This window comes from Bactrocera tryoni, chromosome 1 (assembly GCF_016617805.1).
Source record: "Bactrocera tryoni isolate S06 chromosome 1, CSIRO_BtryS06_freeze2, whole genome shotgun sequence".
NCBI classification, from domain to species: Eukaryota; Metazoa; Arthropoda; class Insecta; order Diptera; family Tephritidae; genus Bactrocera; species Bactrocera tryoni.
This window is the reverse complement of record NC_052499.1, coordinates 21,268,637-21,390,532: the sequence shown is the minus strand read 5'-3', so window position 1 is coordinate 21,390,532 and position 121,896 is coordinate 21,268,637. Positions and strand designations below refer to the sequence as shown.

Sequence of the window (121,896 nt, the reverse complement as noted above, 5' to 3'; positions counted from 1 at the left end):
TTGCCATATATCATAATACAATTTGAAACGTGTGAAACGCAAACGACTACTCAGTCTGCAGCAATGCTAAGCTAAGATTTTATTGGGGCAGAACTTAAGTATGGACTGTGAAATCGGGCATTAGCGTTCGTAATATGGGAACATCAATAAGATAATTCTAATTGTTCATTAAACCTACAATTCGTTATTGCGATAGTTCGTTATACTGAACGGCCCCTCAAGATATTAATTTTATCGTATTTCCTTCCTTTATATCTTTACTTAGTTAGCGAATTGAGTAGGTAGTTAACATGAAATTTTTATTTATAACATAAAAATTTGTATAACAGCAACTTAATAAACAATGATTGGTGTATATAAAATCAAAATATTTAAAAAATAAATATTATTGCAAATAAGTAGTAAAAGTTGTAGCGCAGCACTGCAGCTCCGTAGATTCCACTAAACACGTTTGTTTTTAATTTAGCTCACTTTAATTATGTGCGCAAATATTACACCTAATTATTTATTTTATTCTTTGCTGAATCCTGCTCTCTTGCACTTCCCGAATCCAGACCCCAAACGCAACCCCAAGTGCACCAACACACCTGTTTACCGTATGACATTCAAGGGGATTGTGGAATGTTTGCTCGACAGTATGCGCCCCAATTTCTCCTCGAGCGGACGACTCAACTCATGCCACGTACATTTGCCAATAAGCGCCACTTCCTCTAGAGGCGGTCGAAATACTACCAACACATTCAGGCAAATACCATCGCTCGTGTATGGCATTGGCGAGGGACAATGTTCGACACTGAGTATGCCGTGTGGCCGATGTTGTGGCAACTCCGCGCCGAATAGCTCGATCATAAATTTGCGTAGCGTCGAGTGAAGACTGCGCTGTGGATGCACCTCGACCGTGGGGAAATGGTGCACATTCTTTTCACTAACAAGCACATTCAACGAATTGGTGGCACGTTTGCGTATCACCGCGACGACACGCAAATAATTTTTGTGATGTGAGTACTTTGTTGGCAAAACATCTGGGTGATAGGGTGGCGCTTGCGGTGACGAGTTGCGTTCGTTGTACGAGCGGCCAATGTCGATTAAATTTATAATGTCATTAGCGCGTAACGGCAACTCTGATAGTCGGCCGATCCATTTCGCCTGCAATGACTCGTTATCCGCCTGAGCGGGTGTCTTCAACTGACCGCCTGTGACGCGACCGGTGAGCACAAAACGGAACCATGAGCCGCCCGCCACTTCGATGGCCAGTAGAGTTGTGATATCCACATTTAGACCAGTTTCCTCATAAACCTCACGCACAGCAGCCTCGCAAATGGTCTCGCCCTTTTCCATCCGCCCAGCTGGTAGATACCATTTGCCTGGAATAAGATGAATACAATACTATCACGGGAATATATGCATTAAATATTTACTTACCGGCGCATGATTGCTTAGCTTCTTGCATCATAAGCACCTCATCCCTCTCGTTGAACAATACGCTAGCGACTATGTATGTCACCGATTTTCCTAGCACAGGTATGTAATCTGCGGAGGCGCTTGGTTGTATGCCCTGCGCCTCGGCTGTGGCATTCTGTTCTTCGAGTGAGAAATCGCATAGCTCCTGCGTTATATCGCCCAGATCTTGAGCAGCGAGAATTCCGAGCAACTTTTGCTCAATGCTCTCGGCGGCATTGTGGGAGTTGGTTTGGGGCATTTTGAAGCGCAGGCTAGAAAATAAATTATTTTATTTCAAATATTAAATTTGTAAAACCAAATTAAATTTATCAAAATATTCCATTCCAATTTTAATTTACATACTACTATGAGCAAAAAATAGTAAGACTTTCTGCATAATTTTTATATTCTTAATTTTTTCTATAAAATCTTTATCGCCCCTCTCAAAGTAATCTCCCTTTGCCCAATACACTTGTTTTTTCAATCCTCAAAATAGATCGTCAAGTCAATTTCCTTAATAGCCCTCAATGCGCATTTGAGGCCTTCAATTAACTCAAAACAGTTTCCCATAAGCGGTCGTTCGATTTTTATGAATAGCCAGAAGTCACACGCAGCTAAATCTAGTGGTCGCAACACGATATTCGTTGGAAATTTGGCGAAAAACTCAGGAAGAATCAATGTAGTATGCGATGGTGCATTATCGCGGTGCAAAACTCAAGAATTGTCGGCGCATAATTCCGTTTTTTTTACGAATAGATTTACCCAAACGACGCATACACAGAGCTTGGGCTACTGTCGTAGTCAGCAGTTGGCGGATAGTTGATACGGGTGTAGCTTAAAAGGTTATATATACCTGACGAAGTTTCAGTGATGAGGCGAACCGACACCGTCCATAACTAAGTCTTAAACCAAAAAAAGTCGTGGGTGAACTAACCAACAATAAAATGGAAATTGCAAAATTCTTCCAAAAGGGATACCCGATTCCCAGCCCAGTAAGACACTGGTGAAAACCTACTGGAAACGGTTCTCGGAATTTATACATTGGAGCTGACAGGTACATTCGGCAACTTTAATAAGCGGAGTTAAATCTTCCTGAGATGGCTTTGCCGGTTAAAGTTATGCCCCTCGCTCCAACTAAAACCCCGGCAAGTTACGTTCGATGTTTTCCGCCATTGAGTTGGCGCTGCAATTTCCGGTTGAGTCTTGCTCCCGATTAACGCTGACCTGGTACTGTACGGAGGCAAGATAACCATGGTCCCGAGGGGGGACTCAATTACTTATATGAATACCACACTTAATAACCAAATCGAAGTTGAAAGTGAAAATGAGCACATGGCCTTTAGGCGAATCTGGTAACTATGTTTGAGGGTGGAATGAGACGATCTATTCATCAAGTCATGGGGGCGGATAATCACACTGTATGAGCTAGCATGGAAGCTCAACTGGTAGTAGTTTCGGCTACGAGGTCTGACCGGAGACTTAATTCTGGTACCACGGGGAGCAGGAGCCCTTGGAGGTAACTCCAATCTGCTCATGCATCGTGGTGGTTGTGGTTTGTACCCAAATGCGGGTAGAACTGACTTTTTGTTGGTTCGATGTGGAATTGTATTGCAACCGGGTGCCGGACCCAAAGCACGGCAGAGGTTTTAGATGGGCCTCGAACCCCACCAAGGTGGTTAGTGTGCCCATTCCACACTGCCAATTGGTACTGAAAATGCCTGGCATTTTCAGGGCGCTGATCAACACTTTGATTTGATCCGTGTACTTTTGAGTACCGTGGAGTAAGGCTGTCGTCAGCAGGTGCCCACGTTAAACATTCCGGTTGGTTGTATGAGCTAGCTGCCTCTGAGCGAGCTATTAAATCAAACCCCTGTGAAAAGAGGCAAAACACCTCCAAAATGAAAGCTGAACCGCACAGAAGCTCTGGAGATTTCAAAGACTAGCGACATGCCTTACGCAGATACGTTTGATATTAGAGACATAGACGAGGCAACGACAGCCGAGGAAGTATAAATATCCATAAATGATAAATTTCCTGAAGAATACACGTACTTGTATGGAAAACTTTTTCATTTGACGAGACATATTCAAGACATTTGTCGTGACCTATTGTCTAAGGCAAATGTGCAATTTTCGAAGAAGTTGTCGGTTTGTCGATCTCTGGTCCGAGAGATTTTATAAGCTTACATATATCGGGTCCAATATTTTCTCAATAGACATACATATGTCGGTTTGTATAAGTGCGGTCGGGTTAAGCTATTAGACGTTAGAACGATTTCGTTCTGAAAAAACTTCTCAGGCAGTTTTGTAATTGTTTGGCCTAGTACAGTTTGAGCACTCGTCAAAGATGGACACCAGCAAGGTGATCCACGATAAAGATGTAAACACAAGATCGGCGGCTGAAAAGTAGTGTTTACGATTCTGTTGCGTTATTTTTGATGTCAAAATTGTATTAAGCGTTAGCGAAAAAATAGTAATTAACGACATCGAAAGACATGTACTACCTCAAAGCCATATACTAAGTTTTTCAGTATTATTTGGCCTTCAGAGGCATTTTTATAGCTTTAAGCAGTTAGAGGTACGCACCAAACCATCGCAGGACCTAGGTTTGATACCAGCACTGACTAATATTGAAAAATTTCCAATATCGATTGCAAATCGGCAGACAATAGCCAATCTCAGTGTGATGTACCTTTATCTTTCGTGAAAATGTTGCTCTACAAAAACTAATCGGCTCTTTCTAGGTGGCTTAAAACTGGTAGGTCACTCTCTTTTCGGTTAACTACAAAGCGCCTGCAACTAATAGAAGCTTCATAAAGCGTCTATTAGAGATTTAATATAAATATATTCGGCTAAGTTATAAGTACACTGCTTGTAAGAAGGCACTTTGATCAATTTTGTTGAATCCACACGCTTTGTTTTGAGTGAAATACAAGTTTCTAAAGCAATCGACTCGTCCGTCGTGTTAAGCGAACATTAACTGACTTAAAACTAGTCTCAAACTAATTAACATACAAATTTATAAATATATTTACATAATATAAATATAATGATGAGTAATTTTTTCTGTTTGGTTTTGCTATTCGTGCTGGAGATGACATTAACACACTAAAGAAAGAGGCTCTAATTAAAAAAAAACGGAAACAAAAACAAAACGCAGAGCAGATGACACACTTCGCCTTATTTTCAGTGCCTCCACGCGTCAATAACACACCTAACTATGCGAAAATTTGAGAAAATGACAAAATACAATATAAAGAACGTATGGGTGGATAAGATAGTGGGTAAATAGTAGGTAGAATAAGCGGTAATTATGGCGGCAATGTTTACAAGAAGTGTCGAAGTTAAGGCCCTATAGAAATAAGTATGTATTTTACTAAATGGTTATAGACAAGTGTTGAGTGCACATACTAATTAGTTGAGAAGAAAGATAAAAGTGATGAGCACAGCAAAGCGATGGAGATCAACAACAGTTACGCGAAGAAAACTGCCATTTATAACGAAGTGACAGCACACTGACACTGACATACGAAGCTTGAGAAATTACAAATACGCGCAGAGGAGGGGCACAAAGGAGAGTTGTGAGGCAAAACAAAATATGTGACAGTTGGCAGTGGCTCGCTGCTACAGGAGTTGTAACTGCAAGCTGCGTGTGCGCTATAAAGAAATAGGAGGCAGCGCGTTTAGCGTGTTTATTTGTGGCTTTAATGATAATTACGATTTCAGCGATTTAGCTGAGACTGTTGCAAGCGGATGCAGTTGCAATGTGAATGGTCTCGAAGCGGTAAATAAAGCACTCAACAGACTGAATGACAGAGCTTTTGTAAATACAGTTTTGTAACGACAGCACGTTGCGTTGTGAGTCAAGCAAAAAAATGCAAAAAAATTGCAAAAATGCAAAAGCAATGCAAGTAGAAAAAAAAAACAACAAAAAAATCGTTAGAAAATAGAGAAACAACATGTTATAGAATATCGCGTCTCGCGTACGTGCGCCTGCGCAGTGAAAGAAGAAAGTCATTAGACGGACTGCAAAGTCTGTCGCTCAGCATTAGGATGTGATTGTCACAATTTTCACTAAGTTTGTATGTACGTAGATATGTGAAAGTGCGCACAACACCAGCGGCCAGTGATCTCTCCAAAGCAGTTTCACGCAAAGCGAAGTGTTTAAATGAAAATTTATTTCAAACAATTACAACCAGCAGAAATATCAAAATTTGCTTGCCAAAAAATTCCAAAATTATGACAGCTCGTACACATACATATATGTACATCTACAGTTAAGCGCGCAGGTATGCAGGTAAGCTTAGACGCAGGAATGTTGTTCCCACACAATTTGTTGTAGAATGTTTGGTATTTCTTATGCAAATTTCAAATAACATCGCACCCAAACAATCAATCGAACTCGTTGGCATGCGCGTTCGCGTTCGTAGCTAACGTCTTTTTGCTAACAATGCACACATAACACTTACATGCAGAACCACCGCTTTTGCTGTTGTTCTTGTTGTTTGTAGCACAATTTCTTTTTTATTTTTTTGTTTCTATAAATTCTTTCGTTTTTTTTATTATTTTTTCTGGGTGACTTTAATAATTCCTGCTAACTTTTTGTTTTCGAAGTTTTGCCGTTTGTTGCGCGTATTGGTTCACTGCGGTGCGCGCTCTGCGCGAGACACGGTACAATGTTGAATCGTGACTGTTTCCCCAATTGTTTATGCGGTTTGTTTGCTTCTTCACCAAGCGCTGCTGCTGGCATAGGGTAACAGTGTAAAATACCGGTTGTAATTTGCCATGGAAATGTCTTATGCGCACATTTGAAGAAGCTTTATAAGCTGCTCTTCGCATCTTCGCTTCTTCACATGTTCGAATGCTTTCTTATTATTGCGAATCGTTTAATTTCTCAAAGAGAATGCTACTAACGTGACGTCATATTTCATGGCACTCAACATTTTTCATTCAATTTGTTCTGCTTCATATCATTTCGGAGCTCTCACAAATACTATTTGGTCTCCTAATATACATAGTAGACAGTAAAAAAATTGAGTTTTTGTACTGCGACCTACGGTGTATTGTGCCCTCCCCTATAACACATATGGTCACCAAGGTCCGGCATCCTGAACAATTCCAGGAGCCTGCTGAGCGCGAGTGAGGTGATGTGATCTCTGTCCATGTAGATGGCCTGCTTCTGCAAATTGCTGGGCAATCCAGAACCAGGTGTTCTGAGGTTTCCTGTTCCATATCACAGAACCGGCAGCTTGCGAAAGACACTATGCCTATGTTGGACAAGTGCTTCCTGAGTTTGCAGTGCCCTGTATAGAGCGCGACAAGAAGGCGAAATTTGTCTCGGGGCTGCCAGCGGCCAATGCTGTACTTTGGTCACCTAAACTTCAGGAGAATATCGCCAGGGTTTCGTAAAATATGCGACGTCTTTCCCGACGATATTTAATGTTAATTGTGTAGACATTCTCTTTGAAATGAAACTACCCATCGATGTGATGATACTAAGCTTACCATAAGTATAGCTCTAAATTACAACTCGAAGCTCAGCTTTATGCGAGAATATATGGAAAAGGCACTTTTATCGCTTTCGAGGTTTATAATTTGATTTGATATACTAGAAGGTAGCTTAAAAGTGTAACCCTTTTAAGTATTTCATTCTTCTAGAGAAGTTTCATTCAATTGAATTTCAATTTTGACAATTGAATGATTTACTATTACATAAAAGCTTTTCATAGCTATTTGGTGTAGATCTATATTCTCTTAGGATCCCTAATTTATAGAGAAAATATCTCAACTTTTTATGCGGTTTTCTAGGTTAAATTTATTTGGCTTTTTGGAATTTTTGTGTGAATTCAGGCTAACAAGCTTTTGAACTTTTAAAGAAGCAAACGTAATTAAAAAGTATATTTCCACCTACTCTCTAAGCAGTACAAAGAAAATAATTGTTTTTGTTATTAATTGTGATAATTGGGCGATTTTATGCCATGGAAACCCCCTCACAAAAAAAAGACTCATCATAAATATAGAATAAAATCTTTAATTTATAAAGCAATGTTTCAACAGATCAGGGCATAAGCTAGTTTAAATATATCAACTTGATAGAATTTAAGGGGGCCATAGTATTTGTGAATTCGCGATTTGGAAAGCTTTTAATCCTAGGTTAGGCTTTGTTAGGCAATTTCAACTAATCCCTCATCGAGGGCTCGAAAGCGGAATAGTTGAAAAATGAAGTTCGGAAACAATTACATCTCATTATGCTGAAGACAACATCGATAGTAGAGAATTTTGAAATGATGTATGTATATGCAACCTAAAGTCAAATATATGTATGTAGAAGAAATTTTGTACTAGGAATCATTCGGAATGAAAGTTTTGATTCGAAATCTTATTTTTTTGTTATTTTAACTATTGAGAAAATTTTCGATTATATGTACTTTACATATTTTGTAGTACCATTTTAACATTTAAAGTGTGTCTTATACTAGAAGACAGTAATTTTTTGCAAAATTCGTATAGAGTAGAGGTCATACGAGAGACACGCGATGACGAAACAAGATCTCATCGCTAAGACAACTTATTCACAACCCGATATTTTCTAGTTAAGTCCTTGTATTCCTTACAAATCAATAGAGGTCGTAAAAGAGTCACTGTTGGAACTAAAGTCTACCCGGTCGTGGTCTAGGTATAAAAAATGTGTAAATTCGGAGGATACTAATGAAAATATTTAAATCGTTAGAAATAAAAGTTTCCACCGGTCCCATCAAATGCGGAATACCGAATAATACTAAATTTATATAAAAAGTGGTAAATCTCAGCTGAACCAACTTATCAGAAGCCACCGTATACACACATGACTTACTTATGCTCGTTGCAGCTCCACAAATGCGATCGGCAAGCCGTCATTAGTTGTAAGCGAATAAACTATATTACAAGGGAGTCTAAAGTATCACAAGCTAGCAGGTTATTTGGTTGGTTAGTGGAGTATCTAGTTGTTGTGAACAACAAATGAATGTACATATGTAAATACCTGTTGTGCTTTGGTAACAAGTTTACAGTTTGTTTTGATCTGCGCATATATGTATGTATGTCATGGGTGTTGGTTTGTGTTTTACTCGAAATATTAACAAATGAATGACTGAGAAGCGAGCTGAGTATGCGAATGACAGTTTGGAATGTCTCTAAACGCGAAGTCAGAAATTAAATAGAAGGTATTTGTTACCTTTTTGTTTGAATTCTTTTGTACCATTATGTTTTTTGTAATTTTTCAGATGACACCTGTGAATTTGATTTCTTTTCTCTAATGAAAAGTTAGCGAGTTAGCTACAAACGTGTGCAAAATGTTTTATATTTTGGAATTTAAAGAAAATTTATATCTCTTACCACGTATATATTGTCTGAATGAACTGTTCTATAAGTTCTCCGAAAGATGTACATATGTATATTATGTAAAAGAGTTAAAGAACTAACAAATATTTGTGGGGTATATCCAGCGAACCTGAGGGAATAATTGAGGCGCAAAGGAGCATACTCTTGTAGAACCCCCAGAGGTAATCTAGTGATTGATGCCCAGAGCATACTTAAGTAATGGAGGGAGCACTTCTCCAGCCTGCTGAATGGCAGTGAAAGCATAACATCAGGGGATGGTGAACCCCATTCCCAATCGATGACGATGGAGCACAAGTTCCATTGCCCGACCATCAAGAAGTTCGTATAGCAATTACTCGTCTGAAGAACAACAAATCGGCGGCGAAGAACTGATAAGTAGCACGCGTCAACTTCTTTGTAGAATATGGTGGGACGAAAGCGTGCCCGACGATTGGAATTTAAGTGTGCTCTACTCAATCCACAAAATGGTCTCTGAGCGCGAACTACCGCGGGATAAGCCTCCTCAACATCGTATATTCTTCGTCGATTTTAAAGCTGCTTTTGACAGCACAAGAAGAAGTTGCTTTTTGCCGCTATGTCGAGATTTGGTATCCTCGCAAAACTAATGCGGCTGTGTAAACTGAAGTTGAGCAATTCAAAAGCTCCATCACGAGCGGAAAGGACCTCTCCGAACCGTTCGATACTAAACGAGGTTTCAGACAAGACGACTCCCTACAGTATGATTTTTCAATCTACTGCTGGAAAAAATAATTTGAGCTGCAGAGCTGAATCAAGAAGGCACAACTTTTCCTAAGAGTGGACAACTGCTGGAGTACGCCGATGATATTGATATCATTGGCTTCAACATTCGCGCTGTTAGTTCTGCTTTCTCCAGATTAGATAAGGGAGCGAAGCAAATCGGATTGGTAGTGAACGAGGGCAAGACGAAATATCTCCTGTCATCAAACAAACAGTCGTTTCACTCGCGGCTTGTCTCCCAAAAAACTGTTGATAGTCATAACTACGAAGTCGTAGATAATTCGTCTGTCTTGGAGCCGACATTAACACCAACAACAACGTCAGCCTCGAAATCCAACACAGAATAACTTTTGCAAAAAAGTAGCAAAAGTTTGGAAGTAGGACTAAGTAGGCAGAAGTATAGTAATCTTTCGACGAACAAAGATTAAATTCTATAAATCACTCAGTGACTATAGTGACTAAGTGAGCAATTGAGAAGTAAAGTAATCTTTCGACGAACAAAGATTATATTATACAAGTCACTTATCATCCACGTCCTGCTCTATGGTGCAGGGGCATGGACGATGATGCAGTCGATGGAATGATGAGCTGTAAGAGATATAGGACGACATTGACATAGTTCAGCGAATTAAGAGACAGTGGCTACGCTGTCTAGGTCATGTCTTTCGAATGGATGTAAACTCCATCTTTGAGAGTTTTCGACGCAAGTGAACCTTGAGGAGCCTGGGTGACTCAAATTTTCAAGACATCTCAAGACAATCAAATTTTCAAGACATCGCCAGATATTGTGAAGCCACTTTGTCTCGATTTTGCACTAATCATATTTTTTGTACAACACTGTAGTTTAATTGAAATCATTATTCTCTGCAGAGTTAGATTACTGGTTTGACAGTCAGCACTTAGACACGGTGATTGAGCGCTGTTACCACTTTAATGATTGCTATGTGTAAGTCTTGCGGTACGGCCAGAGTTCTGAACTAATAAACTAAGACATTTATTGGCGACTGTGAGATACAGCGGCATGCGACAAAATATGCTTCTATTCCTACATTAACACAAACGTACCTACAACTGTGAAATATGCTTTCAAGAGAGGTTTGCAAATCTTAATATATTATTTCCATTTTCTATGACAATATGAAGGGTAGAAAGGAAATGTTAGAAATTCGAAATTTTTATACGAAAAAATTCATTTCGATTCGCTGATAAAAAGAAAGTTCAGTTAAAAGCACAATTATATACATCTATACATATGTACATAAGTATGTACATATGTACATAAGTATGTACATGAATAAATAAACGCTAAATAGTGAATTGAAGCGTATAAACACTAGTTATGCTTAGTTGAGTCGTAGACTTGATGATTCTATTTTCTATGCGCTTTATGAGTACCTACAACGGACTCGAAAAGCTATAAATTGTAACAATTATTTTCTAAGGTATGCACAACCCGTATACATAAATATGTACATATATAAGCACAATTAAGGTAGAGGTAAAACTAAAAGTAAGGAGGTCAGGTGTTTTTGACGGACCGACTGTATGGCAGCTGCATGCTGTGGTGGTTCGATCTTAACGATTTCTTCACTTATTGATAATTTGCTTTAGATAATAGCCTATACTAAATTTCTTGAAGATAATCGTCAAATGAAAAAGTTTTCTATGCATGCACTTTATTTCGAACGGTCAGATTGTATGGCAGCTATGTATAGTATATGCCTTAGGCGGTTCCGACAAATGAGCAGCTTCTTGGAGAGAAAAGAACGTGTGCTAAGCTTTAGATCGATATCTCAAAAAGTGAAGGACTAGTTCGTGTATATACAGGCGGTCAGAAGAGCATGTCTAAATCGATTATGCTCGTCATGCTGATCATTTTTATATATGTATGTATGTATATTTTATAGAGTTTTGGACGTTTTCTTCTAGGTGTAACAAACTTCGACTTCGTGCCAAGTTTAATATACTCTGTTGAGGGTATAAAAAATGGAAAAACAAGTATAAGGAAAAAGTATGGTATTGTATGGGAACTAGGGATGATGATTGCCTGATTTTAGAGATTTTCACATAGTAACATACGATTATTAGGATTATATTATGCACCGAATTTAGTTAATATTAGACGAGGAGTTCCTGAGATATTACATTTTTTACATAAACGTGGAGGGTTTCACGGCTACTGTTCAATGCTTGCAATGAGTCTAATGTAGTCCTTCCGTACCATCTCGAATGTGAAATTTAATGTATTTGACGTATTTATTTATTAAGGGGTTAGTAGGGTAATCTTTTTTAAAATTTTTTTCATTTTTCATTTCATTTTCTGTTCCCTTATACCCTTAGAATTAAGGGAAGGTTTCGAAAAAGGCTCAAAAATATTAATACCGCTCGACGTTCGGAGTGCTCGGAGTGCACAACTCAAACTTTAAACGCGTTTATCTCAAAACACACTTTTTTAAACTGGCGGACATGATTCCGGTGGTACTACTTAACCGATTTGGTTAATTTCTTTTTTAAGTGTTCACAAAACGCCTGGCTTTCGTCCATATTAGATTAATAATTTTTTATAATTTATTGACAATGTTATGACAAAATTTATGTAAAAAAAATTGAGAAAAACTAAAAAAAAACGTTAATTATTTTTTTATTTATCAACATTTCTTCATGATTCTAATAGGGACGATAAATTGGGCTTTTGTGTTTCAGATGATCCAAACATGAGAAAGCGCGTCCGCCAGTGAAAAAACGCATCTCATTCACCCAGCCATTTCTCTGACAGATGTCATCAAAATTCGCAAAAAAAATTTGTTTATACACTTCACGATATACCTCATGATATATGGAAAAAGTTCTATTGTAGAAAAAAAATTTCTTTGAAAAAAATTTCAAAAAACAGGCCGGATTACCCTACTGACTCCTTAAGTTAACGCACTTTTAGGAGTTTTCAATATAACCGTTATATGAGTTAGATCTTTCACACGGCAGTCGGGTCTACGTAACCGGAACGGACCCGGATTTTTTTGCGGCCAAGGACTGTCAACTCGGTATAATTCTGCCGCTACAACAACAACGGATCATTCCGTGGACAATCCCCAAAGTTGTTTTGGGAATGGTTTTTGCCGGTACAACAACAACGGAACGATAGTCAATTGGAATTTAACTCGTCCCCTGTATTATTCATTTATTTATACATATGTATGTATGTAACTCTAAAGTACTTCGACTAGCTATAGGTGCTACAAACAATCGTTAAGTGAACAAAACTAAAATACTCTGAAGCAACATGTTGCAAGAGTATAGAAACATTTATGCACGTTCCCCGTTAGAGTTCAAACTGATTGGCACTCTAGAAATTATGAACGTGAATTGGGTAAAGTTATAAATAAATGCATAAAATCAAGAACAGTAAAATAATATTTTCATTTTTATAACTAAATACCGCACACAACTGTTAAGAATAATAAACAAAATTTAGTGGAGTATTTAGCAAGTTAACAATCACATTAATTGGCAGTGAATGCGCTGAATTTCTCACTTTCACCGCAATCACACACAACTGCACATGGAAATGTAGTTTTCACTTGTATTGCGCGTGCCAAAAGTTTGTGGCTTACTTATACTTTCATGAAAAAGAAGCATATATTTTGTCGTGCACAAATCTCGGTTGGCGGTCAAGGTCAGCTAGCTCGTCGCGTATCGAAGAAGACCGCCGAACTCATTTGCATTGCATTTCAGTATCATGTTGATGACAACATCTTTTTGTAATTCTTTTTGTACTGTGCGAGTTTCGCATTGTTTTTAACTCGTTCATGCGCTTTAAATAGTTATTCGTGAAGATGTTGTTAGTTGATTGAAATTTAAATTTGTTTCTTCGCCACAAACGCAGCAATGATGTGAACAATTTATAAACCAGTGGGTGTTTGTATGATTTTGAGTTTTTTTTTATTGATTCAATGTTTACAAAATATTTTTGTAGCGATTATCTAATTCCCGCTTAGGTGGTAGGATTCAAGTTGGTTGTCGTCGATGCCATCTAACGGTAGAATCATGAAACGAACTATTTTTACGGAATCCGATAAATGGGTGGGGTTCAATGAGCATCCAAAAAGGAAGTTGGAGTCATTCGGGGACTCATTGCAGGACACATATTTGGTGCACTAGATTCTCCGGGCAACTCAAGTTCTTCGTCTGCTATGAGTAGTGGTTTAACTTCAAGTACCCTATTCACAGGAAAGGAGTCGGTAAAGATGTTAATGACTCCAACTAACTGTAGAGGATGGTCAGTGCGTGTCTGAAGTTAGTTGCGTCCGTAGTCTGTTCAATATCGTCAACATATTTAAGGAATGACCTCTTGGTGCTCATAGCAGGCAGCTCCGGTGTAAGCAGATTTTTACGAAAACATCGTAGAAACTGCTTGGAATGCAGTGAATTGTGTTCCTTAACATAACTCATTATGTTAGTGTTCGACGAGAGATATCAAGGAGCACTCTTTTATCGTACGGACTACAGTGTCCTGACACGTCTAAAGCTTCTTAGTTTGCAATCATTTCGGCGCTACGTAGTTGATGACGGGCGGAATATTACCGTGAAGGTTGCCATCAAAGTTTCTTTGACGTTACAGTTACTGCCGGCTGCAACTTGTGAAGTGTAACGTTTAAAATTTTAGTGTTGCTGAAAGTCGGAATTTTAATTCTATCGACTGTGATATCAAAGTCGAGTCTGTACTCCTTCGCCCTGTGGATTTAGTGGGGAAGAGTGTTAGGCGGCAAATATCGGTGAAATAGAGGTTTAATTTTGAACTTTTGCTATTACGTATAATTCCATTGCCTGACGACAATATCGTACAATCATTTGAGGACAATTCAATGAAAATTCCCTATGGTGGTTCCGGGAGTTACGAGGTTTTCCTTCCCATTAATCAAAAGGCACGAATTCTTACGCCTGATATCACCAATCCGGATATAATGATTTGTCAACACGGCAGCAGCTCTCAAAATTATTTTAAGAATTACTACTCTGCAGATACAACAACAACATAGCTGCATCTATTTAGCTGTACAAATTTAGACTTGCGTTGCTATCTTAACTGAAGTAGTCTTTTACACTTGGTTGCTATTCTTTTTCGTAATAATTGGTGCATTGTTGCGCGTTTTACGCTCCACTTCACTGCAGTTTTCAATTTGATGAAATTCGATAGTTGCTTTTTGATGAGATAACTCATCACTGCCATCAAATCGGATGCAAATTTCATCAAGACTAACTCCTTTTATGTCAGTATTTGCAAAGATGTTAGCATCGTTGGATTGCGCATCATTTTCACAGTCTAAGCTGATGATTTCTTTCCATTCTTATTTGGTGGCCCCGTAGACTTTTCGAACTAAAGTTTCTCAAAATTAGATCCACTGATTTGCTGTGTGGACTTTATCAGTATTTCTGTTTCTTCGTTTAATCTGCTTTCGCCAAGTTTCAAATGTTCTTTTATATCATCAATAGTCATATCATCCTTCTGTTGTTGTTGTTTTAGCGAGTACCTAGTCCTCGTTAGGATGGTAAGGATTAGCTAAGTTGTCGTCGAAGGAAGGAAGGCCCAAGAAACGTGCTGTTTTGACGGGGTCGGACCAAAGAGAGAGAGGTGTCAGATGAGTTGGGTTGGTGGGGCATGCAAAGAAGTGGCCAGTGTCATGCGGAGGCTCATTGCACCCACATATATTGGATTTGTCGGGGTCTATTCTGTATAAGTAAGAGTTTGACCTACTACAGTATCCAGAACGAAGCTGCGCAAGGGTCACTTTCATTTCTCGCGGCCACTCGAGCTCTTCGTCTGCAATGGGTGGTGGTTTGACTCTGAGTATGCCATTCACTGGAAGGAAGTCGGTGAAGGTGTTGATGGCTGCACTGTGAATGGCGGCCAGTGCTTGTCGGAAGCTTGTTGGGCCCGGGGTCTGGTCCACATATTGTCTTAGTTTAGGACCTCTTGATGTTCCAAGGAGGCGGTTCTGCTCCAAGCAGGTGGCTGCAAAGATGATTTCTGTGCAAGCATCCCAGCAGGAACTGCCTGGAGCGGAGTTCATTATGCTCCTTAACTGGGAACATATGGGCCCCATTATGCAGGTGCTCGATAGGAGACATCAAGAGGAATCCTGTCGTAGTCCGGAGTGCAGTATTCTAACAGGTTTGCGTTTCAATATGTGTTATTTCATCGGTTATTTATGAATTGTGGCTTGGCTCTTTTCCAATCTGAAAAAAAAACATAATACTTTTCATTTCTTATTCTAATATCAGCAAACATCACATTGAACTTACCTTCGGACAAAAATACCATCCACTGCTCCAGCATTCAGCACTGATGTCTTTCAACGTCTCATGTATGATATGTTTTCAATAGCATCGATGATGGAGCATTTTTGCCTTGTTTTGTACAAATCCGCTAGAGTCTTTTGTTCGAGACATTGCGCCAAATGTTCGAAAAATCCGTGCAAGTATTTGCAATGATTTGTTTTGTCAGGAAAAATTCCACGCGTAAAAAGAACTCATCGTATGTTGGTTGCACGATTTGTCACATGTCACTACTTAATAAAAGTAAACAGCGTTTTGGCATTTCCAAAATTTGTCATGGAAATGTGACGGCGTCACATCTATTGTAAAACATCGTCGTCGCCGCTTACTGTTTGCAGCACTGACGTCCAGTAAACCTTTTGTACGTTTATGGGGCGGCATGCGATAAGTCTAAAAATTATATTAAGTTTTCAAAACTGTATATAAAGGATACTGAAACGCTTACCACTTCACTTTTGCAGTACTTTTAGTTTTAGCAAGTTTTTTTTAATAAAATCACACAATTTCACATACTCTTTCTTTTTTTAATGTTTTTTTTCATGTTACAAAATCTTAAGTGTAAATTTATAAAAAGTAGAATTTATTAGACAAATTATATACTTACAATTTGATTGTTTATTTATCCTATATGGTTTTTACATACCGTGCAAATGCAGGGGATTGTTTATTTTTGTGAAATGTCAATAAAACTCACAGCTGATGATAGGTATGTGGGTAAAACTATCCGCATATATCGATTTATTATCGAGTGAGCTTCTTTCAAGAATATGTGGTAATCATTACAAAAAGAAATCCGAAATTAAATATGTATCTCCATGTATTTTAATGAAATAATAATAATTTTAAATAATTTGTATGTACATACGTTAGTAATTTAGAATTATAAATTTCAAATCTATACTTGTATATAAAATTTATAGAATTGTGCCGAGAGTTCGATAAATTAAGTTTCGATATATTTGTTTATTCAGTGACACAGGCACTATTGATATCGTCTTTGTCAAACGTCAGCTGGTGTTTTACTCCAGTAAAATTTATAATAATTCTGAAATCATTTCCCTGTATAATGAGTATTAAAGAAAATGATGTTCATATCTTATTCACGGGTTATTCCAGACCGGATAGCAATGATTCCAACGCCATGCGGGCCAATTGCACCTGTACTCTAATACGTACACGCAATGGACGCAACATTATCGTTGATACCCTCACCGCCTGGGATGGAGAACGACTAACCGAAGCCCTTCAAAACTTACATGGGCTCAAGCCACAGGATATACATGTTGTTGTTTGTACACATGGTCACTCCGATCATACCGGCTGTAACTATCTCTTTCGTTCAGCGCAATGGCACTTTATGGGCGCTTGTGTCTCCAATCGTGACAAGTATTTAGAATGTCCATTAACCCGTGGTGATTCGGAACCTTTTCAATTGTGTGGAGACGATGTGGTCGTAGTACGCACACCAGGCCACACACTCAATTGTGTGTCGGTATTGGTGCGAGGCACTAATCTGGGGGAAGTTGTAGGAGTTTGTGGTGATTTATTCGAACGTGTCGAGGACATTATGGATCCAACCATTTGGCTGGAGGCAGGTAGTGAAAATGAGGAATCTCAGCGAATACAACGCTTGCGTATGATCGAGATGTGCAACTATATAATACCAGGTCATGGTCAGGGTTTTGCCGTAACAGAAAATATGAGGGAACTACTGCGACAACAAGTGAATTCGAGCGATACAAATAAGCAGTATGAACGCTAACATTGCGATGTATATTTAAAGATTTTATTAAAACAAATGCATGATAGCTTTAGAAAATTTAGTTCGATTTTTTTAGTTATATCTACAATATCCTGGTTGTCATACAGTTTCGACGAGTACTACTGGAGTCAGTGAACTTTATCAAATATCAGATATTTTGTTTTATAATATGTGAATATCATACATGCGTACACATATGGATTATATCGCTTCATTCCTTTAAAGTTCCGCAAAAGCTAAAATTTTCTTGAAAGATTTATGAAATACATACATATGTACTTATGTCCCAATTGATTTAATCAAATCGTTGTTTAAGGGAGCATGATATTTTTTAGCGAACCAATTTGTTGTGTTTATCATTTCAGTTCACTTGATCGAACCAATTGATTAATTGTCAAAGCCCATGATTCTCACCATCTCTTTTAATGCTACATATGGCATAATAGACCTTGGATCCCAATGCAAACCTCAAATAATTTTTAAGATCCAAGATTTCCTCCAAATATCCTTCAGATATTAATTACTAAAACAACTTATAAGCTAATTACGTGTATTCATCCCCTGAAAAGCGAAAACCATTTAAATGAAAGTCAAATGGTTAAATTTTAAAAACAAATCTTTCATATATTTGCAATGCTTTTGCTTGTTTTGTCACCACATTTTTTATACTTTCTTTTTATAAAATATTATAGTTATAATTTCTTAATATTTGTTCCATTTATAAATAAAAATACTAATACTTATGCCTAAAATATGATATACTTTAATAATATTTATCATTAGTCTATAGAAATAATAATAATTGCCTTCATTATCATGAAGATCTGCATATTCCTTAATTCGCACTTGTAGTGACATTGTAAATGCCAAAACATAACCTTTTATGTATTGTACAAGGATTTGTCTTTAAATATACATAGATACATATACACAAGAACTCTTTACAACTATATACATATAAGTCTCACATATGATTTTTTAAAATACATATGAGTAGTAAATATATTCTAGTTGATTTCATACTCGTTTCTTGATCGTAAGCTTGAGTTTTGAATTTTTACTTTAAGATATTCTACATTTTATTTTGTTTGCATAAACGCAGTTACATATTAAGAATTATGCCAAATCTTATTTTATACAGTGCAACGTATGTTTTTGCATCGTTATAAAATTTATTTACGACATACGTATATAACTTATGTACTTTATTATGTACATTTTAGAATTCAGCTAGTTTTCCTATAGTGCCTTACGAGTATGTAGTACAGTTTTGAGTGAAAAAACGTTAAAGAATGTTTGTATATAAACAAAATACATAAGTAAAATTTTAGAATAATGCAAAACTTTGAAGTCCAAAGTTATAACGTTGTATGTGTCTTTGTACTGCCTAGATACATACAACAAAATAACTTTATAAACCAAAAAGTTTAAAAGTTTTTAACGCAATTGAGTTGCGGAAGTGTCAAAAAAGATAATTAAAAAATTTTGTTTTCAAAGATTATTGAGTTTTGAATGCAACCGCTTTTTAAAGCTTAAAGTTGCACAAAAAAGTCAATAAGCATATGTTTTTTCTTGAAAAAAAAAAAATAAATATATATTTCTCCTCAATTTATTCTAACAAGATTTCAAGAGCTGCATTTGTTCGGCGCATAATTCGAAAGAAATTTTTGTACCCACGTAACTTGTAATTGGAAATAATTTAAAATATCTTTTAAAGAAAATGAATTAATTCAAGTATAAAATAAAAATATGCGCGAATTATTTCACAAATAAAATCAACAAAAATCAATAATCGATATATTTCACACATTTGCAATGTTTGCAAAATAAATCTTGCCTTTAAAATATTGCTAATTGTATAAATATATCTTTTAGTTATTATGTGTTTTAAAGTATAGTAAGTTAAGTACTTTTTAGCGGTAGCTTAAGTATTTTTAATTCACAAATAAGTACATTTTAATGGCAAAAGCGACAATTTCTTTTCAAACTATGCGCCTTAGCTGCTGCTTTATGCTCCCTACTTGCTGCACATACAGTTTTTTCACAATTTTTAAACAAAAAGGTCACAACCTGAGCATTTCATACTTAAGCGAACTAATTTAGCTTGCAGTAAAATCGCTAATACAAAGAAGCATATATGGTTTTACATTTCTAATAAATATATGTACATATGTATATGCTAGTAAAACAGCGCCGAAGCGCTGCGCTCACTCCCACATTGCTCTCATGTATGTATGTACATACACTCGTACAATGTGTTTTCACATATTTTCGGCTGTTATGTGTTCCCGCTGCTTGTTGCTCAGTGGCTTAGCGCGCCTGCTACTCGCCACAATGAATGCCATGTTCTCCATGGGCACCATGCGTCCAGCGCCCCAATTAGCGGTCATAAACACCAGCAAGGCCACCTGTTGGCGTTGCAGTACGTACCGCCGTCACAGTAGTATAAAGCTCGGCACCACGTCTCCTGCATTGTTTCGCTGCTTTACAATTGATACTAACTGCCGACCATAATGTGTGCCGGTTGTTCCAGCTCATTGTCATGTACGGAGGAATAACGTGATGCGGCCACCACTGGTGTTAGGCTGCTCTTGAAGAGCTCATCTGAATTCAGTTTACAACTGGGCACAAGTTCGGTGAATTCTGAGCCCAAACCGAATTCCATATCGAGAAAACCGTACTCCCATGTGGAGGATGCCGACGCGGCCGCTGCATTGGCGCTCATGCTACTCACATACGATGAGGTGAGCGAATGCGTCGCCGAGGAGATGGTCGAAAGCGTGGTGAATGTTGCCGTCGACGAAGAGGTACATGTGTTGTATGCTGCACTACTGCTGCTACTGCTGGTAGTTGATGCGTTGGCACTACTGCTAGAGACCGAGGTGGATTGCACGGTGGTGAAGGTGCCGCTAATGGCAACAGCCGACGCTTGCGTTGTGCTATCCGACGCGCTGGTGTTCGTTGTTAAAGCGGCCGTTACGGGCACTGGTGTCGCGGTGGCTGGGCTGGTTATCGATAACGCAGGCGGTAGTATGGCGAAGAGGTCGTTGTTGTTGAGTGGGTCCAGCGCGGATTGTGACGACAAGCTGAGCACCGAACTCCAGTTGATGGAGCGTGTTGAATCATCGTCCGCATAACCAGAATCGCTGTTATCGGTGGTGGCAATGGACGTCGTGGCGGTAGTTACTTGTGACGTTGTACTAATGCTACTTGACGCGCTTGTCAACGCCGCCGTTGAGCTAGCGTTTTGCATGGGCGCTGCTGTTGTTGCATTGGACGCACTGAGTGTCGTTGCAACAGTATGCAGCTGGGTTTGCGTCGTCGCCGGGGTTGGTGTTGTTGAAGGCGGCGCCGACGACATTACCGGTTGGCAGGGAAATGGAGTTGCGCGTCCAGATTGCGATTCCCGGAAGGGATAGTGGTCGTAAGGGTGTATTGCCGCTGCGCCATTTGTAGAATCACAGTTATTTACATTAATACTACTAATGCTATTGTTGAGTGTAAAACCGCCGCTTGTGGGTTTCTGTAGGTGCTGTGTGGGTGCGCTCAGGTATGGCGGCGGCGTGTCGAGCCGTTCGGGTTGCTGATTCTGATAATGTGGCAGATGCTGTGCGAAGTGCTGCGGAGGCTGTTGTTGCAGCAGTGTTGGCGGCTGATGTTGCACCTGATAGTCCAGGTTGGTGAGACGCGCACAGTTCATCACTGGCGGCGCATAGTCCTGGTGCTGCTGATGTAGCATTGTATGTGGCTGCTGTGGCACCAACAACTGTTGCGGTGGCTGTTGCGGATTCAAGTGATGCTGCAAATGATGCGGCGGATGCAGATGCTGATGGTATTGATGTTGTGCGGCAGCTGCCTGCGCCGCTGCTTGATGCATCTCCTTAGCTTCTGTTTCGATTTCGCGATCGATGCGTTTCAGTGTATTGCATATTAGCACCGAGCGATAGAGTGACTGTTCGGATACTTGTCGGAAGCGCGACAACTTAAACATGGATAGGTTGCGTATCTTCAGACGCAGATCCTTGTAGCAATTCTTATTTGTATTGCACCATGTGCCACGCCCATCACAGCAACGTTTTAAAGGATGACGCGCGTCGAGATTCGCGGCGGTCACATGCAGATTGCCGAAGGGCGGTGGTGGCACAACAGGCGAACTATTCACATGTGGCGGCGGACTGCTACAGCCCAACTCTAAATACGATTTACCATTCTCTGCACAACGTATTGTCTGCTGCTGTTGTGGCGGTTGTGGTGTCTGTTGCTGTGGCGGCGGGTATGCCGCTTCGGGTGGCACATAAAATTGCTGACCGCCACCGGAGGGACCGTTTGTGCTCTGCCATTGTGTGAAACCATTGCTGCCAGCCATACGCATATGTTGCGGACTGCCGGTACGTGAACAATTCTGTTGTGGATATGGCTCCGAGTAGTAGTTGGGACGCGAGCCATAACCATGCGGCGCGGGCGCATAACTGCCAAGTCGCTGTTGTTGATGCGTTGTCGTGTTCGCTGCTGGTGGCGGTGGAAAAGTATGATAACGCAGTGGACAATATGTCGGTATTATGCTCTCCTCCTCTTCATAGTCATCCTCGAAATCATCATCGTCATCATCTAACTCATCGGCGCTGAGAAGTGTTGTCGCCAAAGTGGAACGTGTCGCAATGCTACCCCATGGATCACTCGGCACTGCAACAGCCTGCAATTTGGAAATGCAATCGACCGGTTCTGTCGCCGCATTAGTCCAGGGCTCACAACAGGGCACGGCCGCGACCTCCTCCAACTTGGCAATACTGTCTTCTGGTACGGGTGTGGTGGAGGTTGGTGGCAATGGCGTGGTGGCAGCCATTTCACTGGACATAGGCAGCAGCGTGGCGACCATGGAGGGCAATGTTGCTATTGTGGTGGCTGCAGTTGGACCGCTCGTGTGCTCAGCGATTTTAGTAACTTCTTTACCATTGCTAATACTATTGTGGAGGCCGTTAGTGCTGCTATTAATACTATTATTATTGCTATTCACTGTTGTTGTTGTTGTGCTTTTCGTGCTCTCTGCTGCACTATTCGTTAGTGTGCGTAAACTGGCGTTTGTATCTTTTATATTGCTGCCATTCAGTTGCTGCTCCTCAATGGCTTCGATGTAGTTGTTATTATTAATTGACCATTTGCCTGTCTTCAGTGGTGGCGGACTGTTAGTATATGTATTAGCATCCTTGGCATCGAATGTAATCTCATGTTTCCGCTTGGTAGCGGCTGTAGCTTGTAGACCCATTGCTGAATTAACCTGTAAGCAAAAGAAGAGAGTTTAATATTAGTTTTGATTGAGGAATGTAGTACTAAATTTAAAATTTGAAAATTTTAAAAATTACTTGCTGATCACAACCGTAAAACTATTTTAAGGACTTTTGAATTCAAACTCATTTGAAATATTGAAAAGTCCAGTTCAAACACCAAACAACGCATAAATTATTTCAAAGTGTCACTTCTCAACGTAGGCGACCACTCACCTCACCATTGTGATGTCTCCGTAAGACCCAACTCACAAATTTTGCCAACAACGGCAACATTTTCAAAATCGTGCTCACTCTAACGGTATTAAAAGATGTAAGATACAAATGCATTACACAAACTATTATAACTCTATCTACAACGCTCTAGCCCACTCTGCCGGTTTGTGCCACATCCTGACGCGCTAAAGCGAAAATTATCTGCAACTCCTGCCGTTTGCTTTAAAATGAAAAAAACCGAGACAAAGACAATCAGGACAGAAAAGTATACACTTATATTAGATTCTCGCACTGTGCGAACTTCCGAGGTCTTCGGAGCAAATGTCCAAGTTGAGGTGAAGAGTTTATACTACGTTAAATGTGAGTAGATATGATCGTAAGTAGCGGGAGGGACAAAAAGCGCATAGAGAAGCATGAAATTACTGTATAAAAAAATCGATTGTTTGATCGGAACACTGATTTAAAGCGTTTATGCGACTTTTTACAGGTAAGGGAAGCTCTGAGAGACCCTCGCTTACTAGTTCATCGAAAGAATTAAATCTGCTTATGCAAAATGTTCGATCCTTCGCTACAAGTGCTAGAAATCTAAAGGGTATCCAAAAATAATCACCAAGCTCAGCTTTCCATGAAGTACCGGCCTTGCACGTTGCTGCTGGGGCTGTGGTTATTCCACATTTGAGTTGTTAACCCGCCTACTAGCGCTATTCTCAAAGCTTGCTTCCGCCACACACACCCCCAAGCAAGGTGTCAAGTGAGACACAGGAAACAGCAGCCAACTGTCAACTGGTCGCTTGCAGACACTTAGCCAGACATTTGTCGTCGTCGTCGTTGATGCTGTCCTATCCGCCGTACGCGCACACAAGCAGATACTCCAAACCGGACCCATATATTTTCACGCATGTATAGCGACGCAACAAATACAACATAAGGGTGCATCCCGGTTCCTGCTTTTATGCTTCGCTTTTCTATTTTTTTTTTTGTTGCGCTGTTAAAAACTCTGACTCAGTGCTTGCTTCAGCGCACATCTGTAAATACAAATACACCCGGGTTGCACGTGCATTTCGCCTGTGAAAGTGACGTTGACGGTGGTGCTAACGAAGGGAATTGAGCTGCCTAGCGATATTCAGAGGACGACAATCGGTGTTAATGTGGTGGTGGAAGTTGCTGCCATTTCATCCCTTCGATGCAGCGCATATGAAACGTGCGCTATTTTGCCGGTGCTTGCTAAAATGTCATATGCGCTGTGCCCTCCGCTCGACTCGACACGACTCTACGCAAGCCGCTGCATAACAAAACAATAACAACAACAAATAAGAAAAACAACTGCCGTTGCAATGTACGTCGTCTGCTGTCGTGTATTCTGCTTTTCAGCGTACGCTCCCTACCTTATTCTGTCTGCTGCTGGCCGCTTGCTTGCCTGCTTGCCTGTTGGCTGGCATGCATACACTTCGTGTATTTTTAGAAAATTATTTTAACGTCGCCGTGCCTCACAATCAACGTTCCTTGTCGTTGTCGTCGTTGCCGCTGCTCCCACCGTCCGCACGTTCGTCCGTCCTTTCGCCGTAGAAATGAATGCGCGCGTCTGGTTGCATTTATACGAAATGCGACGCACTGGCGGCTGGCATCTGATATTTATAAATGTGTTTTTCGTTCGGTGCGCTCGGTCTGTACGTTCCCTTTTTGGTAATAGTGGTGGTGGTGGTGGTGATAGTGGCGGCATTGATGTTGCACGTTGGACGGTTGGTCGGTTGTTTGTGCGCTTCCATGAAACCCGAAATGAAATGAATGAAACCCAAAATAAGGAAGACTGACAGACGCAAACAAATGTGTACCGATGTATGTATGTATGTATGTATATGTGTGTGTTTATGCAGCGAACGACCGTCCGTTTAGTGCTGCGGTACGTCGTCGTACTTAAGCATGCATTCTGGAAATGTTGAAGAGGGTACACGCCGGCATGTATGACGTTCTTGCCGCCCTCATCGTTGCCGCTGCTATGGATTACAGAGGAAAGCATTTGCCTTGTCATTGCTTAAGTCTGTTTGTGTGCATGTTTGCCAGTTTGGAATTGTGCAGCTGAAGTGCTTGTGCGTCTACTCCATATGTCGTTATTACTTATAAGAATATACAGTATGTTTGTATGTACAATACGCATACATATGTATGCATGTCGCTGAGTTTGTAGGCCTGCTTGTGCTTGACAATATGTTGCGAACAGCTGGAGTGTGTTCTTCAACGCTCAGCTGTAATTTTTATGCAGAAGAGGAAGTAAATGCTGCATTTTCAGCTTACTTTAAATTCAAAATATTCCAAATGGTTTGATGTGTTCTTATAGCGGCGCCATGAAGAAAAGCTTTTTGGAGCTTTTTTGCAGCTTTTGTGTCTTTTGTAGATAAGAGTTTGTACTGGCATAACAAAATCGACAAAGCTTTTAGGTTTATTAAGTTTATTTTATAAATTAATTTCAAAAACTGTAATTTTAAAATATATTTTTTGAATTATAAAACTGCTTTGTAGCTTTACTGAAGTTACAACCATGTGTTCTAAAGCTAAGCTTTTTATATAGTGTTATATATGTATGTATGTATGTGTGTATCTCATAAATTCTACATACATATGTACATACGAAAATATGTCTTCGATATTCTAAAAGCCGCAATTTCGACAGTGTTGATCAGATAATTTTTCCTCGACGTACCAATGCTTTCTCAGCAAAATCAAGCGCACATACATACATATATATATGTATATGTAGGCTATATTATTGCCGGTCGCACAACAGCGCGCCATAAGTGGCATGATCGCACAGCAACAGTATGCATATTCATATGAACGCATGTATACATGTACATATGTAGGTATGTTTGTATGTGCATATGACTCAAGCATGTAGTCATTGCTGCTGACATAGAAAAATTTCTCTCGCCAACAGTCGTTTCTTGGTTTATTTTCAGGTTCAATTTGCAGCGCCAACGCCAACTACATATAGCCGCTGCTGGTGTGGTGCCCACGCTCCATTTTCGTTTGCTTTGCTTTGCATTGCCTTGTTGCCTTGTTGCTATTGTTGATAGCTGCCGCTGCTATTCGAAATTTACTCGAATTTATTTTCATTTTTTCTTTTCCTGCTTTTTAGAATGCTACATTTCTTGCTTATACATATGTATGTGTGTGTGTGTGTGCGTATGTGTTCATATGTGCGTGCTTGAATTTTTTCGAAGCATTTCTTGTTTACTTGGTGTATTCTCGATGGCGAAGACGATAGCACTGACGGCGTTGAAGTTAAAAGTGTGTAGCTAAAATATTGAGACTTTTTCTTGTTTTTTTTTACATATGTACATACATACATATGTATATTTTGTGTTTACTGTGGTGCGTCGTTCCCCAAAATATGTACATATATACAAAATGAGAACTGAAGCCAAGTGTTGCTGAGGTGTGGTTGCATCTGAATTAAAGTTTGTATATTTATGCTCGCTGGTGGGTGGGTGCGGCTAAGCGTTCTTTAGCGTTTGAACTCATTGTTGTTGCCTGCACTTAGTTTGTTGGCTAACTAACGAACACGCGTACATACATACATACATACTCTGCTAGTCGTCATTTGTTGACTTTTTCTTTGGTGCCTTTGCGACTTTTGGGTCGAGGTTTGTTTCGATGTCACTGCGGAGTGCATTAACACAATTGCTGTATTTAGTTTTAGTGTTGTTGCCAGTGGGAAGTGATTAGTGTGGATTTATACAAGTATTTGGCGCTGATTTAGGCTGTTGGTAGAAAATGCTAGAGCTAACAGCTTTTATATTATGCAAAGTATATTGAATTTTTAAATTTATATTTATATTATTTTTTATGACACATTTTTGATTAGTTTTATGAATTTATTTATTTTTTTTTGTAATATTATTTTTTATGTGTTTAAAAATATTATTTAAATTGTTTTTTCTTTTTTATATCTTTATATCATTGTGGTATCATTTACATATTTTTTAAAATACGTTTTATTGGTTTTTTTATTTGTATAGTTTTCTGCGTTACTTATATTTATTTTTTTATTATAATACTTTTTTATTTTTTATAAAACTTTATTTTGTCTTCATTTTTATTAATTAATTGAATTTAGTTTTTTATTTCTTAATCATTCATACACACATACATATGTACATACATAAAAATATTGTAAAAGCATTATATAATTATTATTTAGTTTTATAAATTAAAAAAAAATGTTTTTTATTGCTTATTTTTTTTGTTTTATTTTATGCTTACATTATCTTTTCTTTATTTTTTTAATTTTATTTTTATTTTCGATTTTAATAATATTATTTTATTTATAACTCATTTATAATATAAAGTTTCATTATTTTTTATAAAGATACATACATACATACATATTTATAATTTATGCATATGAAGAAAACCAATTTTCAATGAGAATATATGAACATTTGCTTTATATTTTACTATTTTATTTTTGTTTTATTTTTTGAATGGTTTACTTTATTTTTGAATACTTTTAGTTCTATACTTTTATTTTTTATTTATTTTCAATTATTTTATTTTTGTATTTTTTATTTTGCATATTTTTTTATGTATTTTATTTTTATTTTTGTTTTTATATTTCGTATTTTTATAATTTTCCATTTTTTTATATTTTTCATTTTCATAAATTTTTGTTACTTTTATTCTCATTTGTATGCTTTTATCGTATTTATTCCCTTCACACCCGATTATTTCTCCACACAATTCCTCATCCGTTTCGCAATTCTTGTGCACACCTTCGCATGTACACATATGTACATACATACATATGTATGTATATGCACATACTCCTATAAATATGTGTAAATATCGTTTATTTGCTTCACTTGAAGTTCTTTCTCATATTATTTCTCAATATTTGTGCTTTTTGTTTCGCGGTTTTTATTTGTATTTATTTCCTCGCTACCGCCTGATATGCGTCATTGCTGAGTCACAGCGTTTATTGCGAATCGCTGGCGATTTTTTGCTTGCCATGACAAGACTATAGAGTTCTAAGTGATTTTGTAATAAGGGTTTACCCACAGCTCGTGGCGGTTCCACATTCTCCAGAGCAACTGTGGTCGAGTCAGCTCAATGAAATTCTTAATTTTTGCTATAAGTTTGTAAACATTTATGGACATACATACTACGTATGTATGTAGCATGAATAAGTCTTGCAAAAATAAAAAAAGCATGAAATAAGCGCAGTTGAAGACGCTGATGACATTGCGGAATTCTCTTTAATACAAACAAACACACACACCCATAAATTCATACATATATGCATGCAACAAATGTGACTACGCACCAGTATGCATGTGCATACATACATAAGTATGCCCATCTTTATGTGTCTGCCCTCCTGATTCACGCTGATTTATTGCTGCACGACCAGACATCATCGGCGCGCATATTCACGCGACTGCAGCTCAAAAATAAAAAATAATAAGAATAGCTTACATATACCATATGTATGTATGTCTGTATGTATGGAGGCGCAAGTAGCTATCAAAAGCGTAGGCCACAATCGTAGCACCAAGCACAGGAGAGCACAATAAAAAGCAATTTTTGGCGCACGTGTTCTGCACTTACTACGACGTCACACACACTCCCAACAAGCTTTCGTACGAGCAGCATCCCACCCTCAGCTATTATCTTTGCAGGCATCTCGGCATGCATCCCGTTTCAGTAAGTGCAATAACAAAACGAAAATTGTACAATTTTTCAAGGGTAGCATTACGCGCTGCCATACACACACAAACATACGTACATGAACAATAGTAAAAAGCACAACAGTAAAAGAAATATATGTATGTATGTATGTACATACAGATGTATATTTTTGTTTCTAAAACTGCAATTGCTTTTGTTGTATTGAAAACAAGTATTGTCGGGGGTGAATGAATTTACTTCAACAACTGTCAAGTTCTGCGCCGCTTTGGCAAAGCTGCACAAAAGTAAACAATGCAAATTCAACCAAAAATTTTAGTAGATAATAATAAACATAAAAAAGCCTAAAAAGCAAAAAATATGTACATACATATGTATATATGTATGTATGTATGTATGTATATACATATGTATGCAAGAAAACTTCGTGTTGCTTGAAGAGTGCGAGCGCAAAGTTCGCAAAGAAACAAAAAAGAATTTAAGCCGCAAATTTTATGAATGGTTTATAAGCAAGGAAAAAGCTGCCTAATCGGCGTTTAATGTCAGACATACAAACAAACAAGCAGCTTCATTAATAACTGTTACTGAAGTGCTCAGACCAATGTTTACTACTTCCGCGCGTTTCGCCACAGAGTGAGTTGACCGAAAAAAGTTAAAAACTGGCGCGTCACAATATAAATTAATATTTTAATGACTCTTTGGCACAAGCTATACCTACATACATACAGTGTACATACATATGTACATACATACATATATAAAAATGTATGTGTATACTCAAGCATGTATCTTAAACTCTCGCTGCCAACAAATCGTCGTACTTTGGACAATTATATTATTTTTACAACTGTTTTTTGTTTACCAAATAACGCTCAAAAATATAGTTGTTACATATTGTTGTAGTAATTGTTGTTATTCTCAACATTGTTTGCAATACTTTCATTTTTGTCAATGAATGTTGTGTGGGCGCTAGTTGTGAGCGCAGCGACCAAGTCAATAACCCGGAAAGAAAAATGTAATTAAAGGAAGTGAAATCTCGCTCTTCACTTACACATGCACACACATACATTCAGGCACCTACACACCAATTGCATGCTCTCCCACTCTCAAATGAAGCTCTTAAGCACGTTCACTACACTTTATATAAGTATGTACGGCCACAAGTGTTTTTTCTTTTCTTGTTTTTGTTAAAAAAAAAAGCAACGACGACAAAGACATTGCAAAACTCAACAACATGACTAGTTGGGAAACTATGCGAAAAAAGGAAGTGCACACACTATAAACTGCACCAGTGATGATGGCGCAAGCAAGACAAAAGCGTTGACGGAGAGCCATAGTATTTAAAATAAAAGAAAGATAAATAATTCTCACACCAATTATAATGACTACCTTGCGCCTTCAAGTTAACGTCGGCGAGAGAGACACACCGGCGTAGACGTCAAATCTTTTGAAGGTCGTTGCATAAATTTGTCATATCGCAGCGGCGATAAAAGAGGATTGAACCGAGCACAAACAAGAAATGATGTATTGAAAGGGTTTGGGTTGTTTCTGCGCCGTCGCAAGTAAGCGCGATGGCAACGCTTGTCGTTGTAAATTCAAGCGAAATAAAATAAAAGTAAATAAAAATACAAAAGCGTTGAAAAGTAAAGGGCCGGAATCGTGTAAAGATATATGTATGTATGTATATATGTAAGTAATATTTGGCACGTCATTACATTGTATGTAAAATGCTCCATAAGCTGTCATTGAGTCATGAAAAGTTTGCGGCCAGAAAAATGTGAATAGTACATTTAAGTAGTTGCGAGCTACACGTGGCAGGTGATATATGTACATACTTACATATCTGTGTAAGGTGCATTTTGACCCGCAACATGTTGCTAGCTATTGCAGTTGTCATTAATTGCTCTTAGCAAGCTAATGTCTGTGCGCTTAAAGTTGATTATGTGTGCCTAATGAATTTATCAAATAGTGGTTATAATTTTACACTTCAATAAAAGCATAAATTTTTCTTTAGTAAAGTATAATTTTATTCGAATCAAGTAAATTGTAATAATTTTTAACAAATTACGCACTTACTCGACATTAAATAAATGACAAAAAGCGACAAATGCACACCTCTAGCAAATAAAATTTTGACAGCTCAAAATGGAAGAAGCAAAACAGTAACAGTTTGTAAAATAACTCCTACCAAACTTATATAAACCGCAAAACGCTGCATGAAGTCATGCAATTGAAGAGAAGTAAACAAACGAACAGAACTCGAACAATTCTCGCCGCGTAAATAAAATTTAAAAAAATCCGGCGGTTGCTCGGCTGCAACAAGACAACACCTGAGAAGCACGTGCTTACGCGACGCCAACTGCAGGCATTGCTGCTTTGCGAATATTAAAATTTAATAATAATTCAAATCGCGACAGAGTGTTTGCCTACAATCTCTTAATTAATCGCACATTAATTATATGGTAATAAAATTTTATATATTTTCAACGAATTTGTGACACAGGCATAAACAAGAGAACAGCTGTTAATGTTGGACGTTTAAGAAAAGTCAAACGTCATAGTTTGTTTACATTGTTATATACATATGTACAAATGTATATGATTCGTAGCTGTTATTGTTAATGACATTGCTAATGTTACGCATCACATTGTGAATTCAATAACGGCATTAATATATGTACGAGTATGTATTTTAAGTATACAAATGTCTGTATGTTTAACAGGAAAGCCAACTACGACAAGGCACCACAACTTTGACAGCTGATTAAATTTATGAGCACATTGTTGAAAACGAAACTGAGAGAGAGCATAGACAAATGGCACGATGACGAAACAGGTGGTGGCAATTAAGGAAATCCCATCAGCGCGTATAAGTGTTTGCTGCAAGACAGACATTTCTACATACAGACGCATGAGTAGTGCTGTTGAATGTGAGATGTTGCGGTGCGGCCGCCGGTAACATATGTATGTATGTATATGTGTGCATGCCTTCGAAATGACAATGTTAATGAATTCAGTAGTGGAATGTAAATACATGCGTTTAAGTGTGTGTGTGTGTAAAAATTATTATCGGCAATCACTGGCACATAATTAAACGATTTGGTCTGATTGTTAATTGTTAAGAGCAGCGTTTGTTTACGTTTGAAGTAAATAGCGGAATGAAGCAAAATGGTAAACAGTTCATATTATAAAAATCAATATCGGTAAACATTAGGCAGCAGTAAAAGTGAATTATAATATATACAAAAGCTGCAGTATAATTAATTCGAAAAACGGTAGAGTTGAATCATGCAAATATTTGGACATTTTTGCAAATTTATAACTAAGAGACTGCAATGTGTTAGCAGCAAATTTTTCGGCAACTTACATATGTATATTATATATTATGTATGTACATATATACATTAACTCCACATGAAGTGGAGCAAGCGCGTGGAGCGCTTAAAAATCGCGGATAAAACTAAAACTTCTTAAAGCGTTCGGTCAACGCGGCTGCCATTGACTAACTATGTACATGCTTAGTAAATTATGTACATACATATTTCTCCTGCTGGCAAAGTGCCTGCTGTCGGCGGTGGCTTTGGCATAATTGAGGGCGAGACGTTGTTGTTTGCTGCCAACAGCATTAATGCCGACAATAAAAAATCAAGCAACAATAGCATATACTTATGCTTTGTGTTGGTGGCACCATAGTGCCGCTAAGAATTGTCTGCCTGCAGCTGGTGTATCCAAAGAAAAACCCTAAACAAAACAGCAATAAAAACTGGCCGTAAAAGCTCAAAGACGCAGCCAAGCACAACGACGCCACGAACGGTCCAGAAAGCCTTAAGTGCCCTGATACCACCGCGTACATACATACATACATAACTGCATAGTGTTGAATCAGCGTTCGCTTTGTAGCGCAACGATCAGTTGATCAGTTCGTTCCGAGCGCTAGTTAACATCTCGAAACCAGTGTGCGACCAACACGCTATGTGTACGCGCTTAAGCTGTACGCAATAAAATGCTATTTCTACATAAGTATGTGCTGCGTTAGTGTCTACTGTCGCTGTTGACTTTACCTTCAAATTCCGATGTGCGCTCCAAAAAGAAACAAACTGAAGCAATATTACAAAAAAAGGAAAACCTTATAAAATCAACAACAGCAATATACTGCTTTTAAAGCTAAGTTTTGTAGCAGCAAACAACCAAGCCCGTGCTACAAACTGGCATAGACACGGCTCAACTCTACAGTTATAACACGAAACACTTGAAAGCCACGCAGCAGCAAGTTGTTGCTCGAGTCAGCGCTTCCAGTGCCGTCGTCACTTGTATAATTTTTTATTTTATTTCGCTGTTGTTATTATTATTGCTTTATGCTTTTACAGCCTCTACGTCTTTGTGCCAACGGCTGGCTAGCGCGATATGTTGTTGGCTTACGTATGTACCATCAACTAAGCGCTTAAGCAAAACAACATTATTTCGTATAGCGCGAGCTTGCTCGTATTCAAGAAAGTTAACCAAAAGGTAACAACGGCAACATAGTCAACATATCGGCGCAAACCTGCTTAGCCAGTCAAGTTTTCGTCTTTGCTTTCGTGCGCTTCGAAAACGCATTCGAAGGCGATGCCATGCCAAGCGAAAAGCGAAGTCAAGCCAACTCAAGTCTTGGTTTTTGTCGTTGCTGTCAACCAACTTTACTGTTGACTGATGGACTGACTGACTGGCTATGAAAAGTACTCGCTTGGTTGGCTGGCTATTTCACTGTCTCATAGCTTGGCTTGCTTGCGCGCTGCTCTACGCTTTTGATTGGATCTTTTCAAATGCCGTTCCAACACGCGCTTCACTTCATTTGTGTCGACCGTAAATACACGCATACATACATAGGCACATGTGTCTGTGCGACGGCCATGAAGTCCCACTTCACTCGACACAATCGAAAAGCAAACAAAAAATTAAAGAAAATACAGCTGAAAACAATGTGAAGAATTAGGCGGCGAAAGCTACCATCATAATAATAGTTATATATGCAACACGCGCAACATAAAATGTTTTCAGTTTGTACGCTTTTTTTTGCACCGTTAGCTGCAGCAGCTGTAATTGTCAAAGTGGTAACAGCGTTGAAATTACACAGCAGTAAAAGCCCAGCTGTAAGCGCGACTTTTGCGGTTGATATTGTAGACTCTGAGCGCTGTAATGTTGTTGGCGCGAAATTCAAACTGAGATTCTGATATTAGAAAGTTGGTTTCGGTGTGGAAGACCCTTGGTTAATGTAGCATGCTTACTATACTCGCTTTTTTTGAAGCTAAGGTGTAAGTTCTGTGCGATTTTTTTAGGAGTAGGAACTAACCACGAAAATGTTGCTTATCAATTTGGAAGCTTTAGAAAGATTAATGTGTGTGTGCGCAAGCTATATTGAAGAGCGTGTTGCTTCTATATATGTATGTACATATCTACTTATATACATACATATGTATGTGCATGCATACATTATATAATTAATACATAAGCTAAAATAGCTAAAACAACAAATCATGCAACAAAACCTCACAAAGCGTCAACAGCTGCAACAACGACTAAGCTAAGTAGCTTTCCAACAACAACAGAATGCAACAATTTGGTCGCATTAAAAATGGAAAGTATAAAATAAATGTTTTCTATGAGCTTTTGTTGTTACAGCTGCGTTAAGCAATCGACAAGATACGAAAGTAAACAAAAATAAATGCAACATTTTAAATTCTTGCTGTTCTGCTCCACTAGGCACGCATATGCAACGCGGCGCGATTTACAAACATATGCATGTATTTTGTTTGTACTGGGCATCATTTGTGCAAGTTTGGTGTGAAATGTTGTTGCAGGCAAGTCATCGACGAAAAAGCTATGCGTCTTGCTCGACAATTTCGTTGCACAAATTTACACAACAAAGTGGTGCCTAGGGTGCCACAGTTCGCGACGATGCTGCAACTAGCCGTAGAAAAAAGTTGTTGCAACAAAAGTGTACATGCAACAGCGTGTAGCATGGGAGTACTATGCGCGAATTGTCGCCAAAACAGCTGATTTTTTGTCATTAATTGGGTTACCAAAGTTGTTGTTGTTGACGCTTTACATACATACATACAGACGTATGTACGTGCCAATGCTATAAACTTGTTGACTAAGTGTGTGGCATTCTTTGCCGAGCAAAAGCCATTAAAGAAGCGCATCAACGATGATGATGCACTTAATGAGCTGCGAAAGGCGAGCGACAGACAACACAATAACGGACTAGAGTCCATATCGCGCTGCACAGCTGGTTGACATTGAAATTCCGACAAATGTACATACATACATACATATGTACGTGTGCTTGCTGTTGTTCTTGTTAATCGTGCTATTGATTGGCGAATCTCAGACTTTTGTTTGTTTAATTGTTAGCTGTTGGTTAGTTACGTATGTATATGCAATATAGGTACTATACCAACATACATACATACATATGTATGTTCTTAAATGCATATATGAATGTGCCTGTGTGTGTGCTGTGATGCTTTGCGGCGAGGTGCCTTTATGCTTTTTGACAGCACCCCTTGCACGCTGCCAACATATAATTAATGTCTGTAGGTACATACATACTTATGTCTGCCTGCTTGTATGCACATATCTTATGATGATTTTTGTTTTTGTTGTAGTTTTTGTTGCGCTTGCATTATTGTGGTCACTGAACTGGCAACCGCAAAGTGTGTGCAACACAGCTTAGCAGCATTAAAACGCTTGAGTTAAGAATGGGTTCGTGGCATGCACATACATACATCTATACATACATATGTGTGTATGTATGAACATGTTTGTTTATATACGCAAAAGTGTATTGCACTCACGCCCATAATTGCCATGTACCTTAAACGCTTTGGCCGCAATGCATTGTTGACAGCAAGTGCGTCTATGGGTCAGAGACAAATAGTTGGGAATTCCCTGGCAACCTTTGCTGCTATTAAATTAATGCTTTTAAAGCAATAAAAGGCAGCGAAATTTGTAAGGTATTGTTGTGTGTGTGCGTGCACGATAGAGGTATGACGTCACTTTGCTCTTATAAAATGTGTGCTTGCTGACCTAATTTTTAAAGGCAAATTGGACGTGATTACATAGATATGTGTATATAATAACTGTAGATATTAGTTTTAGCAGCAATTAGTAGTATTAATTTTGTTATTAAAACTGCTAAATTCTTTTATACGTTTCAGCACTGCTCTTTTGTCGAACATTTGACGTGCGAAAGCAACAACAGAGTTAGCAAAGTGAAATTTAACATTTTGCAGCATATGTACTCTGTTTATGCTAACAATTCGATTATACCAGCTTATGCGAGTTATACCAGTTGCTTGTTCGATTCGCTTTACTTCAAATACAAGCGAAAGTTATACTTTAAATTATACGTTTATGCTAACTATTTCATTATACCAGTTTAAGCGAGTTATACCAGTTATCTGTTCGATTCGCCACACTTCAAATTTAGTCGATTTAAGCGCTACTAATGTAAATAGTTTTAATTTTATCAGAGTAAGAGAGTTATACCAGTGGTTTTTTCGTGGAACGACACTTCACATTTGGTTGAATCCAGCGCAATCGAAGTAAATTTAAATTTTATAATTAGTTTATCTCTTAATAAAATCACAGCTTAAAAAAAATTACTTTTTGTACTCACAAATACCGTTAGAAGCATTTAACCTTTATCAGAAAAATATTTAAAAATAGTATTTTCACAGTTTTTGTCCATAAAATACAATAAAACTAACTTCTTACTAACCAGCAATGCCTAATGTCTGCATGCATAAATAAAATATTTTCTAAAAATTTCGTAGTCCCCAGCATATTGTAAGGTTGATATTTTTGGACAACTTCATTGCAAACGTCTGAAAATAGCGCCTACATAGCAAAGCATGGGCAAAGGAAGCGCACCAAAATAGCACAAACAGCAAATTTACAGTACCCAATACAAGCATATAGCCTTTAACAAAAGCACACACTCATATATGTACATACATACTTAAATTTGTATTTGTGTTGAAAATCAGCCAAAGCGTATATCATACATTTTGCATTTCGGGAATTTTTGCTTGAAAATTCGTCGAACAATTTTCCTCGTTCATAGTACTCATTAACGCATTGTCGCATGCAAACATCCTAATTACAGCCGAAGATTGAGAAATAACCGTTAAAACACATTTACGAAATGGCTGTAAATGCACAGCGACGCATGAAGGACACGTAGATCCTATTGCTCTAACTATCGGCGATCTAACCAGGTACCTGTACCAAATACATAGAATGCTGTGTGACCAACAGAGGTAGAGGCGCATAAAGGCCATTTGACCAAGTGACTGAGATACACACATGCATACATACATAAGTACATATGTATGCTGCAAGTCATAGGAAAAGCAGCCGTGTATATCTGTAGGCAGGGTTGCTGTGTGTTCCGTTTGGCGGAAAAAGTTATTGTAATTGAATTTCTGTTAAAGGACATGTACATTAATGTAAATGCTCTTTTTTGTTCGCAGTAAAGTAATATCCATGGTTGTGAGAAGCAGAAAAGTGGCAAGGCAATAACGCTTTTGTGCGTACAAGACGTGCATTTTCTATGTTTTTGCTGTTGCTTTTGTACTTTTCGCCAACAAAGGTGCGGATTATTGGGTGCGTGTGTATTTCCATAATAAAAAAAAACCGTTAGGATTCTGTTTTCTTCTAAGGCGTCTCAGGTAAAAATAATTATGAGTAGTTCTGCATGGAAACATTTTTTTGGATGTTCATTTCAAAGTTAATGTGGTTTTTATTTTTTTTATATTGTTTTTGAGTTTATAGATTTCATATTTTTTAAATTTTTATTTTTAATTTAATTTTTTGGTTTTCATTTAAAAGTAAATTTTGTTTGTCTTCTTTTGAGTTTAGAGTTTGTATTTTATTGTTTACATACATACAAATGTACATTTTATATTTTTGAAAATTTTTAGATTTATTTTTTTTATTTTTCTATTTTTATTTTTCTATTTTTATTTTTTTTATTTTTCTATTCATACATACATACATATGTATGTACTTATAAATTTGTTTTTAATTTTATTGTTTTTATTTTATTGTTTAAGTTTTAAATTTTTTATTAATATTTTTGTATTTCTTCTAATTTTTTTTATTTTTATATATTCCTATGTACATACGTGCATATGCACATACATATACATACATATATAGAAATAAATTTGTGTTTAATTTTCGTTGTCTTCTTTTAAGTTTAGAGTTTGTATTTAATTGTGTTTTTCAATTTTTTTTATATTGTTTATTTTTGCCTTTTGAATTTTTATGCATACATATACATACATACATATGCACATTTTGCTTTTAATTTTTTTTTAGTTTTTAGTTTTTATCTTATTGCATAAGTTTTATATATATTTTTATAACATTTTTATATTTTTTAATTTTTTTAAATTTTAAATTTGTTTTTTAATTTTTTATACGCACATACATATGTACATATGTTTGTACATATGCATGTATAATTTTTCGTTTTTATTTTATTATACAAATTTTATAATTTTAAAAATATTTTTTTATACAAGTATGTATGTATGTACATATGTACATATATATTTTTTACAAGGTTATATATTCATATATTGTTTTCTATTTATTTCTGACAATTTTTTCTTTAAATTTTTTTCGCATAAACACAGAAAAAAATTATTCATTTTGTTGCTGAGCGTAGATACAAAGGCTTAGTGCAATTTTTAGTGATAAGATATCAAGATATCAGCAACTAGCAATTTTAGGCGATCGCCAATGATTAGCTGCTTACTAGAGACATGAGTTATTTACTAACTACAACATACATATGTATGTACGTATGTATACTCACATCCTCATACAATTGTCTATGAGTCTGCTTCGGTAAATATGTGTTTGTACCGCCCGCTGGTACTTTCTTTTGTAATGCTGTATTATTATTTGCCATCGTCATTGCGGCATTATACTGTATTATTTTAGTACTCTGCTCCAACGCCTACGCAGCCGAGCAGAAGCGCTTATCAATCGTTTGCCGTACGCGCTACAGTCAGTTGTGATAAGCGGCTAAAAGGCAGTCCTACGTACACAACGTACACATACACACACACACACACATACATATATATTATTTTTTGTATTTTTATATTCGTTGTAGACATATTTTTGTACCCACATACGCTTACTTAGAGGCGAAACAAGTGTTTGCATAGCGTTCGATGACGTCAATCGCTGCTTTTCATTCGCCACACTACAGCGTTTACGTTCTTCATACACATACATATGTATATACGTATAGATGTACATACATACATATGTATGCATATACTAAGTAGACTGATTCGTTGTGCGCAAAAAGCAGCGATTTAAACATTTTAAACGTTAAATTTAAAAAGCAAAAATAAACAAAAGTAGCGCGAATTCGCCGTTATATTTGATGTGGAAGAATTATTTTAAAATTTTTGCAAGCATACAATAGCATATACACATGTACATATGTATGTATGTAAATAGTATATACAAATCTATATACATATGTACATATGTTAATATATTGGAAATGTGAACTTTTCAAGCGAAATTAGCCGTTATTTTGGCGCTTTCTTTGGACATTTAAGACTAGCTATTGACTTTTTTTTTATTATTTGTGCTTAATTTAGAAAAAAATATTAGAACTCGTGTAAAAATATGCGGTCTTGAGAATTTTAGCGTAAAAGCTGTAAATGTGCGCATAATTTTTGATGATGATTTAGATGACTAATTTTTTTTTGATAAAATTATGAAATTTTGAGGTTAGAAAATTCAAAAAAATGTATTTTCAGAAGTCCAAATACACATTTTCTACTTCTGTCATTAAAAAATCGCATTTAATTTATAATTACTCGAAAAATTAAGCATTTTTTAGATTAGAAAATTTAGAAAAGGAGTATTCAAAAACTCCAAACACACATTTTTTACTTCTATAAATAAATTCCATTAAATTCAAAAATATGTATATTCCAGCGCGTATTCACAAAGCATTGCTTGCTTATCTCTCGCTTATGACTTCCTAGATCAAAAGCATAACAGCTAGCGCACAAAGTCTAATTTGAGCAAGCCTAGAACGCTGCTAATTAACAGCATGAACGCAAAAGTGGCGATCGCTCGCTTACTCGCGCTGCTAATCATTTGAAAGAAGCGCTGGCTTGATCATACAAACTTTCTATATTTTCTTTTTCGACATTGCATTTAGAAATCTTTTCGCCCAAACAGCGTTCGCCAAGTGTAATGTAGCGCCATTAGCCGCACAGCTGTGTTGTTGGGCTGGCCGCTGGCACATCATTAAAGCTGCAACAGCGCAGCACCGACTTTTCTCACAGCCAAATGCGACAATGCCAGTGTACACTGCGAGAAAACGCTAATTTTTGTTACTGTGGCATGCAACAGCAATTGGTGTACAACAGGCAAAATTCAAGACCCAAAAAAATGTTCAATGAAAATGCCGTCAGTCACATGCCTTGCCAACCGACTGGTGCGTGCAACTATCGGTGATTTCGCTTGCAATTTCCCAACACTGCTGCAGCAACGGCAACTAAACGTTTGCCTCCACCACAAGTTTTGGTGCCATCAGTGCTGATGTTCGATCGCACCAGCACCAGCACAGCACAGCACAGAAATTGCAAGTACGACGTACTGCTTAGCAGTTGCTGTGGCCGCTTGGCGCGTTTGATGGCCGTTGGAGCGGTTGTCCAATCGTTCAAAACGACCGATTTAATGTGCATATTCGGGCAAACTTTCAGCCAGACACACACACATGCATATATAGTATACGGTTGTGTGAATTCATTACGTTCGTTGCTCGCATCGCAGCGCTGTTGTTGTTACTGTTGCTGCCATGATTTTTTGTTATTTCGTGTTTTTGTTGTTTTTGTTGCCGCCGTCATGTCAGCTTTATCAAGGCATTCACTTCTCACAAGCACACAAACACACCTATATATGCACGTACATAACTACACACACATATGTACATACATAAACAAATGCACACGCTCGTATTCACATTCCCATTTCGCCTTGCTTTTGCGCTCCATCTATCATTGCATTCCCTGCTGGCCGCCATCGCCTCAGCATACCATCACCTACATTTATTATAGCGCACAACGACACACACACACACACATGCATGCATGCAAACACACATTTTATATTTGCCCTCGTCGTTCGCTTCGCTACATTCATCGTTCGTTCGTACGTTCGTTTGTTCGATCTCTCCGTAGCGCGCTGGCGTGTTTTTGAACCCTCCTCACTCAGTTCCCTGCATACTCAAATTTTCACATACACACACTCACACATGCATGTGTTTGCTATATTGTTCATACAATATAGATTCCGCCATTCCCTCGCTTCGCTGTCGTTCGGTCGATTCAACATTACTGCCGCCACCACCATTAGCAGCGTTCGAAATACCAAAATGTACATATGTAAGTGCAAGTGTGTGTGTGAGTGTATTTATATGTCATATGTATGTATGTAAATGTGTGTTTTTGTTGGCTGCGATTCATGTTGCCTGACGACTCGGTCTGTGTGCCTGGCCGTTTGCAAGTCGGTCGCTCGGATCGACGGCCGTTTCTGCTTTGTCTCATGGCAAACACAAAATACTCACATACAAAAATAACAATAAAAGTATAAATTATACAGGGTGTAAGCAGTTGAAAATCGCACTGAAGTAATATTCGGTGTAGAGGAAATTGTGCGATAGTCTTGCTATCAGTGGAGTTTCGAAACAGAAAATTGTCATGGCTTGAAAGCCTACGTTTCTAGATCAATGTTATTGAACCCTTTTTGTAGTTGTGGGCAAATTTTGGCGCATTCAAAGTGACCGCTAGTGGTGTCAGTTCGACTTTGTTACCGTTTATTGTGCCACATTTAATAAATATTTTTTTTTTTTAAGTTCGAAAAAATATTTTTAAAAATGTTGCATCTCGGGTAAGTGTAATATGAGACACTTATTTGTATCTCTTTTAATATTAATGTTATTATTTTAACAACTAACCTCAAATTTCAGTTTTCAAAGTGGCAAATTTTGCATTTTTGTTTCAAAATACGTACCTGCAAAAAAAGAAACAATTAATTATTTAGTTTAAATTATAAAAAATGAAGTTAAGTAACAGGTAAATAATTTTTTTTTTTTAATTTTATAAGCATTTGAAGTCCAAAAATGGTAATATTGAAAAATTTTAAAGTTTTTCGAAAATAAATAAAGTTTTAAAAATTGTTCCGAAATAGTAAGTCATTGAACTAATTTATAGCATTATTTTACATGACTCAAATTTTTAAATATAAATCTTTTAAAACTTATTTTCGAAAATATGTATTTCAGAAAACTTTTATATATTAAATATATTATTCATTCTTTAACTATATTTATTATGTATAAAAATTATATTTTATTATTTATTTAAATTTTTATTTTTTTTCGAAAACATTTTTTAAGTCAAAATTCTCAAAAATTTATAAAAGTAATAATTTTTAAATTATTTTTATATTTATATTTAAAATTTAATTTTGAAAAAAAAATTATTTTCTAAACTCTAAAAATAAAATAATATTTCTAAAAGATCCCCGAAAAACAGGCTGTATGCCAGCAAAATTATTACACTATGGAATACAGCTTAAATTTACGGAGTATTTCCACATCCAATGTTGCTGACTGGCATTAAAACCGAATGGAAACAGGCAACAACAGCAGAAACAACTTATGCAGTCAGCAGTATGTATGCATGTGTTGGTGCTGTTGTTGCGCTGTATACCGTCGACGGCAGCAGCAACCAAATGGAATGCCATCAAAAGCGGCAACAACAATAAAAACAACAACTACATAAACAACGATATCACCGACATCATGATCAACAACACACACACACACACACATTCATGCTTATATAAGTGTGTATGTGCATACGTCCCAGCAAGTCAGCCAGGCAGTCCAATAAGTTGGCGAACGAGTCGAGCTGCGGCGGCAATCAGGCAGCCAGCAAGCGAGCAAATTAACAAAAAGAAAACGAGCACAATGTACCGAGCGCAAACTACGGCACCGCACCAACAGCCAGTCAACCAAACCAAGCCAGGCAGGCAACCAACCGACCGACCAACCAGCCAACAACAACCACTATATGTAGCAATAACAATGAGCGGAGCAGAGAGCTGTAGCTGCTACGTATATACATATACATATGTACGTGTAACACAAAGAACACCAGTGTGCCGAATACATACGAAGTACAGTCGTCGCAGTGGAGATAAAAATAAAGTGCCAAGCAAGCAAGAGTATTAGCAGTGCAGGGTTGTAATGGTGATGTGAAGTGTTCAGCCACAATACCGGTGAATTGAAATGATGAGGAAAGAGTGACTGCTTTTAGGTTGTGTAGCGGTGCGGTCGGGTGTGCTATATACACATGCTGGTGTATTTTATATGGCAAGGCAAATGCGACGAGGGTTTAGAGTACACTCAGCTTGATTGTATGGAATATCTATCTGTACAACGAAGCTATATTTTGTTTGCTAGCTGGCTGACTGGCTACGTAGTTGCCATCGAAAGAAAGAAAGATTTTTATGTGTGTTGGGGGAAAAATGTGCCAGGCGATGGCAAAATGACAGTGCGTTGTAGCTGAATAAAATTTTCCGTTGTTGTTGGCGTGTGATGAGTGAAGGGAAATGAAAAAATTAAACTCAGGCGGTGCCTGTGTTGTGCTGCAGTGCGCTACACCAGCGACAGGGTGTTATGAATGCATGAAAAGCGCTATGGAAACATTAAAAATTAATAAATATAGAATTCTAATTTTTTAATGTAAATTTTGAAACGAAATTCATAAAATAAAAATTATTATTATTTATTATTTTTAGCTTCTATTATAAGTTTAAAGTGCTTTCTGCGCTCGCTAACACCCTACATTTTTAGTAGCACACATTAAATATTGTAAAATACAGCCCGTCACCGCACTGGCTAAATGCAAGATCTTCAACCTGGCTTAAACGAAGTTTTTTCTCTCAAGCCTTTTGTGTTTGCGTTTTTAAACGCTGAAAACCATGAAAATTTAAAAGTTGTGAAAATCGGGTATATGAAATGAAAACCAAAAATGCAACATACAAACTATTTATCAACATATTGCAACGTGGTGTTGGTTATCCACAGCGCGTCTGGATCAGTGTTATTGCACTAACCAAACCAATCGTACTTCGCGCGCACAATTTTATATGTTCCAATGACATTGTGGTAGAAAATATAATGGCAACACCATTTTTATGCTGGTTTCACATTTGTTATTCATCGCTATGACCGTAACTGTTGTTGTTATTGCATGTCGCTGTCACAATCTGAGTGTGTTAAAAATTAAATTAAAATTAAATTTCACCTAACGTTGTTGAAAGCTGTCAGAGTATAACTCTTTATGTTATGCTAGCTCATTTCGTCTGAGAACTTAAAAGTAATTTGTGTAACAACCTTTTAAGTACAAATTTGAACAATTTTACTGTGCGCTCTTTATTTGAATTTAATTAATTTCGAAACTTTTAACACAAAAAAAAAACATTCGAATTTTTGAGCCAGAGATAGTATCAAACTACAAGCCAAGCCGTAGTTGGTGGTCGAACAGTTTTATTTTGGACCCTCATCGGAATAACGGCGGTTCGAAAACTTTTAGAACTATTTTTTAGTACTATTTTTAGTACATACAAGTGTGTACTAAACACTTTTTTGGTTAAAAATTTTTTAGAACTATTTTTTAGTACTATTTTTAGTACATAAAAGGATGTACTAAAAACTTTTTGCAAACATTTTAACAATAAACAATTCCTAAACAAAAGATTTGTACTAAAATTTTTTTCCAGATGGAAATATAGTTTTAGTACTATGTACTGCAAGCGCTCAGAAATGTTGAAAAATATCTATATAAAAGCACTGAAAGTACTGAAATATGTACATATATAAAAAAAGAATAAAAGTACTGCAAGTACTAAAAAAAGTTTGAAAAAATTATAAATATGTATTATATATTTATTGTGGGCAATTTTTGATAGACATACGAATACATGTACTAAAATCTACTTTCTGCTTATTTTTAACAACAAATATTTTAAATACAAAAAATTTGTACTAAAATTATTTTTAAATGAACTTTTTTTTAGTACCATGTACAGCAAGTACTAAAAAATAAAATAAAAAAATTACTGCAAGTACTAAAACATGTTGCACATTTTTTAAATGTACAATTTCTTGTGAACAAAGGAACCAAATTTTTGATAGTAACAAAAAATTCTGGAACATTAAATGCTATTTTTGAACCACTCATTTAAGTCCCCTAAAAATTTCAGATATTCAAGCTGCTTAGAACTCGTGCGGCACTATGCCTCCGCATCAACATTTGTCTAACTCTATTAATTCCATGTACCTAACGCTTTCCATTCGCCACCAAACACAGTCTAACCAACATTCAATCAAGCGTGGCTCGCAGCCGTGGTTACTGCACTACACAACAGCGCCACAATGACTAAAGTTCGATTTAGTGTGCGATTTTCAAATATTGCCCACGCACACAGAAAAGCAGTTGCACGAGGAAAAAAGCGAGTTTTATTAAAGCGCAAGAAAAATCTCATTTCAAAATCCGCCCACTGGCGTTTGTTGCGCCTCGCAGCGTCGTGACATTTTCACCTCACCACACAGTTCACCTCAGCGCGTGTTTTTGCCTTTTAAGCTGCTTGCGACGGCATACCAATACATGCAGCAATGTATAAAAAATGTTTATTTCTATATGCATGTGTATGTGTATGTAAAATATGGGTATGTGTGAGTGTGTGTGCAATTTTATGCTGTTGGCAATTCCGTGCACGTCGTTGCTGTTTAACCGTTATCCAAACGCCAGCGCAAGTGGCAGACACAACTAGGCACACCAACAAACAAACACTTATCTACATATATGTATATGTATGTATGTACATGCCTGTGTTTGCATACATGTATACATGTGTGTGTGAGTATGTGATTCTGCGTTGCCATGGTGAAAAGTTGTATTTTCGTGCCACATTCGCCCACTATTCAACTGCGCCAACAACAATCAGCCGCGCCACTAACTAATTCACCACCCAACAACAACCCCACCGCTACGCCATACCGTCACGCAATGGCCAACGCCTGCTACAGTCCAAACACTCTTGCCACTTTTATAAATTTTATGAAGCTGGCATTATTATAATATTATAACTTTATGCAAATGCACACAACTACATGCACACACATGCAAGTATATGTGCGTGTATTTGCTTGTATGTGCCAGCGTGCCTGTGTGCTGGTGTATCCTGCGCTGGAAAGTATGCCAGCTTTTGTGCTTGTGTGTGCGCGTGTGTTTGTAATTTATAATAATGGGTTGCCATATCGTCGCTTTTTGTTTGTAGTTGTGTAATTTGTTATAAAAAGCGCTCAACTTCCCTTACCACCACACACACCACAACGCCCGCTACCCTTGCCACCGGCGCCACATAGTGTATATGTATAAACTTTGCTGTTGTTATTGCTGTTGCTGCCTTATTTCATTATATTCTACGCTTTCTCCCTTTGCGTTTCATGCTTTGTGACGCTTTTGTTACACTCATTCAGCACGTTGTAGTTGTTGTTGTTATAAAATAGAACCACATTGTGGCGGTGTGGCATGGCTTGAGGGGGGACGTGCATTATAAAAAGGGTATGGCGTTGCAAGTGGGCTGCCATCATTGTGAGTATTCATATCATTGTATGTGTGTGTGTGTGTTATTGTGTAGGCCACGACGGCGTTGGTAGAAAGCCAACGAAGGTTGCTGCCCTCGCCATGTTCGCAATCAATTGTTTGTTGTATGTACATGTACATATATATGTTTGTGTTGGCCATACTTGCATATATAACTGTATATATGCACATACGTATTTATAGCAGCGCAAGGATATCTGAATTTGAGCACAAACCCACTTGCCGCTCAAACGAGCACGCCTCGTTGCGAGTTCGTTGCATACGAACACTACTCACTGCTAGTCGTCGTCAGTTTGTCGGTTGTCGGCATGTTTACTCTCTCTCTACAAGCCTTGCTCGTTCTTTCAACGTTATATAAGTATATATGTATGTATGTATCTAATGCGTTCGCTGGTATGTTTTTGGATACCATATGGGGGCTTGTGAGACTTTTAAGACACATTTCGTGGGTTTATTTCATAAATTATGGGAAAAAAGATACACTTTTTAGAATTAAATCCAGTTTTAGATATTTAGTACTTGAATTAATATTTTTTTTAATTTTTAAAAATATGAAATAACAGATTGCGTAACATATTTCACCAATTAGTACTAAATTAGTGCTAGAAACCAAAAATGTTGTACTAAAACTAATAATATGGTACTAAAGTTGTGCTAAAATCCAAATATTTGGTACTAAAACTAAAAATTTGTTACGAAATATAAAAACTATTAATAGAAATCTCATCGTTTATTAATTTGCGTTAAACTTTAATTAAACTAAGCCGTACTAATTAAGTACTAAAAATATAGTACTAAAAATCTAACTAAGTACTAAAAAAATCCAGCAATTATTGAGCATATAAACTAATTCCATTGTACCAAATAATTTTTTAACAAAAGCTATGAAAATTTTGTACTAAAATTTCTTGGCCAATACTAGAAAGTACTAAAATTAGTTAGTTACAAACACCGAAAGAAATGCAGTATTTAAAAATATGAATAGCCTTCAAAATTTCTTACAAGCCCCCACTAAATATCAAACGTGAAGTCAGTACGTCTAAATGACCGTCAAGCCGAACCGAACGCCCTACAGGCAGCCGAAAGGCTCAAAATCAACAACAGTTGCATGAGCACTTTGCCGATGTGGACGTTGGTGATGGCGATGCCAGCACAGTTCAGGGATATTGTTAATGGTTACATGCATGCACACATACTTGCATATAAATACATTTACATATATATTTATTTATAATAAGGCGACGGCGTGGTAGGTGACGAAGCAGTGAGCTGTATAACAGAGTATTATATGTATATATGTAGATAGTGGGTGGCAATAAGGTTGACAACTGTATGCTCAAAATCCATATATATTACATAGCATACAGTATATAAAGTGATATAGATGTACATAATACACATACATATACATACAAACCATGTACATGCATAAAGTATATAAAGTGTATTTGTTTTGGTTGTGCGTAATGAAAATGGCAAGCACATACAAGCAAGTAGCGATACCAGCAGCAACAACAACAACAACAAGAACGATGAACGTAAAACCGACAATAAAGTAGAGTATAAAATAAAGAAGGCGCATTTGTGTGTGCGCGTGTGCGTACGTATAATGAAATTGGGTGAAATATGTGGCAACAAAACGAAACAAAAGCAAAATAAAATATAAAAAGGGAAAAAACGTCAAAAAAAGTAGAGCTGCAACGACAACAGCAATGAATGCTGACATAATAAAAACTCACCAAAGGCGCCCACAGTTCGCCACACACAACAGCAGCGTTAGACAGCGTAGTCACGCCGGCAAGCGTTAGCAATGAGAGGCGGCAGCAAGAAAATTTCGAACTCAACTCAATGCGAAGCTGCCACTTAACAGTAAAGTTATTATGGTTATATTTTCGGTTGATAGCGAAAAACTGAAATAATAACAACTACAACAACATATACATATGTGGTGGCTTCATTTTATAGACAAATGTGGGTGGCATATTTTAGTTGTTGTCATAGTCATCATAATCAGCAGCAGCAACTGTAAAATAAGCCGAAAAAGCAAAGGAATTGCCATAGCGTGTAGGGTGTACAGTGCGTATGATGAATTTAATTTACTTTAATGCAACGAAATGTATGTTACTCATACGCAGCGGTGGCCGCTGGTCGTGCGGGCGAATTGCTGTTGTCGCTGTTGTTGCTGGGCGCCAGTAAATGATGGTCAATATGTACATATGTATATACATGTGTAGGCAGCTGTCGGTTAGCCCGAGTCCAGCCGCACCTTGCTCTGTGTGTGTATGACAGTGTGCGTTGCGCGGTTTGTTTGTGGGTGGCTGCCAGCTTTATCAGCTGTATGCTGTTAAAGCGTCAATTTTTTTCGGTGCATGTCATTATTTTAATTGCACGCTTTTTACGCCGGTTTTTGTTCTATATATTCGCGTTTAAATGTTCTGCTACGCACATAAGTATATACTATGTATACAATATATTGAAGCAAACGTGCTTTAATTTTTTTAAGTAATTATTTTTGCATTTTTTGCAACGCTTTACTTTACCTAGCTTGTATAATCTTCAATTTGTTTTATATCTGATTTTCCTTACCGTTTTGCGTTTGTATTATATTCAATACATTTTCAATTTTATAATGCTGTCATCGGTTTTCCAATACATACTCTCCTTATTTTCCGTCACTAAATGTCAGTAATGAGTCAATTTTATAAAAAAATTGGCGTTCTATTTTAAATCTGTGACCACTTCCGCGTATGAAATATATTTAAAATTTGTTTTTATAAAAATCGTTTGCTAGTGGTAGTACAACAAAATCTTATAAATGCCTGACTGTATGGAAATTCGTCATAATTTACGTAGCGTGTTTGTATTTTGCTCTGAGCAAATTAATATTAAGTTGTGTAGTCAAATAGTTTGCATATGTGTTTGTGTATTTGTTTAGATGACTTTCAAAACTGCTCATTACCCATGAAAGCTGGTGCTGTATTTGTGTAAATAGTGCGAACAATTGTGCTTTAGTCGCATTTAATTATAGAAATGTTTATATTTAATATATAAAATATATTCGTGATTTTTATATTTCATAAATTTGGTTTTTTAATAAAAATATTTAATACGCGCTTAAATAAAATTATATCTTTTTAGTTTTAATTTTTTTATTTTACTATTTCATTTCATTTTGATTTTTTACAAATTTATTTTTAACTTATTTTTAACTATTTTTTTAAATTGTTTTTTTTAATTATTTTTAAATTAATTTTATTTTTATTGTTATTTTTATATATTATAAATCTTATATTTTTATTCAGTTGTAATCTTTTTAAATCAAATTTTATTGTTTTTTTAATGTAAATTTTTTTAAAGTTTTTATTTATTTCTTTTTTGGTTTTGCCATTTAATTTAATTTTTCTTGTCAAATTTATTTTTAATTTTTTAATTTAATTTTAATTGTAATTTTTAATTAATGTTAAACTTTTTTTATTTTTCTAAATGTATTTTATTTTTATATTTAATAAATTTTATATTTTTAATCATATATTACGTGACTACATAAAATTAATTTTGTTTGTTTTGCAATTTAATTTAAAATTATTTTTTCAAAATTATTCCTATTTTGTATTAAGTTTTTGTTTTTTTTTGTTTTAATTTTGAACATGTAACTATTTTATTTTTATTTTTACTTTTATATTTTATAAATTCTATATTTTTATTCAATATAAATATTTAATATACGATTATATAAAATTTATTTTTTTATTTAACTATTTAATTTCAATATTTTTCTCAAAACTATTTTTTTTATATTTTTAGTTTTTAACATGTATTTTATTTATATTTTTTGATTTTATAAATTTTATGTATTTACTCAGAATAAATATTGAATATACGCTTATTCAAATGTTATATTGTTTTACTTTTTAGATACAAATATTTGTTTAATTTTGATATTATTTCGTTTTGTATGAGTTTTTTAATGCATTTTATATGTTTCTTTAATTTTTAATTTTTTTTATAACTTTCAATTTTTTTTTTTAATTTAAATTTTTTGTTGAATTTGTTTTATTTTATCTTTATTATATTTTTTTGATTATTATTTTTAATTTTTATGTTTTGCTTGCACATCTGTCACATATAAAAAATATATTTATTTTTACTTTCAGCTCACTTTAATCATTCAAAAAAATCCTGATTAAGTGGCAATCGTGATTAGAACTCCCCAAATGCGACATGTGACTTTCCCACTTCACCAGCAAATATAATATATGGGTCAAAAATGCAAGCTTTATAATATATACATACATACTTACAAACATAACTCACATGGTAGCTCATAAAGCTCCCAAAAACCCCCAGCACGTATTCATTAAAGCAACAAGTTATAAATTTTAACCGCATTTATAGCGGAAATCGCCACCACCAACCGCATAATCGACAAGCGCGTAAGCACTGAGAGTCGACAAGAGCAAAGCCCTTGCTCCATAGAAGCGGCAAATTGGCAGAAGAGGCGCGCACCGCCCGCAACGTATCAATGAAGCAGACGAAAACCATTAATAAGAGGCAAGCAATGTGCACACGATTACTTTTTTGACAAGTGAAATGGGCAGCAGCAAGAAAAGCTTGAAAAAGGATGAAAGGCAAATGTGCAAATAACTGTCTGCACACACACGTATGTATATACATTTATACTATGTAAAGGGGTGTAAGTAGCGTCGCTGTTTACAAGGAAAACGTGAAAAAGTGGCAAAGTGGCGAAATGGCGAAATTTAAAATCAGCTGTTTACGTGAGGCAGCAACGACGGGCGTCGAAAATGAGTGCAGCTCACGCGACGCACCATTGAGCAAAGAAGAAAGTGTGTAAGAGTTTTCAAGAGTAAGTACGCAAGCTGTGTGGCATGTAGTAGTAATTAAATTGTAATATAACGGTAAATATTGCAGAGCAGACATGCTGAGATGATGAAGCGCGTTGCAGCACAGGACATTTTATGAGAGTTGGTGGACATTTAAGCAAGTTTTCGGATTTGTTGCAAGCACATTATATGTTGCAAGATATTTTTGAAAAGAAAAATGACCATTCCCATTATACAGACTATGTAGAAGAGCTAATATAAGACAAATAAGTGCTGTAATACTCATTATGTGCATTTACAAGTGCTTATGTGGCACGTAAAATAACAGTTATCATGCTACAAAGTGTGGAAAGGCAAGCCGATAGGGGTTTGTTAAACACCATGCACACAATTCGCATATGAGCAACATAAATTGATATAATAGCAACAGAAAAACAACAACAAATGTTCTCCACAACTTAGCAAACAACAGGTTAGAGCCCAGCTAGTTGTTAAACACGCCGCGAACGATTTTAGTTGAGTGGCAGCGCTGCTTTAACTTGCTACCGTTACATTTTTTGTGTGCATATGTGTAAGCAACCTGGACTTCTGCCGTTACTCGCGTCGTGGCGCGCCAAATTTCGGACGACGATACGCGCAAACTTTCAACTCTTTTGTCGTTAAACGACGACGAAATGCCGACGCATGCAGCACATATGCTTATGTATGTAGTTACAACTGACATTGTTGTTAAAATCGAAGCAGCAACGAACGAACCCAACGTGTGCGCCAACCAACCACCCACCCACTTCATGTTGCACGTACTTATGCTGGGGCACCTCGCTCGAGAGCTCGTGGTCTCGTCGCCGCTGAAATATATGCGAAACACAAGCAACAAAAACAACAGCTACTTGCAACAGCGCTGTTGTAGTGCGTGCAACATGCTTGTTGAATACGTTCTGCACACACATACTCAGAAAATCGAAATTTACAACTCGCCGCTTGGTCGCATGTCCATACATAGAAAATTTGCTATAATTGATGTCGTAGCGTTTGTTGCGCTTCGAGTTTAACCCACATCATAGAGTACATGAAACTCAGGCATGCATTTGTTCGCTCGTTAGCCGTTTGGTCTTGAGTTGGCCGTCTTGTTTGGTCGTTGGTTGGCTAACAACTGAACCGGCGCGCCAACATTTAACGCTATTTATGAATAAATATCACACAGCATCCCATACACCACCAGTGGCACAGTGGCAGCAGCAGCCGCCGCCGTCGTCGTCGTTATCATCGTCGCCTCTCACAAGATGTTGCAAAAGTGCGCGCACTCAGCAGAGTAATTGCTATAACAGCGGCAATAGCTGGTTAATGGGTTGTTGTTGTTGTTGGTGGTGGTGGTGGTGGTGATGGTGTATTGGTGGTAGGCAATGCAGCGGCAACATTAAAAGGCGCTAGTTGACTGCTGGCTGCGGGTTTTGGGATTTATGCCATTATTGGCAGCATGCAAAACAGCAGCGACGGTGGCTGCCTTTAGGCACTGTGCGCCACTTGTCCGTATGTACATATGTATGTATCTTGTTGTTGCCGCAAATGAAAATGAGCACGATTTTTGTGGCATGTTAAGTAGGGGTAAGGATAACAGCAGTCGCAGCATGCCGCTAACTGTGCGCTTTTGTTGCTGTTGTGTCTCCTTTCATTTTTTTCCACATTATGGGAATGCCCGTCTGCGCTTTAGTTTGCATTTTCCGGTTACTTTTGCCATTTATGTTTATTTGTTTATTGCCGCTTGACCACCTGATTGCTAGCGCTGCGCTTTGAGGCGTGTTTTTTATTTTATTTGTTGTCTTATCACTGCGCGCCGCGCATTAAAGGTTGCAATTTAACAGCACGCTGCGTTGACCTATTGCTGCTGGTCTATATTCTCAGCATGATTATTGTTTTTGTGGTGGTTTGTTGCATAAATTGGTTGGCCGAGCTTTAGCTGAGTTGTCGCAGTGTTGCTTTAAGCGCGCATTCCATGTGTGGCTAGCGCTCACAGTTAATCTTTAGGTTGTTGCCGCTGGCGCGCTGATAAGGCAGGTGCAAGCGCTGTGGATGGCGCGCTATTGTTGTGTGTGTGGCGCGCTATTGTTGTTGTGGCAGGAAAACTACGCGCAAGTATAAGAAATCATATTATGAGATTTCAGCGCACATCATTTTTACTCTTTCATATTTCAGTATGACTTATCCACTATTGGCGCGCAATGAAAGCGAAAGCCAAAGCCAAACAATTAACAATAGGAATGATGACAAACCAAAATGTGTGTCTGCATGTCTCACATATATATGTATATATACATATATCTTAATGTTCCGCAAGTCACAATATGATTTTGTAATTATTATGACGCTGAGTAAACAGCGCGGCGGCACAAACAACAACTAACACTAAACCGCCGCGGTCAAAGCAATGAATGAACGGAAGCAGTTTTAATGCGTGACGCGACGGCAGCAAGAGATGTTTGCGTTTGTTATTGGACAAAAGAGAAAAAATATGGCCGAGTTTTAAGTTGTCGGATGTTAAGCGCGCCGCAATCTGGCTGATGTGCGGATGATGTCGACGTTGCTGCGCGGCGCGTCGCTGCGCTAGCGTTTGAGGCGACTGCGCGCACTGTTAACGATTAGTGGCTTTAAAGGTAAATGATTAAAAAGCGCACATACACATGCATGCGTACGTGCATAAAAAGCGCTAAGCACTCACTCACAATAGAAGCGTGCGCGTGTGCTTTTGAGCAGAAGTAATTAATGTCGTTGGAAATGTTCGGTATTTGTTTATTGCTTGAATGGTGGAGGAAATTATTGGCTGGCTAGCTGTTTATGCTTGTTTGCTTTGTTGTTGTAACATTTTTGTGTTTTTTTTTCGTGCGCGTGAAAGAACTGCAAAAAGATAAACAAGTGGCGTGTGTTGAAAATTTGCCGAGCAAAACAAAGAATGTGAAGAAATTCAAAACAGCCGACGTTTGGAGCAACAACAACAACAACAGGCAAATAATAACGACAACAAAGGTCATGCCGTAATTACCAAAATAAGTGCGCGGCTTTATATAAATGTTATGAAAAAAGTTGGCGCTGCCGGCGTGCAACGTTGCTTGCCACATAAAGGCAGCAGCAAAGCATGAGCAGCAGTTATGTCTGTGTGTATGTAAAATATAGCTAAGAAAGCACAAACTGCAAACGTAAAATTGACAGCACGGACACAGACGCGCGTTCTTGCAACGTTGAATGAGTGCGGCAGCATTACCGCTTGCATGAATCAGCGCTAAAGGGCAGTGAGGCAGAAAAAAACCTAAGAACAGCACGTGCAGCATAACTATCTGAGTGTTTGGAATTGACTTGTTACACCGTTACTTTGGTGTGGTAAAAGCGGTTCATGCAACACCTGTGTTTTTGCTGTTTTAGCGCACTTGTTGCACGCAGGCAAATGCTTATATGCTTGCACATACATATGTATGTTTCAATAATACCATAACAATGTTGCTTGATTTTTTAGATATTTTTGCGTAAAGGATGTTTTGGTATTAAAAAATAATGAAAATAAAATAAATTTATTAAAAAAAATATATAAAATATAGAAATAAACAGCGGAAAACGCGCTTAACGGAAATAAAAAGTTCACGCCAACTTTTCTAAGATTGTATGTGCGGAGCAGCGTAATGTTGCACGCACGTCAGCCGGCTTGTATGCTTTGTTTGTTGCTCGCAGCAGCAGCCAAGAAAGGAAGGAAGTTTGCCACACAACAATGCAAGTTTTGCCAACTTTTCCGCATTGCAAGCCACATACATACACAGCTACACTTGCAACTTGGCGTTGTTTATGTTTCTTCAACGTTCGCGTTTATACTTTCCACTCTTCTAAGTAACTTGTCATGGACTCGCTGCTGACGTACGCTTATTTGCTACGCAGAAAACCCACAATAACAACAAATAATGTGTTTAGGTGATTTATTTGTGCATAAAGAATGCAGCATGCAACCTTGCAACACGTGCTGTGACGTTAAAGCAAAACCAACAAACGCTGTTGCGCCTCGAATGCGCACAGATGTCTGTCTGCTGGCCCGTAGGCAGCCGCCGACAAGTGCGATGCACAATAATATATTACTATCTATATGATAACTATATACATATACAAGTATATATACGTATGTTGGCGCAAACGATTGTCACACAGCTATTTTATTCGCAAGCGTCAATAAGGACTTGCTCGCTGAAACATTTGCTTGCCACACGTGCCCCTCTGTTTTGTTCTAAGCATGCGCCAACAGCTACTCAAACAAACATAGGTGTGCATATGTGTGCTGTATGCATGCATTTGCATCCTAACGGCACACATTCACTCATCAGCTGCGGGGAGGCACAGCGTCGACCTCGTTGCCTGCATGTTGCAACGACTTACGGCATACTTGTGGCTGCGTAAAGCGCCACTTTACACGTTAAGCGACTCACCGCCAGGATGCTGTTGCGCTAACAACAAAAACAATAACAATAACAACATGTCACAAATGCCAATCGCAGCCAGACATATGTTTGTTGTTGTGTTGCTTTGGTGATAGGGCTCGGAAATTGGCGTAACCACATGTTGGATTTGCAGTTGGTCGGTTGCACGTAGGTTTAACTTGTAGTTTGGCGCTATCAGCTCAGGTCAGTGATACCGTTATGCTTCAAAATGCGTTTAGTTATGCATGTGTTGTTGTTATTGCAGCATAAATTTGCAACACTTGCTTTGGTACTGGTCTTGTGTCTGCACTTATGTGAGCGAAGGACATGCAAGGATATTGAATGTGTGCAAATTAATAACTTATAATTGCCGGATAGGCATGGGTTAATAACACTTGGTGCTGCACTAGCTGGAGAGTAAAACGATATACATAAATTGCGCGCAGTATAGTTGAATTACACACGAAGAATGTGGTTAGTTGCTCAAAGTCATATTTTTTGACTTAAGCAGTTTAGATTTTTAAAGCTTTACACAGTTATCAAAATAAAGATAACTAGCGGTCGTTTTCTTAATATCTGCTTAGCAGCTATCTAACCGTTAAATTGTGGTTAAAGCAGGTGCCTTAACGAAAGAAGTAGTTTTGGTTATCTGTCAGTTTGATGGCGGTTAAATAAAAGGTGATTTACCGAAACAAGCTGTTTTGGTTATATATCGGTTAGGTTGTGTTTAAAAAAGTAGTAACCAAAACAAGTAAACCAGACAAACTGACAAATGATTGCTCACCAGACATTCAGAAAACGGCTCTAAATTGTTAAAGAATACATAACTGCTGCACTTGGCTTTGAAATAGTGTGCTCTAAATAGCTAAAAACTTGTAAGAAGTTTGAGATACTAGTTAAGTCCTCCTTTTATAATTTTAAGATACTTATTGATGGTTTTTGAAAAACGATATTTTTTTAAACTCTTCTACACACTACTACTATCACTAATATTTTATTTGCCCAACTTATTATCTTCCCATTAAATTATATTTTATTAAATAATTTTCCATTTGCGAGTTTTTCATTCATGATTACTTTTCTTTTCTCTGAATTTTCCTTATTGAAACAGTAGTCTTTATTAAGAATCCGCAAAACCACAAATTACTCACTTATTCAATCCGCAGCCAGATTCACATTCATCGACTTTCGATATTCTTTGTTCCGGCGTGTGTCATGACTGTGACTTTCTAGATTTATTCGTGTTATTTTTACTTATGAATAACGCATAGTCGTTGAATACAGGGTGTAGCTGTCAATTTTAAAAAATATCTAAAGAATTTGCAGCATCATGAGACGTGAAAAAATACTCACGAGTTTGAGTAAAGAAATTTATTTCAGAAAAACTGTTGACGTGAAAAAAATACTCACGAATTTGGGGTAGAGAAATTTTTCCAAAAAACTTGAAGTATGCAGAAGTGCTGACTTTGCTAAACATTTATAGTGCTGCTCAAATTTTACAGACTTTTTGTTAAGCAAATAAGCCTGTAACTTAGACCTTATGAGTATATTTGTAAAATTACAAAGAATTAAAATGGGACGAATGCTAGTAAAGGTGAATAATATTACAAGGAACAGTTTATAATATTTATTGAATCGTTAAAATTGCCTTTGCAATCGAAAATTCGCATCTCCTTGTTTTTCAAATATAAAAGTTGTTCTTAAGTTTTGAAAATCCATACATTCCATAACAAAAGCATTAAGAAAAATACTCCTTTCATTTTTAGACCAAAATAGCTTAGACGAAACAGGTGAAAATGAATACAAACAGTTTTCGGAAAATATGATTGAATCGTATGCTATATTTGAAAATAACTAAAGAACGGTTACGCGTTGGCTTCCGATTCATTTTTGAAAATAGTATAGATCAATTTTGAGTGATTATCGAATTATTTTCGAAATTCCTCCTTTCATTTTTATACCAAAGTAGCTTAGACAAGATCTTCATTTTCGAACATAGTATAGATCATATGATTTTCGTATTGCATAGAGTATCAAGCAGGCTTGAATTGAAAACTAATGCGTTCAGTTTCCGAAAAACATGATCGCGTTCAATACTAAACTGGCTTGTTGCTTTCGGATGTATATAGAAAAGTGATAAATCTTAATTTCGAATTATTTTTGAATTCATGCACTCTTCAAATGAAGTAGGCTGAGCAATATTATTTAAAATTTTACATATTTTAGTTTATTTTATGCAAATAAATTTTAAATATTTTTCAAAAAATTCAAAATTTTGAAATGATATAAAATTTTCTTATCGAAAATGAGTACTGCTTAATTTCGAATTCGCTGAATATGTATAGAGTATGTAAATTGCAGCAATTTTGCCACAATATAACTCTCAAATAATTTTATATAGAACTTTACATTGCTTATTACAATTATTTTATAAAATGATATATGCAATTTTTAATTAACATTTTTGATAAAAACTCAACATTTCTAAAAGTTGCTAATAATTTTTAAACATTTAACGATAATTAAAAATATTTTTTTTTGGGGGGTTACAGGTTTAATTTCGCTGGGAAATATATTATTTACAAAACTATAATTTTCAAAAATACTTTTCCAAAACTCAAAATATATTAAAAAAGACAAATAAAAAAAATTTTACTTGAAAATATATTATTTAGAAGACTCTAACTTTCAAAAATACTTTCTCAAACTCGAAAGATATTAAAAAAAAATTATATAAAAAAAATATTTTTACTTAAAAATATATTATTTACAAGATATAACTTTCAAAAATTCGTTTTTAAAACCCGAAAAAGGCAAATATAAATAAATTTTACTTGGAAATATAATATTAACAAGACTGTAACTTTCAAAACCACTTTTTCAATGCGAGCCTTTTACAAGTTTTATAATTTTAATTTTTTAATACTCAATATTACTTCTCCTCGTACTAACTAAACGCTAAAATAAATCATAATCCTCCCCAGCGCTCACTGACTTGCTGCGCCCAAACAGCAAGCGCTATTCCCCTGCACTAATCACAAGCCAATTTGCTGTCAATACAATTATAATGTTAGTTTTGAAATTTGAGCGAAATGAAATTTTTCAAAAACTCACCTCAGTGCACATTATTGTTTGAAGATAATAAAATATACAGTTGCCACTGTTTCCTCTTAGAGTATACTCCAATTGGTTGCTGCTGTCCTTTAGCTACGTGTGCGCTTGTTGCTTTTATTGGGCACAAATCATAAACCGACAATTTGAAGTTATGATTTTTTTGCAGCTTCTTCCAAAATAATTGTGCGCTTCTTTAGCTTTAGGCGTTTTGCTCTAATACTTTTTGTTGCTGTGCTGTAAATATTGTGTGTTGAGTGCTCACAAAATGTTTTTGCAAAACAGTTTTGTTGCTGCTACTAGTTCTAATAGTTGTGTTTACTAGGGTGCGTATGCCTACTTTTGGTACGCACGCTGCTATAACACTTGCTTATTGGCGCTGTGCTAACTTGTCACTTGTTAGTGCTGCCAGTTGTTGTTGTTGCTGCACTTGTGCGTGGTTTTGCGCGCTTATTGTATTTGCCACAAGAGGTGCTGGCTTGCTGCTGCCGCTCTGTTTACACCACTCAATGCGGAAATCTGCTGATTGTTGTGCATATGTCACACACACATACACACATACATGCATACACAGAGACGTTAAGATGCTGCAACAACTTTGGAATTTGCACTGTTTCTCTACTAGTTGCTGCTGTTGTTGTTGTAGCTACTGCTGCTTTTTCGGCAAATGTCAATGTGTTGTTGGTAGTGTTTTATTGCTTTTATTGCTAGTTGGTTACACTTGACTTTGGTTTACTGGCTCAAGCGGTGTTGTTTGTTGCAGAGCGCGCGTTTTTCGCGGCAATTGTTGTTGTCTGTCGAATTTAATTTTTGTACAAAATGCACTAGTTTCTTATAGTAATACTTTTGTGGTATTTACTTTTAATTTTTACAAATGTTATATTTGCACAGTACGTTGTTGTCACTGGTTTGCTGTGTTTTATTTTGTGCGGCAAACTTTAAATATTTTTTTTTGATTTATTTCTGCTTGAGTATTCACTTGTCTTCCTCAAAATGCCACAACTCGCAGTCACATTTCATACAAATTTCCAAAAATGTCACTTTTCAACTGTTACTCTTTGTTGTAGTTTTGTTTTCGAAAATATTTTCTATTTCAATTTTTGTTGCATACAACATTTCTTTTTCATATTCGTTCACATTTGCTATACACTTTGTTATGTTTTGCTTACTTGCTTGAAACAAATGATTTTTCGGCAAAATATTTTTTATACGTTTATTTGTTGTATAGCTGCTTATTAGTAATATTTATATTTATATTTGTTTAGTGGAAACAATCACGTACGCGCGTTTTTTTGGAATGAAAAATATACGCGCGTTGTCATTACCCTATTGACAGCTACTAGCTAGGCTAATGTGTCGGCGGCGCTACTATAGTGTTTAGCTTTACACAAAAATATGATTTCTTCTTTTCGACGAGACTACGACGAAACGAGCTAGCTAGCGAACGAACGTACGTGCGTGCGAGCGACGTTGTACCTTAGTCTACCATGCTAAAATCACAAATAATCTGGCAAACCGAAAGATACGTTCACCAGAGGCACACAGTAGAAACGTTCGAAAATGTGTTGGCTGCGTCGACTGCGCTGCCGACAGTCATCGTACATATAACGTTGCTTCGTCGGCGCTGTCGTCGTCGTCATCAACAAAGTCTAGTTGCTTGTGTGTGTGCTATGTGTTGTTGCTTAAGCCACATAGCGCACTCGACAATGGTACACTTACACACACATACACCAGCAAGCATTCAGATATGCACGCACACACCCATCCATACCAATAGCGCGTTTGTGTCGCTGCAGCGGTGACTCGTTTCCTCACTGCGCTTCGTTTTGCCCAACTTCGTTGTGGTAATCTTCATCGTGTGTAGCGCTCGCTTGCTATCTACCTCGTCTCATACATATTGTATGTGTGCAAATAGGTATATGCAAGTGTATATAGCTCAATGTATTCCCAATAATCAAGCAGGCAGGCAAGCGTTGCGCCAACGTTTCGTTCAACAGTCTGTTTGTCGGGCTGGCAGCGAGTCGAATGCTCTGTGTACGTACCTACCCAGTTGTCGGCATAGTCGTAAATGTCGGCACGGCACAGTGGGCTTTTCTTTTTTGGATACGTTAAAATTGTAGGAAATTATTTTTTTAATAAAGTTGTGAAATGTTTTCAATGAAAAGAATTAATTAAAATTTTGCTGATTAAAATTATTCATATATACATATTTAGTTGTCTTCTTTTAAAAAAAAATTAATCTATTGTATTTTTATGGGATATGGACGCGCATTATTGAATTGTCTGCGATTCATTTTGGAAACGAGTATAGATTAATTTCGAATAATTCAGAAATTCCCACTTTCATTTTTAGACCAAAGTGGCTGAGACTTAACACAACCTGTGTTATTAAAGTTTTGTAATATCCGTGAAAAGTCTTTTTAAGCGATATCGACGCACATTTTCCTCTATAACTAACTCCACTTGCTTATTCTGGTGTTTCTTGTTTTCGAATTAAATGTCAAAATCCAAAATTTTTAATAGTTTTATAGCCAAATTTTTTCATTTGAGTGGTCAAAGTGTTTTTTAAACACATCGGCTTTAAATATAAATGTAGTTTTCTTATTATTTTGTTTTCTTTGGATTACTTATTAGAACATATAAATGAATATGAAATAATATAAAATAAAATGATAGTTTTTTAATTTTTTGGATTACTTATTGGAACAGAAGAAGTGATATGAAACAAAAATATCTTTAAAATTATTGTGGAACATTTGATGTGTCTCTGAACTTTCTTAATCAGCTAGTACTAAGTTGTATGAATAAGTGATGTTATGCCCAAATTATGGCAAGCTTGCTTATCCATCATAAAATCAAAAATATGAAACTGTAATTTGACTTTCGAAGCAAAGCGCCTTTGTACTGAATCTAATAAGTTTCCTCTGAAGGTTTAAGCCTTAAATATTTCTCTATTTGTTCGATATGTTAAATACTTTCCACAAACAGTTTTCAGCTGATTTTTAAGAAGGCCGGACAATAATTTGGATATAAAAAATATTGTAATCCAAAGTTTACTACAAAATGCTGAGTGCTAGAATTTTTGTATGAGGTTCTCACAAAAAAGGATCTGTAATTTTTCGGGAAATATCAGCGTATTTTTTAAGAAGACCAACAATAAGTTGGGTCTGTGTAGCCAAAGCACTTCAATAGAAGTGATACTATAGTAGGTATAGTATAGTATAGCAGGAGTTATATTAGAACAAACTAGAGAATGCAAAAAGGTTCTTGGAAAGCGAATCATAATATAATTTTTCAGATAATGTTTCGCAAATCGAAAGAATGGGTCACTGTGTCTCGTCGCTGTCGGTCGCAACTTGTCTGCATTATATATTAGGCGTTGTTGGTGTTGTTGCTGTTATGGTTGCTTGTTACGAGTTCGTTCGCCAGCACAAATAGCATAGCAGAGTCAGCAACAACGGCTATGTGGAGAGTGTAGTGGCAAAATAAGTCAGGTGCGTACAGAGTTGAGGGCTCGGAAATATCACAAAACAAATCTAAAATATTGCAAACTTATGAAGGTAATATAAAATTTAAAATTTTGCTAACTGTCGTAACGCAATTTGCCAATATTTGAGTATTACAAGCTATAAACCGATCAAAAACGCTCGTAAAAGTAGACAATAGGAAGGGAGTTGATAAAGAGTGTACTATAAGTTTTATAGCACTGAGTACTTTATTGATCTTGAGTGTAAAGAAGTGTTTAAGTCTTGAGAGATGAAGAAAGAATGATGAATTTCACTGTCAATAGAGCAAGCTACGAAAACTCAGGAGAAATATCCACAGTTGTATACATACATACATATGTATATAAAGTGGATGTGTCAAAAAAAGACACTCTCTTCCATTTTACAAATTTTTCTCTACATTACAGTTATTGGTAGGATAGTGAAGAGCACACTGGGCGTCCCACCTCAGAACGATCGAACAATAGTCGGAAATTTCGAAAATAATCGTTTCACTTTGTACCATTGAGATACCTCGAAATGATGACCCTCTCAAACATTGCACTACCTATACACCACTGTCGACGGTTACAAGCCCGACTAAAGGTACGGCGCGGCTACAGCAGAGGAAAATTGAGCACACGAAGCGAAGCAGGCAAGCAATTGAACGAGCGAACGAACGAACGAAAATTGACAGCAATGGCAGCGGCGAAAGCAACAAAAACAGCAACAAACAGAGGGACTGACTGCCAAAGTGTATTGTGTGTACATAAGTGTGTAGCGATGTGCGCTGACTCTATATGTATGCATTAAATGTGGCCTGCATGTATGTGTATGTGCGCGTGTGCGCTGGTGTGTCGGGCATGGAATCGACCGTCATACGGCTGTTGTTGCTTTTGTTATGTTTTGCTGTCATTCTCTATCGCTTCGTGTATGCATGTGTGCGTGTGGCTGTGTGTGAATGTGAATGTACACTTTTTCATTCCTCCATTCACCTCGTTCGTGCCCGTACTTCGAGCATGCTTCAAAGTATGTGTGTGTGTGTGTACACATTTAACAATACCGAGGAAGTATGTATGTATATACATACAATAATACGAATTCGAGTTCATACATACAGCAACAACAATACACATACTTACATATCGACTGAAATATGTGCGCACAAGCGTCGATGGTATTTAGGTACGTAGGCACGTATATACACAAGCACATACATATATATTTAATACATACATACATATGCACATTTGTATCTACAAAATACCCATCCAACTCAACGCGACTCAGCTCGCATATCACCGCTCCGCGCCGCGCCGCAGCACCCTAAAAACTGAACTGCTGGTTGTGCTGCTGCTGTGGCGAGCGAGAGCAAGATAGCGCTAAATAAAATAATAATAATATTGCCAGTTGGGTTTTTATACCAGAAACAAAAACAAAAAAAAATACATTTTATGCTATGTGGATGTTTTTCCCTCAACACCAGCGACTTGAAACGAACTTTGTGCATGCTGAATTTTTAGCTGGTGCTGGTGCTGGTGCTGGAGCTGGTTGTACGTTTGCTAAATGCTAGCGTTGTTGAAGTAAAAAATAAAAGCAAAAATAATAACCGCTAACAGCAAATCAGCCAGCCATCTAGTAGCGCTCGCTAGCAAGCAAGTAAGCTGGCAATAGCATGAGCCAAGCGCTGGTAGACCTCATTTACGCACACATGCATAAATATCAATAATCAATGTGCTTATGGCGTGCTGGTGGAGCCCAAGGTGCACATACGCACACACATACAGGTATTTCAGCAGGCTCTGCGAAACGGATATGGCACACATACAAGCACAGTTTGACACATGCATGTGTGGGCATACTCGTAAAGCTTCTGCACGGATATGCGTCAAAAAGCCGCGCAACCGATCGATAGGTTGTTAGCGAACGACAGGATCTGCTGGCAGATGAGTTTCGTGCGCCGTTATGACAGGTTGGGCGTTTAGGAATTTAGTAAATAATAAAATGTTCACAGTTGATTTTAACAATTTCAACTTGATTGTCAAATATGCCAGCATACAATAGTATTGTAACCCACCCGATCGACATTTTTATTAGAATATTCGGCAGATATTAATCTTTGTTTCGAGGAAATAATATTTGTTTTTTTATCTTTAATATAATTTACTAAATTTGTTACATATTTTATACTCCAAAATTAATGATAGAAGATTACTTTCCTCTTCATTGAAGAACCGAAAAAATGAAAGAGTTCCAATTTTCTTTTATTATAACGTTTAACAGGATAGGCATCCAGCCAGTCACGGTCCAAATTAAGATATTTTTTATATTCGTTTTTATTTATTTATTCCCTCGTAAAAAATGAGTCTGCGCGTTGACAGCAGCACTTCTTACAGACTCATCTGAAGTAAGAAGAATACATTTTACCGCTTACGAGGTTATAGCCGAGTTTACAACAGCGCACATGTCGTTTTTGCATTTCACTGTTTGCTCCAATTGGAGATTCCAAGTGTATCTAGGTCCCTCTCCACCCGATTTTTCCGACGGAGTGGAGGTCTTCCTCTGTTTCCCCCGATGAATACTCTCAGAGCTGGAGTGTTGTCATCCATTCGGACGACATGACTCAGTCAGCGTAGCCGCTATCTCTTAATTCGCTGAACTATGTCAATGTAATGTACTTATATACGAAGAGTTTATTTCGTATAGCTCATCGTTCCATCCGCTGCAACACTCGCCGTTGCCAATGCGCAAAGGATCATTAATCTTCCGCAGAACCTTGCTCTCGAAAACTCGAAACGCCGACTCATCAGATGTTGTCATCGTCCATGTCTCTGCACCATATAGCAGGACGGGAATAATGAGTGACTTATAGACTTTGGTCTTTGTTCGTCGGGAGGGAACATTACATCTCAATTGCCTAATCAGTTCGAAGTAGCACCTGTTGGCAAGAGCCGACATTGTTGTTGGTGTTAATGCTAGTTTCCAGGACTAATGGACTGTTAACAGTGACGTGGGAGCCAAGTCGCAAATGCGAGGACTGGTTGTTTGACGACAGAAAATATTTCGTCTTGCCCTCGTTCATTACCACACCCATTTGCTTTGCTTTTTTGTTCAACCGGGAGAAAACATAACTGACAGCGCGGTTGTTATGGCCAATGATATCGATGTCATTGGCGCGAGCAGTTGTACACTCTTGTAGAAGATAGTACCATCTCTATTTAGTTCTGTAGTTCGAATTTTTTTCTCCAGCAGTAGATTAAAGAAGTCACATCGAAAGGGAGTCGCCTTGTCTGAAACCTCGTTTGGTATCGAACGGCTCGGAGGGGTCCTTTCCGATCTTGACGGAGCTTTCGGTATTGCTCAACCTCAGTTTACACAGCCGTATTAGTTTTGCGGGGATACCAAATTTAGATATCGCGGCATAAAGGCAGTTCCTTTTTGTGCTGCTGAAAGCAGCTTTGAAATCGACGAAGAGGTGGTGTGCGTCGATTTTCTTTTCACGGGTCTTTTCCAAGATTTGGCGCATAATGAATATCTGGTCAGTTGTTGATTTTAAAGGTTTAAAAGGTTAAAGTTTCTTGACGGTGGGCTTCAATCTTTCACACAGTACGGTCGTGGCTTATCCCACGATAGTTGGCGCAGATTGTGGGGTCTCCCTGTTTGTGGATTGGGCAGAGCACATTTAAATTCCAATCGTCGGGCATGCTTTCTCCGACCATATTCGACAAAGAAACTGATGCATGTTCCTTAGCAGTTCTTCGCCGCCATATTTGAATGGCTTGTCGGCTATCCATCTGCCTTGCCGATTTATTGTTCTTCAGACGGGTAATTTGTCAGATTAAAAAGATTTCCAAACAAGTACTTGCGTTTGATCGGTCAGTTTGTATGACAGGTATATATTATAGTGGTCCGTTATCGACAGCTCCGCCAAGTGATCAGATTTTTGGGGTGAAAAGCACATGTGAAAAATGTTTAAATCGATATTTCAAAAGCTGAAGGAATAGTTCGCATATATACGGCGAACAGACATACGAACACATGGCCAAATCGAATCAGCTCGTCACGCTGATTTGTACGGTCTTCGACATTTCCTTCTGTGTGTTGCAAACATCGTGGAAACTGGTCCCCGCTCAACGTAGAACAACAAGCCTTCTCCAAGTTACTTCTTAATGTTTGGTTTAAATTTTTGTCATTTCGCAACAATTCTGAGGAATTTAACAGAAGACTATCATGAGCATGTCATGATTTCTCGAAGCCACTACAAGTACAAGCCTCCTAATTCAGATCCCTCCGGATTCAAATAAATCAGATATATTTCATTGCTTGTTAATCTTACGGATTGATCTGTCTAAATTGTTAATAATTTCAAAATCACAACAATTAATAATAGAGAATTTACATCCGGTGAATTCCTCTTACCTCAGCAAGATTTTCCCAAACTGTATTTGAGGTCCATCGAACTGGAAACCAAAATTTTGTTAAAGTTTAAGGATTTAATTGGAAGTTGGTAGATTTCTCGTCTCTCGTCGCGTATAAAAAAATACAGAGGTCTAATACTTGGTAGTTTCATCTTTTGAAAAAGAGACTCAAACATTTTTTGTGTTTGAACTGAAAATTCTCAGGCCGATTTTTAAGAGCCTCGAAAATTGACGAAATAATACTCAGATTCTCCAACATACTTATTTAGGCTTTGCTTCAAATCCATTCTATGTTAGTTGTAACCCATTTAGTTATATCAACCATAGAGTATAAATAATATTAAATCGATGGTATTTGGAACAAAGTATTTACGAACATATAAAAGGTTTGAGTTGCTGGATACAGTTTGCCTCTTCTATGCTTCTGGGAGTGTACACAGAAGAGAGAGACCAATATTGGTACTCTGGAGAGAAGGATGGTTGGTCGCAAACTTTTTACATCAAGCGGTCGATCGGTTGCGATGTATTTAAGCAGCTATTTTTTCCAATACTTTGCGCTCGTTTCATTGTACATATCCTGACGCCCTTTGGAACGAAGCTTTCATCGTCTGTCCGAAGCCGTCGAATGGCAGTCGACAAGTGGTAAGGCTGAGCGAAGCCTTTTTTGTCAATTTCTGCCACTGTCAATTCCGTCGACTGAGCAAATGTGGCAAGAAAGTATGAATACGCGAGGCATACATATATTAACGAAGTACAACAAAAACTACGGTCGCGAAACATTAAATTATGAGCGCGCAGGGTTGCCGGATGAGTGCATACTGCCTTTACCGTTATAGCAGGCAAACACGATTTGAAGCAACCAGTGTTGCCAGATTGTACGCGCCCATATACTAAGTATTTTGTGAACTTTTAGCGGTGGTTCTGAAGCTATGACAAGGTTGGTAGCAAAAATAATGGCAAAAACGAGGAAAGCATATTTCGTGCGCGCACAGCAACGACGTAAATAACTGAATTATATGCACAAGTGTGCGTGCAAGTGCTTACACATACAACCCGTATATCGCTGTCTGCATTCGTGTGTGGGTGACGAGGGTCGGCGGTGGTGAGTGCAGTGCTGGGTCCGGTTTAAATGTGCTTGTGTTTTTGTTGCGCTTCGGCACGAACAGCATTCGTTGGCGGTTCGTTTGTGAAATCGGTTTTGTTGGTGGTTGTTTCACTGCTGTAGCGAACGACGAAATTTGCTCGTATAAGCGAAAAGGAAAATTCAAAACCCAAGGCAGCACTACTAGCAGCACACACACATACACATAACTCGATATTTTGTTCACACACACACGTAGTCGCACTAACACAATGCAACGCATACTTGCAGATGTATCTCTTTATGCATCGATATGTATTCGTTGGGGTTGTTTACCGTTGCCGTCGTTTCTACACAACGTAAATTTGCCTGCGCCGCTTCAGCGTATTTGTTCAATTTTACAGCGCACTTTGGTAATAGAGTACGTATGTACTCGTAAATTCATGCATTTTTAAAAAAGAAATTTCTACTTTTCAGTTTTACTTTATGTGGCAGCACTGATCCCGCATTGACAGTTCAATGCAATTGTCAAAAAATTCTGTGTCCTTCAAGCCGATTACCTGTGGGTGTGTGGCCATTATGTTGCTTATGTGCGTTTGTATAGGTGTGTTGTATGTGGATGTGCCTGTAGTGGTGTGGTGGTGTGAGGAAATGTAGAAATAGTTCGTTACTGCTCTGGCGATTCAAAGTTTGCGTTAATTTCAACTGAAAATTAAATATTTTGGAGCGTAATTTCAAAATTATTTGAACTCATGTACATTGAATTTAGCTCGAAGTAGCTATAGTGAAAGTTTCTTATTAAAAAAGTAGAATTATTTATTAGACCAAAGTAAATATCTTTTCAAAATAATAAAATAAAAAATAAATTCATAGTGGTATGAAACCCATCGAAAATGAAAGATAAAATAGCATGCCTTAATGCAAAGATAATATAATATATTTTTTTTACCATAAGAGAGTATGGACTTAATTAACTTCCAGGAACATAAAACTTACTGACATAAAAAAAGTTAATATTTTGACTTGAGCTTTTTTGATTTTTGCGATATTTGTAAGGAGAAATAATAAATATTTCAAGTAAGAAATATGTATAGTATGTTATCATATGAATATATAATAAGTTTCCACCAAATTTCGTGAAGGAATTTTTTTTTGTTCAAGATAAAAATAAAAAATCCAAAAATTTGGTTAAATGAATTTTTCTCATAAATTTTTAGGTTATTTGAAACAAGGTCTGTGTACATAAGTTATACATATATCTTTTCATTACGAACAACATTGCCACATAACTTTTTTTTATAAAACTCATAGTTTCACCGGCTATCGAGATAAACCATTCCAAACCCATGAGAAATCTGCCACGCCCCACATTCTGCGGCATTTATTTATTGAAGATTATCTCTTTCAAATGTTGATCGCGGTTAAGTCTCAGATGGTCCATCCGTTGAGTGCAATTTTCGATGACTCGTTCAACCATTTCGATTGGTAACTGGCAAATAACATGCTTAATGTCTCGCTCCAAGACCTGAACCAAAGCGGAATTGTTCGTATAGATTTTAGACTTCACACATTCGCACAGGAAAAGTCTAACGGTGTGATATCATACGATCTTGGTGGACACTCGACCGGCCCAAAAATTATCTGTACACCGAAGTGTTCTCTCAATAAATCCATTTATTGATGCGATCTGTGGGAAATAGCGCCGTCCTGTTGAAACGGCCGATGATACCACCGGCCCACAAACACCAAACCATGGTTTTTTCTGGATAAAATGGCAGCTTTTGAATATTTTCAGGTTGCTGCTCGTCCCAAATGTGTCAATTTTACTTGTTCACATACCCACTGAGCCAGAAATGGGCGTTGTCTATTCGGTCGAATATTATCTAATAATGGATGCTGGATCTCAAGATGGATGTTAGCGTAATTCGTTCTATGATGAAATGGCAAACAATACCGAACAAAAATAGCATGACAGCTTGACACGACCCATGAGCGATCTATGAAAAAACGGCTATTGGAAAAATACAACTCTACTTGGATCCCCCCTTATGTAGATGTTGGAAGTTAGAAGCATGCCAGTTTAACCATTTTGAAATTTATTGTTATTTTTTCGTTTGGTACTTTGAAAAGTAGGTTTTTAGACCCCTCTAAGCAAATCCCTCCCAATATGAGCTCTTAATTGAAACGGGAAGGTTCTCCGAGGTACAGTTTTCTATTTTGTCATTATTATCAGATAGAAAAATTCAAATCTCGATTCCAACTACATACTTGAAAAAAATCTCATGGATTTTTTAGGAAATTGAGTGCTCAAGAGTTATTTATGGTTTAAGTTTGATTATTTGAATCACATTTTGAATCCGAAAACTATAGTTTTGTAAGAAATTTACTTCATAAAATAGTTTTGGCCTCAGAAATCAAGAGAATTCTTTCTGCAAAAGTAGTTAACGACATGAGTCGTTGTAATTGTATAGTATTGAAAAGTAGGAAGATCGCGTGTAATCGGAGCTCATCCTACAAAGGAAGCTGTATTGAAAAAAATCGATATTGACCTCAAAAATTATTTATTTGTACGTGCAAGATGATCGCACATATTTTCATTTTTGGACACATGGCAACCCGATTTAAATAATAAAAAATATTATAATTTAGAAATTTGAAAAATTTTAACAGGTTGCAACCCTATTTCAAAAATATTTGCAATTGTAAGCCTCAATGTTCTTCTTGGGATTGATGTCATGTTATTGTTTAATATTTATTTATCGCACATATTTATAATGTTTTGGGCATATGGCAACCCTCTTTAAAAAATAAAAAATAATAAATAAATATAATGGTTTGAACCTTACACCACTACTTTGGTATGGTGCACACACTTATTTTTATTGAATAAATTTAAAAGTTTCTAAAACGTGAACAAAAATATTTTAAATTGTAAGCCTCCCCGTTCTTCTTTGGATTGATGCCATGCTATTATTTTATATTTATTTAATACATATTTTTTAGTTTATATTCTAACAGATCAGAATCCCCTCACGTAATTTTTCAAGAGTAAGCTTTCACAAATCTTTTATTCTGGTTTCTTTTACCTTATAATTTTTAAATATTATGTGGTAATGCTTTAAAAAAACATAACAACATCCAACCTAACAACGGTCAATATAAAAAAGATTTAATTTGGCTCTGTTTTCGCGAAGGTGGACACTCGGTATTCTGAAGGTCTAACAGACTTAGTTTTTCAGACTGAAATACGAAATTCGATAGATTTTAGCATCATTTATTCAAGTTTTGATTGAGACAACAATGGAAAAAAACAAGCAAAAAGCGTTAGATTCCATTGTATCGAGCTTACAAGGTGTGTTTCAAAGTAAACAGGACTTTTAAACAAACTTTAAAGCAGAACAAATAGTTTTTTCGGCAAATCTATTAATCTATTGAAAAGTTTCGGTAAAAGTTTTACCAATTTTAAAACAAAATTTATTGTTGGCTCTTTGTTCGAAGCTCATTTTCAATCCATGAAATGTCACGAAATTCTCACTGGGCAATCGATAAATATAGCAGATTCTAACGCACCAGTCGACATATAGATAGCGCCACCAGGGGGCGCTAGATTCAAAAAGTCCTGTTTACTTTGGAACGCACCTTGTATAATGCCTTTCACATATACAAAATATTCCTTACAAGAACTTTGTTTGGCAAATTTCGCGAATATATGTAAGTTTTCAAATGAAAAGGCTTTCCATAAAAGCACTTGATACCGATCGTTCAGTTTGTATGGTATATCGTTATATCTCAAAAACTGAGGGACTAGTTCGTATACTTTCAGATAGATGGATTGACGGACCGACCTACCGATGGACCTGGCTAAATCGACCCATATCGTCATGAAGATATTATATACATATATGTATATACATATATTTATATATATAATATTTTTAATAGAGTTTCCGACGTTTCTTTACCCTCATATTCGAGTTTGCAGCGAGGGCGGCATCCGCCAATCTTTTGCATCGTCCTAGGCAATGTCATACTAATGCAAGAGTGGTGTCTGAGGAGTAGCGACATCTCTAGACAAAAGGCTAGCAGCTGCGCGGCCAACAGTACAGGTAGAATCTGAGCTTGTTTGCTGGTCCGAATTAAACTTCGTATAGAGGTAAAAACCATATTAAGACTAATACCAATAATTTAATCTTGTCATTAAGTAGGTGTCGTGTCAAGGTTAAGCCTCATATTTACCAAGTATTGAGTCTTGAATTTCGTCATGAAGATCATATATGTATTTTTCTATAGAGTCTCTGACGTTTCCTTCTGGGTATTACAAACTTCGTGACAAGCTTAATAAACCCTCAGTGTTCGAGTAATCGAAGTTATGATATGTATGGATCTTCGTCCCACAAGCCACCAGCTCTCCTCGCTTTAAATGTTAATATTTTAAATTCAACTGCCATTAATCGATTGCGTAGTCAATTGGATTTGAACTTCTCATACACCTGTACGCTGTAACGTTGCCAGATTGCATGGAAATCACCACAAATATGTAACCTAAGACGACGGCTGGCGAACAACCCACCATAGGATCGACTCGTACTCGTACGCAGTGAGTCGAATTCTTTATAGCGCCGTTGCTGCTTTGCAATCCGCACACCGAACAGCAATGTCCTTGATGGATTTTTACTGCCACTTTGCTAGTAATGTGTAACCACCCGACCAAGCTGCATTGCTGTTGGTGCATTCGCTATTTGCCGCTATTGTTTGCTGTCATTGTGCATAGAAAAAACTTCGCGTACGAGTACATGGCGGCACGGTTGCATGGTTGATGAGAGAAATGCCAAATGCGAAATGCCAACAACAAGTTGCATTCATATGCACGCGGCCAAAAGTTTACAATTGCATAGTCGTTGCAATCGTGAGATTAAGCTGTGGCCGCCACTCGAACGATAAGCGAATAACGCCGCATCGGTGCAAAACGCAAACAACCGACAACGACGATGAACGAGCCCATTCGGTTGGGTTATTTGGCGCTGCCTGCCCCGGCTGGCTGGCTGCCTGACTGGCTGCTTCGCAATGCAGTAAAGCCATAGCCGCCGTTGCCGTTGCCATTACAGTCGCTCGAATTGCGAGCGACCGAACTGCAGTGTCGCAACAACGAACCAAGCAAATAATGAAAAAAAAGAAAAACGAAAAATTGGTCGAACATCAAGTCAGCTAGTGCGCCCATTCGTCTGTCCGTCAGTTTGCTTGGTAGTGGGACAGTTCGGTCGCAAGCATTGCTTCGCGCATAGTCTGGCCACTGCGTTGGACTGGGGCGCGAATAGCCAGTCAGTCAGTCGGTGCGAGCATTAAAGGGCACAACGACGAAGCGAGGCCACGCGAGGCATTCACTTACTCGCCGTAGACCTGAAAAGCTTTTGTTGTGTTGCCGTTTCGCCAGCCTGCCAGTTGTGAATTTTTTCTTCGCTCGCTCCATTGTTGGCTTTCAGTGTGGACATATTCGCACATATACATATGTATATACTAATGTGTTAGTATTTATTTAGTTACATACATACATATGTACAAAAAATCGACAGTTCGTCGGGTGTGCAATCTGGCAGCACCAGCGGTTGAGTACGTGTGTATGGCGGGTATAGTGGTTTCTCTTTGCTGTAATACTTACATGTAAACGGTGAAAGTTACCAGATAGTTTTTAATTATTTAAATTGTCTGATTGGTTAAGTAGCAACATTTTGCTAAACTAACGGTTGTTGGTAGAGACTTGAAGAATATATGAATGTGGATAATTGATTTAAGGAAATTACTTTGAGGGAGGATTTACAATAGAGTTTTAGCTAGAGAAAGAGAGAATTAAGTAATATAGTAGGGGTCATCTTGGATTACTTAGTATTCCTGCGCTCTCACCTAACTTACTAAAGCGGAATCGGCAGAACGGCAGAAAGTCTAGCTTTTAGTTTTTTGAGGTGGGATAACTTTAGGTGCTGTTCGTTGGATACATTCTCCAAAGCTACATAGATAGCTTTACTAAACGAAAATTAAAAAAAAAAGAAGTGAATAAATACGATAATTGAGGTAGTGAGTTTCGTTTTTTTTTTGTTTGGTATAAAGAATGGTTCTTAAGATCGTTCTAAGGCGGATGTCCCACAGCTACCAAGAGTAATAGAAGATAAGAACTGAGGCCCAAAGGAGCATGGAAGTGTACTCGTCCCTTTCGGACGCAGCGAGCTTTGAGTGCATACCGTTGACTGACGATTCGCAATTTTGGAGAAAAGTCTGGAAGGTGAAGGTTCTACAGATTAATTTCCAGCACTTGAAGGCTGCATCCACCAATCGTTTGCTTCGTCTCGAAGGGACCGAGGTAATGTCGTACTAATCCAAGAGCCGTGGCTGAGTAGTAGCGGCATCTCTGGAGTAAGGGCGAGGAGCCGGCGACCAACAGTACTGGTAGCATCAGAGCTTGTTTGTTGGTCCGAAATGAACTAAATACTTTCCTTTTACCTAATTTCTGCAAGGAGGATATTGTGACTACTAGCCTCAAAGGCGAAGCCAGAGAACGCTGGCATGTCTCGGCCTATAAGCCGAACTATGGCGAGGTAGAACCACCTTCAGTTCAATCGTGTCATTAAGTAGAGTCTCAAGGTTAAGCTTCGTATTTACCAAGAGTGTTGAATTTTCGCTTTAAGACTCACTTTCAGATCGCGGTATGCCTACCAAGTAACTCGGGTTTATGTCATATTTATTCTTGATGGCTCATATAATGAGAATGCCGATAGAGCTGCGATGAGTGGCTCGCAATATGCCGATTACGAGTGTTTTCCGTGAAACTGAATATTTACTTACCCGGAATAGGTGATACACCCATACATACAGACATTTCGTTCATACTATATGTATGTGAGTCGACACATCATACACCGAGCAATCTTCATTCCCCACTCAATTGTGTGTTGGATCACATGAGCGCCACAAAATATTTCTGTGGTTGCTGTTGTATTTTGTTGCCTCCTCACGCGGGTGCCCTGCTCTCGCCCACCACCTAAATATGTTCAATAACAGTGAACGAACCGAACCAGCCAACGAACGAACCATCGACGAAACCGCGCTGTCGTTCCAATTGTGCGACGCGCTCGTGTTGCTCATTTTTTTTCGTATTTTCATTTACTTGAGTATAAAAGTTTTATAAGCAGCATTTGAACAACGAATACGATAATAATAAAAACAACAACAGCAACTATACTTACGTACGTACCGTATAGACAAGTTTTGATATTACGTAGTTCGTTCGCACAGTTCGCATCAGCATATATCGTTCGATATTTTTCGCTGTTCGTCGTTGTCGTTTCAAGCGCTTTGGCATTCGCCGTCACAATCGGTGCCGAGACGTTTCCATTGCTGCTGTTGTTTTCGAATTTTGTTGTCTCTGCGCGTTTGCAGTGTGACGTTTGTTGCTGTTGTTGTTCTACTGTTATTGTACTCACATATGACTATAACAATTGTTGTTGTTGTTGTACGATATGTTGTATATCTACATATATTTGTGGCTGGGTCCGTATGTCGGCGTGTTTGGCTAAAATAAAATTATTGCCAACTGCTGGTGCCTTTGGCTACGGCTGACGCTGCTGTTTGTTGTGTTGGATCGTTGGCTCGTTTGGCTCACTGGTTGGTTGTTGCCATTTGTTGTTCGTTCGTTGTGCGGTCGTACTACCGCCGACTGCCGCACTAGAGCCGCTGGTTGTTGCTATGAAATTGTAGCGTTTTTAGCTGGCTAAGTTGTACCTGGCGACTTTTAGCAGTCGCGCCAGTCGGACAGCCAGTCACTCAGCCCAACATTGCTCGTTTGGCATTTGGCGGCGTTTGCGTTTTCCGTTTCCCAAGCGCACAAGTGAGCTCTTCTGCGGCCGCTTTGCTGTGCAGTGCTTTCGTTTGCCATTCGCTGCTATTATTATTGTTGTTGTTATGCCTGTTATTTTTTTGCTTTATTGCTATTGTTTTTGTTGTTTTCCATTTTCTCATTGTTGACTGTGGTTTTGTTGTTATTGTTGTTGATGATGATGACACAGCGCCGCACAGCGCTCATTTCGCCTTGAAACATTTTTTCTCGGCGCTGTGGCTCGCACACAGCGAAACAAAAAATAAAATGAATGTGCGAAGTGAGGGCAAAACAAAGAAAAAACTACGAAAAAATAGTAAAACGCTACACACAATATTTCTTTTATTTTCGTTTTACAAAATGCGCCCATTCCAATCAACAACACAGGGTTGCTGCGGCAATGACAATTAACGTTACTGTTGCTGTGTTTATTTACAGTTTGAAAATATTGAATCTGCTATGCCATCCCTGTATTAACGGTATATTAAAGCGGATCAACAGTGTTTGGATAATAAATTATTAAAAGGAAGGAAGGAAAAATCGTTGATGGACATTGAGTTGCGTTGGACGGTAACAATGGAGAACTTATAGCAACTGTTGGTAAGCTGTTAAAGGGTTGCCACCATACTTCCGGGAAATAATGCTACACTGAAGCTATTTGAGCAGGTTTAACCAATGTTTCAGTTTATTTGAAATATTACTTAGGTTATAATCGACGAAGGCAAGCACCCATGAGAAACTAGAAACACTGCTGACGTTATGCCTCTTCGTATTGTCCTCGTTCACTACCAGATCTATTTCCTTCGCCTCCTTATCCAGTCTGGAGAAAGCAGAACTAATGGCGCTGATGTTGGCCAATGACATCAATAACATCGGTGTACGCCAGCAGCTAGACACTCTTACAGAAGATTATACCTGCTCGGTTAAGCTCTCTAGCTCGAATTATCTTATCCAACAGTAGATTGAAGAAGTTGCACAATAGGGAGTCGCCTTGTATGAAACCTCGTTTGGTATCGAACGGCCAGGAAAGGCCCTTCCCGATCTTGACGGATCTTTCTGTATTGCTCAACTTCAGTTTACACAACCGTATTAGCTTTGAAGGGATTCAGACATAGCGGCATAAAGGCAGTTTCTTTTCGTGCTGTCAAAAGCAGCTTTAAAATCGCAGAAGAGGGTCGATTCTCTTTTCACGGGTCTTTTCCACGATTTGGCGCATGGTGAATATCTGGTCAGTTGTAGTTGTTGAAGGTGTGCTTTAATCTTTTAAACAATACGCTCGATAATACCTTATATGCGATGTTGAGGAGGCTTATGCCATGGTAGATGGCGCAGATTGCGGGGTCTCCCTTTTTGTGGACTGTGAAAAGCATACTTAAATTCGAACCGTTGGGCATACTTTCGTCCAACCATATAACAAATAAGCTGATGCAAGCTTCTTATCAGTTCTTCGCCACCGTGTTTGAATAGCTCGGCCAGGAATTCATCGCCCCCCGCTGCTTTGTTGTTCTTCAGGCTGGTAATAGCTATTTGAACTTTTTCCTAATTGGGCAATGGAACGTCTGGTCCATCGTCATCTTTTGGGGAATCATAGGCTTTTGTTTCCTTTTCATTGGTAGGGTGTTTTACGTGGCGGGTCTTAAATCCAGCGTCTACTCTGGGAGAGGATGTTTCGCCATCTCACAGTAGCTCGCCTTTAAACAGATGTTTTTCTGCGTACTCTTGAACAAATAAATGTAATAGTTTAAAAAAATCAACCGTTAGTCCAAGTTAAATATGTACGTTCTACGAGGATTGTACAAAAAGTGTAGCGAATTTTGAATTTTCACAAAATACTTTTATACTCATGTCTCTTACTTATGCTGACAACGTCGCGTTGACATTACTCAAGAGATTATGACTCAGTCCGCGACGACCAAGATCTGCTCCAGAGGATCATAATTGGTGACGAATTATGGGTTTATGGTTATGACGTGGAAACCAAAGCTCAATCATCACAACGGAAACTGCGATTGAGCGGAAAAAAACTGCATCGAAAAGGTAATAAACAAGCTCACGAAAACTGACAATATATCGGGGGCGGGTAATTACTTTGAAGGGAAAAAAATATATATTTTGAATAAATAAGCACTTTTTTAGGAAATACAAAATTTATCAGACCTTTTGGACAAACCTCGTATGAGGAATTATGCGAAATTATAAATGAAACCCGGGGCTGCTGTGAAGCAATCACTTTGATTCATTTAATCTATTGTTGGAGTAAACAGTTCGGTATTGAAATTACTTATCCTCGAAGCAAAATCGCGCTCTTTTGTTGGATAATAATGAAAGGGAATGCATCGCATTATAAACGATTATAAGGAGAAATTAAGGGGAAAATTCATTTATTATTTAAGCCGTAAACTCCAATCTTTACTCATCATGTCAAAGTCAAAGTCAAAGCATCTCCATTGTGAACAGTTTCGTTTATCTTGAAGCCATCATTAACGCTGAAAACAAATTTAAGCTAAAATTCAATATGAAAAACTTTTATTTGACGAATTGTGCTGTCTGAATACATACTTATGTATATATTACAAAGTTTCCTTTCTACACGACTTATAAGTCTCTCTTCTCACTTTCGATAGCTTCTAAGGTATTCGAAATATATTTTAGGAATTTTTAAGGGTGTTCTTGTTTAATTTTGTGAAACTGTGAGCAGGCCGCTCGCTATGGGTCGCTGAATAACACGAGAAAAGAAAGATTTGAAAGAACAAGTGCACAATTGCTCCACAATTTGGATATCAAGACAAAAATTACTTATATACATTGGTCAAAGTTGCTAATGTTGTGGATGATTACAACCGCAAAAGTTTCAAAGGTATTATAGACCATTTATGAAACAAATTTTAGTTACTGATGGCATTTTAAATTGGACATTGCTGGCTCAAAAAGCACTAGTTGAATATTTAACTGCTGATTTTGCGAGATGGAGCCGGAAACTCCGGAGCTCCAATCTGTAGGGGCAGGATTAAGGCACATCTATATATCAAAATAGCTAAGACATTGTCTCAATAGTACTCAGCAGCATTCTGTGATTTATCTGAATCCTTTGGGCCTATGATTCCGTGTGAAAGAGGTAGAGCACAATAGATCTTAGGCATAGTTAGCAGTCAATTTATTTACACATTTAATGGTTTATTAGAGTGACCTTTGCTGGTCATTAAGTCTGACAGCCACTAAGGCCTAGCCATGAACTCTTCAAAAATATTTCTTGGCACAGTTGAGTTAGAAGCATCTCAACATTTCCTCCTTGAACGTCTCGATTTAGCCAGATCAAGTCAAAAACCCATTGGATATCATAATTTCATACAGCCAGATGAGATAGCGGCGACATTGCCATAGTTCAGCAAATCAAGAGACAGCGGCTACGCTGGCTAGGTCATGTTGTCCGAATGGATGAAAACACTCCACCTCAGAGAGTATTCGACTCAGTTGCCGACGGTTGAAGTGGAGGAAGAGGAAGACTTCCACTCCGTTGGAGAGATCAGGTGGAAAAGGACCTGGCGGTACTTGGTATCTCGAATTAGCTCCAAATAGCGAAAATAAGAATTGGGGCGAAGAACAAGAAGATAATATTCAACTTCATGAGTTTTTGATTGGCTTCACAGAGGACTCTACATAATAGTCTAAATTTGATCCCTCTGAAACGCTGAGGGATCAGCCATCCAACCTAACCTAACAGATTGAGTTAGCTCTGGAATATGGAAACCACAGAAGTCAAGGGGTCTAGTACAAAAACCTGGCCAGAAGGTCCACCCAACACCTGTCGACATTAAATCACCATTTTGCCGTCTACATAGTTGGGTCTAAATAGTTCAATGTCTTGACAGGTTTTTTGTGTTTATACTCTCGCAACAAAGTTGCTAAGGAGAGTATTATAGTTTTGTTCACATAACGGTTGTTTGTAAGTCCTAAAACTAAAAGAGTCAGATATAGGGTTATATATACCAAAGTGATCAGGGTGACGAGTAGAGTCGAAATCCGGATGTCCGTCCGTCCGTCCGTGCAAGCTGTAACTTGAGTAAAAATTGAGATATCATGATGAAACTTGGTGCACGAAGCTTGGCTCCATAAGAAGGTTAAGTTCGAAGATGGGCAAAATCGGCCTACTGCCACGCCCACAAAATGGCGAAAACCGAAAAGCTATAAAGCGTCATAATTAAGCCATAAATAAAGATATTAAAGTGAAATTTGGCACAAAGGATCGCATTAGGGAGGGGCATATTTGGACGTAATGTTTTTGGAAAAGTGGGCGTGGGGCGTGCAGTTGCAACGCAGAATTTCACCTGCCTAACTGCATGCTTACCGTTACCAGTCCGCCGGAAAGTTGCCGAGTCGTTGTTAACCGTTAGTTAGCAAAATAGTTAAAGCTAAAGTATTCGTTGACGTAATTGTGTTGCAGCAACTGGTAAAATTGCTGACGTACATACACACACACATACATACATTTGGGTGTCGGGAGAGCTAGTGTAGAATTGTTTGGTAACTTTGATGCAAACTGATTGTTTGTCATAAAATAAAACCCAAACAACATTTTTGTTGTAAGGAAAATTGATGTTGAGGTTATGAGGACGTTATTGCCGATTATTGTGTATAACAAGTACTATACAATTGTTGCTAATGATGCTGTTAAATGCAATCTGTTTTTTGTTTCTTGTTGTTGTTAATGTTTTTGTTATTACTGCGAGTACGTAAGTAACTTGCATTACGTTTCACTACCAACGACTAACCAACAGTAGCGACTAACAGCTTTATAATATTTCGTAAGGCATCGGCTGCCTTCTATACGTACATATATATACATGCACATCTATACATATGTATGTATACACAATCATATACATATGTATATGTACATATATAGTTATATGCACATTGTCTTCAACGACTTTCGTTATTGACGTCGCCGTCGCCGACTCAGCATCACCACAGCTGAGCTGTCCGAGCTTATTTGTTGTTGCTGCACAATACTGATTACCGTTGCCGCAAACGTACTCATGATGTCATTACTTAAAAGGTTCTTTTCCTCGTACGCGTGCTGATTCGCTTTCGTTTGTTCGCTTCTCCACCCACTTACTGCCGACTACGCGCGCATTTCAAATTGTCGAAATTAAATTATTTCAAGTGGCTCTTATTGAGTGTCTACAATATTTGTATTTAAGGAATTGTTATTACATAATTCGGCCGTGAAAACGCTTTTAAAACTATTCATCTGCATCATATAGAACGGATATCTGTTAAAATTCACATCCGAGTGTATTTTTGTTAGTTGAAATTTACTCGAAAGTATAACTTTTGGAAAATAATGATATTTTGGACACAAATATGCTTCTCAAATCTGTCAGTCCTTCAAGACCGATATAAAGGTGGTAAGACTTCAACCAAACGTTTAATTTAATATCTCTAGCTATGTATATGCTACCCCGAATGACTGATAGATTAAGTATGAAAAGCTTCTGCTTTCCAAAAAAGGTTCAAGCTAACTGACCTTGTTAGAAAATAAAAGCTTAGATAAGCTTGTAAGGTTTTCACAAAGACAGTGCAAAATTTCAAAATTCATCTGTCCGATAATATATCTAGTCAGGCTATTGTTACATCTGTATTTCTAAATATGTACGTGTCTACATTCTTTAATACTAATCCTAGCCGGTCTCAAGCCCGTGTTTTGAAGGAAGGAAGGTTGGATGAGACACCTTCTAGTAAGCGTTTACGGCCTTACGTGGTCTATATTGTCCACTCAAGTGTCATTCGCCCCAAACTAACGTATGATGCGGTGGTATTATCGAATAAGTGCCGTATTAAAGCCATGGAAGAGGTACAATGGGCCTGCGGTCTGGGTATTACGAGCGCAACGAAAACTAAGTACGTCAACACAAGCTCTGGAAGTTAGCCTCGATATTCTGCCAATACACATACATGTAAATTATGAGGCAAGGCTTACTTTCAGTTGGCTCATGATCGTAGTCCATTGGAGCCAGACTCAGCGTGACTACGAATATGGCAGCATACTCGATCTTGTTATTGAACTTGGACTAAATTGATAATGCGCCCGAAAAAAGCAGACCTACGGGAAACTAAAGACATCGTTCTCATTTCGCAGTGGACCAATGATTGTGTGAGCGACGGATCAAAGAAATAGGAACAGGAGCGAGCTTCTTCTGTTGTAATCAATACAAAGAAAGTAGCTAAAACTAAATGACTAAACAATTCAGTCTTTCAGGCCGAAATTGTGGGCATAACATTGTGTACGAAGTGAGCTTCTCTCTAACCAGCAAATCCATAAACATTCTAATGCATAGCCAAGTCGCAATTAAGGCTATCCGTAAAGACAATACTAACTCTCATTACATTAAGCTCTCAGCAGGTAACTTGGTTAATATCATCTAGGTACTCAGCCAAAGAGGAATAGAAAATTAAAAGGCAGATGAGCTGGCCCGAAGTTAGGTTAGGCTGGGTTTATCTGGTAGGCCAATAAGGCACTCATGGAACTGTTTGGTCCTTTGCGATACCAGATGGAGTTCACTTGCCAAGTCCAAGAGAACTAGTTATCGTTTACGATGTCTGCGCTCGACGCGAATTTTAACAGACTCTGCGGCCCTTCTGTTGATACCTCCTCCAGTGTATTATACTGTGGGGACCCCAGATGCTTATAGCGTAGTTTCTGTCAGTCCCATCTTGCCGGCGTGTGTCGCCACCAGACAGTGACCAGTTAGTATTCCGATAATGCTCCTACAATCTCTTCAATCGACACGCCAAGGGTAGTTGGATACACAATTCTGTTGAGCTGTTCCAGATTATTCAAATCCTTCAAAAGTTGTTCCAAGCAATGGACTTTAAGGGCACAATAGACCTAAGGTCGCGGTGGATTCCTCATTTATTAACCTAATGGACCCTAGAGAATCACGTCAGGTCTTGAGACACAAGCAGCACAGGGCACACACGATGTTACTATGGGATAGTGTTGGTAGTGCACAGACCAAGAAGGTACTACTTGTAACCTTGCCGTGAGTTCATACAATGTGTTTAAACGCAATTGAGTTGGTATTTGGCTTACCTTCCCAACCTAATAGAGATAAGCAGGAATGCAGGCATTTTCTACTCGATGAACTTTAAGATATCTCAAAGGTTAATGAACCGTTATGACCACAGCATTGTATTTTGGATAGCGCTGAGTCGAAAAGTGCGAAAAAATGAGATCACACAGGGTATTAATGGAAATTTGCGCGTTTGAGTGGCGCTTCGACTTAACTCTTGATAATACTTCATTTTCAAATCGAACGACTTGTTGATTGGTTAACTTGTTGAAAAGAAAAACAACAAATTGCATAGACGAAATACAAGAGAGTGTCATTAGAAGCTTATTAATAACGGGTTAATAGAGAAACCCGCTGCAGACTGTGTTTTGTGTTTATATACTTGTATTTTCGGTTGGCGCTACTGAGTAACGAAGGAGAGAGCGATTCGCAGCGCAAACAGCTTATGAGCGACCTAATCGTTTACGGTCGCCAAATTACAAACATTGTTGTTACGAAGGTACATAACGGCAGCGGTAATAGATGAAAGTTGTTGTTAAATTGCGGGCTGAATCGCAAGTTGCTCGGATACGTTAAGTTGCTGCTGATGCGGTCGCTGTTTGGAAATGCCGTCGCTCGTGTGCTGATAAGGGTGATTCCCCGATTTTCGGCTGTTGGCATGGCGGCGCAGCCAGCCATTCGTCGTAGAGACAGTGCAACTTATCAATGTTACTGTTTTCAAGTTAAGCGGTTGTTGCTGTTGTTGGTTGTTGTTGCATTGCCAACGGCTGTTTGCATTTGCACGAATTCCGAACGATTTTCTATTTATTTATGCGTTGCGTCACTTCCACAAGTTGCTTATCGTGCGTCTGGGAGGTTTTCGTTGCTGCTATTATTATTGTTGTTGTTGTCTTTGTTTGCACTGTTGTTCACTTGGTGTCTCATGCACTTTGTGCCGGCATCTCATGAATGAAATTCCATTGTCTCTGAAAACAAAAAATCAGATTAGTGAGTATGTATGCATGTATATATATGTGTGTGTGTGTATGTATGTATGTATGTGCTGTTAGGTGCAGGCCCTTGTTTGGTGGCAACAAATCGTACTTGAATGCTTAGTGTGAGACAAAAATTTTAAGTGTCCACTCCAATCTATGAATGAAATTGACCAGCCATGCAAGAGTAGGCCATCGAACTCGTCCTGCCGCACGTAACTGTTATAATAACATAATTGGTCACGTCGTTGCATACCTACATAAATATAAGTTTATGTATGTATGTATATGTGTTGTACAATGTATTTATTGTGAATGTTTGCTTTCTCAGTGGTGAGAGGCGTGTATTATTCCCCCGTGGTAGACACTTTTATGCTCTTGGAATATGTTCAAGGGTTTATAAAATGTTTTATTAACATAACGATGGTTTGATAATTCATAAAATAATCGAGTTAGATAGAGGAATGCGCGCCCTCAATGTACATATGTATGTCTGTTCTTGAGTGCATACCATACTTCTTCCCGAGTAACGGATAAGTATACCTACTCACTTCTACAATTTCTAGATGAAACAAGATACACATATGTAGATACATAGTTAGATAGTGAAGATTGAGGTTTTGCACTATATCTCTTATGGTTACCGAGGTCCAACTTACTGAAGAAATCCAGGAGCCTGCTGGGCGCGACTGAAGTGCTGTGATTCTTGCAATCGTAGATGGAACCTAGGGCCTTTAGCCTGCTTCTGTAAATTGCTGGGCAATTAAGAATCAGGTGTTCTGAGATTACCTGTTCCATGTCGCAGAACCGGTATTTTGCGCAAGAGTATATGCCCATGTTGGACAAGTGCTTCCTGAGCCCTGTATGCAGAGACAAGGAGGCTTTGTTTGTTTTGGGAGAGGCTGATTATTTCATTAAACCTTGAACAAGATATACTTGATATGTTCGCTGGCGGTCTAGGTGAGTTGGTTTCTAGATATAAGTAGATTTGGATCGTTGGAAAGCCCACAAAACGGTTTCTAACAAATTATGTAAAAAAACTGGAATTTAATGGAGGCGGGAGTTGTTGTTCAGAAAGTCAATATGATACAAATCGTCTGATATTAACATGGCTAACAGTGGTCTAATAAGTAGAATAACCTGGCGGCCTATGCTAACTCTGGCATCAGATCACCTGCTCATAATTATCTCAAATGAAAAACCTACAGACTTTATTTCTTTGAATGATCGCACGTTAGTTAACTTCAACAAAACTGACTGAGTCGGCTTTATAGAATCGCCGGTAAATGTCAATTCGGCAAGGTGGTCGCAGCTACCACCGCTCGGTTCAACCCGACTGGTATCGATTTGGTAAATCCTCATAAGCGTACGAAAGGTGTTGAGTACTTGAAGTCCTCTAACCTCTTCACAGACTAAGCTTTGAATTACTGCAAAGGTCTTGTTCAACCCGATGAGACATGAGGAAAGGGTTGACATTTAATTCGGTGGCCATCACTTTTCTGACCCGAAGAAGTGCGTGACCTATTTTAGCCGACAATTTTCATTGCAGACTTCAACCGACAAAGCTAAAAGACATGTTACCCAGCGGCTGTGCTAAGTGCCAAAAGACTGTGCGTCACCAACTTTTACCGATGAAGAGCTTCAGAGTGTCATCATTAAGGCGAAATTGTCGAAATCCTTTGGTTCAGACAGAACTAAATTGTTAATGCTAAAACACCTAACCAATATCCTCAACCTTTCGCTAACCATTTTTCATATACCCGGTGTGTGGAAGGTTTGAAAGAGTGACACCTCTACTGAAACTTGCAAAACCCACCAACTTAGGAATTCTTATCGTTTGATAACAAGTAGTGAAGATACCTGAGGCCTTGTTATTCCTGATCTTCACTCATTCTGAGTCTAACAGACCATGATCATGGCTTCAGTAAAGTGCAAAAGCTTTTTCGCCCGAAAATTAAATTAAAAAGTCTTACTATTTTTTGCCACAGTACACATATATGTACATATGTACATACATATGTATATATACATTGTATATGTATATATAAACTCTGTATATACAGTAATTAGCTAACCAAATGTTGCAATCAGCTGATTCAGTCTCAATAAATCCCATGACACAAAGAAATGGCGATTATTCATAAATTCGTGCATATACACATACATATGTACATACATACAGACGAAACATTTTTGTAGTAACTCTCGATTACCGACTCATTCGTAACACGTAAGTGAGCGGCTTGTCAGCAGATAGTCTGGAAAATATCAACTCAAACAATTTACACATATACATACATACATACACTCATATCTATGTAGGTATGCGCGCTGTGGCGCTTACTTGTCCATTGACAGCCCTTGAAAGAAATCAATGACTCGGCTACTTATCACTGATAAGTGCACTAACGCGAACATGTGTTGTTGTTGTTGTTGCTGCTATTGGTCTTATCAGTGCTTCGTGTGCAAACGAATAGACATATGTACATATAAATATTTGTGTGTGTGTACAAGTGAGTACATGCCTCTATTTAAATCACACCTTCAAGGCAAAGCTGGCTGCAAATAGATCGGTGATTTTCTATATTCAATAGATATGGACACACTTGCTTGCGTAATTAGACTTGGTAAGAATTTCGGTTATGCTTTCAAGGTTCACAAAAATTGCAAAAGTTCTGTAGTTCTGTGTAGTGTATATGAAATACGAACGGAGTGAGTGACCTCTTGGCGCAATGTGAATTTTCTGATGTAGTAGTAGGAGCAGATCAGAATTCAAAGAGCATTTTACGAACTTTCGATTTCAACTAAGTCTTGTTTTGGCTGCCAATCTCGTTTTTTTGTTTTCAAAGTTGATAACCACTGTCAGTTTCTCAGAATTTATAAAGTTTTCGCAGAATAATGCCATAAGGCGTTGCCTTTTATTCAGTTATCAACTCATTTCAATTTAAGTCAAAATAAATTGAAAAAACATAGATTTTAAATAAAAACAAGAAAAAAAGTTAACTTCGCTTGATTCGACTTACTTATAATAACTTGATTCCAATCGTTTAGTTTGTACTTGTATGACAGCTACATGCTATAGTTAACCGATCTGAACAATTTCTTCGGAGATTGCACCAATGGCTTTAAAAATTATCCATTCCAAATCTTTTGAAAATATCTCTTCAAATGAAAAAGTTGTCCATACAAGCACTTGAATCTGCTCGTATTGTTTGTATGACAGCTATATGTTATAGTGGTCCGATATCGGCGGTTCCGACAAATGAGTAGCTTCCTGTGAAGAAAATGTCATGTGCAAAATTTCAGTTCGATGTCTGAAAAACTGTGGGATTAATTCGGAAATAAAGATAAACCGTTTTTACCGTAAAAACTCGATCTTTTTCACTTTCGGAACTCAGACATTTTCTTATATTAAACAAGCAGATCACTCCGTTTGCCAAGTTACTTGGGGAAAGAGCATGAACTTCTAATATTAATTATATTAAATTCCCAACGCGATCAGTTCGGAGGATGTCACTTGAGCCAGTGAGGGGCGCTGCACTTTATTTTATGACATTGACTCCTCTCCCGTGGCCCCATGAGCAACATCGCAGATTACCTTGCAACCTAGCTGAGCGGCTCGCAATTGGCCACACCACTTTTTTCTAATACTTATTGTTTTAAATTCGTGATATCTTTCGATTGGAATGTTCGTATCGAATAATTCAAAAAGTTACATAATGGTATTGAATAAGTTTTGAATATAAAGTAATTAATTTTGACAAGGACCTACATATATTGAGGTACAAATAAATAGTTTTTATAAAGGCGATATTTTAATTATTTTTGTTTGGATGAATGAACATTTATTGGCTTTAAAAATCGCTGGCTCGAAGTAGGTTTTGCACGTATAGTCTCATACCTGGGTTGTAGGGCGGCTGCGGAAGCGTTGGGATGCTTTAGGTAACTATTCATGAGAAAGGTGGTGTGAGCCGGGGTGTTGTCGTGGTGCAACTTCCAATCGGCTACGATGTCTTGTCGGACCCCATTGACCCTTCGTTTGAGTCTCTTGAGGACTTCCACGTAAAACTTGGCGTTGACGGTTTGTCCACGAGGAACAAACTCGTGGTGGACGATGTCAAGGAAATTGTCTTCTTCGCATCGTTTTCACTTTGGATTTGCTCACTCCTCCGGTTTTCAAGAGCGACCTCTACCCAGCCCTCCAAAAAGGTCTGGTTCCACCGAAACACACCACTTCTTACTAAAGTAACATCTGAGTAAGTCTGCTTGATAATATAAAACGTCTCTGTCGCAGATTTACCAAGTTTTACGTTGAATTTAATCGCGTACCTCTGCTCTAACGAACGTTGCATTTTTGTCTTGCATCACTCACAGAAACACGTCGCGCGAAAATGTTTGTTCTGACTCTCCCGGTGCTCGAAGACAACTGACCAGACGCTCGTTCGTTAGCTAGGAATGCTCTCTACCGAATCCAGTCGGTGCGGACACGCTTCAAAGAACAGTTGCGGCGGGAATCAGTCATATTACTTTGCGGACAAACCCTCTAAATTCCCTTTTCGGTCGATATGACAGTCATTGTCTTCTTCGGAGTCGGTTTGACAGAGAGGTCCACTGGTTGGACCCTTCTTTGTTCCATGGTGTGTGTCAGTGGATTCATATTTCGTCGACGGTTATGAAAAAACAAAGAAATTACGAATTGCTTTTAAATATCTTCAAATACTGCTGAGAAGTACTCTTACGGTCGCGCTTGTTGTCCGAAATTAGGAAACGCACCATTTATCTCACCGATATTTCTTATGCCTAAAACTTCATTACTGAGATGCCTATCGTCCTAGCTATCTCCCGCGCCTACAAATGGCAGTCTGTTAATACGAAGTCGTGGACTTTTGTTTTGGGGATAATGTAATTTTGTTTGGAGCTTGAGACTTGTTAATCCCATTTTTAATGTTCGCCATCGTAGGAATCTGCGTTTTGATTTCTCGGAGCGGGTTCTCTTACAAAAATAAATATCGAATCACTGAGCGTTATTGCTACTTTCACATTTTCCTCAAATCCGCGGACGCTTCCGCTTTTATACGCAGTCAAAACAAATCCAAAATGAAATATCGGTATAAAGTTCTTGAAAGCTTTTTCATTTACCGAAATATCTTCACCAAACTCGGGATGGATTATTGTCCAAGACAACGGTGCAATCTTCGAAAGATTTATTTGGATCGAATCACTAGACCATATGGTTGCAATACAAACTGGACCTATCAAAATTAAGTCCTTGTAAGGAATATTTTGCATTTGTGAAGTGTACTATAGCATCGTTGCAAACTTTAGAGCTAAGCAGGTGATTTTTTAATGTGGTATATGAGAAGGTCTAAACGTGACAGACTATTTCTAACATTACCAACCATCCATACCATTAGCACCCAGAAATTCTAATTGTACTCCCCGGGTAAATGATATTTCAAAATGATGTATTTTTCTATGTTGGTAGGACTGTTCTTAATTACTATGCCAAATATGAGCGCGATCAGCCAAGTAGTTTGTACACCTCAGTAGTGCGTTGCGATTTTTTCAATTCATAAAATATCGAACAAATTTGACATCTACCCAAATTTCTTGTGCGAAAGTTAGAAAAGTCTTAGGGTTCAAAAGCACAATCCTACGAGTGGTACAAAGCCTTCAAAGGCGGTCGGGAGATCGTTATGCTTCGTTCTGGACGACCTTCAACCCCTTCAACTGATGAAAATATTAAAAAGTGATGGAAGTATGATGCTCGAAATCGTCAAGTATGTGTTAGAGAGATGGTAAGAGAGCTCGTCATCTCTAGCGAGTCAGTTGGAATGATTTTGTTGGATGTTTTGGCTATGAAACGCTTTCTTGTTCCGATGAAGGTGATTTTTTTTTTCAAAAAGAGTACAGTTACAGGTCTCTTTGGGCATGCTTGATCATGTGATTTCCGATCCCACATTCAAGGAGAGCATTATAACTACCGATGCGACATGGGTTTAAGAATTTGACATGCAAACAAGTCAAAAATCATCGGAATGGAGGGAAAAGAACAAGCCGAAACCACGGCAAAGCCACTCCAAAAATCAAGGTGATGTTTATAGTTTTTTCGATATTCGTGGTTTGGTGCATCATGAATTAGTTCCGGAGGGACAGACGGTTCTATTTGGCCATATTGAGACGTTGGCGTGGGAGTATCCGTCGAAAACGGCCGCGATTGTAGAAAAATAATTGATGTATTTTATACGATGATAAAGCACCATCGCAAGAACCGTATTCATCAGTTTTGGCTCCGTGTGATTTTCTCTTGTTCCCCATACTCCTTGTAATCCGTTTTCAGTCGATCGAAGAGGTAAAACAAAATTCGTTGAAGGAGCTGAAGGTCTTCTCAAAAAGTGCTTATGAAAAGTCTTTCGAGGACTGAAAGAATCGTTGGCATTAGTGTATTACTTCTGGTGGGGATTACTTTGAAGGCGACAACATAAATATCGGTAATAATTAAATATTTTGAGTTTTATTTACAATATCCGGGTACTCTTTTGCCACAATGTATTTCTCAAATACATATCATATACAATTTTATTGATATGCATTTTTTATAACCGTATTTTTCCTATTAGAATCGCTTGGCTTTAACGATTCGAGATACCGACGCAAAGCGTCAAACGGCAAATACGCCGCAACAAACGAACGCGCTCAAGGTAAACGCAAAAGTAAACAAATTCAAAAGTGTGTTGTTTTTCCCCATTCGGTATTTTTATTCGTTTTTTTTTGTTTTTAATTTTTGCTTACGTGCCGCTGGCATGCATTAAGTATACGTTGAGTTATTTTTGTTCGATCTCGAGTAGTGTTGCGCTCACGTAAGATCAACACGCCGCAAAGCGATCGGCGTTAACAATGCGAAACGTCAAAACATCAACAAAGCCAAAGTCAAAGGGAAAAGGCAGAGAAATAAACTTATAGCTGTATGGGTATGTGTGTGTATGTGTGTATGTGTTGAGCCACAGCGGCGTTAGAAGTGCAAAATGCGAAGCAGAAAATTGTTGAGCAAAACAAAGTAATACGAAAATGAAATGAAATCGAATAAATGGCAGAGCAACAATAGAAAGAACAAGTGCGTCGGTGGGACAGCGTTGAAAGCAACAACAAAATAAATAACAAAAGCAAAAAACAACGATAACAAACGGACGGTGATCGAACGATTGAGCAGGTAGCCAGCAAAATTGTATGAAATTTGAAATGAACAATCGCTTTCGTTGTTGTTTTAGCACACATGATGAGCGCATGATTCACAGCGCGGCGGTGATCAGCAAACAACAACAACAACGTTGCACTGCACTGCATAATTTTACCTGTCATTCAGCAGTCGAGTCATACAAACTCTTTATTACTGTTGTTGTTGTTTGAATGCTTAAAAAATTGCACTGCGCTGACGCAGCATCATTTCACACACACACACACACACTCCCAAACGCGTTTGTTTGTAGATGTGTGTAATTTGAGCAGCGAGTTAAACACTTCCTTGTTTTGCAGAATTCCTGACATACCAGCGCAAATAGAACATTACTCATTTCGCTAGTGCTCAGACCGAAAATCTGTGAGAGCCAGCGGCGTTACCAAAATTTACTAAAATTTACAGCTATAACAAACGCGCTGAGTAGCATAAGCAATTGGCACGAAACAAAAGAAACGCTGCTTAGTGGCAATTGTGTCTCTTTTTACAGCACTACTTTAACGAAGAGACCTGCTCAGTTGCTGCTTGTATGTATGTATGTATGTATGTATGTACACCAAAGGCTTAATATCAGCCCAATGATCTGCAATAAGAAATATGAAGACTCTTTCCTTATCTTCTCACACTCGTCGTACACTGTTAAGAAAACTGTACTTAGCACACATAGTTGCTCATTTGTTTCTGCTTTCTTCGCAATTTTTAGCTCGCCAGCTGTTAAGTTCGGAGAGAGCGCAGGAGTGTAATGCTAAAACAAATGCAGGATGCTTGAATTTAGCGTACATAGAAAATGCGATTGTTTGGAAATCTAACCAACTCGTGAGAAAGAGTTCGAATTTCGATTGCCTTGGTTGAGGGATAATGATTCGATAGATTACAGAGAGCGCTGTGAGTATTGGCATTTTTGAGTGTAACGTTAATATAAAAAATAAATACGCGGTTATAGCCGAGTTTACAACAGCTCGCCAGTCGTTTCTTCTTTTCGCTACGTGGCGCCAATTGGATATTCCAAGTGTAGCCAGGTCCTTCTCCACCTGGTCCATTTCCAATGGAGTGGAGGTCTTCCTCTTCCTCTGGTTTCGGCGGGTACTGCGTCGAATACTCTCACAGCTGGAGTGTTTTTATCCATTCGGACGACACGACCCAGCCACTGTAATTCGCTAAACAATGTCAATGTCGTCGTATACCTCGTACAGCTCATCGTTCCATCGACTGCCGTTCGCCGTTGCCAATGTGTAAAGGGCTATAAATCTTCAGCAGAACGGACTTCAAAGTTATGACTGTCAACAGTGACGTAGAGATATTACGTCTTGCGCTCATTCACTACCAGACCCATTTGCTATGCTTTCTAATTTAGTCTGGAGAAAGCAGATCTAACGGCGCGGGAGGATAGCAAGTGGCCTTGTCTGAAACCTCGATTGGTATCGAATGGCTCGGAAAGGCCTTTTCTGATCATGATGGAACTTTTGGTATTGTTCAAGGTTAGCTTACACAGCTGTATTAGTTTTGCGGGATACCAAATTCAGACATAGCGGCATAAAAGTAGCTCCATTCCCTGCTGTCAAAAGCACCTTTGAAATCGACAAAGTGGTGGTGAGTATCTGGTCAGTTGTTGATTTTCCAGGTCTAAAGCCACACTGATAAGGTCTAATTAGCTAATCAGTTTGTTGACGGTGGGCTTTAATGTTTCACACAATACGCTCGATAGAACCCTATAAGCGATGATGAGGAGGTTTATCCTAGGGTAACTGGCGCAGATTGTGGAGTCTCCCTTTTTGTGGATTGGGCAGATCACACTTAAATTCCAATCGTCGGACATACTTTCGACCGAAAATTTTCTACAAAGAAGCTGACGCATGCACGTTATCAGTTTTTCGCGGCCGTATCTCAATAGCTCGGTCGACAAACCATCGGCCCCAACCACTTGTTGTTCTTCAGGCGGGTAAAGCTGTTCGAATTTATTCATAGTCAGCAATGGAACATCTGCTCTATCGTCATCCATTAGAGAATCGGGTTCACCATATCCTGTTGTTCCTTCGAGTTACTAAAACACGTCAGGGGGTTCTACAAGAGTATGCTTCGGTCTTCAAACCTTCTGTGGACGGGTTTTTCGTAGAATTGTCGGCTAGCATGTCAATTTCGTCGTACTCACAAACCACTAATCACAACTGATCAGAAACAATGATAATGTTACGAATATTTAAGCCCTTTTTGACTATATCCGAAGTTATAGATGATAGAGATGGGTTAATGCTTATCTTCTCAACGATTATGAGGAACTCTAACTTAAATTGAGGCATTTATATCATACTACTACGTAAATATTTGCCAGTCAGAACACCTACAAAAGCTACGAGAATGCTTTTGTTAAGTGCAAGCAAATCGGAGTACCTGCGACGGTTCCCACTGGGATCTCCACAGTCTCGCAGTTGCACAAGTTTTGGTTTTTGACTAGCTTTTGCGGAGCTCAGTGCGTTAGAACGTAAGAGGACATCACGACTCGCTTTCAACCGGATGAATTTAGAGTAAGAGTGTTCTCCCTAACAAACTCGTCTGGTGTGCCGTTTCTAGACGGACACTTATACAAGTCTAATATGGAAAAAGCTTAAAGAAATTGCAAATGAGTTAAGGCACTCTATAACTAGACTTGCTTCATAAATGGCTTGGTACATGTTTTTTCTATTTTCCATTCTCTTTCTTCATATTATATTTTGGTAAGAATTTCGAACTCCACTAGCCGACTTCTTGAAATAAGTTTGGAGGCTTTAATTCTACTTCTTTCTTTAGAATATTTTTATCTAACAAGAAATGCTATTTTTCCATAATAACTTAAGTAATGCTGAACATATACGAGTATAAGAAAAAAATGTGGTTATGTCTATAAAACAAGTTTAGCAATTTATAATACTAGCACCAGATCTAGAAGACTGTAGAAGATGTCTAGAGCCGGGCACCAGCGAAACAATGGAGCATCTCTTGTGCACTTGTCTCGCATTGGCGACACTACGTCTGGGGTCCCCACAGTATGAGACATTGGAGGAGGCATCGCTGGTGAGACCGCAGAGTCCGTTCAAATTCGTGTCAAGCGCGAATGCTCCTCTTGGACCTAGCAACTGAACTCCATCTGGTATCGCAAAGGTCCAAAACTGGTCAATGCGTGCCTTCTTGGCCTACCAGATACACCTAACCTAACCTAATATCAACACTTACATTCATATATCGAAATATAATATATTTTTATAATATCAAAAAATATTCACCACTTCCTTAATGTTTATCTTTCTCGAAACTTTCATGTTCTATATAAAAGTAAGCAAACTGACGAATGTGTTTCCTATCCTGTCGGCAAGCTGAAAAACAACACTAGTAAGTACTTCGCAAAAATAATAATTAGAAACTCGCATAACAGTATCTACTTCACGGCGCACGATCATCGCTTTATGATCTTGCGCTGGTATTAGTGCGCTAATGCGTGTGCTACTTCCGCTTTCGTCTTAATAGAACAAACATACGAACGCACACACTTAAAGGCACAGAAGTAGAAAGCAAACAAAAAACATTACTGAAGACAACGATTTAAAAAGAATCGAGCAGTTGTCGAACATTCGAACAGTCGAACAGCCGGTCGTTCGTACATCGTTTCCAATACGAAAATATCGTGCGATTACGATGCTGACTTCGAACACACGCACACACACACACGAACGAACACACGCCGCTGATCGCGCAATAACGATGTTGATCGCCTTGAACGGTACAAAAATAATAACAACAACAGAAATTAAATAAAATAACGAATATGTGCTTAGTTTGCTTATTCTTGCCGAGTAATGTTATTGGTTTTGTTAGCGCTGTCGGCATTGTTGACAACATAGCGCTGGTATTTGATTTCGGCGCTGTTAATTTCTTCGACTCCACTGTTTCTATGCATAACTCGATTAGTTTTGAATTGCGAAAACAGAAATGCTGAAAATGCTGTTGCTCTCAGCTCGGCGCTACAGATTGGACAAGCCGGAAAATCGACTGTGGCGCACACATTCAAACATATTTTTACAGTTTTATAACAACAACGCTTTATCGAAATGTGTGTATGTGTGTGTGTGGCTAACAGCTGAATGAGTGCAACGTTTTTATGAGTTCGTGTTGGCAACAAACATGAGTAAATTGGTAGATAACACAACAATAACAACAATAACAGCAACAAAAACAATTACAACAAAAATAGCATTCGGAAAAAACCCTCAATCATCTGTCCTCAGTGCCAGAACTAAAATGAAATTCCTTTGACTTAATTAGGTTCCTGCTTGGTCTGAAATACTCATGCATATGTACGTATGTATGTGTGTATATATGTGTACATACATATGTATATTATGTTTATGCATATGCATGCAAGAGATTTGTAGATATGTATACATATGTATCTATAACTCGCATGCCTGTGAATAGACGAGAAAATGTGTATATGTATGTATATTTACATGCAAATATCTATGTTTGTATGTCTATGTATAGCTATATTTATAGGCATATAGTAGATATATGTATTTGTCGAAAAATGCCCTACAACATGTACAACATACATACATATATGTATGTATGTATGTACATACATACCTAAAAATATGTATGCATATACACACATATACAATACACATTCATATATTTTTATATACACACAAATTACTAAATACATAGCCAATACTCTGGGCAAACTCCCATACATGCAAACCTACATGCACACACGAACACATACATAGGCAGCATGTAAACCACCAACAACGACTGCACTAACAAAACCCATTAACCAACAACAACAACAAACGTTTTATTTCATATTGTCGAAATGTTGATATACATACATATACCATACATACATACATATATACATATGCAAGTTTGTATGCATGCATGTGTGTGTGGGGAAAATATTTTCGAGTTGTGGCTTAATGGATAGCAACGAACAACAAAACTACACTCTACGCTGGCAAAAAGTTAGTTGCCAGCAGCTACGAACAAATGAACGACACAGTATAGTTGGCAAAATAACAAAAACTATTTATATGCTTGTATGTGCATAAGTGTGTATAAACGTATGTATGTATATTGAAGCAATAATAGAGGTTGTTGCTGTTGTTTGGTGAAAACCAGTTTTACTGTGCAGTGTGTTGCTGGTGCGCTTCGTTGCTCAAGCAACGAGCTCGGTTCAGATGAGCTCAACTGGATTCGAAGTCGATTTGGTTTGCACAGTGGTATATTACTGGCCCTTAACTGCATAAAGTTATACATTTTTGGGTGATTAAAGCGCTCTACTTATAATTATTAAAGACGGTAGATAGGGTTCGGGGAATGTATTTTTCTACCCGAAAAATATTGAAACAAACAAACGACGGGGTATCAACTCGCCTTACATTTTGCTTAAGTTCGGTTGGGTTAATCTGGTAGGCCAATAAGCGACGAATAGCGCAGTTGTGGTCTTTTGCGATACCAGATGGAGTTCAGTTGCTAGGTCCAAGAGAAGTGGTCGCCCTTTAGGACGTTTTACAGGATGGAAGGCGATTTTGGTATCTGGTTTTGCAGAAAAGACACCATCCCCCAGTCGATTTTCTAGTTTGGACCCGTCCGTATAGATGCTTAACTGTGCTTCCTTGTCCACCTCACCCTTCACACAATCTTGTTTAGACGGGAGGGCAATATTGGAGACTGAATTTAAGTTCAGTTATGTAAGATTTCGAAAATCCGTGGTTATGGTTAGACGGACATCAATTAAAAGTGTTGGGTGCAGATGAACATCAGGTTGTTCAGCAGATGAATTAAATACCGGACATTTTTGTTCTTCTTTACTGGCGTAGATCGATCGACGGCATTACTTCAAACTTTTTAGATATTGAGTTTTCTTATGAAAAAGTCTTTACCATGACTAAAGTACTCTTATGAACAATGTAACAAATTTTTCCTAACAATTTTGCTTTTTACCGAGTCCTTGAAATTTATTGATTATTTCTAGAGTACATTCATCTTTACATAATTGAAATTCGCTTACTCTCACTCTCAATGTTTAAATGTGGATATGTGAAGAGTCGCCTAAAGAGAAGAGACTAAAATACTTCGGAACCTGGAAGAACCCTTGGCTCTGGCTCGAAAGTGTCTTTTATCAAAAATTGCGAAGGTTGATAAAAAGGCTGAAAACTGGAAAATCCCACGGTCCGCTGCCTTGATGTCGATAAGACCAGTAGTAACCTAAACTATGTTAAAAAAAAAACTTTTTTCCTGGTCCAGATTTCCTGAATCAGATAGGAAAATTCACTATAAAGCTATAGATTCAAGATACTTTATTGTAGGCAAGTCTGAAAACTGGAAAAATCCGAGGTACTCTGCCTTGAAGACGATGAGACCAGTACTCATCACACCCATCTTCAAAACACTTTTTTTCCAGACCGTAGAGAACGTTTTTCTAAAAAGTGGCAGATCCGAAACTCTTCAGTCTCATAGTCGTTAAACCAACGTTTTTGGAAAGTCTTTGCAGTACACATCTAATAAGCGCGAGGCCTTTCACCGATTATTAATTTCTAGTACCGTATTCAGTTACGTATATGAAATTCAAGCGGTTGTTGTTAAAATATAATCTCTACACAATCTCTTCCTTCTAAGACCGTACCAAATTCATCTATATTGGTTCAAGTAAAAATTCATTTGCGTGTATTTTCAGGTTTCAATGGTGATATCCACCGAAACGACCCACCATGCACCGCACCAAACTGCCATAGTTGGAATCAAGTTGTGAGCTGCCTCAGCGCTGACGACGACGACTCGTTGAGTCGAGTTTTGCCTGGCTTGGTTACTTTTGTTACTGGCTCACCACATCGAACGTGCAGCTGTACGTATGCGTTGCTATGTTATATGTAGGTATTTCGATGTTGTTTGCTGCTGCTGCTGCTCGACGTTTTCTCGTTCATTAATACGAAATTTTCATTTGAAACTTTTACATGCCAGTAAGCTAGCTAAACCGCTCGAGCCACACGTATTGCGCTATGACTGACGGCGAAATACAACAAACTGTAGTCAGTTATACAACAACAACAACATCTAAAGAAGAAGCAGAAAAACAACTGCAAAGCTAGCAAACGACCGTCTTGACGTTAGATGATGACTTTGAATGTGGGTACAAACGAGTACGTAAAGTCTACGAGTGTACAAATATTTTTTCTCATTACCCGGTATCATCATAAAAAATTGCAGTACATTGCAGCGCATAGCATTGTTGGCGTGGCGTGGTAGTTGTTGTAAATATTTGCTGCTTCTAATGTCTCTGCTGGTGCTGTTTCTTTTTCTTCTAATACGGTTTATAATTTCCATGTTTATCTGTAAGTTTTCGTTAAGGCATGCTTTTCATTAGTTGATACGAGTATTTACATACTTTGGTCATGTGAATTTTCGTTTGTTACGACCAAACTTCGTTGACTGCTACCGAGTTTTACACTTTACTCGCAGCGCAATTTCACTATAACGTGTAAATTCTAACAGTGTTGCACTTCGAGTTGTCAGCGTATGGTCGGTGGGAGACGTTTGCACGAACCGAACTCACTTCAGACGACAACTTGAACTCTGCACTGAGTGATCAGCTGATTAAAAAGACATTAGTACTCACCGCGTGAGTGCATTTTGATGTGTGTGATCTCAAGAAGTTTGATTTGTTGAAATCTTCAACTAGTTTCTCTTCAGGCTATGTTCTGTAGGGTGTTTTAGTATGGAGCTAACATAGTTCGGGTCTCTTATACAGCACTATAAAACAAGTTATAGTCGCTTCTTTAAAATATAGCCTTTGAAGGTCAAAAAATGTGGTTCTAAGTATTTGTGTTAGTATTCTGAGGTCCCAAAAGTATACCATTTAGAAGGGAAACAATACATGGACAAATTTTAAAAGAACTGTTAAGATCCTAACTTGGTTACGATGAGATATTATCATATTAAGACTGCGCTAATAAATTCTTAAATTTCTAGGAAGTTCCTAAAAAAGTTGTATCGCAAACTCTCCCCTGTTTAAAAATATATATATGCCCCTAAATACTTATACTAGCGTGCTATGAAGGTCCAAAAATACCGAACCTAATCCAGAAACCGAAGGAAGTAATAAAAATATTTCAATATAAAGAGGTTCGAGACTTCATCATTATGGCTTGGAAAACTATAACTACTCTAATAAATTTCTAAATTTCTAGGAAATTTCTAAAATATATATTTGCGGTAGATAAAGCTCAGCTAATTAAAAATATATGTCTCTAAATACTTATACTAGAGTCTTATGAGGTCCCGAAAATACCGAACCTAATGCAGTAACCGTTAGAAGTATTAAAAATATTTTGAAAGCTCTACCTTGATCTTGATCTACTTATATTTCAAAAATTTGCGAATTGAATTCTGCTCTTTACGCATGGCAACTCTGCTGTCAAATCTGGTGATCGCTGCTCCACGAGCTTCACAAAGCTTACGGAAAAGCTAATCAACCCCACTATTTTTTTTCTAGAAACCAGAATCCAAGAAACCATTAGAAGTATTAAAAATATTAAAACTCTGCCTTGATTTTGTTGTAGAGAAATGGACGAAAATATATTTTTGCCGTAAAATCTTTTATATAGGAATCTACATGTATTTCAAAATTTTCCGAATTGGATTCTGATATTTACGCTTGAAAACTCTGTTGTCAAATCTGGCGATCGACGATCGACGAGCTTTACAAAACTTACGAAAAAGCTCCTCAACTTCACCATTTTTTTAAGTATTCATACCCCCACAACAGGATCCGTCATTTGTGGTGCAGCAAAAACTTTAATTGCTTATCCAACTCGTTCCAACCTTGCAAAGTTTAGCGATCGCTCTTTCTTCATAAGCTTTATTCAGTGTATGAAAAATTATTCTAAAACGAATCAGTCTTTCAGGATACCCCATAAGCTGCCACAAGGTGTTTTACAACTTATAAGATCCACTAAAAGTTGATCCACAGCAAGAAGTCCAGCACTGATTGTATGCGAAACCTGGCTAAACCGCTTGACCTGCGTTAAATTGAAACCGAATTTGTGGAACACATTTCATGCGCAAGTTTGTCAATATTGATGTGCATAAAATCGCTCCCCAAAAAGCATTATCAACATCCTGTTTGCATATAATTTACAATCCATCCTTTTGCATCCATATTTGCCGTCTGATAGTAGGTCGATTCTTGGAATTGATGTTGGAAATCAAATGTGCTTTTATGATGCATACCTATGTATATGCCTTTCTGCATCAGCAATCATATTGCTATTATGAAAGTTCAGCGCTACATACATATGCACATACATACCATCCATACTTACGAACATCCAGCATATACTATATATGTATTAGTATTTATGCGCGTGTGTGTGTGTTTACCGTGAAGTGTTTGCACTCATTGGCGCTACCTTCGGCTGCCTTTGTCTTATTATCCGTTCTAAGCTACGTTTGCAACTGAAATAAATTTTATCACTTCAATTTAAGGCCGCAGCAGCATCCTTGAGAGCTGGTTAACGCCACCTACCAGCGCAAGCTCACACACCTAACCACACACACACACTCACTACATTTATATACGAAGAATGCCATGGTATATAGAGAAGAGTATTTCCGAGCAAGTAGAAACTGAGTTATACAAATACGTTATGTATGTTAAACTTTCTATATACTACAAGCATATACACATTAGTATATAACATGTATGTATGTACATATATACCATAGATCCTTGTGAAAGTGTTGGTATACACATTTATACATAGTTTTCTATATTTATAGATATTTCCATGTGCAAATTTGACCCCATTAGGAATACTGAAAGCTCCTTCGAAAGCTTTCACGCAGTCTTTGCTTGTTCTAAAACTGTTTCTTTGTGCCACCACAGGTCGCTTTGGTGGTATGCACCATTATCAAAATTACGTAGTCAAACCATGGTATTGTTGGTTTTAATACCTTCAAGTGTACTCCAGAGATGGCTTTTTAAAGAATAATAATTTTTTTTAATCTTTAGAAGGATCCCATTTTTATTGTAACCTTTTAAAATCTAAGTTGACTAGTTATTGCCCGTGTTGTTTGTCCGCAAGAATCCAAATTTAATCCCGACCTGGAGGTGTCCTACTTCAGGTTTTTTTTACCCCTCGGAGCAGATAGTCTATTAATACTACTTATAGCTAGGTTTTTATCAAAACGCTTAGTAGCCAAACACAAATTTGCACTGACGTTTATTTTCCATTCCCGCCAGCTCGGTGGTATGTCTGAAGGTAAGCACACCCAAGTGCTTAAGTCTTGGCCTCTCAAACGCGGGAATGTCAAGAAGGAAGTGTTGAGTTGTTTCCACCTCATATTCTTCCATACAGCTTCTGCAGAAGACGTTTGGTAGGATTCCTAACCTTACTGCATGAACGCAAATAGGGCAATGGCCCGTTAGAAGACGCAAATCTAGGGAGAGGCTAACCTTACTGATAAGAAAGAGATCACTAAATACCCTGCGATCTATCTTGGACCAAAAGGCTTCTGCGACAGCGCATGTACCGATGGTGGTCCAGCGCGGGACAAGCTTTGCGCTTAGCTATTTAATACTACTATACAAGAGGGTACAGGAGCACCGATGCGCTACCATTCTATCGACAGCGGTTTTAGGGTGCCTTTTCTTGCTAGCGCATTAGCTTTACATTTTCCTACGATTCCGCTGTGGCGTGGCCCCCATATCAGTTTTATCACAATGACACTCGATCTTGAGCAGCTCTGAATGCACTGTTTATGAGTTCAAGGCTAGTATAGCCGTTTTGCTATCTGAGTGGATGGTCACTTCTCTGAAGGAAGCTGCACTACAGGGGCAGTAAAATTCCTGCTACCTTAATGGCTGCAACTTCGAGCTGTAAAACACTGCAATGGTCAGGACGTCTGAAACTGGAGTTGAGAGAGAGCTCCTGACAGTAAACCCCTCCACCAAACTTCCTCCCAAGCTTTGACTCATTCATGAAAAAGCTCACTGCCCCTCTCCTCCAACGACTTCTTACCAATCACAACTCTCTCGCTGGTAAATGGGTAGAGAAGGCGCCGCCAGAGTTCGGTTTGGCGACTCTATGATTCAAGTGATCCGGTATGAAGTCAAATTGATTGAGGATTTTCGAGTGTCCAGACACATGTTCTAAGAAACCCAGACATTCTGAGTCTAATGTCAGCTTTCGCAGCCATACACTTTCCGGCGTTGTCCACGGGCATAACTTGGTATGACTGCAGATGCACTGCTTACTTTCACAAATTTACTATCAAAATGAGTCGAAGTTACTTAATTGATCAGATTAGCTGAGGAAATATGTGCATTAAGATCATCTAATTTTAGATACCTGGTAGCCAAGCTTTGGATCTGCACAGTCAAACTGGCGAGCTTTGTCACAAGTTACCAAGTCTTGCGAATGGGTATAGGTGTTAAGCCTTTTTGTATGTTATGTATTACGCCGGTAGTTTTGATAATGTCTTTCAAATTTCAAATTTTGAATTCTTCTACACTTACCGTTTTGGAGACCTTTCCTAACGGCTGTACTATAATCATAGTAGTAGTAAAGGCAGATGATTCGTTCATCTCTCCTTGTTCATACCTTTCCGTACGTGACCTATCTAGTATGTGCTTGTACCTTTGTATGTATGGTACATCTCTCTCACACTCTGGAGATTGGTGTCATTCAGCCAACCTTTTTTCGTCGGTTGTAAAACCTTAGCGTTGCATATTTTGGCAGAGTTTGGTCTCATACCAATATCAGCCCACTAAAAACTTTCTCTCACACACTCACTACTGCCAAAAATGTGTACATTTTCTTTCACATACATATTTCTAAGTATACGGTCGTAGTAAATTTGTTTGAGTTGCATATACTCGCAACATACAGTGACCGACAAAAGTGCTCATAAGAAGAGGTTAGCAAAATTCTTCCACTTTTATTTTCATGCATTTTTTTCGAAACTATAACGGTATTAACGGTACATTTTTGCGCTGAAATCCACAACAGTATTAACTTGTTGTTGAACCATTAAGTAGATTACGATCTTTCGCCAACATTAGTTGTTTTATACTGAAAGTTTAGAACATGTAGAAATGCGTGCACCAAAGTCTTGTCCTTACGAATTAATTTTTAAATTTTATTATTCGCAGAAGTACAAATATAAATCGTAGAGCGTTTATAACAGAAATATTTATATTATATTTTATTGTTTTTTTCGGAAGAAACCCCTATTAGTATATAAAGTATATTTGTAAACAGAAATTTGGTCAGTCACTATATTTATATACGTGCACTCTATCGCATAGTGTGGCAAATTGCACACACACTGTAGATGAAAAGAATATACACTATGCAACAAAATATTATTAAGGTCATTGAGGTCAAATAAAATAATTATTACAGTTCTTACTCTTTCGATGTGATTTTCTGCACAAGTGAAATCAAATCAACGAGCATATTTCTGACTCGAAATGGGTTTATAATAAATCAGTTCAGTGATCTCAAATAATGACATCAGCCTTCTTCTTTTTTACTGGTGTAGACAGCGTGCCAGTCCTTTCTTCTTTTCGCTATTTGGCGTTAATTCGTAATACCAAGTGCCGCCAGATCCTTCTTCACCTGATCTCTCTAAGGGAGTGGAGGTCTTCCTCTTCCTCCACTTCCAATGGCGTAAGCGAATGCCTTCAAAGCTGAACTTTTCTCTCCCATCCGTGCAACATGACCTAATCAGCACAGCCGCTGTCTCTTGATTCGCTGAACTATGTCGATGCCGCCGTATATCTCGTACAGCTCCTCGTTCCATCGACTGTGGTACTCGCCGTTACCAATGCCAATGAACAATAAATCTTCCGCAAATTTTTTCTCTCGAGCACTCCTAAAACCGCTGAGGCTAACATCCGAAAACGTGATAAACATTGGAAATCCCATGCATTGTCTAAACGATAATCTCGACAAAAACATGTTAAAGAAAATGAAAGCACGATGGCACGAGCTACCTGGGTGCAAGACTGTAAAAGTCATGTGCAAAACGGTAGATCTGAACAAATTCTTCGGAAATTGTAGCGTTCCCTGGAACAATAATTATTTCCAAATTTGGGGAAGATATCTGGTCAAATGAAACAGTTTTCTAAAGAAGCACTTGATTCCGATTGTTCACTTTGTATGACAGTTATATGCTTTAGTTTTCCGATATTGACCGTTCCGACAAATAAACAGCTTCTTGCTGAGAAAAGGACTTGATCGATATCTTAAAAACTGAAGAACGTTAACAAATGCACAATTTGTTGCACAGTGCAATTGTATACCAACACACGATCGACTGAATTTCTGTTCGTCATATGACGCTTATTTACAGTGTATGTAAACAACTCAACATTTATGTACGTGCGCTCAGCGCTGTTATATACACATAACCTACAAAAATGTTTATATATGTACATACATTGGTGAACATAACAGCAACAACGGCAGCAGCGGCAGAAATAATTTCGTACCAGAGTACTACATACATATAAAAAATACATGCTCATAAAAGCAGCAACGCTGGCAACAAATCGAGCAAAAAGCATTTCATACAAAAACGAACATAACGAAAGAGGAAACGCAAAGCTGTTGAGAGTTTTTGTGCAGCACGAATGCTTGGCGGCTGATGGTGGTAAGGCCGGGCCGGTTGGTTGATTGTATGTCGAGTTCGCTGGGCTGTTTTGTGGACTCTGACTGATACGTTCGCTCCTACGTTCGGCCATACGTTCGGTAGTTCGACAGTTCGGCGAGTGTGCCACTAGCTAGCTGGCTGACGGACTGACTAAGTGACTGCCAGGCTCATTCAGTTTATAAGACACACACATACACATGCACATATCCAAACAAAAATGTGTGTTTCCAACATTACTGGGGTTGCTGCTGGAACTCCGAAGCGGCAAGAGCTGCGTCGGGGAGCTGCGGTGGTGCGGTCGGCAAACTTGTGTGTGTACGTAAATTCATTTCAATGTGGGAATGAAACTCGGCAACAATACGCGAGCAAGTACTTTGCTTCGTAAAGCGACTAGGGGAAAGGCGATGGCAAATCGTCAAGGGCGGGTAGCAGTGCCGGCAGCATAGCATTTGAAACCAAGGCGAAACCCACGGCAGTGACGGCAACAAATACGAGAAAATGAAAACGAAAAAATCCAGCAAGCAACTTTTATTGTTGTTGGGTCTTGAATATTTCCTTCTTTCTGGTTGGAATATAAAATTATTTTTATTTTGTTCATGCTGTTGGGATTTTATATTTTGTTCAATTACGAAAAAAGCGAACGAATCGGGTGCGAGTCGAGTCTTACAGCTGCGAAATGTGAATTGTGTGCGTCTTGCTCGTAACGAGGGTTATTAGCGGCAAGCGCCGCGCTCCTTAGCACAGTGGTGAAAATAGGTGTATATGCACTTATTATCAGCTTGTTTAAGATTAGCAGGAGCACGGGGATCTCTTTAAATGATAGTTCTATAAATAGTAATGGTGTCTGTTGATCTTCGTGCGTTCTAGCGACAGATGTTTCACATGGTGTGATAAGCCTACAGCTGTTGTCACAGCAAGACTAGAGTGACATGAGTGCAGTGAAAGCAAGTTCAGTGGTCTTCAGAAACTGTCATTCTCTCAAAAAATTTGTTTCATAGATACACTCGAGTTCAAAAAAGATTAAATTCTTGGAGAATGAGTTTTCAAATGATCTGTCAATAAAAATAGAATACTAGGGAATAGGGAATCATCATAGAACAAACAACACGTAAGACTCTTCTTACTACTTAGAATATTTATTTTTCAATGATATGCGCTTCGAGAATTTTATAGGATGGACGCAACTTCGTCGAAGAACAGTCAACGCTTTGTATCCATCTGAGTTTCCTTAACTTGGCCGCTTTACAACAACAACAACATTTATAAACTCTTATATATCTTGAGATGATTTTTCCAAGTTTTGAAAGTTGGCAGGTAACAGGTAATGGGAAATCAGTACAGTTCTTCAGTTTTAAATATGATTTAAAGTCCTTCATATTTATTTGATACGACAATATAATGTTTTGGAAGACACAGATCTACATAGTTGGATCAAATTATATTTATATATATTACGTGTTATTTTCCAACGTGATTCTTGTTGTCTTTGTAATATTAGCGATTATATTTAAATTTGGAAACGTGGCTTCGCCACCTTGACTTAAAATTCGAAGATAGTTAGCTTAAAAATAGAAAATATACTACCGGTTTTGCACGGAAAATAATAGGACTGAGCTGATTTATAAAAATTTATTGAACCAATCGTTACAATTTTTTAAAAAATTTCAAAATAGACTCCTAGCATTGAAGGCGTTACGGAAGGCATTCTCCGGAATAGCCTTAAGAGCCGAGGTTCTTGCTGCCTGGATCCCCTCTGTCGTCTCAAAATGCTTTTCTTTCATCGGCCTTTTCAGGTAAGGAAACAAAAAAAGTCCGGGGAGGGCCACATTTGGATTGTTGGGCGGCTGCGGAAGCATTTGTTTCACAAGAAAGACGGTGTGAGCCGGGGCGTTATCGTGGTGCATCTTCCAATAAGCTGCGATGTCTTGTCGGACCCGATTAACCCTTCGTTTGAGTCTCTTGAGGACTTCCACGTAAAACTTGGCATTGACAGTTTGTCCAGGGGAGAGAAATTCATGGTGGCCGATGCCTTTGATTTCAAAAAATACAATGAGCATCGTCGGCGTGTGCCTGGTGCCACCAAAACATATCACTAAAGCAACATCTGGGTAAGCCTGCTTGATCATATCAAACGTCTCTGTCGCAGATTTACCGAGTTTCACACAGAATTTAATCGCGTATCTCTGCTCTAACGAATGTTGCATTTCCGGCTTGCGCCACTCACAGAAACACGTCGCTCGAAAATGTTTGCCCTGACTCTTCAGGTGCTCGGAGACAACTGACCAGCCGCTCGTTCGTTAACAAGTACAAGTCGATGTACAGTCGCGGCGGAAGAAAATCAATCCTATTACTTTCCGAACAAACACTGTAAGTATGCCTGCATTTTTTTTACGTTGGGACCTTAGGTATCTGGAGGTTATTTCTATGTAGACGTGAATATGGGAGCTCAATACTATATTAAATTTCTATTATATCGACTTTCTTGGAACCTTTCTACATAGTGGTCCATGTCCTAATATTTCTAACAACTAAGGCGAGAACTGAGAGTTAGCTTTCCTAGATCTTTTCATCTGAAGGCTGTAAATCTAAAGTTAGCTGTAACTATATTATACCTGTTGTTGCTGGCAGAGTAAATAAACCACTATATTGTGCCAAAGGGAAAAGTGCTTCTATCTTATTATATTTAATACATAAAAACGATCTTTTGAACACAGTGCGGCTCACTGACGAAAGTCTGATGTTCTATATAGACTCATACATGCGTACAGATGTTGAACGTTGAATATTTTTTGTTGCAACGTAGAAAGTAAGCGAGTGCGCACACAATACCCAACCAACCAACCAATCTCACACATTCAAACAGACATCCATTAAATGTAGAAGCATGGTGGTGGAAAGATTTTAAAGCAAGAAAGCCATGCGAAAAGTAGAACCCAAGAAAATAATAACAAAATTATAAATGAGCGCATAAATTGAAAAAACGAAAAAGAAAGAAATACGAAAGATCACTCCAAAGAAAAGCAAAATTGCCAGAGAAAGAATGGAGAATGAGAGAAGAAAAAAAGTGTACAAGAAATGTCAAATACTTAGCATACTTTGCACCACTTGCCGGCAATATATCCATACATACATACTGGGGTGCAAGAGCGATGATGGCAACTGCAGCTGGCGGAGGCTTGTGGCTGTTGATTGCAGCTGTAGACTGCAATCAGGGTTGCACTCGGTTGCAAACTGGCATTAATGTTGTGCCGTTGAGTTTTGGAAATTTTTTCTTCGTGCACACAATGTGAGAGCGTACCGTGTGCCGATGCTTCTACGGCAACTTCGCAGATGATGAAATTGAAGAGAATTACGGAAAAGAATCTCTAAATGGAAAGCATAGCAATACATAGTTGCGTTATAAGGCATGGAACATTAACAAGTAATGGGAGAATTAACAGCAGAGAAACAATGTATAGTGTAGCAGATATTTTAATACAACAACACAATGAGACAATATTGACTTCGTTGGTGCGCTAATTTGATCAGGTGTATTTTAATAATTTAAAGAGAGCGATAAGTGTTGTAAAATTTTGGAGACCGACAACCGATCTTATTGAAGGCAGCGAAGAATATTGACTTGGCTTAGAAGAGAAAAATGGCGGTTAGGTTATGAGGTCATGATAACAGAGATTTCACTTAGCCAGCCTAGAACGCCGGTCCGTTTCGTTGCCTAAAACTTTTATATAATATAGTAGAACATAAGAGCCTTATAAAATCGACAAATCTCTTTGAGCCTATAGCAAATTTATTAAGAGAGTTTTTGTTATGTCTTATGGTTTGCCGCAGGTAAGACTGCCGAGTTGTTTCAACCTCAGTCTTGTAACCGCTGGACAATGGAGGAGAAAGTGCCTGGACATTTCCACCTCACCCTCCTCCATACAAGATTTTTAGCCGTAACGCATAAATGCCTATAAGAGAATGTACAGTAAGAAACCATACGATTTCAAATTTGGTCTATGTAATTAGAGGGTTACAGAACCAAATAAAAATTGGAATAATAACTTATAGCGTGAAAAATTTGAGCAGTTTTAGGTTAAAATTTTTCATTCAAGATCAGTCCAAATAGTTATTTTGTAATAAATATGATCTGGTTAAGGATTTTCACGTTGGATTTCCAGACTGAAATTGATTTTACCGTTGAGGCTGCTAAGATATAAAAGATAAGATTTTTCTGTCCTGATTTGGAGTCTCTAATATTTATAGAATTACTTCCAAATTCTGCATTTGTAGTTAAAGTTCTCCCTTTGGGACATTTCGCCCTGCAGGGGTTAGTTGACGCTGGTGCTGAATTTTAAAAGTTAGAAGACAGTGAAAATACAGAACCTGGGAAAACTATTTGTCCATGATAATACTAGATACATCCATTCTTCTCCATTCTTCATTTGAATTGGAGAGTTGGAGAAAAAAAACGATGTCCCTGACATTTAAAGCGATCCATTCGCACTTGTCAACTGTTATAGAAGGAACTGCTCAGATATTGCAAATTAAAAAAAAAAAACCGGCCAGATTTCCTATCGCGGCAATCAATGATTTGTGACTTGCCGAAAAATCCAGTTCGAATTCATTTTATTTCCTTAAATTTAATTTAATTTTACTCATCCTATGTCTACCGTAAAAATGCCGATCGTAGCGCTGGTATCGTGAAGAATTTTTACATTTGTACCTCGTACCCCGCACGTAAGTGTCTCGTTCCAAGGTGTATTATCTGCTGCTGCTGCTCTTAGATAGGAGTACTACACTTGAAATGTGTATTTTTAGCAGCAAACGAGAAAACGACGAACACTCACAGTCGTCGACGTCCACAGCCGTTGCCTAGTTTCGGCTAACTAGTAAAGTACTAGTGTTGTGCACACGAAACGCTTTGCTAGCGACACGAACACAAACCAGTCGTCGCTACAATAACAGTGGCTAAAGCATTGGTGATGCCAACAACTGTTGTTACCGCGTTTGTATCTATTTCCATACATATTTCTATAACTATTTTACTATTTAGTTGCTGCTGCTGCTGCTGTTGGTGGCGCTGGTGCGCTCGGTCTGCAATTATTTTCATTTTTCGCTTCGTTTTCTTATTTCCATTTTTTGCTGTCAGAATATTTGCTTGGCGCGCACAAATAACGGCGCAGCACAGGTGAAGGCGATTCAGACAATGCTGATACGAATACACTCTAGCTGACACCGCCGCGAGCAGGTTGGCCTTGGTTGGCGGTGGGCTAAAGTTTATTCAATTCTTTTTTCATTACGTTTTGATTTTCTGTAGCGTTACTTTTAATACACTTCACTTATGTAGATTGCGAGGAAAATTAGTAAGTAAATTTGATATGAAAAATTCCTAAACTCATTTTAAATGCAGAGACATTTTTTTATAAATAATAATTTCACAGATATATATATGTATACACGTATATATGTATGTATGTACATATCTATATAATTATACTATATATTAAGAGTATATATAGAGTTAGCACTTTTGTCTATCAGATGTCATTTAACTCCATACAAGAGCATTTCTCGTGAGATTAAGGCTTGAAAAAAAAAGTTTTTTAAGTTTAGTTTTTATTACATCTTTTTTATGTAAAATTTTTTAAATTTTTTTAATTTACATAAAATTTTTTTTTATAAAAAAATAATAGAAACAAAAATAATTTTTTTAGATATTATTTATATTATTTTTTAATACTTTTAATTTTTTTTTATAATTTTTTTCTTTGATTTTTTAATTTTAATTTTCATTATATTCTCTTTATGGCTTAGGGTGAACCGTAAATGGTGCACCGAACTACTTGCTCTTAGCAAAGTCAATTCCGCTATTCTAGGAGTTCTGACTGTGTCCAAAAACGGTGCGTCTAAGATGAACGCTCTTTGCCAAAGCTGTAGAGAGAAAGGCACGGTGGAATCATCTAGTCACTGCCTTCTCCATTGCTGAGCTTTAACCAGACTGAGATTGAGTTATCTCGGTGGACATACTTTTGGTGAGTCCAGCGAAATTGCTGGTATTCTTATCAACCGCCTTAATAAATTTATGGTACACTCAAAACGCTTCGTCGTTCTTTGTGGATCCAGTGATATACTTTTACGAGTTTACATAAAACGAGTATCTATCCAAGTGAGATTTATCGATTTTGGAACAACCCTACATTCCTAATCTAACCAAAGTGGTAACTGCTACTTAAATACATTGGGTGATGACAGCATCTATGAGACGGGGTTACGAGTTTTCGAGAGAAAGGTTATGCGGAATATTTGCGCATTGGCAACGGCGAATATTGTCTTCGAGGGAACGATAAGCGTTACGAGTTATGCGACGGCATTGGCATAGTTCAGCGAATTAAAAGACAGCGGCTACGCAGGCTAGGTCATGTCGTCTGTATAGATGAAAACACTCTAGCTCTGAAAGTATTAGACGCAGTACCTGCCGGGAGAAGCAGAGGAAGATTTCCACTCCTTTGGATAGATCAGATGGAGAAAGACCTGGCTACACTTGGGATCTCTAATTGGCGCCAAACAGCGAAAAGCTAACTAGTATGCCAGTCTTCTACAGATGCGAAGAGCATGCTGAGAGTTTAATAAACACTGACATTGCCAACGTCTTGAATATGATAAATATGGAATTTCCTTCAGAATTTTGAGGTTATGCACGCAAATAGTGACTTCGAAATCGAGACGCTCTTTTTTGTGGTTGTCGTTGTTTTCTAAACACACATTTTCCAAATAATTTTGAGAATCTGTCGAGCTGCCAATTATTGACTGGAGGAAAATGCGAATCCGTTTCGGCGTTGTAAGCCTGACTAACTTTTTTTTTCATATATGTACATTAGTACTTCTGTTTAAAAAAGTGCTTTTCGAAAAACGGAGGCTCGGTTAAGTTAATCAGAGCTTAACTGACAGATTTCTTCAAAAAATAAATGCCAAAGAATATTCTTTCGAAAGATAGTAAACAATTCCCACCAAATTTGAAGTTTTTGAGTTTTTTTTAAGTAGGGAACCTTGAAATGAACCATGTACAAATGTGCAGCGTGACGAGCTGAGTCCACTCCGACATGTGCGTCTCTCTTTCTTTATATACTCCAATTAGTCCCACAGTTTTTGAGTTCGGAATCAAGTGCTTGTATGGAAAGCTTTTTTATGTGACAAGGCATCTTCACGATATTTGCCAAATATTATTATCTGAAGTTTCAATTTCTGAACATATTGCTCCGATTGCTCAGACCGGAGGTGCAACCGAAGTTAACGGTTTTGCTTGCGTTTTCTTGTTTTATGAATACAACTATTTCCCTCGTTCAAACACTTCCTTATGTTACTTTCTTGATGATGAAGAATCATTATTTCGACTGCAACGAATTCTTTCAAATTACCGTTATCACAAGTAAGGCACATTAAAAGTACTTAGACATAGTTGTTTCTGTTCCCATAATGGCAGCTGCAACAACTGAAGCGCCGTTGTCATCTTCGCATTTGCCGGCAATTGTCGCCAACCAAACGACTGCGAATCGATAGAGAGCACTGAGCGCCACAACATTCAATTACTATCGATGCACTCAACGAAGCACTGGGCTGTACAAATAACAAGTTGCCGCCAACGGACGTCAGCCATCAATAGCAGCAGCAGCCGCCAGTACCGCCGTTGGCGTCAGTGGCGAAAGCTCGAAATGCTGTTAAGTAGTTGCCACCAATGAGTGTGAGTGCAACACAAAATTTGTTGTTGTTGTCGGAAATATTATTTTTGGTTATTCTTTTTATTGTTGGCTGGTTAGTGTGGTTGTTGTTGTTATTATTATTGTTGTATTAATTATTGGTTTTGTTGTTGCTTATATAGTTGTTATTATTATTATTGTTGTTGTTATTATTTATGTTAATATAATTATTGTTGTTTTTGTAGTTGTTGTTGTAATTATTGTCTTTGGTGCTGCTTTTCTTGTTGTTGTTATTTTATTATTATTATTTGTTGCTATTGTTGCTTTTGCTCTTAACGCATACCAACTGGCAGTAAGTTGTTGTTGCAACAGCAAACTTTTGTTTATGCAAGTACATATGCATGTATGGTAAATGTCCCTACAACGCACTGACCACTTGACCGTCGCACTGTTTGTCGCTTATAGCCATCGTCAACTCGCCGTCGTCCAGTTATTTGCTTCACGTGCGATTATTTGACTTTCCTTCCCTTGACGCTGCAACGCTGCCACCCACATACCCACATATACATATGTACATATGTACATACATATGTATGACTATTTGTGTGTCTGTATGTGTGCGCAATACGCCAGCGACATTTACGTGCATGCAACAATAAAAACAAAATACAACAACAACAACAACAACATACAAGTGTAATGTAATGAAAAAACGACCAAATGAAAAACAAAAAAGAAAACCGAAATAAAATGGAAAATGCCAAGCAAAAAAGATAAAGCCAACAACGAATGTCATCAACAACAACGTTAAGCGCAACAACGAAAACATAATGAAATGAAATGAGTTCGTACGCCGGACAGGCGACGTCAGTGCGAGTCGGGCGTTCAACGCCAACAAAGGCAGCGCAAAGCAAAGCAAAAGCGTAGAGCAGCGACAACGAACAGATACCAACAACAAATATGTATGCACACAGCGTGAACACACACACACACATACATACACAATTAAACGCACTATATTATATGGTTGGCGGTGTTTGAGGTCGGCGGTGGCGGTGGCGGCGCTTTGGCGAAAATGAAGTAAATACGAAAAATACTAAAAAATCCCCACAGCAACCCGCCAGCCCCGCGCTGGCGTTCGTTGGTACACACTTAAAAGCATATAATACTGTATGCACGTCGGTGTGAGCTCGTATGCATAGATACATATGTGCGTGTGTGTGTGTGAGTGCGCGCTTAACAGATACGACTTTGGCAGGAAACGGTGTCGGCAATAACACGACAAAAACGACAATAACGACAACGCAATGGCGACGAACGAACGACAGCGATGGCGGCGACGGCGGCGCTGATGACAGTGACTGCCACAGCCGCAACCCAGCGACAGCACAACTGAAGGCTACAAGCGCACAAACGCATACACACACATTTCGCTAAACGCAAACATATACATATGTATATGTATTATAGATATGTTAAAATGTGTGCGTGTTTCGAATGACTCGTCGCCGCGCTGTCAGCGGCGCTGTGGCGCGTTGAGGTACGCGGTGTGTGTGTGCGTGTGTATGCCTTCAACCGAAAAGCGCTATTATCGCTGCTGTGTGTAGGTTGTTTGGCTTTTTGTCTGTGCCACTCGTATATTAGTGTGTGTGTCGGTGTGTGTTGTTAGTCTGTGCCGCTTGGCTGGCTTTGTAAAGTAGGTTCGTGTGCATCGATTCGTTTGTGCAGGGCAGGGCTTTGCGGAAAAATTTCGTTGAAATTATACTCACTTATGAATATATTCAACTTCTCTTTATCAATCGGCTGTGCAAACGTAGAATGATAGCGTTGTTTCGAAACATAACTGTCATGTAAGACGCAGATAATAATAGATAATTAATGCAGATATCAATTGAAGGGTGGTAAACTTAGTTTTATTGATTCTAAAACGCTGTTTTATATACATAAGTACGTTATCTTTCTTTCTAGTTTAAAAGTCCTTTTTTAAATAAATCCTCTTTAAATAATATTTACGGTTTCCTCAATTTTTTACAACCGAAAAAATAAAACAGGCTTACAAATGATGTTCTCAAGAGCGACATTAACATATGTATTACCACCTAAAATTGATAGCTGAGATGAAATTTTTTAGTTTTGCATATTTTTTAATTTTTTTTTCTTTTATGCTGATATATGAAACTGTTAATTTAAATTTAAAAAAAATATAAAAAGTAATATTTTTCGAAAAATCTAGAAAGCATTAAAAGTTTTAAAAAAAATTCAAAAATTATTGTTCAAAATTTCTTGTATATTCTTCTATTTATCGAGTAGAAATATTTCGAACAATAAAAAAGTTGACAAATAAAAATGTGTATTTTTTTTCGAAATTACGATTTTTTTTATAAATATTAAAAAAAAAACGTATTTTAGAATAATTATCAAGCCTAGCCTATTACTACATATATAAATAATAAATTTTTAATTTCTGTTGCTAAATAAATGATAATATAATAAATATTTTTCATAAATAATAAAAAACAAGTAACAAAAATTTATTTTATATTATTACATACATACATACTTATGTATGTACATGTACATATTTTTTATGGCCTGTTTTTTTTGAGTTTTGCATATATTTTTTTTAATTTTTTTTTATTGCTAAAACATAAAATTTGAAATTTAGATTTCAAAATCTATAAAAAAAATTTATTTGTAAAAAAAAAATTAGAATAATTTTTCAATCTCCAAATTTTTTTTTTTGAAAAATATCCAAAATCGAAAAAAAATTTAATTTAATATTTTCTTTTATTTTTGTCCATTTTTCAGTACACATATTTTGAAGTTTGCATTTTTTGGAAAAAAAATTGTTTTATTTCGAAAATTTTATAAAAAATTTTAAAAATGGATTTTCCGAAAAATTATATAGTTTGGTCCATCACTATTTTGAATATATAAACTTAATTATTTTCAAATTTCAGATTTTTTTTCAAGTATAGCAATTGTGTCAGTTTTGCATATTTTTTTAACATATGTGACCTGGTCTACGGAAAGGGGGCTTAGGTGTCAAAAAAAAGGAGAACAATTAATGAGATAACGAGAAACTGACGATTATTTTTAACAGCTTTTCCCAGAAAACTAGTTAGTTAGCTAGTCGCACGTTAGCTCCCTTTTCGTAGACCAGGTCACATATATTCTTTTTGCTAAAATATGAAATATTTAATTTATATTAAAAAATTTACAAAAAGAAAGAATATCGTTTTTCGAAAAAAAACCTCTAAATACTATAAGTAAAAACCATAAGTACTATTTGGAAAATTAATTTCTTTATTCGAAAAAAACGAACTAATATCTCATAAAATATATATTGAAATAAAAAGAATTTTAAACTGTCATTTTAACATTTGATATCTCGGAAATGCCGGCACCTAGAAAACTGAGGCTTTTTCGACTAGGCAAAAAATTTTTCTTATAATTTTCTGCTTCTCTGGTTTTTGATTTTTCTAGCCTCTCTTTCCCTTATAATTTTGATTCTCTGCATTGAGTTATAAAATTCTTAAGAGTAAAGAAATATGCCTTAAAGGAATCAAATTTTAACCCATTATATCTTGTAAACAATTAGATTTACGAATACGAACTTATAAATCGTAGGAGAACTTTTTGTTGAGCATTAAATTGCTTACAAAATCTATGAAACCAGATATTTTTTGAAGTACATAGTTGGAAGCGAGATTCGACGGAGGACCTTCTCGTTACAATTAAGAGCACAAACTTAAAAAGATTTTTTTAGAGCGGTTTAAGAACCGGTTTTTCAGATTAATAAAAACTATTTTATTACTTTTTTCATTAATGAATGATGAATGACATATACACTTCTTTCAAAAGTAGTTTCATTGGAAAATTACCCAGATTAAATATCAACTATAGTCCAACTAGTTCGAAGGTGTTACTTTTGAATATTTATCGTCAGGTCTTGGGAAGAAAAAATATCTCTTCTAAAGCAAACCTTAAAGATTATATGATTTGCTTTTAAGATTCGAATTTCAAAGATGTGAAGAAAATACTGAAAGGGACTATCAAATTATCAGTCACGTTTGATTTCCTTGCGATAGGCTACCAAGAGAGCTGAGTGAGGTATTACTATCAGAAACAAACGAATTTCTTTCAGACTCATAAAGCTAACTCATTCGAGGCTTTAGTGGCAATTTCTCGCTGGGTAATGTAATCGTTAAGTGAGCTTGAATGTGTGTGGCGCTGACATATTTCGCTGCTTAAAACAAAAACAACAACTTAGTAAATGTTAACATAAATTACAAAAACAAATATAAAAGAGAAGTATAAAAGCGAGAAAGAGGAACAGCAAAGATAAACGAATATGTGCTTAAAGTAAAATGTCAGTAGGGGCAGCAGAGAAATTCAGAGCAATGGAAAGCAGCGAAAGCAGCTGACGAGACAGGTCGGTGAGTTGAGAGCGAAAAAAACGCAACGCAAAAACGGTAAATTAGACACAACACAGACGCACGAAAACTAATAAATAAAACAATAATATTAAATAGAAAAAAAATTAAATAAAAATCCAACAGTCAAAACAGCCGCCCACAAGCGGCAAGTGGGTTGCCTGCAACACCGCAAAAATGACACCGCCAACATTGCCACACGAAGACCGAGGGTGTCAGGTTTTCGTCGCTGACGCGCTGTCAGTTTTGCTCTTAATATTTCGGCATCTTTTTTTGTTGTTGCAGTTTTTATTGCTAAACAACGCAAATGCAGTGCGGTTGGTGCTGCAACGTCAGGTTGCAACATGCAGCCAGACAGTTAGAGCGGTAAGTGCAACATGCTTTCAAGTTTGGCGCACTCACAAACAGCTAGCACGGCGGCCGAGTTGCATTTGAACGGCGACTGCCACGAAATGTTGCACAGTTGCTCGTGCGCCATGGCAGCAAGCTCTTTCGCGGAGCACTTTTAGAAAGAAGTTCTCACACAAATCTATGTACGAAGAAAGATACCTTTGCGCAGAAAGTGTACGGAAGGCGAAACGCTAGGCTTTTAGGCCAACACCACTACAACAACAGCAAAAATAATATGCAATTTGTTGCTGCGCGTCGCACTTTGGCCAAACAACTTCCGCTGTTCTGTTCTGTTCTGTTGCAACTTGTTATTTTACAACTTACTGCACGGCTGTGACGGTCAGAAGAATGCAACAGCAGTCAAGACAACAACACCAACAACAAAGGAGTGGTTGTTGCAACCGTACATTGTAGCCGGGCATAGACAGCTTCACATGCAGCTGCTTTGAAGTGAACATTGCATTAACTACAACAACATTTCGTCGACTGGTTTTTGTTGCTTTTTTTGGTTTCTGCTTTATTGCAACATCGGACAATTTGTTGCACAGCCGCATGACGTTGAAGACGGCAACTCGCGACAAGAACCTGTAGCGCTCAGCGGCGTCCGAAACAACCGGCCTGACCAGACCGGCCTTAGCTGTTCCACAAACTGCGCCGGCAATAACAGGAGCATCTGCAATTAGCAGTGGCAACAAACATCGTTAAGAATGCCATTAAGTGGCTGTGGTAGAACCGTGTTTTAGTAAAAATCGGTAGTCAGCTTAAGTGCGAGTTGTTTTTAATTAAAAGAGGCAGGCTTTTCTTTTTTCCACTCTGAGAACCAGGTTAATCAGTCCGAAGAAACGTTTGGTGATATCAGTAATGATTCTTGATTTAATTTTAACCGTATACCTTCCCGATAACTTCATGCCTGAGATCTTCGATCACATTTCGTTTGATAAAGCCGGAAAAATGCCAGACGGACTCCCATAATACCATTGAAGACTAGCAAGTCCAGGAAGGTTATGTGTATGAAATAACTTTTCTTCGAAGTGTCGGACGATAGTTACCTCTTCTGCTTTAAACTAGTATTAACTATGGGATAATTTTAAGTGTCGAAGAACCCGATTTTATTGATGGTGATAAATGGAAAGGAAAAAAAGTTATCTTATGTATAAGGATCTTTCTTCTTCTTCTTCTTTATTGGCGTAGACACCGCTTACGCGATTATATCCGAGTTAACAACAGCACGCCAGTCGTTTCTTCTTTGCTACGTGGCGCCAATTGGATATTCCAAGCGAAGTCAGGTCCTTCTCCACTTGGTCCTTCTTCTTCCTTTGCTTCCCCCGGTGGGTACTGCGTCGAATACTCTCACAGCAGTAGTGTTTTCGTCCATTCGAACAACATGACCTAGCCAGTGTAGCCGCTATCTTTTAATTTGCTGAACCATGATAATGTCGTCGTATATCTCATACAGTTCATCGCTCCATCGAATGCTATATTCGCCGTGGCCAACGCGCAAAGGACCATAAATCTTTTGCAGAACTTTTCTCTTGAAAACTCGCAACGTCGACTTATCAGTTGTTGTCATTGTCCAAGCCTCTGCACCATATAGCGAATATATAATAGGACGGGAATTTCCTTGGAAATTCTACTTGGACTGCTAAAGGCAAACCTTTGTGAAGCTAGAAAACTTCTGTAGTTGAGATTCATCATCTTGAACCCAATATAAATATGCTTAGGCGAGACCTTACGCCTTGACTTGGAAAGGCGAGGCAGTCGAGAAGGAAGAGTGGAAATGATTCTAGCTCATTCTCTTTCAAAAAATTTTTACAACTAGCATCTGTTAAGATATTTTAGGAACTAAGGAATGGTGAAAATTGCTGAGGCCGAAGAGTTCACTACATCTCTTACAAGTTATATTGCGATGGCATAAGTAACCACATTTCGAAGAAGTTGGTCTCCTGTGCCTTTATGGCCCGGACGTTTGCGTCAAAGTAATAATCTAAGTTAGTTTTTATTCTATCGACCTTTTCATGTGAGAACCCTTTAAACCATAATTTCCATAATTACCTATGTAAGTATATTGAAATGGAAGCTCTTATCAGTTAATTTTGATTTTTAATAGAAATTTTGGCCCTGTAAACAACAGGCTAGTCTTGAGCTAAAAGAGGCGGACGTATGATGGCTGGGCAGCACCAAAATTTTGGAGAAATTACATATCTCAAGACCTACCATTTAAATTCGGTACATTATTTTATTTTCCTGACACTCCAATGTTCCAGTGCAAAACTGTGCGACATCGGACCGCAACCACGCCAACTTCCCAATAAAAAATTTTAATTTCCATTTGGTTCTTTATTTTCGAGTGGGTAACGGGATGAAACTTTGCGCGAATTGTGCGTTTGAGGTATGCCATTTTATTACCAACAACTATCAAAATCGAACTATAACTGTACAAGCCCTCAGATACCGACTGTGTGAATTCGAATTCATACAGGGAATATTTTATCGAAAATATCGGTCAATCTCACAGAAGTTATTGAAATTCAGAGTAAATATTTTTCTGATAACAATATGACTGTATGTCGAAAATGGATTGAATCAAATGGAAGCTTCTTAAGGTGCCTTAAACCGTGTGTATATAAATATTTTCGAACATAAGGCAGGCTATATTCCATATATATTGGTGATGGTTAGTGAGGTTAATGAAACTGATCTTTTTCTCTCGTCTTTTTCTAGTATACTCTTATCTCCTATATAGGTATATGTAGGATCATTATACATTCGAATAAAGATAGATAAGATAGCCCACGGTAGCATCTTCGTATTGCAACCCTGCATTGTCTCAGGACACCAATCGTCAAATTTTTAGTGGTATCTGAGTTCTTAGCCATCTCGTGTTTATTCGAAAGCCTAATTTAATTTTTTTGGGAAGGTCGGTATGTCAGAGATGGTACAAAAGGCATGGACGATGACAATATCTGAGAGTCGGCGTTACGAGTTTTCGAAAAAAAGGTTCTGAGGAAGATGTATGTTCTATGTATCGCATTCGATGGAAGGAAGAGCTGTATGAGTTATAAACGAGATTGACTTGAATAAGAGATGGCTACCTAGGCCATGATGCCACAAGACCTCATGTCGCCCGAATGGATGAAAAGAGCTAGAGTATTCGACGCAGTATCCGCCGGCGAAGGAAAAGGAAAACCTCCACTCTGTTGGAGCGATCAGGTGGAGAAGGACTTGACCGCACTTGGTATTTCGATTTGCGCCAAGCTGCGAAATGAGCAATCGACTGGCATGCTATTGTAAAGGGTATCTCAGAAACATACGGAGAATACAGAAACCGGCAATTGGCATAAAAATACAATGCAAGAGATATTTGCCACCGTTTAATGCGAATCTCATGCACGGGAAAAATGTTGGTCAAAACAAGCGAACAATCGCTAATTTAAAATGTAAATGATAATTATACAAACATACACACACGCACATACGCATAAATATAGTGAAATATTGAAACTATATACCGTTATTGCTAAAAATATCAATAATATATGAATGTACATATGTAGATTATTAAGTCACATAATTGCCGGCAAAAAAACCAGTTTCAATTAAATAACCCATAAATATTTAATTGTTATTTTTTCAGCTGTTTCTTTTACACAAACACTCTTCTCTTCTGAGTATGTGTGTGTGTGTTGGTGTTTATAACGCTTCATTATAATTAGCGAAACGTGAGCACCGGCGAGGCATTAAATGTCACTCACGTGCGATTTAATTCACTTTCAATTTGTTTACATTTTGTGCCAATAAACTTTAATTTATTCACTAAATGTCGGTATGTATGTATGTGTTTATGTGTGTGTGTGTATTCGTGTGAAAAAAAGTATTAAAAATATAATGGAATAATGATAACATGAAAATTATTGCCCAAATTCATTGGTCATTATTTGTTGTTAATATGGTTGTTGTTGTAGTTGTGGAATATAAGTACCTAATGAAGTTCATTATTGTCATAGCTAAGTGAACGATTGCATGATTGGACAGAATGTTAAGTACGTGCTCATCGTTTGCCTATAGTTCTCAGAAACTTAGTCCACTATTCTTCGACATTTACCCAAGCCTGTTTATATATTCCATAGAACCTTTACCATTAAGCTATTGACTATAAGTTTTTTTACTGCCTTATGCATTATAATATAATCTAGTCTGGCATAACTGCGTTGAGCTTGAGGCTAAAATGGTAAACCTATAACACCTAATGAAGATATTTTGTTGAACTTCAAAAGAGATCTGCTAACGATTTCATTATTAAATTAGTATTCTTCATTTCTTTTCTCAAAAAAATCGTCGAAACCACCAACCACAACATGAAAAGATTCTGGTGGAACTAAATACCTGATAGGGTGTTGGATTTCGGTGGTAAGGGATACTCCGCTTCAAAGTACCATTATCCACCCAGAGGCACAAATATCTCGTTACAACAGGCATAAAATCTACGCACTATAATAAGGCTTTCAAAATGTGGGTAATGTGTAATGTGTATTTTCTTCCCGCATTCGGATTTTAACCACAACCACCACGATACTCTCCAGG

The 121,896-nt window shown here is 37.9% G+C and overlaps 3 protein-coding genes across 6 annotated transcripts; 1 reads left to right on the top strand and 2 right to left on the bottom strand.

The window, feature by feature from the left end:
* Positions 1-278: 278 nt before the first annotated feature.
* LOC120776003 (8-oxo-dGDP phosphatase NUDT18) lies at positions 279-16,599 on the bottom strand. 4 transcript variants are annotated; one of them, XM_040106464.1, is made up of 3 exons: positions 16,496-16,599; positions 1,423-1,712; positions 279-1,364 (listed from the first exon to the last, which is right to left on the bottom strand). In XM_040106464.1, exons 2-3 carry the CDS (start codon positions 1,697-1,699, stop codon positions 592-594), a joined length of 1,050 nt encoding a protein of 349 aa, XP_039962398.1. In that variant the 5' UTR covers positions 1,700-1,712; positions 16,496-16,599; the 3' UTR covers positions 279-591. The 4 variants fall into 4 exon arrangements, with proteins under 4 accessions (XP_039962398.1, XP_039962373.1, XP_039962392.1 ...); XM_040106439.1 differs by having other exon boundaries at positions 592-1,364; positions 16,535-16,558; XM_040106458.1 differs by lacking the exon at positions 16,496-16,599 and adding an exon at positions 5,910-5,933 and having other exon boundaries at positions 592-1,364.
* A 293-nt stretch (positions 16,600-16,892) lies between these two features.
* On the top strand, positions 16,893-17,715 carry LOC120766531 (metallo-beta-lactamase domain-containing protein 1). The gene has a single exon (XM_040092101.1). The coding sequence runs from the start codon at positions 16,958-16,960 to the stop codon at positions 17,651-17,653; it is 696 nt and encodes a 231-aa protein (XP_039948035.1). The 5' UTR covers positions 16,893-16,957; the 3' UTR covers positions 17,654-17,715.
* A 1,951-nt stretch (positions 17,716-19,666) lies between these two features.
* LOC120769344 lies at positions 19,667-60,476 on the bottom strand. Its single transcript, XM_040096308.1, has 2 exons — positions 59,005-60,476; positions 19,667-22,928 (listed from the first exon to the last, which is right to left on the bottom strand). The coding sequence occupies exons 1-2, from the start codon at positions 59,014-59,016 to the stop codon at positions 20,151-20,153; spliced, it is 2,790 nt and encodes a 929-aa protein (XP_039952242.1). The 5' UTR covers positions 59,017-60,476; the 3' UTR covers positions 19,667-20,150.
* Between the last annotated feature and the right edge of the window lie 61,420 nt (positions 60,477-121,896).

Coding starts and splice junctions, on each gene's coding strand:
- LOC120766531 (XM_040092101.1), top strand. CDS start 16,958: ATGAGTATTAAAGAAAATGATGTTCATATCTTATTCACGGGTTATTCC.
- LOC120776003 (XM_040106464.1), bottom strand. CDS start 1,699: ATGCCCCAAACCAACTCCCACAATGCCGCCGAGAGCATTGAGCAAAAG. Junction 1,365..1,422: donor AGCTAAGCAATCATGCGCCG/GTAAGTAAATAT, acceptor ATCTTATTCCAG/GCAAATGGTATCTACCAGCT.